The sequence below is a fragment of the Balaenoptera musculus genome, chromosome 1 (assembly GCF_009873245.2).
Source record: "Balaenoptera musculus isolate JJ_BM4_2016_0621 chromosome 1, mBalMus1.pri.v3, whole genome shotgun sequence".
NCBI lineage: Eukaryota > Metazoa > Chordata > Mammalia > Artiodactyla > Balaenopteridae > Balaenoptera > Balaenoptera musculus.
The window spans coordinates 150,280,849-150,425,027 of record NC_045785.1 but is presented as its reverse complement, the minus strand read 5'-3'; the positions used below and the strand labels follow the sequence as shown (position 1 = coordinate 150,425,027).

At 46.0% G+C, this 144,179-nt stretch overlaps 2 protein-coding genes and 1 long non-coding RNA gene across 5 annotated transcripts; 1 reads left to right on the top strand and 2 right to left on the bottom strand.

The window, feature by feature from the left end:
- Positions 1-41,621: 41,621 nt before the first annotated feature.
- On the bottom strand, positions 41,622-90,265 carry LOC118904457. 3 transcript variants are annotated; one of them, XR_005022000.1, is made up of 5 exons: positions 90,234-90,265; positions 85,550-85,631; positions 84,464-84,576; positions 49,621-49,789; positions 41,622-41,678 (listed from the first exon to the last, which is right to left on the bottom strand). It is a non-coding gene; the product is annotated as an uncharacterized LOC118904457 (long non-coding RNA). The 3 variants fall into 3 exon arrangements; XR_005021998.1 differs by having other exon boundaries at positions 84,464-85,631; XR_005021997.1 differs by lacking the exon at positions 90,234-90,265 and having other exon boundaries at positions 84,464-86,058.
- FMOD (fibromodulin) lies at positions 73,678-84,147 on the top strand. The gene is made up of 3 exons (XM_036870607.1): positions 73,678-74,039; positions 76,763-77,750; positions 82,250-84,147. Exons 2-3 carry the CDS (start codon positions 76,772-76,774, stop codon positions 82,399-82,401), a joined length of 1,131 nt encoding a protein of 376 aa, XP_036726502.1. The 5' UTR covers positions 73,678-74,039; positions 76,763-76,771; the 3' UTR covers positions 82,402-84,147.
- Positions 90,266-103,895: 13,630 nt separating the features above from the next.
- On the bottom strand, positions 103,896-108,016 carry BTG2 (BTG anti-proliferation factor 2). The gene is made up of 2 exons (XM_036871892.1): positions 107,737-108,016; positions 103,896-106,375 (listed from the first exon to the last, which is right to left on the bottom strand). The coding sequence occupies exons 1-2, from the start codon at positions 107,888-107,890 to the stop codon at positions 106,041-106,043; spliced, it is 489 nt and encodes a 162-aa protein (XP_036727787.1). The 5' UTR covers positions 107,891-108,016; the 3' UTR covers positions 103,896-106,040.
- Between the last annotated feature and the right edge of the window lie 36,163 nt (positions 108,017-144,179).

Genomic DNA, 144,179 nt, shown 5'->3' with positions numbered 1-144,179 from the left:
TAACTCACCTGCATAGCTGTTAAGAGGCAAGCTGGGATTTAAACCCAGGTCTATCTGACTCCAGAGCCCACAGCCTTAACTCCTAGACTCTGCCGTTTCCTAGAGAGAATGCAGAGTGATGCATAACATATATATATGGGAAATAGCTGGGAAATAGCTAGACTAGTGCATTAAAAGAGGGGAGGTGGAAAACCTATTTTTAAATTATAGATAGCATCTTTTGGGAAAGGTTGAAAATTTCATTGTTGAAAATGTTGATGCTGTTCCTACATTTGGCAAATATAGACATGGAGGTCCTGGCTGTAAAGAGCTTGTAGAAAAGGGAAGTTGGAGTAAATGAGTTGGAAGGTTTGGAATGCACCAACACTTCCTCTATGTAAAGGCAGGAGCTTGTTCCCTTCTCCCTTGTCCCAGTCCAGCTCCAATTCTAGGCTCTCTAACTCCCAGACCTTCTGTTGAACAATACTCCCCACCCTGTCGAACCCCAGCAAACTCTAGGCCTAACCCACTGGCTTCCAGGGAAATGGCAGGCTGGGGCAGAGCCTGGGATGACAGCTCCAAGGGAAGCAGTCAGTGCTGCCCTGTCTCCAGAAGCCAATGGGAAGAGTGATATACAGAGTAGGAGAGGCAAGCTGTTACTCGGGTGGAAAGCTGGACTCTCTGTCCAGTTAATCAGTGGGCACTTGTCCAAAGATTTGATTCTGGGACCCCCCCTGCAGAGTCTGAAGGGACTGGGGGAGAGGGTGTCCATAGACATTTTGTTAAAAATTGAGCCAGGTAACCAGCTGCCTAGGAGATAGCCCTGCCTTAAAACAGGGGCTGGCCGCTAGGCTCCTAAAGCGTGTTTTGAGAGACCTGAGAGGAGGCAAGTTTTCTTGTTACAAGCCTTGAAAGTTCCAGAACATCACTTCTGCCACATTCTATTGGTCAAGCAAGCCACTAAGGCCAACCCAGGTCTCAAAAGGAGGAGTAGTCAAGGTTTGTGGCCTTCTTTAATCTACCATGCATTCTCATTTGCCAGAAGAGTGAGGCTCACAGTGTGGCACCTGACTGCTTCTAGGGCATAGACACTGTATTAGTTTCCCAGTGCTGCTGTAACAAATTACCATAAGCATAGTGGCTTAAAACAACCAATTTATTCCCTTATATTTCTGGAGGCCAGAAGGCTGAAATGTGTCTTATAGGTGAAAATCAAGGTTTCAACAGAATGGTGTTTCTTCTGGGGGCTCTAGGAGAGAATTTTTTCCTTGCCTTTTGCAGCTTCTAGAGGCTGCCTGCATTCCTTGGCTGTGGCCCCATCCTCCACAGCGGGAACACACACTCAACCTCTGTTGTCATCACACCTTCTCCCTGACTTTGACCATCTTGCCTCCCTCTCATAAGCACCTTTGTGATTAAATTGGGCCCACCCAGATAATGAAAGATGATCTCTCCATCTCAAGATCATTAACTTAATCCCATCTGCAAGGTCCCGTTTTCCATGTAAGGTAACATATTCACAGGCTCTGAGAATTAGGATGTGGACATTGGGGGGCCATTATTCTGTCTACAACAGATACTGAGCCTGACCTAGAACACAGGCTCCCAGCTCATGAGGTGCTTCCTGTGATAGTAGGAGAGGGCTATGTCAGTTACTTATTGCCTCAAAAATGCAGCATAACTGACCAACCCCCAAACTGAGGCCTTCAAACTAGAAGTGTTCATTTAGCTCACAAGCCTGAGGGGTGCTGAGTGGTTCTCATCTTCCCTGGTCCTGCTCACATATTTGTAGGTCAGCCCTCCTCGGCTGGGACAGCTGAGACAAATCGGTTCCTTTCTGCATGTCTCGTATCCTCTGTGGGCTAGCTCAGACTTATTTTCACGGCAAGGGCAGAAGTGCAAGAGCACCAGGAGAAACATGCAAGTGCCTTATAAAGCTTCTGCTGGACTCACGTCTGCTGACAACCTGTTGGTCAAGGCCAGCCATATGGTTGGGGCCAGGGTCAAGGTAGGGAGGGCACCAAAGATTTCACGGCAAAGGATGTGGATACAGAGAGCAGTGAAGAATTTGGACTCTGAATTAATTTCCCTTCCCCGTGACATGGTTGTTTCAGTTCCAAGTGCCAGTGAATACAAAGTCCACCCATGAACACTTGTGTTGGGCTCACAAGGGCCAGAGACGTGGTCGCACTCTATTCTCCCAATGCGGCTACATCTGTATATTTATCCCATCCCACGAGCTCTCCTTACCAGGTGACTGGAACCCAGTGAGAGGCAGGTTTTATGTTCCCTCCCCCCTTGAATCAGCAGGGTCTTGAGATTGCCCTGAACAACAGAGCACAGCAGAAGTGATGCCACGTGACTTCTAAAGATTAGGTCACAAAAAGCTTCAGCTTCTGCCTGGTTCACTCTGTCTCAAGATGTTTGCCTTTGGAACCCATAGCCATGGGTAGTAGCCATGTTGTAAGGAAGCCCAGGCCACATGAAGAGGTCCCCTTGAAGAGGAACCAAGGCCTTCCCCCAACAGCCAGCACCAACTGGCCAGCCACGTGAATAGGCAACCTTGGAAGTGGATCCTCCAGACCCAGTCACACCTTTAGGAACTGCAGCCTTGGCTGACATTTTGACCACAACCTCATGAGAGCTGAGTCAGAGCTACCCAGCCAAGCCACTCTCAGATTCCTGATCCGTAGAAACAATGAAAGGTAATAAATGATTGTTGTTGTTTTAAGTCACTAATATTTGAGATGATTTGTTATGCAGCATTAGCTAACCACTACAGACCTGTTCATGAGGCTTAGGACAGAATGAGAATAAATATGGTCTGAGACCTTAAGGAACCTACAGTCTCCAGGTGACCAAGCAGACACTAATGGAATCAACAATGTATATTGTTGTATATATAATGTCTTAGTCCATTTGGACTGCTATAACAGAGCACTGTAGACTGGGTGGCTCATAAATAAGAATTTATTTCTCATCTTTGTGGAGACTGGGAAGTCCAACATCAAGTTACCAGCAGATCTGGTATCTGATAAAAGCTCACTTCCTGACTCACACACAGCTGTCTTCTCACTGTGTCCTCACATGGCAGAAGGGGCAAGGGAGCCCTCTGGGGTCTCTTTTATAGAGACACTAATCTATTCATGAAGGCTCTACCCTTGTGACTTAATCACCTCCCAAATGCCCCGCCTCTAAATACCATCACATTGGCAATTAGGATTTCAACATATGACTTGGGGCGGGGAGCACAAACTTTCAGTCTATAGCAATATACAAAGTATTTAATACAGTCAGGATATATTAGGGTTGCCAAGAGAAAATGTGGGTCAGAGATATGGTGACCATATTTTTCCAGCTCAGAACTGAGACAATTGACTAATGGTAACCCATTGTAGCTTAGAATTGGAACAGAATATTTAGATCAGGGCTGACCAGAATACTCAGGTTGGTATGGTCCCTTTGTCCAGCAATTGTCCTGCCCAGTTGGGGCTTGGTGTGATCTGTAAGGGCTATCTGTAGTGACAGCTACTGTGATGGGGAAAAAGTGATGACTGCATGAATATTTCCAGCCTTCACCCTTTCCCCTGCCCAGGAGAGAGGGCTTTACCCAGTCATCTTCTTCCCCTCCCCTCTCTCCAGGGGTGGTCTGTGTGTTTGGGGCTTTTATGTTACAGAATCAGGAGGAAAGTGGAGATAAGACGAAGAGCTGGAAAAGGAGTCTGGAGGTAGGAATTTTGGAAAGGAGAGCTACAGGATCAGATTTGGTATATAGAGAAATAAATGGGAGAGGGGAAACAGGATTTTGAGAAGTATTGTTTTGAGAATACTACAAATAACTTGAGTTATTTTGAAAAATTTTTTGGTTGCCAGACTGAGTTTATTGATGGCAACCGCTTTGAGCATGGACCACGTGGGTGACAGCTCTCTGGGGGCTGCGCTGTGATTTCACAGCAGAGCAGGAATGGGGTGTGGTGAGTGTTTCTATGTGTAGGAGACGGTTGGGTCAGTGACTGTGAGGGGAAGAGGCTCGAAGCCAAAGAAATGTTCATCTGTTCCAGGCTTAGAAATCTGTGTGACTTATGGCCTGGAGAATTTAGGCTGCCCCAGGCCCAACCGCGTCCAGATATGTGAAAGGAGCTCAAAGACTCTCGGGGCTTTTAGAGACCTGTCTGTTTGTGGTGTCACTGACTACTCTGGCTGTAGCCCCTGGAGCAACTCTGGGAGAAGAGGAGGGGCTTGGCCAGAGCTTGACTGTCTATCTCTCAAAACAGAGGGAGCTGGGCTGGGGGGAGAAGCAGGAGCTTTGCTGGCCCCCAGTTAGGAACTCAGAAGTAAAGATAGGGAAAAATTGTCCTGAGAATAAGGGTGTGTGTGTAAAGAGCTGCCTCAATTTCCTGGAATTTCTCAAAGGATTGTGAGTTCCCCAAGGGGAAGGGTTGGTTCTTAGTCGTGTTTGTTCCTCAGACTTAACACCATGCCCGACAGGTTGTAACTGCTCCATAAATAACGTTAGAGGGAGGAAGGGAAGGAAGGAAGGTTGGTTGATTCTGTGACCTCCCTTCAAAATTAATTGGCTACCTAATTAAGACATGACATTGTTCTCACTGAAATCTAATTTCTCCTGGAGGCAGAGTTGTTGTAGAAGACGCCGATGTCAGTCCTAATTTTCCAGAGTTCCGGAGTTCCTTTCGTCTGCTCTGATCCAGCCACACCTCCTCTCACAGCGAAGACAGAGTGACGGGGAAGCCACCTGCAGTCTGATAGATCTGCATTCAATCCCCGCTCCACCACTTCAGCCATGGAGCCACAAGCAAGTTACTGAAGTTCCTTACAAAAGTTTCAGTCTGTTGTAAAAGAGGTCAGGACCTGGCTGAAATGAGGGTTAAATGATATGTGTCTACAAGGCCCTGACACAACCCCTAGCACATGGGTCTCAGGACACTCAGCTTTTCCTTTCTCTGGTGGATAAACTCAGTCCTGTTCACTGACTGATCTGACCGTTCCTTGTACTTTATCTCTTCAAGCTGCCCTCTTGCACTTTCTTCCTTGTCTCTGACCTTGCTTCCTCCTGACGTCTTCCAGTCTTGGTCACTGCTCCCTGACCCTGTTTCCCTGCAGCATTTCTCTCGCTAGCCCTGCTTGGTCTCTTTGGTAGGACTGTGGCGGTGTCCCTCCAGGAGGCTCATGCCCTGGGAGGTGAGGGGCCAGCACAGAGTCATAGAGATAGGACTGTCCACTCCATGGCTCTGGAAGGTTAATGTCCTTCTCTTTCCAGCAGCTGCACACAGCCTGTTATTAGGGGGAAAATGAAATTAAAATTAAAAACCGGATGCTCCTACATTCCACAGCATTCGAGGGCTCTGTCTCAGCCCCAGGAGAAGCCCATCCCCCTCCAGCCTTCTGCCTCACCTCAGTCGCCATCCCCTCTGACTCTGCCCTCCATCCTCTGCCCAGATGGAGGTGGCAAGCTGCAGGCTGGCCTTGGTTTCTTGTCGGCATGATCACTCTCATCTTCCCCACCCCTGAAGGTGGGAGGCTTACACAGGGTGCCCCAGCCCTGCTGTGGGCATTTGGACTGACCTCTAAGGAGCTTGTTTTTAATTTAAGATTGCATTGGGATAGGCCCACCAGCGGGTGGTGGGTCTGTGCCTGATTCGAAGGAAGACAATACTGGAGTGGGGTCAGCCTATCCTGACAATGAGTTTGCCACACTGTCAGGAAAAACCCCAGAGAGTCCAGGTGAGTGGTCAGAGGTCAGAGTGGAGAAAGCTCAGGGGCCATGCCCAAGGCTCACCCCCATGTAAGGTCTTCTGAGGCCTCTGCATCAGTGATACACAAACCCTCAGGAGGGAATGAGATCGGGGCCTGCTTTCTGTCCAGCATGGGGCACCAGTGCACCGTGAGGAGGGCCCGGGAGGAGCTGCCAGCGTGGCTCTGTGCAGGGTGAGGAGCCAGTGGCTTGGGGAGGAGCTGCAAGCCCTTGCCACATTCCAGAGCGCAGAGGACCAAGAGCCCCCAGCTTGGCCCAAGGCATCTGGGCTGGCATCCAGCCCAGGCGTTTCCTCCTTTCTCTGTTCTCTTTCTGCATCCTGGGGCTAAAGGTTCAGCTGGAGCTTCCATCTCTTTTCTCTGCAGAGGAGCTGTGCTGGAATTGGGGAGGATAGGGGAAGGGTGGGTGTCAGCCAGGGGAACTTTCCACTTTGCTTAAAGCTGTTGGAAAGCCAGATATCTCTAAAATGCGGGCTGAGCATCTCAAGTGCCCAAAACTGTGCCAACCACCTCCAGAATACAGAGATGAGGAGGCCTGGTCTCTGCCCCGAGTTGCTGTCTGTCTAGGAGGAAGGGGACTTCTCATGGAAGGGTCCTGGACAGCCTCATTGGCGGGGCACCTAGAGGAGATCAAAAGAGGAGATATCACCGAGGTTTCCAAAACGTTGTGCTCCACAGACTACACAAGGATGGGAACCATATCTGCTTGTTCATGGCCAGTGCCTAGCACAGTGCCTGGCCCACTGGGAGACCTTAATGCACATTTGTTGAATGAATGAATAAATGAAATGAGGTAGTCCAAGAAGGCTTCCTGGAGGAAAGGGGATCTGAACAGGGCCTTGGAGGATGGGCAAGATTTAACCAGGCCAAGCTTAAAGGGAGTTTATCCTAGGCACCTGGGAGCCTTGTAAAGGAAGGCAGGAAAGGGAAATGGCCACAGAAGGGCTGTTCTGGACAAGAGCAGGAGGGACAGCTCCCCTGTTACTCTCAGGATAAAGTGCAGACCCCCAGCATCACTTCTGAGCCCCTTTGCAGCTGGCTTTGCCTTCCGCTTCAGTACTATCTCTACCCTCCAGCCAATGCAAGTATTTACTTGCAATCCTTGGAACGAGACTCTTGCTTTCTCTCCTCCAGGCCTGTAAACATTCTCATCCCCCCTGGCAGGAAAGCCCTCCACCTCTACCTCTGAATCAGTTGTCTCGTCCTCCCAAGGTCTTCCCTTCCACAGTCAGGTTGTTCAGCCTTTGCCGACCGGGGTTCTTGGCCTCCTTAATCAATAGAAATTGATCAGAGGCCAGACAAGAAATTCAGGCAAGGCTTTATTGGGGCCCCTCCTGCAGCAGGGGTAACGGAGAACAAACAACAGATTCCCCTGATTGCTCGCTGACTCGCTCACTGGGGTGGGGGCGGGGCAAGCTGTTTCTAATATGCGGTGAGGGTAGGGGTGTGTCCAGGGGTCAGACCTGAGGGGTGGCTTAAGTGGTTTGCCCTCCCCTTAGGTGGTGTTGTGTGCAGGGGTCACGCGCAATACCCTGCTTTTTCTCCCAACCCCCTGATTTTGCTCCCGAATCTTTGGAAGTGGCAGTTGGGCTTTTTGGTCTCTTTATATCTCGTTGTCCAGAATTTGCCCCAGTTGTGCATGCACACATTTATTTTTAGTCCCTTATAGTTTCTTTGTGTTCTGTTGCTCGAGGAGACGTGTGTTCAGGTACAAGCACTGCAGCAAAGGGTCCTGGGTCCCAGCCTGTCTCAAGCCCTCCTAAGTGTGGCCACACCGCTCCATGCTTGCCCCATGCCCACACTTATCACCATCCACTGGTCATGAACAAGTTGTCCCAGGTTCCCCCAGAGACTGCCAACCACAGTCAGAGGCAATTGACTATGATTTCAACAACGTGGGTGCCAATGTCAGAGGTGGCCAGCATCCAAGAGGCCAAAGGTACAGCTGACAAAATAGAGAAGGTGTGGTCCCAAACACCCTTGACCTTGGCTCACATGCATCTCTGAGTGGAGGAGCCTGGGCTGAAATGGGCATGGCTTACCAAGATTTTCCATAAAGCGTTAGCGATTTCTGATCACACTTGGCAAATATCCTTTGTGGATGTGGGTTTCCCATTAACCCGTAAGCTCCTTGGACCTGGAGGTCAAGTCTCATTCTCCTTTGTATCACCAACTAAGCACCATGTCAAGCACATGGTAGGTTTAATACATATTTGTTTATTTATTTGGTTAATTAATTGATCACACCACGTTAGAAAGTGTCATCATAATTTCTAGTCTCTGCCCTCAATCTTGAATGGGCTGCAGGAAGGGGTACCCACCCCTAGTTCACATGCCCAGAATAGAACATAATACCAGAAGTAGGAAAAAGAAGGCTACTGCAGTAAATGGAAGCAGGTTCACAACTAAACATTATGTGCTTAGAGACAGTAAAGGCTTTAGAGAGCACCTAGCCCAAGCTCTCACTTTATAAGACGGGAAACTGAGACTAGGAGATGGAAATTATTTGTCCAAGGTCATAAGACATCTCTTGCACGTCAGATCCAGGTATTTGACCTTGGTCTTTGAGGTTCAGCATTCTTTCCACTATAGCAGGCTCTCTTCCTCGACTCCCACTAAGCCTCCTCCTACTGCCTTTTCCCAAGAAGTACCCTGGTGGAAAGATCATGGGCATTTGTGCCAGACTCGAGTTCAAATCCTGATTCTGCTACTTAATTGCCATTTGACCTTGTATAGCATTCAGATTATTCCCTTGTGAAAGAGAGATCTAGCCCCTGCACGGGGGCCAGTGTCTGCATTCCGTGACAGAACGTCAGCAGACAGCCTACACTGTGGCCTTCAATTAATGTCAGTTCTGCCCTCCTTCCTCCCAGTTCTTGCTTCTCTCTTCTTTCCCTGGCTCTGAGGAAACTGTAAAGTCTACTTAGAAGGGCTTCTGGAGGTCCCTAGGCCCGTTTCCCTGCATGTATTCAGAGCCCATCCCTCCTTCCAGCTTCTAAGGGAGACGTCTCACTGTGCAACCATGCCAGTGGATAAAGGTGGGTGGGCCCCCCCTCTTGAAATCTAAGATCTAACCCAATGCTTCTTGCTGAAGTTTAGCAGTGAAGCTATCTTCTCTATTTCGCCCTCCAGGAGGATGCTCCTTTTTTTACTTTCTTCCTTCCTTTTTCTACTCTGTGTGTTTATTTTTTCTTCACTGTCCTAATTTAGCTTCCCTTTCTCCTTCCCCAAGGCTTCAGGAGCCACCTCCATCCCTTCTCTCCAGCCTCCCCATCCCTGTAATTTGTCTTTAGATGGCGGCTACATAATGTCCCCTGTACACAGCCCCTCCTGGACCCAGACGTCTTCCCAGCCACGCTGGATACTGCCTCTGGCAGAGAGCTTATCTCTGTCCACCACACCACAGCTCCTGAGGCAGTCAGTCTGGGACAGATGGAAACAGAACAACTGAAGTGAGTCTGCAGGCTGGGCCCTGGAGCTGCCTCACCCAGCTGTCGGCTTGGGGAGAAGTAGGAATCGAGGCTGCCTTCCTGGCTCCTCTGACAAAATGCCAGAGAACCCCCCAGAGCCTCCGCCCATTCTGCAAGATGGGTGCTACTATCTCTTCTTGTCCCAGGCCCTCCTCTTGGTCTGCACTGACCCTTTGCTAGAAAAATTTCAGGTCAGGCTGAAGCAATCTGCTGGGAAAACAAACTCTGTGCCCAGCAAGCAGGATGGGCCAAAGGGTTTCAGTTTAATCCAAAAGCTCAGAGCATAGACCAAACTTCTAAGTCAGGAGGGGACTTTTGGTTGTTGTTTTAAGGTCAGCCTGTCTTTTCTTGTGTTGACTGCCTTCTTACTCCTTTCTGCCTCACTCTCTCCTCTCACCCTCCTGGAGTTGGAGAAGGTCAGGAATGGAGGGCGGGCTGGCAGCGCCAGAAGGGAAATAATTTCCCTGCCTCTCAGTGTCCTTGACCTTCAGTCTCACTAGAAGACCTCATTGATATTCCAGTGCTGGCCAACCTGGGGAATGGCATGACCTTGTATTCAGGGAGCACAGCCCAACTTTGTCAAAGCACCTTCATTCCCATTAATCCATTTTAGACTCCTAGCAGCCCTGGATAGGGCATAAGGTGAGAGACAGTCCTCGGAGGTCACAGAGGTCAGCCGTGCCCATGCTTAACTCCCTCCTAGCCCTTGGCATCTTTGACCATCCCCTTAGAGAGCATGTCTTCTGTGACCCAGAGAACTTCCTGAAGCTTCCACACAGTGGCCTCACACTGAGGTCCTTGAGAACATGGACTCTGGCTCAAAATCTGACTCTGCTGTGAGTGACTGTGGAGCCTTGGGCAAGTTACTTAACCTCTCTGTAGCTCAGTTTCCTTATCTGTAACACATTGGTAATATTGTACCTAACCCATAGGGCTGCTATTTAGACTAATTGATTACTATTTAGAAAGTGCTTAGCACAGTGTCTGACACATAGCAAGTGCCATGTTAGTGTTTGTTCAAGAAATTAGTCCCAGGAAGGACAGGAATAAAGATGCAGACGTAGAGAATGGACTTGAGGACACGGGGAAGGGGAAGGGTAAGCTGGGACTAAGTGAGAGAGTCCATTCTTCCCACTAGTCACACCCTATGTTCCAGCTGAACTGGAATATTCGTGGTGCCCCAAACATGCCTGGCACATTCCCACCTTGCGCCTTTGCTCCTGCTGTTTCCTCTGCCTGGAAGTCTTTCCACACTTCATTCTAGCAGGTTCTACTGATTCTTTAGGGTTCTGGCAGGCACTGCTTGCTGTCCAGCCCATATCTGTGCTCCTCTTATGCCTCATTTACAGTACATTGCTTTTGTTTAGAGAAGGGAGATCAATGTGCCCTCCTAAAAATAATGATTTTCCAGGCTTCTTTGTTGCTAGAGGTGATAATGTGACACAGTTCTGGCCAATGAGATATACATTTTTTTAGCAAAAAAGGAGGAGGCAGAGCTGTCATGTATCTGGCATGTGTCTTTTGCTTTTCACTTTCTTGCTCCCTTGAAAGTCTATGATGTGATTGATGCCTGGGGGTGGAGAAGCCAACTTCCAACCCAAGAAGGCTACATATTAAGGATGCTGGCCCGGAAGACAGAGGGGGCCTGGGTTCTTGATGACATCCTTGAGACCTGCACGGGCCTCCCTCCACACTTTCTGTTACAAGAGAAAAACAAACACCTGTTTGTTAAACCTCAGTAATCAGGTTTCTGTCACATGTAGCCAAAGGCTGTCCTAATTGATGAGAAGCCTCATCCCAACAGCTGCTCTCTCCATTTTTAACCATTCTGACTGGTAGGCTCTTCCTTGCCTCTGAGCTCCCCTGGTTTTTGTACCTCTCCCAGGGAAGTTATCTTACTCTCCCTAACATTCTCACTGTGTATTTGTCTCAACAACTTCAATGTGCATGTTTTGAGGGGAAAGGAATACTTCCTCTCCCCGGGAACCCCAACAGTAGCACTGGCCTTAGGAGATCCTTGGTAAAGTTTGTTGAACAGACTTGATTGGTGCTGGCCTCTCTCCTCCAGGATCTACTAGGATTACAGCATCACTGAGGATTATTTTATGATGATCTCATCACAGGCTCTCCACTAACTGCCCATGCCTCCTGAGTGTGCCACTCATCCTCTATCCAGGCCTGGACTCCTCTAGAGCAGTGAGGTGTCAGGGTCAGAGAGGGTGGGGAGGAACAATCCTTATCAGTCCCTTCTAAGGAACAGGAATAGAGTGGATATATCCTTGCCTCCTGAGTGTCTGCTCCTTCAAGACAAGACATGTCTTATTCATATTTGTTTCTACCACCTAAAGGATACCTGACACAAAAAAGATGCTCAATAAATATTTATGAGAGGAAGGAAGGCAGGGAGGGAGGGAGGCCTTAAATAAAGTTGTCAGGCAAATGAGTTACGAACCAGCATGCAAGCCCTGCCCTTCCCCAGCCCAACCCAACCTTCCTTTGTGGCACTGATCTTCAAATGTTGCCCTGGCTCTCCCTTCACCCTTCAGGCTCTACTCAGATATCACCTTCTCTCCCACCTCTCTCTGGCTTTCCCACGTCCAAGCAGAATTGACCATTAAGTGCTTCAGCAGCAAATTGGATTCTCCATCACAGCATTTACTCAACTGGATTGAGAGTCTCTGCCCCTCTCTCTTCAGCAGCAGATGGAGCTACTTGAGGGAAAGGATCAGGGCTCAATCCTCAGACTGGCTGAGAGGGTCTCCAGGTCTCTCAGGTCAGAAGGTTGCACAGCAGGGTAATTGAGATGAAGGTTTGGGTGAGACAGCTCCCTCCTGGCATGAGGAGGAAGGTGGGATAAGGTAGAAAAGGATCACCTTTGAGGAGGGCTTGCAGACACGCAGGGCAAATGAGGTACTCTCAGGCCAGCAGGAGTGTGCCATTAGGATAGGCTTGTTTTTCATAAAGGAAATAAGATATCTTCTGGAACTGGAAATCAGAACTGAGCCTACGAGCAGAATGGAAAATGTACCTCCACTGGCTGCTAAGGGGCACAGGGCTCCGGCATCATGGGAGAGGGAATTGGACCTCAGCGATCTCCTAGGCGAACCCCTAGATTATGACGAGTCCTCAAAGATAATCATGTGGACCTGAGAAACATTTACAACTTTCCAAAGAACTAATGGAGATTTTATCCTATGATAAGACTAAACAGGTTAAATTTTAAAGTTGTTTTTCTTTGCTTTTGGCTGGAATTATATCAACAGAGTATTCTCATGGGAATATGAATAGTTTGATAAATGCAGTTAGGTAGACCGAAAGTCTTTCAAAAAATACAGGGTTCTTCTTCTTTTTGGTAAAGTTGAGAAGCACTGATCTAGCTCAAATCCTTCATTTTATAGGCTGAGGCCCGGAGAGGTCACACAGATAGTTAGTGGCAGGCTGAGGGCTAGGACCAGGGTAACTAATCCCAGCCAACTGCTCTTCCTGCTACACAGCGTGTCTCTCTTGTCTTCCCTACTCCCTTCCAAAGAGAGGCTCCTCTAGGTCTGCTAACCCAGCTCCTTCTGCTCTCCTGTTGTACTTATACAGGAGTCCTGATACCCACATGTTCTATGGCATGGCCCACTGGGCCCCAGCATCTACTGCCATTAGTATTGTGTCCACAGCTGTCAGGGGAGTGCATCCACGAATAAAAGGAGGCATCCCAGAGGCCCCAGGGGTATACATAAACCAGGTTTATGTTTAGTTATCAGTAATAGTAACCCTGACAGATAATGGCTCAACTAAGAAAGTTGTTTTCTTCCTTCCTTCCTTCCTTCCTTCCTCCCTCCCTCCCTTCCTTCTTTCCTTCCTTCCTCAATGAAACAAAAAGTGTGGAGATAGATAGTACAGGGCAAGTGCAGTTGCTCAAGGAGATCATTAAGGTACCAGGCTCTATCTTCCTGTTCCATCATCCTTAGTGTGTGAACTTTCTCCTCATGGTTGCAGGATAACTGCTGGATATCCAGGCATCAAAGCCAATGCCCAGGGCTTCCCTGGTGGTGCAGTGGTTGAGAGTCTGCCTGCCAATGCAGGGGACACGGGTTCGAGCCCTGGTCTGGGAAGATCCCACATGCCACGGAGTAACCGGGCCCGTGAGCCACAATTGCTGAGCCTGCGCGTCTGGAGCCTGTGCTCCGCAACAGGAGAGGCCGCGATGGTGAGAGGCCCGCGCACCGCGATGAAGAGTGGTCCCCACTTGCCGCAACTGGAGAAAGCCCTCGCACAGAAACGAAGACTCAACACAGTCATAAATAAATAAATAAAAGAACGTGAATTTCTAAAAAAAAAAAAGCCAATGCCCAGCCAAGAAAAAGAGAGGAAATAAAAAAGTGGGAAGGAAAAAGCCCACTGCTAGAGATGCTTTGCCATTTTATTCAGGAAGGGAAAGCCCCCTCTAGGATTTCAGCTACTCCCATTGACTAGAACTCATCCCATGGACACTCCTAGCTGCAAGGGACACCAGGAATTTTAGCTTTGCTCTTTCCAGCCTCTATAACAGAGAAAGGTAATATAGAAAGGGATTGAAATGGGGTAGAGCAAGCTGACATAGATATATACAATCTTCCTTGCATCCTTTCCCGTTCTCTCTTCCAGCCTTCCTGTTACAATGGAAGGCAGCTTGTGAGGCCAGTCTTTCCATTGGTGCTATGGATCCCACGCTCTACCACCTTCACACCTCTATTTTCTGTATCTTCCATCTTTTCTGCTTTCCTGGATCTTATTCATTTTTTATACATGCTCAAATCATTCCCATGTGACAAAAGTCAAACAACTCCAGGAGTGGTGATTTAGGGGGCTTGATAGAAAAATGTTGGGATGTTGACTTGTGTTGGTCAGTTCCTGCTGACCTTCAGTGAGTTGTTGCAAGAGAGAGACAATCATCACTCATGCTTGTCTACACGACAACAAGAAGGAAATAATTTACAGCTTCATTGAAAGGCCCTTTCTGCCCATAGCTAAAGGTCTAGGAGCTCTGAGAGTCAGAGATTCATGTCCCTTGAAGACTGCAAATCTAAATTCCTTTCCCTTCTTGAGTGAGGACAGGACACTTAATCTTTTAGGCTTTGACTTTTCATGTTTAAACTGGGGACAATAATATACCTGCTTCAAAGGATAGTCATGAGGATATAACGAATTAATATACACAGAAATGGTTTGTTATCTTATAAAAGATAAAGAAAAGTGGGAGCTGGAGGGAAGAGAAAAAAAACAACTTTCAGATCTGAGTATCAGTATTAGATGCTCTTGGACTAAAATTTAGCCCCATCCTATGTATTTCCTGCTGTGTGAGCCAAATTTGTTTTTTTCTCTCCTTAACCTTGTTTGAGTTGTATTTCTTTCTGTGTAACCCAAAGCATCCTCTTTAATAAATCCCTTTATTCCCATGGCTTCCAATGATTCTCAAATCCATATCTATAGCCCAGACCTTACTCTTGTGCTCCAGAGTGATATATCCACCTCCATACATGATATTAATACTTGGATATATGCAAACTCCTCAAAATGTCTAAAAGTAGACACTTCATCTTCCCCACATCTGTGTTTTTTCCTCATATTTTCTGATGACATTATAATCCATTGGCTGCCCAAACTGATAACCTGGAAATCAACCTTTTCCTCTTCCCCTCCTTTATTCTCCTCATCCCATCACCAAGTTCTGTAACTTCCACCTTTTAAATATCTCTATCTCCAATGTATCTTATCTGGGGCCCTCTTCTCTTGCCTCTGTGACCTTGCTGTTCTCTTGCTGTTTATTTCCTACTCAACAGTCATTTCTCTTTTCACCTGGCTATGAGAACCCCAATTTTGCTCCAGGCAGCAATGTGTCTAGCTTCAGGTACTGAATTATAATGTACAATCCAGATTTTCAATTTTGCAGTCTTGCTTGCAGTTAGAGGGGCATTGTGATCCAATTCTGACAAATGAGATGTAAAGAGACATCTGTGATGAGCTTCTGGGAAAGTTTTGCTTTTCTGAGAAAAGGAACAGATGGTGGCTAGCACTGTTCCTTCCTCCTTTTCTCTGCCTTCAATAAGATTATTGTGTCTTGAGGTAAGACAATCATCTTGCAACCATGAGGGGACAAGCAAGAGAATAAAAAGCCAACACATGGGCAGTGGTGGAGTGGAAGGATAGAACAAGTTTGGGTCTTTAATGATATTATTGAGCTGCCCAACCATCCCTTGGGGATGCCTGATTTCCTGACTTCTTGTTGTTAAACCAAGGTTTAAACTATGTTGGGTATTCTCTTACTTGAAGCTGAAAGCATTTCTAACTAATAAAACCTCCTAATTAGTCTCTCTGTCTTTATTCTCTTTCTCTCCTTTAATGCATTCCAAAGTATTCCATGAATACTTTGAAACTTTGGGTTTATTTATTTATTTATTTATGGCTGTGTTGGGTCTTCGTTTCTGTGCGAGGGCTTTCTCTAGTTGCGGCAAGTGGGGCCACTCTTCATCGCGGTGCGCGGGCCTCTCATTATCACGGCCTCTCTTGTTGCGGAGCACAGGCTCCAGACGCGCAGGCTCAGCAATTGGGGCTCACGGGCCTAGTTGCTCCGCGGCATGTGGGATCTTCCCAGACCAGGGCTCGAACCCGTGTCCCCTGCATTGGCAGGCAGATTCTCTACCACTGTGCCACCAGGGAAGCCCTGAATACTTTGAATTCACCAGTATTCAAAGTAATCTTTTACAAACATAATTCTGATCTTTACATTTCCTAGCCTAAATGCGTTTGATGGTGTCCCATCAAAAACATTTAGTGTAACTTGTGTGACTAATGTTACAAGTTTGGAATAAAAATAAGGACTTGCCTCTGTTTACTATTCACACTAACCACTTGAGCCTCAATCTGTACTCCTTTTGGGCCTAAGGACCACAGTGGTCGCTTAGTCCAAGAAAGTCAATCTGCATTCAAATGTCAAAAGAAGGTGGGGAACTTGAGAATATGCCAGGCCACCATCAGGTCCTTTCTTTTGGCCACCTTTGAGTGTTATATGGTGTCTTATTTGTAGGCTGGTCACGTTTGGCTGATGCATCCCTATCTGATGCTGCATGACACCCTTGTTGATCCATGGCCCTGTACCAGCCATGATGGTGAGTCTTTAAGGAAGGAGAATCCCATGCCTTCATGTGACATGGCTACAGTATACCAAGGTTGCAGCTCTGTTGGCTTACACTTGTATTCTTCCTAGACCACATCTCCCATACCAAGTGACTGGGTGCAGAGGAGCTCCCAGCCCAAAGCTCTTTAATCTCATAGAGTTGAACTCAACTCATAGAGTTAAACTCCAGGCTCTGTCTTCTTAGTGTTCCCCCTAATTCTGCACACAACCATATCAGGAGGAAGTGTGTGTGTTGGGGGAATCCCTTAATATGTCTGGACCCTTCCTACTTCCTTAGCCTCATTTCATGGCACTCTCCTCCCTGTCTCTTAGCATCAATGATGCCAAACGTCTTGCTGTTTCTCATAAGCATGAAACTCTTTCTCACTTTTAGATTCGAACATATTCCTTCCTCTGCCTGAATATGTTTCCACTCTTTTTCACCTAGCTAATGCTTATTCTTCCTTTAGGTCTCAGCCTAAGTGTCACCTCCTTAGAGAGGTTCATCTCACTCAGTTTCCCCTTCCAGAACACTCGCATGTGTGTTAAAGTTTCCATTAAAAGTAAAGTCTGTCTGTCTTGTTTATTGCTTATCACAGTCCTAAAAATTAGTGAGTGAAGGAATGAATGGATGAATGAATGAATGATGGTTTGGTCCCCAGTGACACCCCCTCTTTTTTAAGTGATGAACTTTTACTCATCCTGCACACCTTCTCCATACTTCCACTGCCAAACTGATTAAATTACCCTTCGTCTGTATTCCAGCAGCACACTTTACTTCCATATCACAGGCTTAATCTCATTAAATCATGATTATCCTTGTACTTATCTGCCCCCCACATCTATGATTTGAGCTCCTTATGTTCCATGGCTTCGTTTCATTCATCTTTGCATCCCAAGAAGACTGGTTGGCATAAACAGACTCCCAGTGATGTTGACTTTATAAATTAATAAGTCCACGGTTGGAAGAGCCCATAGAACCCTTGAAGTGGGAAGTGGGAAGGGAGTGGGGGAGGAGGCAGAAGGTTAGACTTAGCTTACTGACCTTAGCATGGCAGAGATGACTTCGTCTTCTGCCTAACCTGTCTGGTGACGTGGACAGAGAGTTCTGTGTTTCTGTGGCTAGGTGTGTATTTGTATATTTAGGTTCAACTAGAAAAATATAAACTATCCTTGAGAGGACCTTCAAGATGGCAGAGGAGTGAGACGTGGAGATCACCTTCCTCCCCACAAATACATCAGAAATACATCTACATGTGGAGCAGCTCCTACAGAACACCTACTGAATGCTGGCAGAAGACTTCAGACTTCCCAAAAGGCAAGAAACTCCCCACGTACTTGGGTAGGGCAAGAGAAAAAAGAAAAAACAGAGACAAAAGCATAGGGATGGGACCTGCCCCTCTGGGAGGGAGCTGTGAAGGAGGAAAAGTTTCCACACACTAGGAAGCTCCTTCACTGGTGGAGACGGTGGGGGGGGGCGTGGAAGGGGGGAAGCTTTGGAGCCACGGAGGAGAGCGCAGCAACAGGGTGCAGAGGGCAAAGTGGAGAGATCCCCACACAGAGGATCGGTGCTGAACAGCACTCACCAGCCTGAGAGGCTTGTCTGCTCACCTGCCGGGGTGGGTGGGGGCTGGGAGCTGAGGCTGGGGCTTCGGAGGTCGAGGTCGGATCCCAGGGAGAGGACTGGGGTTGGCTGCATAAACACAGCCTGAAGGGGGCTAGTGCACCACAGCTAGCCGGGATGGAGTCTGGGAAAAAGTCTGGAACTGCCGAAGAGGCAAGAGACAATTGTTTTGGGGTGCGTGAGGAGAGGGGATTCAGAGCACCACCTAAACAAGCTCCAGAGATGGGCGTGAGCCATGGCTATCAGCGGAGACACCAGAGACGGGCATGGGATGCTAAGGCTGCTGCTGCAACCACCAAGAATCCTGTGTGCGAGCACAGGTCACTCCCCACACCTCCCCTCTCGGGAGCCGCCCGCCACTGCCAGGGTCCCGTGATCCAGGGACAACTTCCCTGGGAGAACACACGGCGCACCTCAGGCTGTTGCAACATCATGCCGGCCTCTGCTGCTGCAGGCTCGCCCTGCAATCCATACCCCTCCCTCCCCCCAGCCTGAGTGAGCCAGAGCTCCTTAATCAGCTGCTACTTTAACCCTATCCTGTCTGAGCAAAGAACAGATGCCCTCAGGCGACCTACACTCAGAGGCGAGGCCAAACCCAAAGATGAACCCCAGGAGCTGTGTGAACAAAGAAGAAAAAGGGAAATTTCTCCCAGCAGTCTCAGGAGCAGCGGATTAGATCTCCACAATCAACTTGATGTACCTGGCATCTGTGGAATACCTGAATAGACAACGAATGTTCCCAAAATTGAGGCGTTGGACTTTGGGAGCAACTGTAGACTTGGGGTTTGCTTTCTGCATCTAATTTGTTTCTGGTTTTATGTTTATCTTAGTTTACTATTTAGAGTTTATTATCATTGGTAGATTTGTTTATTGATTTGGTTGCTCTCTTCCTTTTTTTTTATATGTAGATATATATATGTTTTTCCTTTTTCTCTTTTTGTGAGTGTGTATGTGTATGCTTCTTTGTGTGATTTTGTCTGTATAGCTTTGTTTTACCATTTGTCCTAGGGTTCTGTCTGTCCATTTTTTTTTTTTAGTATCATTTTTAGCGCTTGTTATCATTGGTGGATTTGTTTTTTGTTTGGTTGCTCTCTTCTTTCTTTCTTTCTTCCTTTCTTTTTTTTTTTTTACTTATTACTTTTCTTGTTTTTAATAAATTTTTTATTTTAATAACTTTCTTTTCTTTTCTTTTCTTCATTCTTTCTTATTTTCTCCCTTTTCTTCTGAGCTGTGTGGCTGACAGGGTCTTGGTGCTCTGGCCAGGTGTCAGGGCTGTGCCTCTGAGGTGGGAGAGCCGAGTTCAGGACATTGATCCACTAGAGACCTCCTGGCTCCATGTAATATCAAATGGCGAAAGCTCTCCCAGAGATCTCAATATCAACGCTAAGACCCAGTTCCACTCACAACCAGCAAACTACAGTGCTGGACACCCTATGCCAAACAACTAGCAAGACAGGAACACAACCCCACCCATTAGCAGAGAGGCTGCCTAAAATCATAATAAGGTCACAGACACCCCAAAACACACCGCCGGATGTGGTCTTGCTCACCAGAAAGACAAGATCCAGCTCATCCACCAGAACACAGGCACCAGTCCCCTCCACCAGGAAGCCTACACAACCCACTGAACCAACCCTAGCCACTGGGGGCATACATCAAAAACAATGGGAACTACGAACCTGAAGCCTGCAAAAAGGAGACCCCAAACACAGTAAGTTAAGCAAAATGAGAAGACAGAGAAACACAGAGCAGATGAAGGAGCAACGTAAAAGCCCACCAGACCAAACAAATGAAGAGGAAATAGGCAGTCTACCTGAAAAACAACTCAGAGTAATGATAGTAAAGATGACCCAAAATCTTGGAAACAGAATGGAGAAAATACAAGAAACGTTTAACAAAGACCTAGAAGAACTAAAATGCAAACAAACAATGATGAACAACACAATAAATGAAATTAAAAATTCTCTAGAAGGAATCAATCACAGAATAACTGAGGCAGAAGAACTGATAAGTGACCTGGAAGATAAAATAGTGGAAATAACTACTGCAGACCAGAATAAAGAAAAAAGAATGAAAAGAATTGAGGACAGTCTCAGAGACCTCTGGGACAACATTAAACGCACCAACATTCGTATTATAGGGGTCCCGGAAGAAGAAGAGAGAAAAAAAAAAAAGGGACTGAGAAAATATTTGAAGAGATTATAGTTGAAAACTTCCCTAATATGGGAAAGGAAATAGTCCAATCAAGTCCAGGAAGTGCAGAGAGTCCCAAGGAGAAACATGCCAAGACACATATTAATCAAACTATCAAAAATTAAATACAAAGAAAAAATATTCAAATCAGCAAGGGAAAAGCAACAAATAACATACAAGGGAATCCCCATAAGGTTAACAGCTGATCTTTCAGCAGAAACTCTGCAAGCCAAAAGTGATGAAAGGGAAAAACCTCCAACCAATATTACTCTACCCAGCAAGGATCTCATTCAGGTTTGATGGAGAAATTAAAAGCTTTACAGACAAGCAAAAGCTAAGAGAATTCAGCACCACCAAACCAGCTTTACAACAAATGCTAAAGGAACTTCTCTAGGCAGGAAACACAAGGGAAGGAAAAGACATACAATAACAAACCCAAAACAATTAAGAAAATGGTCATAGGAACATACATATCGATAACTACCTTAAATGTAAATGGATTAAATGCTCCCACCAAAAGACATAGACTGGCTGAATGGATACAAAAACAAGACACGTATATATGCTGTCTACAAGAGACCCACTTCAGACCTAGGGACACATACAGACTGAAAGTAAGGGGATGGAAAAAGATATTCCATGCAAATGGAAATCAAAAGAAAGCTGGAGTTGCAATTCTCATATCAGACAAAATAGACTTTAAAATAAAGACTATTACAAGAGACAAAGAAGGACACTACATAATGATCAAGGGATCAATCCAGGAAGAAGATATAACAATTGCAAATATTTATGCACCGAACATAGGAGCACCTCAATACATAAGGCAAATGCTAACAGCCATAAAAGGGGAAATCAACAGTAACACAATCATAGTAGGGGACTTTAACACCCCACTTTCACCAATGGACAGATCATCCAAAATGAAAATAAATAAGGAAACACAAGCTTTAAATGACACATTAAACAAGATGGACTTAATTGATATTTATAGGACATTCCATCCCAAAACAACAGAATACACTTTCTTCTCAAGCGCTCATGGAACATTCTCCAGGATAGATCATATCTTGGGTCACAAACCAAGCCTTGGTAAATTTAAGAAAATTGAAATCATATCAAGTATCTTTTCTGACGACAATGCTATGAGACTACATATCAGTTAGAGGAAAAAAATCTGTAAAAAATACAAACACATGGAGACTAAACAATACACTACTAAATAACCAAGAGATCACTGAAGAAATCAAAGAGGAAATCAGAAAATACCTAGAAACAAATGACAATGAAAACACGACGACCCAAAACCTATGGGATGCAGCAAAAGCAGTTCTAAGAGGGAAGTTTATAACAGTACAATCCTACCTCAAGAAACAAGAAAAATCTCAAATAAACAACCTAACCTTACACCTAAAGCAATTAGAGAAAGAAGAACAAAAAAACCCCCAAAGTTAGCAGAAGGAAAGAAATCATAAAGATGAGGTCAGAAATAAATGAAAAAGAAATGAAGGAAACAATAGCAAAGATCAATAAAACTAAAAGCTGTTTCTTTGAGAAGATAAACAAAATTGATAAATCATTAACCAGACTCATCAAGAAAAAAATGGAGAAGACTCAAATCAACAGAATTAGAAATGACAAAGAAGAAGTAACAACTAACACTGCAGAAATACAAAGGATCATGAGAGATTATTACAAGCAACTCCATGCCAATAAAATGGACAACCTGGAAGAAATGGACAAATTCTTAGAAAAGCACAACCTTCCGAGACTGAACCAGGAAGGAATAGAAAATATAAACAAACCAATCACAAGCACTGAAATTGAGACTGTGATTTAAAATCTTCCACCAAACAAAAGCCCAGGACCAGGTGGCTTCACAGGTGAATTCTATCATACATTTAGAGAAGAGCTAACACCTATCCTTCTCAAACTCTTCCAAAATATAGCAGAGGGAGGAACACTCCCAAACTCATTCTACGAGGCCACCATCACCCTGATACCAAAGCCGGACAAAGATGTCACAAAGAAAGAAAACTACAGGCCAATATCACTGATGAACATAGATGCAAAAGTTCTCAACAAAATACTAGCAAACAGAATCCAACAGCACATTAAAAGGATCATAAACCATAATCGAGTGGGGTTTATCCCAGGAATGCAAGGATTCTTCAATATATGCAAATCAATCAATGTGATACACCATATTAACAAATTGAAGGAGAAAATCCATATGATCATCTCAATAGATGCAGAAAAAGCTTTTGACAAAATTCAATACCCATTTATGATAAAAAACCTCCAGAAAGTAGGCATAGAGGGAACTTACCTCAACATAATAAAGGCCATATATAACAAACCCACAGCCAACTTCATTCTCAATGGTGAAAAACTGAAAGCATTTCCTCTAAGATCAGGAACAAGACAAGGTTGCCCACTCTCACCACTATTATTCAACATAGTTTTGGAAGTCCTAGCCACGGCAATCAGAGAAGAAAAAGAAATAAGAGGAATCTAAACTGGAAAAGAAGAAGTAAAGCTGTCACTGTTTGCAGATGACATGATACTATACATAGAGAAGCCTAAAGATGCTACCAGAAAACTACTAGAGCTAATCAATGAATTTGGTAAAGTAGCAGGATACAAAATTACTGCACAGAAATCTCTTTCATTCCTATACACTAATAATGAAAAATCTGAAAGAGAAATTAAGGAAATACTGCCATTTACCACTGCAACAAAAACAATAAAATACCTAAGAATAAACCTACCTAAGGAGACAAAAGACCTGTATGCAGAAAACTATAAGACACTGCTGAAAGAAATTAAAGATGATACAAGCAGATAGAGAGATAGACCATGTTTTTGGATTGGAAGAATCAACATTGTGAAAATGACTATATTAGCCAAAGCAATCTACCGATTCAATGCAATCCCTATCAAACTACCAATGGCATTTTTCAGAGAACTAGAACAAAAAATTTCACAATTTGTATGGAAACACAAAAGACCCCGAATAGCCAAAGCAATCTTGAGAAAGAAGAACAGAGTTGAAGGAATCAGGCTCCTGGACTTCAGACTATACTACAAAGCTACAGTAATCAAGACAGTATGATACTGGCAGAAAAACAGAAATATAGATCAATGGAACAGGATAGAAAGCCCAGAGATAAACCCATGCACATATGGTCACCTTATTTTTGATAAAGGAGGCAAGAAAATACAATGGAGAAAAGACAGCCTCTTCAATAAGTGGTGCTGGGAAAACTGGACATCTACATGTAAAAGAATGAAATTAGAACACTCCCTAACACCATACACAGAAATAAACTCAGAATGGATTAAAGACCTCAATGTAAGGCCAGACACTATAAAACTCTTAGAGGAAAACATAGGCAGAACACTCTATGACATAAATCATGACAAGATCCTTTTTGACCCACCTCCTAGAGTAATGGAAATAAAAACAAAAATAAACAAATGAGACATAATGAAGCTTAAAAGCTTCTGCATAGCAAAGGAAAACATAAACAAGACGAAAAGACAACCCTCAAAATGGGAGATAATATTTGCAAATGAAGCAACTGCCAAAGGATTAATCTCCAAAATTTACAAGCAGCTCACACAGCTCACTATCAAAAAAACAAACAACCCAATCCAAAAATGGGCAGAAGATCTAAATAGAAATTTCTCCAAAGAAGATATACAGATTGCCAACAGACACATGAAAGGATGCTCAACATCACTAATCCTTAGAGAAATGCAAATCTAAACTACAATGAGGTATCACCTCACACGAGTCAGAATGGCCATCATCAAAAAATCTACAAACAATAAATGCTGGAGAGGGTGTGGAGAAAAGGGAACCCTCCTGCACTGTTGGTGGGAATGTAGATTGATACAGCCACTATGGAGAACATTATGGAAGTCCCTTAAAAATCTAAAAATAGAACTACCATATGACCCAGCAATCCCACTCCTGGGCATATACCCTGAGAAAACCATAATTCAAAAAGAATCATGGGGGCTTCCCTGGTGGTGCAGTGGTTGAGAATCTGCCTGCCAATGCAGGGGACACGGGTTCGAGCCCTGGTCTGGGAAGATCCCACATGCCGCGGAGCAACTAGGCCCGTGAGCCACAACTACTGAGCCTGCGCGTCTGGAGCCTGTGCTCCGCAACAAGAGAGGCCGCGATAGTGAGAGGCCCGCGCACCGTGATGAAGAGTGGCCCCTGCTTGCCGCAACTAGAGAAAGCCCTCGCACAGAAACGAAGACCCAACACAGCCAAAAAAAAAAAAAAAAGAACTAGTAGCTGTAATTTAAAAAAAAAAAAAAAGAATCATGTACCACAATGTTTATTGCAGCTCTATTTACTATAGCCAGGACATGGAAGGAACCTAAGTGTCCATTGACAGATGAATGGATAAAGAAGATGTGGCACATATATACAATGGAATATTACTCAGCCATAAAAGAAACGAAATTGAGTTATTTGTAGTGAGGTGGATGGACCTAGAGACTGTCATACAGTCTGAAGTAAGTCAGAAAGAGAAAACCAAATACCATACGCTAACACACATATATGGAATCTAAAAAATAAAAAAAAAAAAATGGTTCCTAAGAACCTAGGGGAAGGACAGGAATAAAGACGCAGACGTAGAGAATGGACTTGAGGACATGGGGAGGGGGAAGGGTAAGCTGGGATGAAGTGAGAGAGTGGCAGGGACATATATACACTCCCAAATGTAAAACAGATAGCTAGTGGGAAGCAGCCACATAGCACAGGGAGATCAGCTTGGTGCTTTGTGACCACCTAGAGGGGTGGGATAGGGAGGGTGGGAGGGAGACACAAGAGGGAGGAGATATGGGGATATATGTATATGTATAGCTGATTCACTTTGTTATAAAGCAGAAACTAACACACCATTGTAAAGCAATTGTACTCCAATAAAGATGTTAATATATATATATATATATATATATATATTACCCTGATTGAGGAAGATGGGAGAGGCAGATGGCCTTAATCAGCAAGCCACGGGGGCTATTTTCAGAGTTTCCAGTGAGTTGTTGGCTGTCCTAAGGGGGTTCAGGAGCCAAGGTTGGGGACAGAGGTTGGAGACAGCTGAATTGCTCCATGCAAGAAAATGAGAGGAATTTGGATTTTTCCCCTGAGAAGAAGACAACAGAGAAGAGGGGAAAGAAGATTTGCTGAATAAGGTGGAGAGAGTCTGGATCTGGAGTTGTGAGAATGACCAATAGGTTTTTAAAAATAAGAACAGAAATGTATATTATTTGAGTTTTTTGCATTGTTATAATGTAAATTTCTTCATTTCTTCAAATCTTCCTAAGTTTGCCACATCATGGAAGCCTTGAGAGTGTTTCTGCCATGTTCTCTGTCTGCATGGAGGTGATGTGGAACAGAGATTGTCGTGAGGAATGGCCAGGAGACCCTAGGCTATATGATTCATCAAAAGCAGGCATGCCCTCTGGAAATATGCAGAAAACTTGAGATGGGCGTTAGGCTTTGCAACATCCAAGGGGTGATGATGGTTCAAGGCACGTTGGTCTTGATCTTTAGGGTCAGTGTACTCCCTCTGGTCTTGATGAACATGGCTGCCTGTGTTTCAGAAGCAGTATGCGTGTAAGTAAGATGTATGAGCTTTCATTGTATGTACAGTTGATGGCTGCGTTTGCAACTACACTTGAAGGTGTATGTGTTTATGTACTTCTTTTGGGTTTATGCATGGATATGGTTGCATGTTTTGTCTTTGTTGGAAATGCTGCTAAATGTTCATGTGCTCATACTTTTCTTCCTCATTGAATCTTCACACAAGGAAACTGAGCCCCCTCCCACTCTGTAAGGTGCAGAGGCCTTCCCAGGATCAAACCGGCTCTCCCTGTCTGAGCCCAGCCAAGTAACGTACACTCCCTGCCCCCATCTTCCCTTTTAGGGCCTCATCCCATTTTCCGGACTTCTTCCTCCAGCCCCAAGCACAGCAAAGGCCCTCAACCAAGCAAGAGTAGGAAAACAAAAAAATCAGGTCACCAGATGTGTTCCATTCCATCCTCTCCCTCCCCACCCGTGCTTACGACAGGCCAATAAATTCTGAGTATATATACAGCAAGCACCTGGCATGCCCCCAAACCCAGCTGTGCCCCTGCCTGGTGACAGACCCAATGGAGGTGGAGACTGAGGGTGTACTCCCAAGCCCACCACACAGCCCACCCATGTCTCTAGCACCAGGGTCCAGTTCATTTGCTCTGTCTAGTCAGCCCAAGCAGACCCTAGAATGAGTTTTCCCATCTGAACAACAGGTGATATATTTGTGCCATCTGTACTGTCAAGTCTTCTCCCTGTGCCTGTCTGGGGACAGGAGGAGACTGAGATCTCCTGGGCAACATCCCTGTCTGGATATGGGAGGGCGAGAGGCCGGAAGCTCTGCCTCGGCTTGTGCACAGGCTCCCTCTAGCTGGCCCCCACCTGGAGCCCAGGATGAGTGTCTGAGATTCTCATTGGAGACTGTTTACTTGTCGATTTGAACGGCAGGTTAACAGCCTACAGCAGCTCTCTTTCTGCCAGGGACTTTCAGGAACAATTTCTCCAAAGCCAGCGTGGCCCAGCCTGGGCATGAGCCCTCCCTGTCCCTCCCTCCCTCCCTCCCCACATCAGCCACGTGGACCTGACTCATGCAGGCTCTCTAAATCCCTGCCAAGAGCAGTCAGAGGACTGCCTGGATAAAGTTGGATGGGTTACTGCGGGAGCAGAGAGCAGTCCAGAGTCCCTTTGGAATTCCGTGCGTCTCCATATCTTCCTTCCACTATTGTCCCCCAAGTAGCCTACCACCCAACCAGCTGAGGCAGCGTGTCATCTCACTGTTCCAGAGAGCGTTCACCCCTCGCCACCTGGTTCATTCCTTCCTCCAATACCGTGCAATATGATCAGGGCCCACTGGGGGAGGGCCTCTGGGCTTTTCATGGGAATATTATACTAATAACTCACACCTAAAGCAAGGCACTCATGTATGATATATTACCACGTTTTACCCCCATGATCGCCCAAAGAAGAAGAAATTGAGGATAAAAAGACCAACTGAAGGCAAACACAGAGAGTTTTTTGGGCAGTGAAACTATTTCTGTATGACAGTGAGTGTACTGGTGGATACATGTCATTACACACTTGTCAAAACCCATAGAATGTACAACACCGACAGTGAACCTGAAAGTAAACTATGGACTTTGGGTGATAATGATGTGTCAGTGTAGGTTCATCAGCTCTAACAGATGTCCTGCTCTGGTGTAGGATGTTGATAGTGGGGAAGGCTGTGCCTGGAGGGGGAGGCAGTTGTACATGGGGAACTCTTTGTACTTTCTGCTGAATTTTGCTGTGAACCCAAAATGGCCCTAGAAAAAGAAAATCTGTTATAAATAAATAAAAGATTAAGTGACTTGTTATGATCACAGAAAGTGGTAGACCTGGGATTTGAATGGGGGTCAGCCTGCTCACATAGTCCATGTTCTTTCCCACTGAGATGTCTCTGCCTAGGATAGGATAGGAGAGATTAATGAGCCAGGCGGCATGGATACACACTGGAGCTTCTCTGAGTCTTGTCTCCTTGACCCCAGTTTTCCCTGTTTTAGATGTACTGCCTAAGACTCTGAATGTACTTGGAGACTTAGCAGTTAACTCTCTTTGCCAATTGTCACTCCTCCCCCGAGCCTGTCATCTGGGTGCCCCACCCTCCACAGGCCCTAGACCATAAAAGCCTTGAGCCTTGACTTTTTGACTCTGTGCTCATAGCACAGTGTTTGACATATAGCAGCTGTTACAGCAATGCCACTGAGAGAATGCATGAATGAATGAATGCATGAACAAAGAAGGAGAGGGACAGAAGAAAACAGGAAAGAAGAGAGAAAGAGAAGAAGATAAAAAAAGGGAAAAAGATGAAGGAATGGTGGGTGGAGAATGGGGTAGGAGGAGAAAAGTCTTGGCTCCCTGACTTGACCTCATCCCCTCTGTCTTCCTTAGGGGCTGGAGAGCCTTCTCCATTGCTTCCTCTTGCCTTCCCTCCCAACAGGAGAAGGGCTTTGGCTGAGCCCTGCCCATACCCCAGGTATTCCTCATAAAATCTTTAACCCTTAGAAGAACTGCCCCATCCCTTTTCCACAAAATGAATGTGTTATTTGGGCAAAAGAGAAAAATTGAAGTGGAAAAAATCTGTTATTTAGAAATTCAGCTGACTGCCCTCATTTGGAATGAAAGCTCCTTCAGTCCCTGGCTGTGCTGCAGGCAGGCAGGCAGGCAGAGCCAACACAGTAACACCGGAAGCCGGGATACTGGGAGGAGACCTGGGGACTTTTCAGAGGAGCTGCCAGAGTGGTATGAACTTGGAGTCCAGGAAGACACTGATGGGGCTCATCTCTGGGGGCTGAATCCCAATGTCCTTCCTCATCTCCATCATGACAGTGGTCAGTCAGATGGATCAGGCAGAGAACCATCCTGGGGGCAGGAAAAGGACCAGAAGAGGGAAGCCAGGGACTGCATCTGCCTTATATCCTTAGCACCTCCCTCAGTGTCTGACACATGGAAGGTGCCCAAAACACACCAGCTAGAAAAAAAAGAGTAACCCTTGTTCTGAGGGTTGATGGGAGACCCAGGCCCTACCCTTACCCTCAGGTTGCTCACAGCCTAATGGTGGAGAGAAAACAGCTATAAAGAAAACAGACATGAGATCCAAAATTTGAATACCAAGTCAAATAAAAATCATGTAAACCAGGGGCTTGCTTTCAGAGTAGCACAGTGGACTGGCTGGCTTGGAGGCAGGCGAGCTTAACTGAGAGAGTCTTCTCAGAGTCAGTCTTAAGTGGGCCTTTGAAGGAGTAAATGAAAATTATTGGGCTGAATCCAACAGGATGGGTATGAACGTGGAGCGGGAAAATTTGGACTAAAGCAGAGTGCAAGGAGAGCAGGAGGCTGAGCGGGAAGGCTGCGGCCGGGTCTCCATGGTGGCAGAGAGGGTCTCACTGGCCCTGACAGGTGTCTACAGATGTGGTATATGTAAACAGGGCTGGAGTTTACATGGGTTCACTCATCACCTGGGTAGCTGGGGAAATATAAAAGGATGTGTTACAGGCCCCAATGTAATCTCCCAGATTCTTTGTTTTCAGCCATGGTTGTGCTTATAGGGGTGATGGGTAGAGACCTAGACTTGTAAAAGCCCAGAGACCAAGTCAATTTCCACAAGAAAGGGCACAGAGACCAGTGAAGAAAAACATGGAAACATAGGACAAGAGGTCAGAGGTGTGAGTGAAGATACACCTGTTTTACTTTGTTTGGCAAGAGAGGGAGGTTGGAGCAGTACTGAGAGGAGGTAGATAATAGCATAAAGAGGCTTGTAAAAAAGGTTGGCTAGGTGTGCTGTGTGATCTGCTGCACATGTGCATGGAGGTTTCAGTGAAGACCCATATAGATGTCAAGGTTTCTGGAGCTGGACTAACAGTTCCTTCAAACGTGACCTGGTGAAGTAGACTTTAGAGATAAAGGGAAACAAAAAGGCTCAATTTTATTCATTATGCCTTCCTGGCAGACAATGTTTCTTACCAATTATCCATTCTTTCCTTACTAATAAATCACAATTTGTTGCCCAGACACAACATATTTCCCAGCCTCCCTTGGACCTAGGAGCTCTGACATAGCTCTGACCAATGAGGCATCTGCAGAAGCTGCTGGAGCTTTTGTGAGAAAGGTTGGATTTCCTGATATAGGCCCACCCCTTCCTTTTTTATCATTGTCTTTTTACTTCTTCCTGCCTGGAACATGTGATCAGGAGGCAATCGTGAGGATGAAAGTCATAAGCAAAGGATGATGGAGCAGAGAGGCTGAAGGAGCCTGCCTCAGGCAACCTGATTTCCTGCTACGTAAAATTGAAAAGCAGCCTCACTGACGTGGGTGTGTTACCAGCCACTAAACGCAGTCCTACCTGACCCAGTGGCCCTCACCAAGGCTTAGGAAATGAGGAATAGCCCCCAAATCACAACAGCAGAAACAAGTCATAGTTTTGGGGCATCTCCCTGTGACTGGTGACTGGGAGGGCAGGACCTCATGCAGCATAGGTGGGCACCCCCAGCAGAGTTGTGAGAGGCGGGACCTGAGAGGCTCAGCAGGTGTTCTGTGGTGGGACTGAAGGCAGAAAGAGGAAGATTTGCAAAGCGCAGCTACTCACCTACTCTTGCCTCACGTGGGGACTCCCTCACCCCTCATCCCCAGGTGGTAACCTACTCCTGTTTTCATTTTTCTCTGGGGTTGGAGGAAAGAGAAAGGAAGGCAGCAGTAGCCAGACTTCCTGGTGGCTCTTGGTTGACCTCATTGTGCCCCACTAAAGTGCTAGCTCCCTGCCCATCCCTCCAGACACTGGACAGATGCCCAGTGATTCCAGCCATTTGTCAAATTCAATTTTTTCTAGGAAACTTCAGAGACACATCATACTTGGTCAAGAGACTTGAGTTCTACTCAAGTTATTCAGTATGTTCAGTAACTGGTCATGGACCTTAGCTGGACAAGTCATGTCTACTCTAGACCAGTTTTTCCTTATCTGGAAGAGGAAAGCGTTGCTCTATCTGCAGTTCCCAGAGGCCAGTTTATGAAGACTTCCTGGTCTGTGGAAACATAATAATAATAATGACTGTTATTTACCAGATGTTTCCTTTGTGCCAAATCCTTTTCAAATACTAACTCGTTTAATCCTGATAACAAATCTGGAAAAGTGTGTAATCACTGTCTCTTAATAGATGATAAAACCAAGGCTCAGAGAAGTAAGTAACTCATCTGAGGTTCTTCAGACCATGAGTAGTACAGCCTGTGTTTGAACTCAGGTATTCTTGCCCCAGAGTTCATGTACTCAATCAGCACACTACAGCTTCTGTGTGTTAAGGAAAAACTAAGGCGGATGATGATAAGCATGTGTGCATTTGGATGCATGCAAGTCCACACACGTATTCTAATATATTTGTGTAACATTGGTGTAAGCTTGACACTGACCTTCTGGGAAAGAACTGGGATATAACCTTTATGTTAAGAGTAAGAATAAAAGTCTTTCATATTTTTATGTTAAAGTGCCTTTTTTTGAAATGATGACAGAAAATGAATATTTTATTTGTTCAATAGGCAAAATAAAAATTGACAACCTGTTATTGTTTAACCTTATTTCCCCCCCGAAGTCCTAACAGACCATGAAATTAAAAGTCTGGCAGACCCTGGGCTACAGGGACTTCAAAGTCCTTTCTGGCTTGAACAGTTTGAGAACTTCAACCGTCAGATAAGGTGATTTAGGCCACATGTTCCAGGAGACATCGTCCCTGATACTGAGCCACTCCACCCTGATGCCCTGGTGAGCTTAGCAGAAGGAAGCAGTCAACAGAGGGGCCTGTTGGTACCACACCTGCTTGAAACTCTGCAAATATGTTGATCCATAAAGAAATTTCCCTTTCATGTCCTGTCCTCGCCCCAGCTTAACTCCAGCCCTCTCTGCACTTGTCTACTTTTTGGGATAAGCACCATAGAAAAACGCTTAAATTGCTCATTAACTGGGTAGAGATATTTCATTTGAGATCAGGTCCCAAACATAACCTCCCCCGACCCAGTCTTGAATTCCAGATGTCAAAGACGACCAACCTCTAATCAGAGTACTAAGAGAGAGGAAGCAAAAGGAAAAATTATGGGTTATCTTGAGGATATCTGTTCAAAGAAATTGTTCTCCACTTAACATGGATTCTGCTGATGCCTGGAGCTGATCAGAAACAGAACAAGCAGTACAGTGGGCAGTCCACTGGTGCTTTCTTTAACACAAAGCTGGCAAACTCTTATTTTGAAGCTAATATAGAACAAGTAATTTGGGAAAAAAGGAATTTGTGTATCCCTATGTTGTTATTATTATTATTTTTTTCCTTACTAAAAGTCTCAGAGACACTTATGAAGGAGGGACATTGCTAATGTCCCAACAGCAGCCAGGAACATTCTTAGGAAAGGCAGTGGAAGCCACAGTGCTGCTTCTGCTGTGAGGCCCACATGCCTAAAACCCAGCAAAGAATTAGCCTTTGTGGGCTGGGCTAAGACCAGACAGACTTAGGGTTAGGATTTGAGGAAAGGGGGGTGCTTTTTTCTTTCTGTCACACAAGCATAGAAACAAAAGAGTCACGAAGGCTACCAATCTGGCAGAAATCTAAGGAATTAGAGGAAAATGAACAAAAATAAACAAAAAGACATCAGTTTTCCAGTTTTTCAAACCAGATGTGACCCTGGAATAGGGTGTAATGAGGAAGAAAAACAGCTGTTGAATATAACATGTGGTGACTCAAATGATATCAATCTTTCATCATCAAAAGGGGCTTTGACAAATTCACCATTCACAGTAAGATTTAAAATAGAGAAAGAGGAAGGAGGAGCTGGGTTACAGCACTAATCTGATTTATTTGCTTCAAAAACTCAGGCTTGTGGCCTGAACTGGTAATGGAATCTAGCCATTAAAAATGATTTGCTCTGGTGATGGGATTTTGAGAAATGAAGTTGACAAAGTGGATTCATCTATTTAGAAAAATGTTTGCAGCTATGGTGGTCCATTAAAACACCAAGAAAAAGACAGAACAAAAGAAAAAAATTTTTACCAGAAAGATTCCATATTAAACCCACAATCCTGTAGTTTCAAAGTAGCAGCAAACAACTTGCAAATTAAAATTGGAAATTCGTGTTTCCTGAGCTTTTTGTGGGATGGAGGGCTGGGGAGGGACTGTCTGCTTTTTATGGGTGGGAAGTGATTTCTCACCCTGGCTAGAGGCCCATGGTTTACGTAATCAGTTACTCCCTCAACTGTGTCCTTAGCCTTTCCCACTATGGGCTCTTTCCCTTCAGCCTACAAACAGACCACAGGAAGTGTTGTTGTCTGCTCTACATGCTCAGACAATCCCATCTAGACATAACTTTCCGTTGACCTGGGTCCCCTTCCATCTATGGCCCTGGCACTCATCTTTTATTCCCAGCCACGTTGCTTGAGAGAGAAGTCCACATGCCACCCTGTTAGGATTACTACACAAAATACAGAATGCCCAGTTAAATTTGAATTTCAGATAAACCATGAATAATTGGTTTATTCTACTAATACTAAAAATATTATTCATTGTTTATCTTAAATTCAAATTTCAGATAAATTCAAATTTAACTGGGTATCCTTTATTTTTATTTGCTAAATCTGGCACCCCACTGACCTTGTACCCCCTTCCTCACTTTCCATTTGCTGCTCAGCCCATTGAAATCTGCTTTCTGCCTCCTCCTCTCCACTGATCCTGCTCTCCCCAATTTCCCCAGAGATCTCCTAATGATCAAATCTAAAGGAGGTATTTCCAGGCCTTACAGCAGGCACCTCTCTGGAGCATTCAGCAGTCACTCTTGGCGTTCCCTCTCTCATGGTGAAACTGTCTTCGCGTTTCTTGTTTTCTCCATCTTTTTCTGAAAGCCCTTCTCTGCTTTCTTCATGCACTCCCCTTGCTAAACTTGGTGCTCCCCAGGGTTCTGCCTTTGAGCCTTCATCATTCTCTACACACAGAGCTGTGTCGCTGCTGTATTTCTCTCCCTGCTCAGCCCCACTGGTCTCAGCTGCCCTGAGCAGCTCTTGCCTCCTCGTCCATCATCCTGGCTGTGGGGGACCAGAGTACATCTCACAGAGAAAACTTCCTGCCCTAGGCCTCTGAGGAGAAGGGTTCAGCTGTCAGAGAAGAGAGCGGTTTCCAAAGGGCTTGGAGCACTGGGCCCTCCAGGATTGATCAGCTATGAATTACGGACATCACATCCCAGTCAGTCCTGGTGCTGCAGAGCCAGCAGGGGTGTCCCTGCCTTTCTTCCAGAGTCAACCTCTTCTCTTGGGCATCCCTTTAGCATGCATTCATTTGACTTTAGGTGTCTTCCTGATCTGCTTTTTTACATTTGTTGTTTTTTAATTATTATTATTTCTACATACACACACACCCCCCCCCCCATCTGATTGGGAGCTCCCTGGGCCCTCCTCCACCAGACTGTGCCCAGCTGGAGAGCAGGGACTGACAATGCCTCATGGGTAGTGTTTCATACACAGGTATGACCGTGTGACTATTAGGATTGAGAGCTGTGAAGGGCGAGGAAGAGTTTTTTGAGGGAAGAACTAGGAGACTGTGAAGGAAAGGACGTCCTCAACCCACTGCAGTCTGGTGCCTCCAGCCAACAACAACCTGCACAAACTGCTCTCAATGTTGCTAGTCCTTCCAGCTGCCCAGTCCAATAGACGTTTTCCAGTACTTACCAGTTTGGACTTCTCTAATGCATTGGATCCTGTTGTTCACTCTCCTCTGTTACTGTTTGTTTTTTAAAATAATTTATTATATAGCCAATGGTAGCAATTCTCAGTCATGCTGTCATGGTACATTCTAGTGGGGGTGGGAGGCGGGGCTGAAACAGATAATTACTTAATCAACAACTTGGCAAGTGGTTATAAATGTTTACAGATGAATAAGGCAGGAAAGATGATACAGTCTCTTTGGTAAGGTGATATGTGAGTAGAGACCCAAATGAAGTGATGGAGTAAGCCATGGGGATAGCTGGGGGAAAAGTGCTCTGGAAAGAGGAAATAGTAGGTGCAGGTGAACAAGGAGGGAATGTGCAAGAGGGTCAGGGTGGTAGAATCAGAGTGAGGGTGGAGGAGTAGGAGATGAAGTCAGAGAATTAGCAAGGATGACTAATCATGAATGGCCTTGTGAGCCATAGCAAAGACTTTGAGCCTACTCTATGTGGAATAAGAAGCTCTTGGAGAATTTGGTGGCAGTTTAGACTACTGTGTACTGGTAGAGGTGGTAATAAATTATTGGACTTGAAGGTGCAGCTGACAGAATTTGCTGATGGATTGCATGTGACTGTGACAGGAGCAAAGACTAGCCCCAATTTTTTTACCTGAATAACTGGTAGGGTGGTGATGCCATTTATGGAGAAGGAGAAGACTACAGGGTACATGGATTTGAGGGGGAAGATCAGTTTAGTTTGGGACTTGTTTAATAATATCTATTGAATATCCAGTGGAGATGTATAATAAGTAGGCAGTTGAAGAGAGGAGTTAAATGCAGGATAAGGGGTGGAAATAGGGATGTAAAGTTGGAAATCATCAATATATAAATGGTATTTAAAGCCATGGACTTGGTGGATCATCTAGGTAGTAAGTATGGGTAAAAAAAGTCAGGAAGATGAGGAGGAGCTAGCAAAAGAGACTGAGAAGGAGCTGCCATTGAGGTAGGAAGAGAGTGATGAGAGTGATTTCCCAAAGACCAAGGGGAAAAAAAGGTTTCAAAAGAGGGCATGATAAGTTATGTCCAAATGAGAGACAACAGAAGATAAGAAATGAGGAACGATCATTGTGTCTGCAGCATGAAGGACACTGGTGACCCTGACAAGAACTGTTTCACTGAAATGGTGAAGCCAAAGCCTGACCAGACAGAATGCAAGAGAGAGGAGATGAGAGAGCAAGTTTAGAGAGCTCTTTCAAGAATTTTAGCTGTAAAAAAGAGAGAAATTGGGCAATAGCTGGAGTAGGAGTGTAGGGAGAGGTTTTTGTTTTGTTTTTTAAATGGGAGATATTATTGCATTTTGAGAAGTGTTAAGATTTTCTCAATAATAACATCACATTCATTTACTTATAGTCTGATAAAATCTGAGTGGAAAAGGGGCAGAAATTTCTCACTAACCATAGGCTATCTCCCATGCTGCATACCTTACCTGATCCCCCCCCCATAGAAGGAGCCATCCCCCAGAACATTATCTATTGAGGGGGTCACAGTGGTGGTAATGTTGGATTTATGTACTAATGTATTAGAATTTTGTCACATCTATCTCTGCAAATATGTAAATTTTTTTCTAAGTACTTGGGGTTGTAGACAACCAGGCAAGTAAAGATAGTGAAGATTTCCATTTCTGTCTGTAAAGGAGTAACAGGGACTGGACTTGCCATCCCACCTTAAACAACTTTTTAAAAATTGACAAAATATATGAAATAATGATTTTCAGACTTTGGACAACAGGCAGCATTGTATAATGACTTCTGAGAGAAGGGAAACAAATGAAGTGATCTCTGAATTAAGGATCAAAGTTCAGTTTTGGAAGTCCAAGTTGGCCAGACTTTGAAGGGCAGAGTTGGAGAGGAGAGAGCTACACACAAAGAGAGCTTCAGAGATCTACAGAGGGTTCCCTCAAGTTTTCACCTGAGTACTGATCAGTGCATGCATATGAGGAAATTACCCAAGGCTGGGGGAAGAACCACTTAAAGGAGGAGGCAGAACAATCCCCATTGCTCACACAGCTCAAGAAAGTAGGTTCTTATTCCCACAAGCCAGAGGGGAAGGATCTCCTAAATCATGGGGCATAAAGTAGAGTCCTCATACTGGTATTACCTCAGTAGTGAGGCCAAATTAGACTTAGACTAAAGGCTTAACAAAGCCTGAAAGCAGTTCAAGAAAGAATCAATCTATTTCTATATGACTTAACTGTATCCTAGAACAAACTTCAAAATTATTTAAATACATATATAATTTAAAAAATCCAGCAACCAAGAGTGTAAAATTCACAAAGTCTGGCATCCAAGCAAAACTTACCAGGCATGCAAAGAGACAGGAAAATATAACCTTTAATGAAGAGAAAAGTAAATTTATTGAAACAAACTCAGAAATGACACAGATGATAGAATTAAGTGGACAAGAACATTAAAACATAATGATAAATATACTCTGTGTGTTCAAGAATGTAGAGGAATGAGTGTACATGATAAGGAGAGGTATGGAGGACATAACAAAATACCTAATCAAATTCTGTAGGTTGAAAAACATACTAGATGAGATTATAACGTATTATTAGACTCTATACAAGAAAAGACTTTAAAAACCGAAAGACATAGCAATAGAAACAATTAAAAATGTAACACCAAGAAAAAGTCTGATAAAAAATAAACAGAGCATCAGTGAACTGAGGGACAACATCAAACTGCATAATATACATATAATCAGAGACCCAGAAAAGAGGAACAGAAAACATATTTAAAGAAATAATTACTAAAAATTTTCTGAATTTGATCAAAACTGTAAACTTACAGATCCCAATGAACCCTAAGCAGAAGAAACATGAAAAATACATCAAGACATATCATGATCAAATTGCTTAAAACTAGTGATAAAGTCTTAAAGCAAAGAGAGAAGATCACAAGCAGACCAGCAGTATAAGAAATGTTAAAGGAAGTACAAAAGGAAAATGATACTAGGTGAAAATTTGAATATACATAAAAGAATAAAAGAAATTACTGGAAATGGTAAATACTTGCATAAATATAAATTTTAATAATTAAAAAATATACATTTAAAAGATAATTTACTGTTTAGTGTAATAATAATAATAATTTATTATAGGGTTTATGACATATGTTGAAGTAAAATATATGACAATAGCACAAAAGTTGGGATGGAAGAAATGCAAATATACTTTGTACAGATGTTATATTTTACATGAAGTGGTAAAGATAGACTGTATAAGTTACAGATGAATACTATAAACCCTAAAGCAACAATCGAAAAGAATAATACAAAGGAGTATAGCTAATAAGCTAATAAAGGAGATAAAATAGAATCATTAAAATTATCAACCAAAAAGATGACAGGAAAAAAAAGGATAAAGGAAATCAAGAAGAGACAAATAGAAAACAAATAGCAAGATGATAGATTTAAACCCAACCATGTCAATAATCACATTAAATGCAGTTAGTCTTAACAGTCTAACCAAAAGGCAAATTGTCAGATTGGATTTTTTAAAAAGACAATTATTTTCTAAGATACCCATGTTAAATATATAGGAAAAGACAGATTAAAAGTAAACGGATGAAAATGATGTATCATGTTACTATTTCAAAAGAAAGCTGTAGTGACTATACTAATATCAGACAAAGTAAGTTTCAGAACAAGAAATATCACCAGGAAAAAGAGAGTCATTTCATAGTGATAAAGGGGTCGATTCCTTAAGAGGAAGCAATAGTCCTAAAATATTTATGTACCTAATATTAGAGCTTCAAAATACATGAAAGAAAACCTAATAGAAACACAAGGAGAAATTGACAAATCCACAATTACAACAGGAGTTTTCAACATTCCCATGTCAATAATTGATAGAACAAGTAGACAAAAAATAGCAAGGATAAAGTAGAGTTGAACAACCCTACAACCAGTTGGACCTAACTGATATTTTGAGAACATTCTGTGATACAGCAGCAGAATACACATTGCTTTCCAGTGCCCATGGAACATTTACTAAGATAGATAACTTGGGCCATAAAGCAAGTCATGAAAAATTTCAAATAATTCAAATCATACAAAATATGTTATCTGGCCAAAAAGGGAATATATTAGATATTAAGAATAGAAAGATACCTGAAAATTTCCCAAGTATTTGTAAACTAAGCAACACTTCTGAAAACATCTCATGTTTCAAACAAATATTCACAAGGGACATTAGAAAATATTTTGATCTGAATGAAAATGAAAATAAGACATATAAAAATATGTGGGGTGTAGCTAAAGCAAGATTTAGAGGAAAATTTATAGCACTAGACACTAATGTGAGAAAGGTATACAGATTTACAATCAATAACCTTAACTTCTACCTGAAGGAATTAGGAAAAAAAGAAAAATTAGACCCAAAGCAGAAGAAAGGAAATAAAGAGCAGAAAATAAATTGAAAACCAAAATATAACAAAGAACAATCAATGGAACCAAAAGCTGAATCCTGGAGAAGACCAATAAAATGGATAAATCTCTAGCCAGATTGATCAGAAAAATAACAGAGAAAACATATATTACCAATATCGAGAGTGAGGAAGGGGTAAGCACTATAGATCCTACAGACATTAAAGCATTAATAAGGGAATATTATGAATGACTTTATGGCAGTCAATTTGGTGCCATAATGACTTTATAAGACAGCTTGGTCCTAGTCAATGCAATAAGGAAAGAAAAAGAAGAGGCATACATATCGGAAAGAAGGAAGTGAAAATGTCTGTACTTTCAAGTGACATGATGTTCTATATAGAAAATCCTAGAGAATCTACCCAAAAAAAAAAAAAAAGCCTACAGAACTTTTTAGTGAGTTCAGCAAGGTTGCATGATACAAGGTTGAAATCAAGTGTATTTCTATATATTAGCAACAAAAAAACAGAAATTGAAATTTTAAAATACCATTTATAATGGCATAAAAATACAATCCAGGGATAAATTTGCCAAAAAAATGTACAAGATATTTAAACTCAAAAGTACAAAACATTGCTGAGAGAACTCACAGAGGACATAAACAAATGGAAAGATACACCAATTCATGAATATTTGGGGTTCTGGGACCCAGTTCCACTGCAGGGGAGGAGGTGCTTTCCATAACAACAACAAACAATTCTCAGACCCCAGTTGTCTACAATTCAACTCAATTCTGACACTATCCATCTGTAGATATCATCAGACTCCACAGATTAAGGACTTAGTCCCACAAGACTCCCCACCCCCACCCACTTCAGACGCAAGTTGCAGGCTGAGGTTATCACCTGTGCTTCTGACCAACCCACTGTAGATTGGAAGTTCCAATGACCCCCTCCAATTCAATGTGTCAGTCACAAGTCCACATTGTCGTTACTTGTAATCCTGAATGATTGGCTCTACATCAGAGGTTCCCAACACCCCTTCCTTGGGTTCGATTAATTTGCTAGAGCAGCTCACAGAGTCTGTTTGCTACAGGGATATTAATTTACTGGATTGTGTCAATGACTTTATGGGTATACACCTATGTTGAAACTCAACAAAGTGTACATGTTAAAAATGTGCAGTTTTCGTACATGTAACTTAATAAAGTTGTAAAAAGCTAAGAAACAAAAGACTTGACAAGCTGATTATAAGATTAATATGGAAAAGCAAAGAGTCAAGTTCAACCATGACAAAAGGAGGAGAGTCTTGCCCTAATAGATATGAGGACTTGTTTCTAAAAACTACTATAATTAAGACAGTGTAGTATTCATACAGGGAGAGACAAACAGTCCAGTGGAACAGATGAAAGAAACCAGAAACAGACCCACACATGTGGAAACCTGGTAAACAACAGAGATGGCATCCTAAATCAACAGGGAAAAGATAGACTTCTAAATAAATGATGCAGAGACAATTAGGCACCCATAAGGAAAAAAAATAAAATTAGATATTTACCTCATAATATTCACAAAAATAAATTTCAAATGAGTAGATACTTAGATGTTTCAAGAGCAAAACTTTAGAACTCTAAAAAGAAAATACAGATATATCTTTATGCCTTTTGTGTAGGGAAGACATTTTTTTTAAATTAATTAATTAATTAATTTATTTTTGGCTGTGTTGGGTCTTCGTTTCTGTGCAAGGGCTTTCTCTAGTTGCGGCGAGCGGGGGCCACTCTTCATCACGGTGCGCGGGCCCCTCACTATCGCGGCCTCTCTTGTTGCAGAGCACAGGCTCCAGACGTGCAGGCTCAGTAGTTGTGGCTCACGGGCCTAGTTGCTCCGCAGCATGTGGGATCTTCCCAGACCAGGGCTCGAACCTGTGTCCCCTGCATTGGCAGGCAGATTCTCAACCACTGTGCCACCAGGGAAGCCCATAGGGAAGACATTTTTAAACAACATGCAAAGAATGTAAATCATAAAAAAGTAATCAATTTGATTGCCTGAAAATTATAATCTTCTGCGCAACAAAAATACCGTCTATTAAATGAAGAAAACAAGCCACACAATAGGAGAAATTATAACTGAGCAAAGAATTTGCATCCATTTTATACTTTGAAAAATTCCTCAAACAGTAAGAAAATTATAAACTCAATAGACGGATGATGTGAACAGATAATTCACCAAAGAGAAAAGCCCAAATTCTGTATATTTATGAAAATTGTCTCAACTTCACTAATAATCAGGGACATGTAAATTAGAAAATTAATAAGAATATTTACACCCATCAGACTAGAAAAATTTTAAAAGTCTGACAATACTAGACACTGGCAAGGAAGTGAAAAAAAGTGAACTCAGTCACCCCTAGTTGGAATGTAAACTAGTAAAACCATTTTGGAAAAATACTTAGGCATAGTTGAAGATGCACATAGCTTATTCCACTGCTAAGCACATATTCTAAAGAAACTTGCACAATTGCATAAAAAGACAAAAATGTTTATTTCAATAATGCTTTTATTTTTGTTTATTTATTTATTTATTTATTTTTGGCTGCGTTGGGTCTTTGTTGCTGTGCGCAGGCTTTCTCTAGTTGCGGCGAGCGAGGGCTACTCCGTTGCGGTGTGCAGGCTTGTCATTGCGGTGGCTTCTCTTGTTGGGGAACATGGGCTCTAGGCATGTGGGCTTCAGTAGTTGCAGCATGCGGGCTCAGTAGTTGTGGCTCACGGGCTCTAGAGAGCAGACTCAATAGCTGTAGCGCATGGCTTAGTTGCTCCCCGGCATGTGGAATCTTCCCAGACCAGGACTCGAACCCGTGTCCCCTGCATTGGCAGGTGGATTCTTAACCACTGCGCCACCAGGGAAATTCCAGCAATGCTTTTAATAGTGGAAAATTGTGAACAACCTAAATCGTCCACCCACAGTATTTGGATAAATAAATTGTGGTATATTCATAAAACATATTATATAGCAATTTCAAGGAATGAACTAAAGCTATGCATTGCAATAAGGATAAATCTTAAAATCATGAAGTAGATAGAAAAAAAAAAGAAATTTGCAAAGTAATGCATTCAGTATAATATTCATAAAATTTAAAAGCATGCAAAGTTATACTATATGTATAATGAAAGTACAAATATATGCATAGGAATAACTTACACCAAATGACTGTAGTGTTTTCTCTGGGAAACACAAGAAAAGGAATGAAAACAGGGACAGTTCACTGTGGAGCTTAACTGTATCTGAAGAGTTTTGCTTGTGGTGTGTGGTGAACTTATTTGCCTGAGTCCTGGTTCCGCCACTTATGAGATGAGTGACCTTGGACAAGTCACTAAACCTCTCTGTGCCTCAATTTCCTTATTTATGACCTAGAGATTATAATTATACAACCTCCTATAGAGGCTGTGAGAATTACCTGAGTTCAGTATACAGTGTTTAGAACAATGCCCAGCACCCAGTAAGCACCATGAGCATTAGCTATTATTATATCTCAAAAAAAAAATCTCAGTAACTATGTAAAGACTTTTAAAAGCAGTCTTACTCCTTCCCCTTCCTGATCAATTCAGTCCTGAAGCTGTTAGGTAAGGCAGAGCAAGGTAGGCATCCATGGAGAGGAGCGATCTGGCATGTGGTGTCAGAGCCAGAGCAGAGTAGCAAGGCATCCACACAAGTAGGGGGAATGCTGATGTGGGGGGTCAGCTCCCAAGCAAAGTGAGAAGGGTATCCATGTGGGGATAGCCCAGAAAAGGTGTTGGAGTCCAAGGGGAGGGGTGTGAGGAAGACATTCATGATGTGAACAGTGAAAAGGTAGCATCCATCCTGGGCTGTCAGCCCAAACAGGTGAGTAGAGGTTCCAAGTAAAAGGGCAGCTTGCCATGGGAGTCAGAGCCTGGGCATGATGACCTGACCTCCACACACAAGTGTGGCCCAGAGAAGGTTATCAGAGCCTGAGCAAGATGAAGAGAGCATCAGTAAGGGGCAGGGTTGGGAACGGGAATGGGAAGGTGGTTACTTACAGGGGGCATTGATTAAATGACAAAGTATTTTAATTATAGTAGGAGCCAGGTTTCTCTCTGTCAGAAAAAGAAGTTGCAAGTGTGGAAAGGGAGAAAGAGTAGAAACACCCCTGTGGTATTAGATTGGGATTGGAGGCATTGGTAAACACACATGTATATCCTAGCTCTGCCCCCTGAGAGGGCCTGGGAAGAGTAACACCCCAGGAGCAATGAGCATCCCTGGCACCCAGAGCTCAGCTTCTGAGTATCACTCCGCGCTGAAAGACACTAGGGCTCTGTGAAGATATGGTTGCTTTCAAGGCTGGGGCAGAGAACATGCAAAAGGAGCCTAGAACACCTTGTGCCAAAGGTAAGGAAGTGCTCAAAGTATGATGGGGATGTGGCAAAAGGACACAGAGGCCAGCTTGAAGGAGCTTGTACCAGTCAACTCAGAGAAAATTTCAACATCAAAATTCATGTTAGCAACAGAATGTAACCCATTGAGTAAAAGACAAGCCCATCAGTTAGCAGACGATGGCCTGTGGACCAAATCCAACCCTCTGTCTGTTTCTGTATGGCCCACAGGCTCAGAATGATTTTTGCAGAGGAACATTTGCAATCAATTTGATAGTTGGGAACACTGACCTTGAACCCCAGTTAAGTCTAATCTTCCCCCCACCCCCAAAAGAATTCTATTCTCATTAGGAGATCTGCACTACAAAAAAAATTGTACTCAATAATTATATTTTTAATTTCATCCGTGAAAATGTTCTGGAAAAATTTTTTTCCTCTCATTATGAAAGTACCTACATAATATCCTCAACTTGGCTTCCTGGCCTGCAAATCCGAAAATATTTACTAGATAGTAATATCTCTGGCCCTTTACACAAAGAGTTTGTTGACTCCTGGTCTAAATTAATTAAATGTTTGATGAAGAATGGGATATCTAAGTAGGTTCAAAGCACTGCCTATAAAATACTTTTTAGTTACAGAGGAAAAAAGAAAAATGTCATAGTGGAGAAGCCCAGCAGACACCAACGTAAGTAATGAAAGCCTCTTCAGTAACGGGATAAACTGATATCAAGCCTCACCTATTAGGGTGCAATGAAAAAAACACAGGTCACTCCTGTGATATTCCTGCTAAAGATGCATAACCTGAAAATAATCAGGAGGAAGCAATGAGGGACATCTACAAAATAATTAGCCTGTAATCTTCGAAAGAGTCAAAGTCATGAAAGTCAGGGAAAAACTGAGGAATTGGTTCAGATGGAAGAGACTAAAGAGAAGCAGCAACTAAATGCAACATGTGATTCCAAAAGGGATACTTTTGGTATAAAGGCGATTCTTGGGACAAATAGCAAAACATTAACGATATCTAGGGATTAAAAGGTGGTACTACACCAATGTCAATTTTCTGATTTCCATGGTTGTGTTGTAGTTATACAATATGTAGGAGAATATCCCTTTTTTGTAGGAAACACACATTAAATTTTTCAGGGGTGCTGAGGCATCAGTTGGCAACTTACTCTCAGCAGTTCAGGGAAAAGAGGTTTTTATACCATACTTGCAACTTTTCTCTAAATTTGAGATTATTTTAAGAAAAAAAAAAGTAAAGGCTTTGACAAAGTTAGAGAGTTCTATATTATTCTCACTACCCCAGACTCCCTCAGAGCTAGGGATGCACAGTTCTAGCCAATGAGACATAAGCAGAAGAGTATAGGGAATTCATGGAGAAACTTGTGTTTCCTTCCCACAGACTCAACCCCTCCCTCCTTCCTCCTGCCTGGAACATGGATGTGGTGCCCCAGTGGAGAGCATCCTGGGTTTTATAGCACTGTGGTGACAAGTGTGAAGAAGAAAGCTGATACCTTAAAGATGCCACAAAAGAGTACTCAAAAGATGCTGGGCTGCCCCAAAGCAGGACAAATGTCAATTACATTTGTCCTGAGCGATGGGGAGTCATTTCAGGAGCCTCTGAGGGTGCCTGCAGAGTAGCTCCGAAGGACAGGAGGAAGGTGGCCCATCATCCCCTTGCATTGTGTGGCCTCTTCCAGTTGCTATCATTCCTGCACCCACCCCTCTTGCAGGCTATGATAGAAACAAATCATAAAACTAAACATAAATTTAAAAAACAGAGGAAGAGATGAAAATTAAAATAAAAAATTTAAAGCCAGGAACAGAAGTTGGAAAAGGATAAAACAGAAAAAAATAAATAAATAAATAAACCAAACCTTAAGAATTATTATTTTTAAAATTAGGTATTTAAGAATGTTTTAAATAAAAGTTAAATATTTTACAAGGAAACAAAGTAAAATTATGTACAAAAAGTAAACATATGTATGAAAAGTAAAGGCAAATAAAAGCTAAGACCTTCAAAGGAACAAAAACACAACAGGGAAAAGATAATAAAAGGATAAATGTCCGTAGTAAACCATCAAGAACAAAAAAGCTAGATATAGACAGGCAGGGAAAATACTTTCCCATCAAGAAGAAGACTAGAAAAGACAAAAACTGCTAAAGACCATTGAGTAGAGTCAGGGGTTAATGCCACCAAAGAGAGGAGGAAAAAGAAGAAAATATAAAAAGTAGAAAAGGGTCTGAGGAACAAGCAGCATCTTTCTGGCCTGCAAGGAGAAACTAACGCTTGTCCCAAGAAAGAACTTAGTATCTACTCTAACTCAGGAAATGAAATGCATTTTAGGAAAGCCTTCTGGGAGGACAGCCTGGGGGAAGACATGCTCCTCTTGTTTCACCATCCTCCAGAAGGTTCCTGCCCCTGCCCTTGAGTGTCACTTGGAGATAGTGGTTTCCTATCAAGTAATCAGGAAATGCTAGGCAAAGAGGTTCCAACCAGCCTGTTGGAGCCCTGAAAAGTTGCTGCGTTGTTGTTGGTTTCAGGTTTTAGCTCCTGTGTTTGATGCCTCCCTGGTTGTCCCCTGGCCTGGCTTTGGAGGGCAGGACTGAATGAGATGAAATCAGGGGTTGCTGGGGGAGCAGTCCTACAGAGAAGTATTTGATGAGAAGCAAATCTAGTTTTGGAAAGTTCCCTGGATGGGCTTTTGAAGGCAAGGAAAAGAGGCCCATCCAAGTTGCCTCAATAAATGTATGGAGGAACCCAGGAAGAGATTAATGGCCAGATCTCAGGAGAAACAAAAATTGGAGGGTGTCCATGCCCCTTTGCTCTGGTGGTCCACCATGAAAATGGCTGCTACAGACTGAATGTTTGTATCCCCACAAATGCATATGTTGAAACCCTGACTCTCAATGCGATGGTGTTAGGAGGTGGGGCCTGAGATAAGAAGGTCATGAGAGTGGAACCCTCATGAACGAGATTAGTGTCTTTTTAAAAGAGACCCCAGAGAACTCCCTCACCTCTTCTGCCTTGTGAAGACACAGTGAGAAGGTTGTTATCTCTGAACCAGGAAGTGGGCTCTCACTATACACCGAATCTGCCAGCACCCTGATCTCCGACTTCCCAGCCTCCACAACTGAGAAATAAAATCTGTTGCTACAAGCCACCCCAGGCTGCAGTGTTCTGTTGTTATAGCAGCCCGAGCAGACAAAGTCAGAGACTTTACAGTTACTCTCACTACTCAGTTTGTGTTGTCTTTTCTTTCTCAACCGGCGAGCTTTATATAATGCGACATCATGTGGATTTAGTTACAGACAGATATGGATATTGTGTAACGAGATGCTAAAATACAATTCTTTCTCCCTCTGTCTTGACTGAGAGCCCAAAGGCTTTGCACAAAGCCATGGGTGCAAAGTGACTCCACATTCCAGAGTGAGGTGCTAAACCATCTATACAGGATTTGCAAAGGAGATATCTTAAAACCCATTTTGCAATTCTAAGCACATCAACAACCTTAAGGGTATTAAAGGGTTGTGACTGAAGTTGAAGGGGAGGTGATTTGATTTTTTTGGAGAAAGTTATAGAAGTGTTTTGGAGGTGGGGAGGAGAAGCTTGCCCTTCACATCAAACAAGGTGATTAGGTCTTAAGGGAGCACTTGAAGAATATAATAGACATAATAGACTGGTGCTGGGCCCGTGCCTGTAAAGGTAATAAAGAGATTGTGACTGGCTAGTGCCTTGGCATAGTGGAGTAGAGAAGGCTGTGTTGGGAAGCAGCTGTGCTCTCATGATAGTAGGACCAAAATGCTGATAGGAGCCTGGAATAAGGATGGTGATCTGTGACTTTATATAGAGACCCTGCCCATGATGACTTCCCAGAAGAACTTTGGAGCCCCAACAAGAGTATGTGTGGTGTAGACCAAAAGATACCCATGAGCTAAGGGAGGAATGGTAAATGGGCAGCCAGAGGAAAGGCATGGTTTGTATCAAGGAAGCTGCCATCAAAGGACCACAACAGGGGCATCACCAAGAAACATATGTTAGACCCAAGTGAAGAAAGTCAGCTTTAAACATCCACTAAGGCCAGAAGATATCAGCACTATACTAAACAGTACCAGTCAAGTAAGAATTGCCTGCTCCTTGCATCTCCTCTCTCTCCTTGAGCAACGGCCTTGGAGAACGAGGCAGCCTAGTGAGAGAGGGGAAAATGAGGAGATGCGCAAGGTGGGGACATAGAATATAAGCTGATCACCATCCCTTCTGCCCTCTGCAACTTCTGGCCTGAAGCAGAGGAAGAAGAAGTACTGAGAGAAAGAGAGAGAGAGTTTTATAAGAAATTTAGAGTTTTGATCAAGTAGAGAGGAAATAATTGATGTTTCAGGAGAGAGAGGGGAGAACTGCAGGACAAAGGTCTTTAGTAGACAGGGGGAGATGGGATCAGCCCAACGTTTGGAGAGGGACCTGCCTCAATAGGAGCAGGGGCTATACATCCACTGCAGTCGGGAATTGGGGAGTGAATTTACTAGGGAAGTATAGCTGGATCTCCAGGCAGTACTGAACCTCATTAAAGCATGTTGGAGAAAGACAAAGACATACACAAGGGGTGATTACACTGAAGGACCATAGAATCCCCCCTGGGTTAGGAGGGACATGAAGACAGGAGGGGAATGAGGGTCATTAAATTTCAGGGCCAATGTAGCTAAGATGCTGATGAGTGTGAAGAATTGTGAGACTGTGCCGGCAGGCGGCCACCAGAGACAACCCTAAAATGGAAGACCCAAACCAATTACCATTGTTCACTCCCACCTCTCCACACTTTAAACACTTCTGAGGCAGCTGTCTGCTGTCTGACCTTCTGCCCCTGGCACATTTTGTACATCCTTCAGCAAAAAATCTACCTCAGTTCTTGGCCCTATGACCCTACTAATAAGATTATTCTCCTCAAGTTTCAATCCTTATACTCTTTTTTCCTTATACTGCCACTTCTGGACCTGAGTACTTTGGATAAAGCTCAGCAATTTTTCAGAAGATCAGAGGCTGGGGCAGATGTGTAGCCTCCCTTGACCCCAGCTGAGTAAAATGTTGTCTCTCTTATGCATGAAGTTTCCCCACAAGAGAGTTTTGGGAGACAAGTAGCATCCCAGCTCCTATAGGTGGGGTCCAGGAAGTAACAAGGAAAAGCACATAGCCACAGACACCTCCAGGATCCTCCAGCTAAAATGGCAAAGGTCTGAGACCCAGATAATGCTGGGGAACTCCAGCCAGAGAGCTATCCTTAGAGCACATGGATCTTAAGGGAATAAAACTAGAAGTTATCAAGCTATCTCAACTACGTAAGTGGAAGCACATACAATTAGGAGCTGCCTGGGTAAGGTGGAACCCCCTGACCCATGTGTCAAACACTCATAGTGGGTAGAACAACAACAAAAAACCCACATGGTGTTTTTCAACCTCTGTTCTCTCCCAAGCAGTTGTCTGTTCTGTCTTCTGAAGACCAAACCTCCTTAAGGAAATGGAACCCACTCTAAACCTCTCCCCCGGTGATGTGGCCTTTGCTTCTAGTGGGAGTGGTTTTAACACCAATGCATTTATTCCCTGACTCTAAGTAATAGAGTGATCCCAGCGGTGGTGCCCTAAAGGCAGCCCACACTGGCCTGCAAGAACTAACTGTTCAATTTTCCAGAACTTTGTGAGCAGGTTGTTAAAGGCATTCTACATCATTTGAAATTAAATTATAAAAACTGACAATTACATCATATTAAAAACAAAGGTGGGAATTCCCTGGCGGTCCAGTGGTTAGGACTTGGCTCTTTCATTGCCAGGGCCCAAGTTCGATCTCTGGTCAGGGAACTTAGATTCCCCAAGCTGTGTGGCTCGGCCAAAAAAACCAAGAAACCAAAAAACGAAAACAAAAGAAAACAAAAACAAAGGTAATAAATACTCAACACTCATCACTCACTAATTATCTTACTGCGTTTTATAATTACTTACGTTCTGGAGGTTACGTACATCTATTGTATCAGATGGTAGAAATATTACGAAATGGAGTGCCAGTGCACATCTCTTCCCAACTCCATGTTCAGGGACTTCACTTTTGGTAGTTCCAAATAGGCCATGGAAATCAGCAGGCACTACGAATCAGCCCCCCGCCCCGCCCCAAGAATTGGTTGTTAAACATTTACCAGCACACCACTGGACTCCACGGACCTGAGGGAAGTCAGTATAGAACAACCCCAGCGTCAGCCCACCTCTGGAACCCAACGTTTTCTCTGCCTTTTTCGTACACTCTCCTCTGCTCAGGGAGAGGGCAAAACTGTATTTACTTACTTGAAGGGCATCTGGGTCAGATGGTCTCCCTCAGACAGCAGTGCTGAGGAGCTGGCTGAAGAAATATTTTCCCAATTCTGCCTGGTTTCCATTTGAACAGGAAAAAAACTGGTTCTAAGGAATGCAGCCGGTAGGTAAGTAAATAGGGCAGCTGTGATGTGAGTTCCAGCTGAAATAAAGAAAACTTATGAGTCTGGTTTATATAAAAAGAAAGCTTATAGATTCAGATTTTCCTCCCTTCCTGCCTCCAGTCTCTCTCCTACAACAGGGCACAGTCTGTGCTTGCATTGCCCTTCCCTTCCCCCAGGGATGTAATTGGCACCTGGTTGCTCCTTGGCTCTAGTACAGGATAAACTTGCTGTTTTCTGGACACTTGTTTTCAGTGGTGGAGTTATTCATTTCTCTTTTCATAGTGGACATTACTTAGACTCCATTGGACTCTCTCAAGGGCCCATGTTCAAGGATCCACTACTCTGAGTTGGAATAATCCTCCAGCCCCAGTTCCGTTCAAAACTCAGTCATTTCCCTTGAGAGCCAAGGACAGAAGGAGGAGATGGGGAACCCAGCAGGTTTAGGAATTCAGCTAGATTTCTGATCCTCCCTGAAAAGATGCAATTCTCTTTCCTATCCCCAAACCTGGTAGTGAATTAGCCACACCAAAGATGCATGTGTATATGCACTCCGTGTCAGTACAGGCAGACCTTGGAGATAGTGCAGGCTGGGTTCCAGACCACTGCAATAAAATGAATATCACAATAAAGTGAGTCACACAAATTTTTTGGTTTCCCAGTGCATATAAAAGTTATGCTTACACTATACTGTAGTCTATTAAGTGTGCAGTAGTATTAGGTCTAAAAAAGTACATACCTCAATTAAAAATTACTTTATTGCTAAAAAAATGCTAAGCATCATCTGAGGCTTTAGTGAGTAGTAGCAGTCACATCAAAGACCACTGATCACACATCATCATAACAAATATAGTAATAATGAAAAAGTTTGAAATATTGAGAGAATTACCAGAATGTGACACAGAGACATGAAGTGAGCAAATGCTGTTGGAAAAATGGTGCTGATAGACTTGCTCAGTGCAGGGTTGCCTCAAACCTTCAATTTGTGAAAAATGTAATATCTGCAAATGCAATGAAGTTAAGCACAATAAAATGAAGTATGCTTGTATATGGCAACAACGCTGCAGAAATGGCTCTATTTACTAGTTTCTATTTGTTCATATGTATGTGTTAGGGTGTAGTGTAGCCATCTATTGTGAACCTGAATGTTTGCAGGTACATGTGTGTGTGTGTGGTGTGTGTGTAGACAGGCATGTGTGAGTGCCATTTTGTAGATACCTGTGTGTTTGAACGCGTATAAAATCACGTTTGTGTGTTCCTCTGTCTGTATTTTTGCATATGCAGATGTGATTCGTGTGAGCAGGAGTGAGACTTTCACAAACCTGGTTGAAATGCTTGGAGAATGTCATCATCTTCTAAAAGGAGAGGAATGAAACATTTTGAAGAAAGGATTAAAACACCCAAACATTTCTTTTTTAAGACTCCCTATGTTTCCTCTATGTGTAATGGAAAAATACCAGATATTTGCATTTTTCTGTCATGATAAGGATGGTTGATTTCATCCAGGGACAGGATTTCATCATTAAGTTTAAGCTAAAAATTCTTTAGAAGGACTGTTGTAAGAGGAAAGATGAGAGACCATGGCCCCTGAAGGGGCAAGTTTGGACATATCAAGCTTCCCTTCCCCTCTCTCCAGCTGCTGCCATCTGCCTCTAAAACATCGTGGCCCTCTTACCACTGTTCAAAGGGAAAGGGCTGGTCTCTAGCTGTGGATCCCTTTAGCACATGGACAAGGGGCCAGGGGCCATGCCCTTCTTCCTTCTGAGGACAAGGAGACACAAAAAAGACATGAGATTGTGTTGTAGCAGAATGAGCAGGGGGAAATGTCTCTACTTCTTTATGGGCCGTGGGATATAATAAGGCCTTTCTGAAGTGTTTGTGAATTCTCTTCCAGGTGATTCTAAGAGGAGACGACTCATAGTTCTCTGAGGTGAATTAGAAGTAGGATCATGGAGGGGCATACAATCAGCAGGATGACCTCTGGAAGTTTTAATAATACAATAACTTATATTTATTGGGTATTGTTATGGTGCCATGAGGGCTTTGTGTGTGTCAACTCATTTAATCTCTGCCACAACCGTTTAAAGATAATTATTACCCTTACTTAACATATGAGGAAAAAGAGACACAAAGAGGTAAAGACACTTGGCTAAGGTCATATAGCTAGTAAATGATGGATTCAGGATTCACACCAGGTGGTCTGGCTCCAGAGTCCACCCAGTCAACCATTAGACTGTCCTAGTCCTGCCAACTCTGCTCTAGGGCTCTGCGTCACTTCAGAGAAGTCAGTGCCTCTTCTTATTGCTGACACCTGGAGGGTTAGGGCTAAAACGGGTGTCCATCAAAGGCCCAACTACCAGGAATACTTTCAGATGCATGTGTTCATTCCATGAAAACCCAAAGCTGGAATAGAACCTCAGGAAGCCACCTGCCCTCACAAGTTTGGGGTTGGAAAGTTTCTGGCAGGAAGAAAATTCACATATTTAGCACTGTGTGTGTAACAGCTGCTGTCCTCCTTGCTTGTTATAATCACCATGTCCTGACACACACTGGTGTAACAAACCCTTTGCCTTGTTTCCCCTAGAGCTGTAAAGTGTTTCTTCAGTGAAAGCTTACCGTACCCACAGACTTCTTCTAAGGAAAACTGCCCTGCCCAATGCCCCTGTAACTTTGTGATTCTGTCTTCTTAGATACAGCTGACTGGGGCAAAGGTGACCCAGTGGCAGCCAATTCACAGACTAGCCGGCCCTGGCTAGAAGATTAACCCTCAGATGGTTGCTTTCAGAAATCCAAGGTTGAAACTATTGGAAGGAGGAGGTAGTTAACAGTGGATGTTGAGGTGGAAAGATATAGAGAACGGAAAGGCCATGAAAGTTGTGTGCAAGATGAGGTTTTGAGGAAGCAAAACTGGGAGTGAACAGAGGCTATAAGGAAAAGAAGGCATATGCACAGGGAGAGAGAAGTGGCCGAGTCCCAACAGCCTTCTGGTTTCAAAGCAGCCACCAGCCTGCCTATGCCCTAAAGCAGCTTGAATGAGCTCCTCGCTATACAAAGACCTCTTAGAATACCAAAGTTTTCAAATTATTTACATTTTTTATATTGTGTTAGAATTAAAACAGAATCAAGGTTATCACATAATAAGTCTTTCGCTGATTTCTGTTCCAAAATGCCATTTTGGGTGGGGGGAAAAATTAGTAAAGGTAGGCAAATTTCACATAACACGAGATTTATCTTATCTGTGCTTGTAGTAACTACATCTCACATACATTAATAGTTGTAACAAATACAGGCTATTGTAGTGCTTTACTTCCCTGCAAAATTGTTTTAGGTATTATAAACATCTGGTGTGTCATTCATGTGAATGTCACCCATTACAATTTGCAGTGTGTGGCAGTGGGAAATGGATGGGAACAACTGCGAGGTATTTTTACACATCTTTTCACAGAGAGTCAAATTGAGACTCAAAAGGTTAAGTTCCATGCAGCTAGCACATGTCAGAGACAGGATACAAATTTAAATCTTGACTTCATAATGCAGCAGTTTGATGGACTAAAAATTCTGAAGATTTCTGTTACAAAACAACTAGATCCTATACAAAATATAATTGTTATTTCAGTGCCAGACTTGTAATAAACAATTCTACAAGGACGAAAAAAGGCCTTATAAACCATGAACTAAAACCAGTACTGTGAATGGTTAAGCATAAGTAAAAGGTGAGGGTTGCCCAGAGGATAAATGCTGATATCAGGGCTGCTTTTAGGAGACTAAGCCTTGGGCCATCAGCAAAGTGGAGGAGCTGAACCCAAGACCCTGAAGTTTAGCCAAGGATCCACTAGGGTATAAAGCTTTCTGTGGTCCGTAGTGGTCCTAGCTTCCGTCAAAAGCAAATGCAAATTCTCACTGAGAAAAGAATCTTCATTTTAGTTCTCTAGGTTTTTCAGAAATAAAAATCAAATATGAGCTCGCCATCAAAGATCAGTAAACACACAAGAAATAAACCACCACAACAAATGTAGCCCCCTGCCTCCCAACAAGAGCTTCAGGTACTGAAATTATCAGATACAGAATATGAAGTCATGATATATGAAATGTTTAAAAAATTTTTGAAGTGGAATGACAGATATGAAATAGACATTACCAGACATGACAGGCATACATATTTGAGGGAGTTCCAGGGCCTAAGCCCTTAGCAGCTCTCCTTCATGAAAGGCCCCGAAGAAGTGAAAGCATCACTGCTGTTCCCTAGTGGCAGCCTCTGGCTGAGAGGGAGCTGGAGCTGAGCAGAGTTGGAAGCAGTCATGGAACTCACCACTGTGAAGGCCCCTCAACCCCTTCTAGACCTTTCATGCTACCTCTGAAGCCACAGCTTGGTAAACACTATACATTTAAATACTATCTTACTGGAGTGAACATAACCTGCAGGCATAGCAATAATCAACTCAGTGTTCTCTCTAGGCCTGGGGAGGGGGTGCTTAGGGGGAGCTGGATTTTGCCTTCCATTTTTCCAAGGTCAGAAATTACTTTGTAGTTCACTTGGCTCAATTTCCCTTTGGATCAGCACTAAAACAGCTTTTAACTAAAAGTTTTCTCCCCATTGAAATGCACCAAAGTCAACTAAGACTCCTGGCCTTAGATCATAATTCCCTTCCTTTTCCTCCCCTGAGAGGCAGCCTTGAAGGGTGATTGATTTGCTTAACATTTGTTGGTGCAGATATGAAAGGCAGCTGCTTCTCCTCAGCTAACATTTGAATCAATGTATGCTGTTTCTTTCTAGGGCCTGGTATTTCTTGAAGGTCTTCTCTGGCCTTCCTCCACAAAGAGGCAAGATCCTCCTCTCAACAGGAAATGGGAGGAAACACAGGAGCAATACGGTGTCAAAATGTTGAAGTTGCAAAGAGGAAAAAGGAGATAGCTGGCCAGGGGACACAAGAAGTCAGTGGAACGACTGCTCGTCCCTCCCAGGATCTGCATCTCAGCTTCCCTGGCTTAGGGCTGGTCTATACCTCCGCTCTGCCCCACCTTAGCATCCCCGGGTCCTCTTCTTCTTCTCCTGGACCCCTGGACAAGAAAAGACTTTCCTTTTGTAACCTAGACCTTGCTGCACCATCCCTCCTTCACATTTAATCAAGATCTCTCAGGCTTGGGTCCCTGGAAGTCCTACCCTCACTCCTAAGTGCTATAACAAATAAACCCTTTGTTCAGATTGTCCGTATCCCTTCCTGATTGCTAACAAGATGCAAACACATTCGAATCTCCTCCCCAGGTATGCTTCTCTAAGGTAATTTTTTACCCAGTTAATCCAGCCCTGAGGGTCAGGTGCAATAGAACAAGAATGCCCAGTCCCTAAACCCGAAAGAGGAAACAATCAGCCTCTGCAAAGTTCACAGTCCTTGGTGTTCATCAGAAACACCCAGAGAGATTGATAAAATTACAAATTCCTGGGCCCCAACACAGAACCACTGAATTAGAATCTCCTGAGATAGAGACCCCCATGACTGCACCAATAGCTCTTCAGGTAATCCAGATGCACACAAAAGTTTGGGGATTACTGGTTTAAGGGTATCAGTTCTACGGAATCTGGAATGAGAGATACTCCAAAGAGACCCTGAGATATCATAACTTAGAATCCTGTAACAATAGTAATAGAGGTGGGAGTAGTAATGATTGCTAGCACTTATAGCTACTCTCCATGTGGCAGGTACTATTTCTAAGTGCTTTACATGTTATTTCCTTCTCACAGTAACCCTCTGAAGTAGGCACTACTATTATCTCCATTTTATAGATTAGGAAACTGACACGTAGAGGGGGTTGTCCTAAGATCACATAGCTAGTAAGTAGGAAAACTTAAATTTGATCTCAGACAGTCTTACTCCAAAGTCTCTGCTCTGAGCCACTATACCATACAGTTGCCCTACCCTAACTGGCCCCCTCTCCTTGTTTAATAGATGGGGGGGTTGAAAGGGGAGAAGGAGTCTAGAGAAGAGCTGGGAGGAAGATGGAAAGACCATTGAGCTCCATCTTCCCCACCTGTCACTAATCCCTGCCACACTAATAAGAGGAGGACAAACAAAGGGGTCAGAGAGGGGGTGCTGAGAAAGAACGGCCTCCCCATTCAGTTTGACCACTCTGGTAATAACTTCCTGCTGGCCCATCCATGCGTCTGAGGAATGGTCAAGACTGCTCCCTTTGTCTGCCATGTCCTTTCTCTGCATCAACACCTGACAAGATCCTCCTGATCCTTCAAGGCTCTCTGGAAAAGAATTAGTAACTCTCCACCCTGACAGGGCTTATGATGACATTTTCTTTTGCAATGATATATGTTCATCTCTTTCTTCAGCCATGTGTTCCTTAAAAGCAGGGACTCCACAGTCCTGTTTATCAATGTAGTCCCTATGCTTGGCACTTAAGGACTCTCAATAAGCGTTGTTGAAAAAAAATGAATGAGGGACCTACTGTGTGCAGGCACCACTAGACCCTGTGGATCATTGAGGACCGTGCATTGTCCCTGATTGCATGGAATATATAACCCTGTTAAGAGGAGCAGATGTGTCCCCAAGCATCACTGGCCTGCTGTGTCACTGTGAGTCAGCCACTGCCCAGTAGAAATTCTTTCCTGGTAGAAAAAATTTATAAAACCTTTGGGGATATTTTCTACAATTCTGTTACCTCCTGTCTGTTTCCACATAGAGACATCTTTAAACAGAAAGACCTGTGTACTTGTGTGCTTGTGGTTTGGAGGGTGGGAGGGAGCCAGAGAAGGGGAGCTGAAAAGGCCACTTTCCGACTGTACTGGGGAAGGGTAGGTGGTGGCACAGTGAGGAGGAGAGGGAAACTGACAGAGGCCCCAGGTTGCTGGTGAAGAAATGAGGGAATTCTCAGGGAGCCAGCCTGGGCAGAGGCAATGCTCTTAGGGGTGATTTTTACGTCTGGGTGCCAGTCCAGGGCTGTTCTGCACAGTCTTGCTATGTTAGGTGGGATGTAAGGGGCTACCTTCCTATTGCTCCCTCTCCTCAGCCAGCTCTACTCAGAGCCCAGAAACCCTGGGGCCAGATTGGCTCCTCCGCAGGCTGCCACACAACATTTGTTTGGGCCTTGCATACTAACTGGCTCCACACTGCGGTTCCAGGACTTAATTGTGAGCCCATCACGACCCCTTCTGTCCTCAGATAGGAATGTGCACAGACTCATAGCAGAAACCGGGGTTGTACAAGTTCCGGAGGCTGGAGGGGGTGGGGGGTGGGAGATCTTGGGTGTTACGCTTTGCCTGAATGGATGCACGGTCATCTTCTGAAGGATGAGAGGAAGCAACAAGGCCAGGAGGCCCAGCCAGGGCCACAGAGGTCAGGAAGGAGGCAGCGGCATCCCATGAATTTCCCCAGTGGAAAACCAGGTGCCAGAACACAGGGTGGAAAGTTAATGCATCTCCCAGATATGGGCTATTTTCTTTTTCTTCTGATCTCAGACGCTTCCAAATGACTTGTCCAGGCCTGGCCAGTCCCTCAGCAGAGCCTGGATGGATGAGGTAAGGGCCGAGAGGTCAGCACTGCCAACAGGACTCAGGAGCCCCAAATTTGTCTTCTTTCCAGAATGAGTCAGTCCAGGCTGCCGGAGCAGGCTACCTCGCCTGGTCCCCACTCCTTCAGGGGCCCCAACACAGTCTGGTGTTCCAGTCCTGGACCTGGGCAAGAGGGATTAAAGGTGCTGGAGCCCTGGATTTGTGCATCAAGCCCTTGCCTGTTCATCCACCTCTGACCTCAGGCCCCAGTTCTGACAACCAGCTTTCTTCCTCGTTCCTGAGGCCCAGTTCCTCACATCCTGAAGATCTTAGCCTCTCCACCAGAATTATAGTAAAGACTCAGCCTGGTAAACCCCTGCCTCTGGGGGCTGCCAGCTACCCAGCCCTCCTGCTCTTGCCCAGGGACAGCAGATCCTCACTAGGCACCCGTGGTAGCCACTGTTAATCAATCACATCACTCTTTCCTACTTTTTCTGCTGAGGTCAGACTTAAACTGCCCCCCCTTGACTCAGAGCTCCAGAGAGTCACTACCAATTCTTCAGACCTGGCATGGGAGTTCCCATTCCCTCCTAATCTCAGAGGGATATTGACATTATTCTACCTATTTTAGGAAGAGGAGAATTTGGTAGAGAAAGAAGATACAAGAATCTTATCTGGTTTTTAATCCAAAGTGGGAAATATCCTCTAATAAGGCTGAGCAAAGTCCCAGAATGTAACCAGGACCACTAGCTTTATTCAATGTCTCCTTCGTTAAAAAAACAAAGTGCGTGATCTCCATTTACCCCAGGGGAAGTCCTAGCTTTCACTCAGCAATAAACTCTCATTTCACACCTCTTTCATGCTGCTTGTTGCCAAATACATATAGAGATGTCTATGTATATGATACTGTCCTTGCCCTAACTGTACTCAAAGTCCACTTCCTCAGTATCCCTTGAGTGTGTCTTTGGGAGTCCTAAGCCCTGACTTACAATGTAGTTCTAAGGCATTGATTTCCTAAACCTTGTGCTTCAGAATCACCTGCAAGTTTGTTAAAAATACAGATGCCTGGGCCCTACCTTATTCTCACTAAGAATCTCCTGGACTGGGGCCTGAGATTCTGGTCCTATACCAGTATTCTTAAAGGGTAGTCACAGACCAGTGGCATCATGAACACCTGAGAACTTCTGATAAATGCAAATTCTCCCTCTGTACCACAGACTCTGGAGATGGGGCCCAGCAATCTGTGTTTTAACAGCCCTTCAGGTGATTCTGGTGCACACAAAATTCTAAGAACCACTGCCCTAGGTGATTCTGAGATAGATTCAAGTTTGAGAGCCATTGATCCGAGGGGCCTTCTAGAATTCTGATTTCAGCCACTGTTCCTTTGGGCACATCCAGTGCAGCCCAAGAGGTAGGGAGAAAACACTGGAACATCTTTAGTCTTCTCTAGGGGACCGGCATATTCCAAGGGAGAGGCTGGAAGGGACAACTTCCAGGCTATTGCTATACCTGGCATTAGTTTCTGCTGGCTGCTAGACCACTAGCCAGCCAAAGGCCCTTCTGAAAGGTTCTATTCAAAGTTGTTAAATGAGCAAACACCATCATTTTTTCCTTTCCTCTGCACCTGGAGCTGTGACCAGAAGTGTTGGCAGCTGCATCTGTGGCCCCAGAAAATGGTCAGAGCAAAAGAAGATCAATCCTCACCTGCTAGGGAGCTGGATCCCTGGGAAGGAGCTGGCCAGTGGGTTAGAAAGAGAGAATGTCTGCCAGAAAATTGGGCCAATTCCTTGGAGTGGGAAAACCAACCCTTGTCTATATCCCTAGCACAGTGCTTACATTTGAAAGGTACCTGAACAGTGAGCTGTGCTGAATGCTTACCAGATGGTCTCTGGGGATCTCTCAGTCTGAGGGGGACACATGGACAGGCCAACCACCCACAGACAATCCAACAGCAACATTATAACCAAGATAGGAACCTATGCCATAGCCCAGTCAGGGGTCAGGGCACTTTGGGGTGGGAGCTGTGGACCTTTATAGTTGCAGACAGAGCAGAGACTTGAATCTGTCCTGTCCTCTACAGCCCACATCACATGACCAATGCAGGACTCTGTGCTGAGCTGGCCACTGAGCAGAGGGAATTACACAGCTGTGCGTCCTCTCTCAGGGGTCTACACTCATAATCATTTCCACAAGGCAGTGTAAGTCCTGGGTTCTGAGTTCAACTACAGTTTATTTTTTAACTTCCTATCCTTTGATTCACTTGGGGACCAGGAATAAACCCTCTGGTGTTTTATAAAATCACATGGCTTTGACTTGTTGAATTTGAGCACCAGAAGGGGTCACCATGCACTTCCTCCCCACTCATATCCCAGAAGATCCTTCTTACTAGCAGTGGGATCGAGTAACTTCCATGCCCTTTCCCAGCCTCAATCTTTTTATCTGCAAAATAAGGATGACATTGTCAACCTCACAATGCCCTTACACCATGTTACAGGCATTTAACAGATTCTAATTTCCTGCTTATTTTCTCATTTAGGCTGAAGAAGCCAGTGCCCAAGTCCACAAAGTGGTAGAAGTGGGGCCTGAGTCCAGTTTCTCTATCTCTCCATCCAGAATTCCATTGCAATGGGTTGAATTGTGTCCCCCAAGAGGATATGTGGAAGTCCTAATCCCTGGTACCTGCGAATATGACCTTATTTGGAAATAGGGTCTTTGCAGATGTAGTCAAGTTAAGATGAAGTCATATTGGACTAGAGTTGGCCCTAAATCCAATGGGCCAACTTGATAAGAGAAAGGAGACTGAGATTTGGATACAGAGACACACAAAGAAAAAGATGGTGTAAAGATGAAAGCAGAGATGGGAGTGACGCAGCTGCAAGCCAAAGAAATCCAAGATCTACGGGGAGCCAGGAGAAGGTAGGATGAGGCAAGGAAAGGCTCTTCCTTGGAGCCTTCAGAGGGAGTGTGGCCCTGCCAATACCTTGATTTCACACTCCTAGGCTCTAGAACTGTGGAAGAATAAATTTCTGTTGTTTTAAGCCACCCAGATTGTGGTAATTTGTTCTGGCAGCCTTAGGAAACTAATACCTCCATCCTCCCCGCAAACCCGAAGCATGGCTGCTGACCTTTCCTTGGCTGGCGCAGTTCTCATCAGCAGCCTCTGCTCTCCTGCTGATCTCCACCCTTATCTGACCCTCCATAAAATAAAATAATATTTTAAGTGTGAATCATGCTTTATAGTTTACTGGGTATCAACAATACACAAGTTTTTCGCTCAACCCTCACAGCCACCCTGAGAGCTTTAAGGTTTGTTGACCCCATTTTATAGATGTGGAAACTGAGGACCAGAGAGATTAAGTTGACTATACTATGATCTCATGACAAATAAGTGGAAGAGCCGAGGATGAACCCAGATATTCTGACTCGTAACCAGGATTGTTCTTCTTTAAGCTTTTTTGTTGTGAAATATAACAATACACATACATAAAGATGCACAAAACAGGGGACTTCCCTGGTGTTCCAGTGGTTAAAAATCTGCCTTCCAATGCAACGGACGTGGGTTCTATCCCACATGCCGTGGGGCAACCAAGCCTGTGTGCTCTAAATCCCGCACGCCACAACTAGAGAGCCCACACGCTGCAACTAGTGAGCCCATGCGCTCTAGAGCCCTCATGCCACAACTGGAGAGAAGCCTGAGTGCCGCAACGAAAGATCCCGCATGCCGCAACTAAGACCTGACTCAGCCAAATAAATAAATAAATTTTTTTTTTAAAAGATGCACAAAACACAAATGTATAGCTCAAGGTCAGCAACACCCACATAACCACTCACTAGGTCAAGGAATAGAACGTTGCCAGCTCCCAGGCACCCTCTGCCAATCACTCCTCCTTCCTTCCGCCCAAGGTAGTCACTGCCAGGCCATTCCTCTCTGTTCCATTCTGACCTTTGCATCATTAAGAATCAGCAGAGTAAGATGTGACAAAGTGAGAGAGTGGCATGGACATATATACACTACCAAACGTAAAATAGATAGCTAGTGGGAAGCAACCGCATAGCACAGGGACATCAGCTCGGGGCTTCGTGACCACCTAGAGGGGTGGGATAGGGAGGGTGGGAGGGAGGGAGATGCAGGAGGGAAGAGATATGGGAACATATGTATATGTATAAATGATTCACTTTGTTATAAAGCAGAAACTAACACACCATTGTAAAGCAATTATACTCCAATAAAGATATTAAAAAAAAAAAAAAAGAAGAAGAAGAATCAACAGAGACCACAGGAAAAGACAGAAACCTGTCAACTTTTTCCCCTAAGGCTCAGGAGTTCCCTGAAGCTAGGATGCTCTAGGGCTGTTCCCCATCCTACTCTTTAGGAGAAAAACAAAACTCCCAACTGGTCTTGACATTTCAGAACCATAAAATCTGGGAGTGGCTGCCACTTTTTGAAGCGGTCAAACCACAGACTTTTAACAAGAAGAGAGGGGTGGGGGAAAGCAGAAGGATAGGCCCAAGGGCAACAATCATGGGCGAGTTAAAGAAACAAAACAAAAATTACAAAGTCCCCCAGGACCCCCTGGCTGCCACTTCTTCCTCCCCATCCCATCCGAGATGCCTCTCCTGTACTTGCAGGGGTCAGCTAGATCCACAGGATTTCAGTCTAATCTCATCCAGAGGCAGGGGTGAACCACATGGATTCTTGGATCTTTCCTGCCTGAGTTTGTGACACCTCTCTTCTCCAGAAGTCTGTGCTCCTGTTCTTGGTCTCATGGGGCAGGGCAGAGTAAGAGAATGGGAGCTGAGCAGGAAGATCCTGCCAGGAATTTGTGCTGTCTTTCCCTTGCCTGACTGCTGGAGAGTCACCTAACTCCTCTGGGCTGCAGACCCAGCCCTCTGAGGTGAGGGTACTGGTCAAGTCCCTCTGAGGTGCTGGTGAGTTAACATTGATGCAGACATGAAATGCTCAGGCGGGCTCCCAGATGAGAAGAGACAAGCAGATGGATCCTCTGTGCGGGGCGAGCCTCTGGGTCACACACCCGCCCTGGGTTGCCCCAGGCGGAGGTTCATTGTAAATATTTCTGCAGATGGGCCAGAGGCAGGAAAACCAGGGGCTCTGGAGGGACAACAGGAGTTCAGGGGAAGTGACAGCCCAGCCAGCTGTCAGTTACACTCAGCGTCACTCTCCACCTGCTGTCAGGCTGCTGTTGCAGAGCTGAGGCCCAGGGAGAAGGCAGGACAGCGCAGAGTTGGGAGAGCAGAGTGGGAGGTCTCTCCCTGCTCAGTTCTCCTGTCTCTTCTCCTTGGACTAGGGCAGGGCAGGTCCCTGAGCCCAAGGGGAAATTCACACTATTGGGTTTTTTGTTTCCTGGGGAAAAGCCATGGCCTGAGTTCCTGAAATCTGTTGGAAGAAGACTGGCTCTGTGGTCTAAAATTGGAAGCTGTGGATTTAGTTTAGATTCTATTATTTATAGGTAGCTTGAGCAAGTCACTTGAACTCTCTGAGCCTCAGTTTCTGCATCTGATAATAATAATAACATTTTAAAATTTATTGAGCACTTATTATGTGTAGGTAATGAATGACCTAGATGCTTAATATGCATTCTCTCTAATATCTGCCCTGTCTACTTCACAGGGGTGTTGTGAGGATCAAATAAAAAATATATTTCCTCAAAAAGTTAAACATAGAATTATGTTTAACTATATGACCCACTATTCCACTACTAGGTATATTCCTCAAAGAACTGAAAACAGGTACTCAAACAAATACTTGTTCACAAATATTCATAGCAACACTATTCACAATAGCCAAAAGGCTGTAACAACCCAAATGTTTATCAATGGATGAATGGATAAACAAATTGTGGTATATACATACAACAGATTATTATTCCGCCATAAAAAGGAATGGAGTCCTGATACATGCTACACTTTGGATGAAACCTGAAGACATTATGCTAAGTTAAAGAGGTCAAAGAATCACACATTGTATGATTTCATTTGTATGAAAAATTCAGAATAGGCAAATCCATAGAGATAGAAACTAGATTAGTGGTTGCCAGGGACTGAGCGGGAGGGAAGAATGGGGAGTGATTGCTTATTGGGTGAGGGGCATTCCTCAGGGGTGACAAAATCTTTTGAAACCAGAATGGTGGTAGCTGCATAACATTGTGAATGCACTAAATGACACTGCAGTGTACATTTAAATGGCTAATTGTATTTTTATCTCAATAAAATATGTACGTATATATGGAAGTGTGCAATGTGTGAAGCCTTTGGTGTATATGACCACTGGCTTGCTTACTCCTCTGCAATGAGAAGAGATGAGGGCAGCTTGCCTTAACTCTCCTCTAAAGCACACTGCAACCATGCTCCACTACATATGGTTCAATTCAGCCTCCCAGGTCAGTGTTGTTGCCAGACTGTGCGGGCACATGTTATCATGCATACACTGATGTGCCCACAGGCGGTGCTGCTCTGCAGAGAACACAGTTCCCACGTGGAGCACCCATCCCTCTGCAGTGGGCAAATATGTCCTAATTTACCCATCTCAGGTAGTAGGGAATTATCAGCAAATCCAATGAGTTCCTATTCTCATTGAGTCTCTTCACACATAGCAGTGCCCACAGAAGGCTCACAGAAATGCAGGGCAGGCTCCAGAGACAATAGCAAGTGGGAGGCTGCAGGTGCTTGCAGCCAAATGTGAAGGCAGGATTTGCTTTTAGCTAGTGAGTGACACACACACTCCCCTGGCGCCTCCCGCACTGATCTCCAAGCATTTAAAGGGTACTGCTTTCCTCGGGGAGGGTCCCTGGAGAGGCAGGGGCCAGGAAGGACGCAAAGCCTGTAGGGCTGGATGTGTACCATGGGGAAGGAGTGTGGCCAAATTGTTGCTGCTCTGGGCACTCCGGGTTGGTACCCAGGCTTCTTCTGCTGTTAGGGTCATTAGGTCTGGGTTTATTACTTTGCATGAAGATCCCAGTAAGGCTGGGTGGACAGGACAGTGTGTGTGAGGTGAGGAGAGAACAGTCTTGAGTGCTGTAAGCTCACCAGGAAGACTGCTTTCTTACACTGCCAAGCAAGAGGGGCCCCAGTTCTCCTCCATCCGTCGCCTGCTCTAAGCCCCAGAGGATGCAGGGTTCTATCTAGCAGGCGCCTGGTCACCAACCTCTAGAGGAGCTGCCTTGTTGCCCCTGAGGCCACATCCCTAATGACCCCAGATGAATGGGGCCAGGTGACCTCTCCGAATCCCAGGGCTTAAAGTGGAAGTGAGTTCATGCCTCTGGGCTCCTTTGCCCTGGTTGACGAGTTGGAGCCACAGTTACTACATGAGTTGCCAGAGGCCCTGCCAGCAGCACTCAAGGTTCCTTCTGCCTGGTGGCCAAGCCCACTCAACTGCCAGAAGCCAGAGGTCTTAGGTAATGGTTCCTTGCTGTTTCCTTGCATTTCCCCCAGGCCTGGGAGGTACTGGGCTTTAGGAGATGCTGCTGGCAGCCCGGGGCACAGACAACAGTCTGCATGAGGTAGGGAACTGGCACAACCAGGCAAACTGTGCACACCTATTGCCCTCCCCAGTGCTCGTGCACGTGTACACACACAGGCACTCATATGCATAAGAAGCAAGAGGATGAATAATGCAGAAGGGAGGAGGTTTGGCAGGAGGTGGTCCTCTGCAGTTGGAGAGGCATCCAGCCAAAAAAAGAAAAAGAAAAAAGGAACAACAACAAAATCTGACTTTCCTTTACCTATAACCAGCTGGTGCTCTCTTCCCATCCCTCCTGCTATGTTAAATTAGGAGAGGACCTCACACAGCAGAGGAGAGGACGTTAATTAAAGCATCAACTTTGTGCCTGAACCCCAGTCACTTTTTTCACTCACTTAAAATGCCTCCTGTTGATATAGCGACACAGCTCAGAGCTTCCATGGGGCTCCGAGCCCTGGGCTGCAGACATAGGTCTCTAAGAACAACAGTATGACTAGGCAAAAACATCTCTTCAGCTACTAACCTTTCAATTCTTCATTCCCTTCCAAATAACAGCACTTGTTCATGTCAAATCCCACTAATTGGTGACACTAACTCCTCTCCTCCAGCAAACCCACAGTAGCCAACTAAAGACCAAGGCCTTCCTAACTCAGGGCCTCCTCCTCCTCCCTTCCCCAGTGTCTCCCTCCTCTCCTCCATTTCTTGTCCTGTCCGGGCTCTCTTCCCTCCTGTTGAGACAAGATGGTATGTCTGGCAGCTGTCAACTCACTGCACTTTATCAAACCTTGACTGAATACCCACAATGCCCTAGGCATGGGTGCAGAGTCAGAGGAGATGTTCCTTCAGCAGTGACAGTACAAACCAGGGCCAGAGTCAAAGAAAACTAGGCCAGAACACAGAAAAAGAAAGAAAAAAAGAATCAAAGAACACCTGGACTTCTGTCCCCTTCAGGCTTGGATCTCATGGAAACCTGGCTCTGGAAGAAAGAGAGATGTGGAAGGCGGGTGTTCTGCAGTAGGTCAGGTGGCTTCCCACAGTCCTGGACTCCGTGGTGGAGACCCCAGGAGCAGATCTTCTGGAATTGGGGCTTTCTGGGAGAACTTCCTTCCAACTAACTTGCCCAGGTGGGCACAGAAGACTCACTTAGACAGTATGGGTTGTGATACAGGTCCCAGGGAAAATGCTGAGTGCCTCTGCTGCTGCCCTGGGCCGACAATGGGAGGCTGGGAGCCGCAGCAGCAGGAGAAACACAGACAATAAGGAGTTGGCACTGCCAGTGAGAAGCCAGGGACAGTCTCCTTCAGTATATTTCCCTGAGGGGAATCACTGACAATAGGGACTTCTGGTGACCCTTGGGCAGGTGGTGCAGTCAAAAGAATCCTAATTTTGTTTCCTAGTTTACTCCATCCATTCATTCATCTGTTCATTCATTCATACATACTATATATACCATATGCTTGTGTTTAAATCTTAGTTCACCTCTTTGAGCTTCAGTTTATCTCGTGTTAAATGGAGATAATTGTAGCTGTGTTCCAGCGTTTTATGACGTTTAAATGAAATGATGTATGAGGACTTAGCCTTAAAAAATATTAATTCCCTCTGCTTCCTTCTTCTAGTTCTCTGGAAAGAAGGCAGCTCCTTCTAATCCTACACCCCACATCCCACTTATCCCCTCAAACCAGAACATGTTTGCTCCTGGAAGATGTTGTTTTGTTGAAACTTATGAAATGGGGGGCTGGAGGAGGAGGGGGCAATGGATTTGGAGAGAGGGGCAGGTCCAAAGGAAAGTAGCAGGCCAGACAGAAATGCCTCAGGGCAGGTGAAGTTCAAGAACTTTTTGTGAGGCTGGCTGCTGGCAGGGACGTAGAGGAAAGAGCAAATTCTCCCACAAGGATGTGTTTCTTAAAGCAGTTGGGGATCTAAAAAGTGGGAGGAAGGGGGGGAGAGAGTGAAGCTTTCTGTATCTTGACTGAAGATGAAAACAATTTCTATTCTTGTAAATTCCCTTAGAAATACAGCCTCAGGAGGATTGGGAAAGGAATCTATTTCTTCACAAAGCTTTACCAAGCTGCCTGGCTAGGAGCCATTGGGCAGTTTCTCTAGCAAGAAAGTTGTGCAAGAAGCAACAGTGTCCCCTCCTCAGGCTACAGCAACAGACATAGGGAGCTGGGCCTGTCAGTTCCTGCTATGGGTGACCCCACAGCCACCATGATGCACAGGGGCAACCCCCCGCCCAGCTGTCCTCCAGTGGCCGAGGAGCTCGTCAGCCAAGGTGAATGACCTAAAATTATGCTGTTCAGTTGGGGATTCCTGGGATTCATGATGCCCTGGAGAAGCATGGCATATCTGGGGCACCATTTTTACTAAAGGAGATTTTTTTGGGGGGAGGAGGGGTAATTTCTATTGAAATAAACATGAATGCTTTATGAAACAAAATTCAAAATTCAGATGATATTTTTACATTAAATGTGAGATTTCAGTTTGAATGAGCTGCTTTGGATTATGTTCCTTGATTACATTCATTCTCTCCTTTTCTGGGTACTTCATAAAGAAAAGTTTGAAAAGCCCTTCTTTTTGGAGCTAGATGTTAGGATGACCTCTATCTTAGAAGTCATCATGATCATCCCCCTGCCTCCGGATAGCACTCTCAAACCTGGTTTCACACTAAAATCATCAATCAGTCCACAAAAAGATGTCAGGCTCCAACTGCAGAAATTCTATTCCATTTGTCTGGAGTGGGGCCTGGGCCCGGGTGTGTTCCAAAGCCACCCCAGTGGCTCCCATGTGCAGCCGGGGCTGAGAACCACTCCTCCTAAATGGAGGGCTGTATTGTCAGACTCCTAGACCCTTTGGGCCTGCTAACCCCTATTTCTGTTTTTTCTTACAAGTGTCAGGTATTTAGTCTGCTTTCTTTCCAGGTTGTCACCAGCTACAGTCCTACTAAAATTGTCTTCCCTCTGACCTTCCCATAGATTAGGATACAAGGCCCTATTTTTAACCAGTTCCGGGACAAACACGCAAGGTGAGGAAAGGAAATGACATTTTCTAAATGTCTCCCATGTGCCAGGTGCTGTGCTAGATACTTACAATTGTTTTAAAACCACCCAAAGAGCTAGGTGTTAACATCCTCATGCTACAGATAAGGAACCTGAAAGAGAACCAAGGAAATTAAGGGAACCAAGGAAATTAAGGGGCATGCTCTAGATTCTGGGATTCAAAGCCATTCTGTCTGACTCAAAATCCCTGTCCTTTCCAAGACAATGACAATATATTGCCCTTCCTCTTTTTGTTTTTAAGGAATTTTTCTTATTTGTTTTTTATTTAATTGTTAAACTGTTGTTTTATTTCAGGGACCACAGAAGGAACTAGAGTTCTAGATATCTCACACAGTACTAGGGATCATTATTCCTGGTCTTTGCAGACCTAACTGAACTAGATCCAAGTCCAACGACCTTTGAATGGGTTCATGGGACCTGTTCCTAATTCTTGCTTTGAGGACTCAGCCTCATCCATCTCCAGGTAGGAGTTAACCACTCTCCTCAGCCTGAGGGTATTCAGAGTGGTGCTACCAGTTAGGTGGTATTCTCTCCCCAACCCAAACCTGATTCTTACACTCCTGTCTGGGAAGGAGCTGAGGCATCTCCTCTTGTGGGCTGCTCTGTACATGGCTCTTGAATCCTGACCTTTCCATAACCCTCCCCAGATAAGTAAGATATTTCCCTATCTATCCCCCAAAGATATTTGCACATGTCTGTGGAGGGTTCTACACTGACCTTATAGTCACCTTTCTTGCCCTTCCTTAGGGCAGTTCAATAATTCTAGCCCTGAAAGTCCCACCTCTACCCTTGGCTAGCTTCTCTCCGACTGGTTTAAGTTACCAAAGTATGTTTACTACCCTTTAGTAAAATCCAGCTTCTTCACCTTTCATTTATTCATAATGCTTAGAAAAGGGCTAACACATGCCAGGCACTTGGCCAAGCATTGTACTAATGGGAGGCACAACGACATTGCCTCATTCTTCAGGGAGCTGACAATCTACTAAAATAACCAAAGGATGCTACAATTTATTGGAGGTCCACGTGTGGCAGGCTCCCTACTAGGAGCCTATGTCCTTTATGTCATTTAGTCCTCCCAACATCTCATGAGGTTAAGGTTATTGCCCCCATTTTACAAATGAGAACGTTGTCTCACTGATGTTTAAGCAATTAGCCCAAAGTCACAGAGACTACTTTAATAAGTGGTAGAGCTGGAATGTGAACATGTATCTGTGTTCCCAACCCATGCATTTTCCTTTACTCTGGAGATTCTATATAGCATACTGGTTAGGAACTCAGACTCTAGAGGTGGATAGACTTAAGTTTAGAATCCAAGCCCTGCTGCTTTTAATTGCTATACGACCTTGAACAAATGAATTAGCCTTTCTGAACTTCGGTTTCCTCATCTGTAAAAGTTAGATATGAAAATACCTATCTCATAGGGTTGTGGTGAGAATTCAGAAATGGTACGTGATATTTTAGAGCTAATATCCAGACCTGGTCTCACCTACAGCCAGGTAACATCCATGACAGGTCCCAGCATCCTGGGAACTGGTCTATCCTACACCTGTTCTCTCCAACAGCCCCAAGCACAGTCTGAGGGGAACCATTACCTCATTTGCAGAACAAAGAGGGATGTCACATACTGAGTCACTGAATAACCAAACCCTCCAGGTTTCAAATTTCAGGTTTTCTCCTCTGCCTCCTTCCTCATTTAGGTATCGCTCCCTGAACCAACAACCTCCCTTTCCTGATTCAGATACACTCATATTTTCCAGAAGGTGATCTTCTGGAATCCATCATGTATGTCCTCATCATGTTAATAATAGCAAGCATGCAGTAAATATACAGTAAAATAAGAGATGCTATCCATTAAATAAGAAAGGTTGTTCTCTGTCTTATTTTTAAAGAGCTTATTAGAAGGAAATTCTGAAGCCCTCAATGCATTTCCCAGAACTTGGAACTTGAGGTTCCAAGTTACTATTCTCCTACTGCATTTGAAAGAAAACAAGCTTTCCCCCCAGCTCCAACATCTTTGTTTCATCCTCTGTAGAGAGGAGACTATCCATGGTGAGGACTTCTAATGACCACTCAGTGCCAAGGGAATAAGGGGAAACATCTCCCTTGGAAACTCTGAGACACCACTGTTGGGTGCCAGTATAGCCAGGACTTCCCATCAAAACCTCAGACTAGTAAACAGTCCCTCTCTGGCATCAAGAGTTTTCAGGATGGGCAAGCAGCAGCGCCTGGATTGTATCACCATGATCATCTTTCTACTGACCTCTTTATATCCAACTCAATAATTCTGTTTGGGTGGATTTCAGGCTTACCCCTCATCCCTTGGTTGTTTGGGATCAGACGCTGTTTTATAAAAACAGTGGCTTTTGGGTTCTGTGAAGGTTGAAGAGGAAGGGTTTGGCGGCCACAGGTGCATAACTCTCTTTGCTGGTAGGAATTTGAATCAGAAGGCACTTTGTCTCTTCCAGACAGGGTGGGTCCAAACATCAAAGGCAATCAGCTTTGCCTAGTGGTTGTGGCTTAACCTGTACTTTTCTGGGTGGGAAGGAAATAGCAATGACATGAACTCCTGGAAAGTCTAACTGGCCTGAAGGCCTAAGGGTTTTCCTGGCCTGGTTGGTGGTGGCTGTTCTACCAAACATTGGGTTCTGAAGATAGGCAGACTCTGTAGGGAGCCAAAAATATAGTTCACTTTATAATACTTTACCAATTACCTACTAAGCGCCAAGCACTATATGCCCAGCTGGGGATAGAGGCTACAGAAATGAATAACATAGCCTCTTTCTTTAGTTTGCTTGCAGTCTAGTAACTGGGTAGTGCTGGCTTGACACCTCCCAGAAAGCACCAGTGTCCCAAATGAACTTTCTTCACGTGCGGATTCCTTTGGCAATCTGAGAGACATCAGGATCCCCTACTTGGTTTCCTATATTGAAATCAAGCTCTGAGGGCCTAGATCCAGGAACCAGGCAAACAGAGAGGCAGTAGTCAAAATGGAGGTTAGAATCCATTGACAAAGGAATTTTTGAACAGTGAATGATTCCCTGAAACTCTTCCTCCTGACCTGGTCTCAATCATCCCCTCCCTCTTTTCTTCCTCCCAAGCCTACCTTGAAACAGAATAGAGGACTAAAGACCTAGTGCAAATCCACATGGGGATACTGTGTTTTTTGGTAGATCTTAGTTGGAAAGAATCCCAATCAATGTTTGGCCCCCAGACTCTACTGACTTTCATTGTTACTAAGTGAAGTATTATTCGGTATGCTGGAATTTTAAAAAATTAACATCTGTACCTAATGGGTGTATTTGTCCAGGCTATCTAGATCCAGCTAAGGAGTGTCTCTCAGGCCCAGTTGCTGGAACTAGTGTTTTCCATTGAAAAGTGACTGCTTTCTAGACTCAAAAATGATGGGAAAGTTATCTGTGCCTTCTTTATAACCATCTTCACATTAAGGCCACTCTGCCTCCCTCATGAGATCAGAGTTTGCTGCTTATACATCTGCTTTATTTTGAGCAGGTATTCTATCAAAACCTTCTCTGTGTCCCGAACACTTAAGAGCATGCCAGGCACAGAGTAAATGCTCATATGTATTAAATTGAAATGAAATATGTGTGGGGTCAGGAAGAGAAACCCGGTATCCCAGCCCCCTCTCATCTTTACAATCCCCTGTCCCCAAATTCAAGCAGATTGGGCCACTGTAATTAGCTGCACTCCATATTAATTGAGTTCAGCCCTGACAGCAGGGTGGTCATTACCCCCTACACTCCACCAGTCCTCTGGCCTTGTGTTGTGAGAAAGGTCTTTGGAGTCATGCAGGTCAAGGTTCAGATCCTTGTTTTACCACTATCCAATCACTTTATATCTGTGATTCCCTATTTCCAACACAAAATATCTACTGTGCTTATTAATGAGATAACATACGTAAACCATCTAGTTTATAGTAGGTAGTCAGCAAAGGCCCATTCATTATATTTAATCTTTTTAAAAACTCTTTGAAATTCCTGAGGAGACTGGGTCCCTAATAAGGACCTTTCATATTATGTCAACAGCTCAACCCTATTGGAGCAACCAAAAGCGCCATTCTTTAAAATTCAAATTCTAAATTCTTCAAATTCAAATCTGAGGCTTTCTCAATTGGTACTTTTAAAAAATAAGGAGCGATTCAAATTCACACCCTTGTGCATTGTTGGTGGAAATGTAAAATGGTGTATCCACTATGAAAAACAGTATGGCAGTTCCTCAAAAAAGTTAAAAATAGATTACCATATGATCCCACAATTCCACTTCTGAGCATATAACCAGTATAATTAAAAGAAGGATCTCAAAGAGATATTTTTACACCCATGTTCATAGCGGCATTATTCACAATAGCTAAGAAGTGTAAGCAACTCAAATGTCCATTGACAGAAAAATGGATAAACAAAATGTGGTATATGCATACAGTAATTACTCAGTCTTTAAAAGGAAGGAAATTCTGACACACACTACAACATGGATGAACCTTGAGAACATTATTCCAAGTGAAATAAGCCAGTCACAAAATGACAAATACTGTATGATTCCATTTATATGAGTCATGCAGAGTAGTCAAATTCATAGAGGTGGAAAGTAGTTCTTTCTACTCTGGTTGTTGCCAGGGGATGAGGGAGGGTGAAATGGGGCATTTTTGTTTAATGAATATAAAGCTTCAGTTTTGAAAGATGAAAAAGTTCTAGAGACTGGCTGTACAGCAATACTTAACACTTTTGAACTGTGCACTTAAAATTTGTTAAGATAGTAAATTTTATGTTATGAGTTAGTTACCACAATTTAAAAAAATTTAAAGGGGTGTTCCTTGGATGTTAGCATGAGGCAGTTAGTTGAGGAAAGAGCATTCAGGATGCATGGGTTCATCTAAGCTACTGAGATTCTAGGTAATCCAAATTCTTCTAGTCCCTGAACTTCCAGTTCAGACTCATATATCTAACTGCCTGCATGCATCTCCACTGGAATGCCTAACAGGCATCTCTAACTTAGACTCTGTCCCTCCCCATCTTTCTAATGTCAGGAAATGGTGCTACCACCCAACCAGTTGCTCAAACTCAAAATCAAGGACTCATCCTTGACTTCCCCTAACTCCCTATCTGGTCCATTTTCAAGACTCCTTGTCTAAAAATACATTGTTCCCTCTTCCATTGCACTAGCCCAACCTGCCATTATCTCTCAACAAAGGCGGGCTAGAGCTCCTGCTTCCACACTTTCCTGCTTTTTGCCACACAGCAGTCTCTCCCATGTGCTTTTAAAAAAGTAGGTCAGATCTTTTCACTTCCTCTGCTTAAAACAGGTTGCTTTTTAAACATTCAGAATAAAAGTTAAATCCATTCCATAGCCTAAAATTCCCTTCATGGTCTAGCTCCTGCCTGCTTCTCCGACCTCATCTTCCCCTTACTCAGGGTCTCTACATCTGTAAAATGGGCACAACAGCAATCATCTCTGGGCCAGGGGCCTCACACAAATTACCTCACAGAGTCCTTGCTACAACTCAGCAAGGTACTTGTTGCTAACCCTAAGATCATCATGAGACAGGCGAAAGTGCATGAGGCTAGTGAACAGTAAGTGATCAACAAATATGAGAGTCCCTTTCTTCCCTTTTATCCCAGTGGGGAGAGAGAAACCCTACAGCCCAGACAGGTCTACACTGGTCAGGGATGGAACTGGAGCCAGAGCCAGCTGTCCTGTGTCCTCTCCCTTGTCCATTAGCCTAACCACCTGCCCGTAGAGGGCGCCGGAGCCCAGAAGGGTGAGCACTAGCTCTCCGGTGGGACCCGTGGGTTGCTGAAAGAGTTAAGATGCCTCTTCCCAAATCCTGGCCCTCCCCATCCCTGCATCTGCCCTTGTGGGTTTAATGAGAAATCCAGGCGCTTTGTAAGAGACTGTACAAATAACTTCTAGGGCGCCACTAACTCATTCAGCAGAAAGAGACCCTGAGCTGCCAATGCTTTAGGGAAGATGAGTGGAAAGAAGGTGGTTTTTATAGCGTCAGGCAGACAGCAGGATTTTGCGTGGTTGAGTGTGAGCTCCGCCCCTGCAGCAGAGCCGAAAAAGCCAGGATCCGGGCTCCTCAACCCCTCTCTTCACAATATTTGATTAGGAATTTGGGGGCGGGCCCTGGCCTGGCACAGACACACACACTCTCAGTAGACACCCTCACTCCTCTCCCTCTCACACACTCTCCAACCAAGGAGGCCAGACAGAGAGACGTGGTCATTCTCTGAAAGGTTCAACTCGAGGTAAGTCAGTCATTTTACTTCAGGTTTTGTCCCTGGTAGTTCCATAAAGGAACAAGAGCAAAGAGGCTGGGGAGCAGGGAAAGGGCCGGGCAGAAGGAGTCATTCGTCCTTCTCCCATCTGGGCTGTGTCCCAGGATGCTGGAGCGGGGAAAGGGGAGTAGAAGGAAGGGTTTCCAACATGCTACCTTTGTCCTACAGTTTCTTTCTGTTGTTGGGGGACATCCAGTTCTCAGGCATGAAAAAGTGAAGGGCCAGGTATCTAAGGTAGCCAGCTCTGCCCTACTACTACTCAGAAAGCCCACCATCCTAGCCCTGTGTCCCTGCAGTCTCTCTTCAGAAGGGTTGTGGTAACTAAATTCTGTTATGAGAGCGGAGAGGGAGTTTTGTGTAGTGTGTGTGTGTGTGTGTGTGTGTGTGTGTGTGCACGCGTGCACACGCACACTTGTGTGTTGCTGGGGTGAAAGGGAAAGAATACACAGAAATGTTGAGACTTGACCAGGTCCAAGGAGCTGTGAAATGGGGATCCAATTCAGGTTAGGGAATAGCTCTGGTTTGACCTCCTGGACTCTGACAGAAGGGAGAAATGGTTCTCTAGAATGGAGAAATGAAAGAACAGCAGTAACTCCTGAGTAAGCTCCCCCCAACTCAGAGAGTGCCAGTCCTAGAAACTCTCCACCTCACAAAACTCTGAGCACAGGAGGGTCTCTATCATTGGGGGTGGGGGGGTGAGGATTTAAGAGTATAAACCCTAGATCAACATTGCTAAGAGATGGGGGTAGGGTAAAGAGAGGAATAAGGTGCCACCAAACCCTTTTAGCAGTCATGACTCCAAAGGAGAGTCAAGTGGGCAGGAAGCACAGCCCTGGAAGGCTGGGTCTTGAAGAGGAAGATGGCTCTTGTCTGCCACGGTGCTTAGTCTGGAAGGAGAAATGAAGACAGAGGCTCACTGTGCCAGCCTCCAGACAGCCACCGTGATCCTGCAGCAGCCCAGAGCTGAGCATGGAAAAATGTGCTGCTGGCAATGGGCCATTCCATCCGTCTTCCCCTGGCCAGTGCCAAGACCCAGCCAGCATGCCCAGGCAGTGGGTGGCTGGGTTGGCTCCTCAGAAACACTGTGGGCTCTTTGTCTGAGGCTGCCTGAGGATGAGCCAGGTGCCTCGCCTCTGCAACCCAGAGGCTAATGGAATAAAGTGGGCCTAAGGGAATTGTTTTCTGGGGACAGAGAGGTCTGACAGAGCCGGTGGCCAGAAGGTGACTAGATTGTCACCATTAGGGTCCTTCTCATCGGTTCATTGGATTTGATGTTGGCTTTTAGACTCTTTTCTTTCTCCTGTCCACAGTTGCCAACCCCAGCAAGGGCCAATAGCAACGTGAATGGCATACATGACTATTCCCAGACCAAGAAAGGTTCTAAGGTTTTCTGCCCAAGGGTGACAATCACCCCTCTGGAAGGTACCCATTGCTCACAGGGGTTATGCAGTGCTTTGGCTATAGGTATTCAGAGTAAGACATCCAGCCTGATATGCCACCCCATGACCCCTCATCTTCCACTCCTTCAGCTTCCCTCTCAGGTGACACCAAACCCACACTTCTCTCTAAGCCTACCCTGCTCTCATCTCGCTAGCATAACAAGCTCGAAGGCAATGGGCTGCCAGGAAATGTGGGGGCCTAGATATGGAGCCTGGTAATCCGGAGGTAGCTTGGGATGGGAGAGGAGGATGCCAGAATCCCATTCTAAAGCCATGTTCCCTTGGGCATACTCAAGAGTCTTCAATTCCTGTTCCATTGTTTGATGTTCCTCATTCAGTCTCTTGGCCCCATTTGGCTCTTGCATAATGTCCATGGTGGAGTGTGAGAAGTAGTAACACTTTACTGGACGAGTGCACTAAGACTTGCATGCACTCAGTACCCACTCTAGAAGACAAGTGCCATACCTGGGTGGCAGTGGCCCCAGTCTGGAGGGAATCTATAACTGTTACATGAAGACCCTGTGCCAGCCAAGTTGCATGTGTAGCCACAAACTGCCAACCAGAGAGTTTCCTCACCAGCAGACTGTTACAGGTGCTGGCACTGTTACAGATGCTGGCACCACAAGCCCAAGCCTTGCGGTGGCTGCAGGGGGACCACAACCTTCCCCACAGACTCAAAACAGAAACCCTCTGCCTTCCCAAGTAGTTCAGATCTTCCCCTTTGAGATCTCAAGCCACTTCTGGATGTTTCCCAGAGATATGGAAAGAGCCAGAGGGCTTTTTCCTTGGACTCTTGGGAAACATTATGTCCTGGGGAGTCCAAACTGGATGTGAATTCAGGCCTAAAGAGTACCCACCACCACTACCACTCTCATGGGAATTGCTGTGGCCTTTCTAGCTCCCCCAACAGTACCTTCAGGTTGCTAGAGGTTCCTATGGACCTGCCCTCCAAAAAAAATGCAGCACTTCCATTCAAGCTCCTTCTAATCTCAAAGGCTATGTTTCTGTGACTCTATGACCAGAGGAAAATGCACCTAGCTCCCCCCAGACAGCCAAGTTTCCGCTGGACCAAGTGTGTAGAGGCGGCACTGGGAGGAGGCCCAGAGGAAGTGAGAGCAAGGCTCCTGCTCACAGCTGTTTGCTGCTGAAGTCAGGTCTGCAGAGCTCAAAGACTAAGGCTCACTTGCTCTGCCTCCCTGCCCCCCTAGAGTCTCACTCATGCCTGCTTACTCTGTTCTCTCTCCCTTCTTGCAGAGAGACAACATGCAGTGGGTTTCCCTCCTGCTGCTGGCAGGGCTCTGCTCCCTTTCCTGGGCACAATATGAGGAAGACACCCACTGGTGGTTCCACTACCTCCGCAACCAGCAGTCCACCTACTACGATCCCTATGACCCTTACCCTTATGAGCCCTATGAGCCTTACCCCTACGGGGGAGAGGAAGGTCCAGCCTATGCCTATGGCTCTCCACCCCCACCAGAGCCCCGCGACTGCCCCCAAGAGTGCGACTGCCCCCCCAACTTCCCCACAGCCATGTACTGTGACAACCGCAACCTCAAGTACCTACCCTTCGTCCCCTCCCGCATGAAGTACGTCTACTTCCAGAACAATCAGATCTCTTCCATCCAGGAGGGCGTTTTTGACAACGCCACTGGGCTGCTCTGGATTGCTCTCCATGGCAACCAGATCATCAGTGATAAGGTGGGCAAGAAGGTCTTCTCCAAGCTGAGGCACCTGGAGAGGCTGTACCTGGACCACAACAACCTGACCCGGATGCCTGGCCCACTGCCTCGATCCCTGAGGGAGCTTCATCTCGACCACAACCGGATCTCGAGGGTCCCCAACAACGCGCTGGAGGGGCTGGAGAACCTCACGGCCTTGTACCTCCAACACAACGAGATCCAGGAAGTGGGCAGTTCGATGAGAGGCCTCAGGTCACTGATCTTGCTGGACCTAAGTTACAACCACCTTCGGAAGGTGCCTGATGGACTGCCCTCAGCCCTTGAGCAGCTGTACCTAGAGCACAACAATGTCTACTCGGTCCCCGACAGCTACTTCCGGGGGTCGCCCAAGCTGCTGTATGTGCGGCTGTCCCACAACAGTCTCACCAACAATGGCCTGGCCTCTAACACCTTCAATTCCAGCAGCCTCCTTGAGCTCGACCTCTCCTACAACCAGCTGCAGAAGATCCCCCCAGTGAACACCAACCTGGAGAACCTTTACCTCCAAGGCAATAGGATCAATGGTGAGACTTTGGCAAAGGGGAGTGGGGAGGGCTGTCTGCTGCATTGGAAAGACCCAATTCTGAGTGCTGGGGGCAATACAGAAGAAATAGAAGTAGGGGAACCAAAGAGTACCAATGAAGTAAGCTGAAAACCCTGCCATACCCCTGTACAAAATGGTACATAGTGGCATGCTCTTATACTACACAGCAGAGCTAGGAAAAGTCAGTGGGAGAGTGGGTTGGTATGGAAGAAGACTTCCCAGAAGAGGTAAGTCTCAATTTAGGTCTTGAGAGATAAGCGGGCATGGGCTGGAGGAACACAGGACTAAGCCATTCTGAGAAACGCAATTGCCACAAACAAAGGGCCCAGTCATTTAACAGGCCACCTGGAGGGGGCAGCCAGAAAATTCGTGTGTCTAAGAGGAAGGGGTCATGTGTTAAGCAGTGAGAGAGGAGTTTGGAGAGGTTTGGGAGGGGGCAGTTCATAGACAGGGGGATTTAAGTTGAACTTCTATGGTCCATCTCAGGAGGAAAGTGTGCTGTTAAGAAACCATGGTATCTGTACTTTCTCACTGACCCAGAAGAGGATGAGCTCTCTGTTTCCACCTGATCTACTCATGCCTCGACAGCCTGGTCTTGTGTTTGGATGTTTATTTGCTTTTTAAACATAACAACTGGTGGACAAGAATTTGTAGCCTCTCAGAGCTGAATGCGGCACTTGCTCTGGTTGGTTCTGCCTGGAGCACAAGGAGCCCCTGGTGGCAGGGCAGAGGCCCCCTAGGGTAACATGAGCCTGACCACCACAAAACCCTGGGGTGGTGGACAAGGACAAGGGCTTCTTGTTTTCCAAGCTCTTCCCAGAAAAGGCCTAAAGTGCTGCCTCTCTGTCTCCAAGAACTAAAATCTTCATTTCAGATTGGATTATCTAGTTGATTTTCAGCTCCCTCTCGGGATCTTGTGTTCATAATGTGCTTACATTACCCCAGGGCCTCTGATATCTTAATCCAGCTGGAAGGTACAGAGCCAGATTTTAACCTCTCTTCCTCTGCAGCAAAGTACCCTTCTCCCTGGGGAATGAAGGACTCATTAATGACCATTGGCAAAGGGCTTTGAAGCAGAGCCTGCTGAGAGCAAACAGCACCATCAAAGCATGGATAGGGACTGAGTCCACAACCTCTCCCATCAATACTTTCTCTCCCTGTGCTCAGGGAACAGATCAGTCGTTTGGCAAGATGTGAATGAGCTAGACAGCCCTCTGAGTGAGAGAGGCACCAGTCCCAGAGGTTGACTGTGAGGCGGGCAAGGTGAAGAGGTGCCTGGCTCTCTAGTTGGAAGTGCAAGACACCATCATGTATAGGGCAAACTGTTTTGTATTTAAAGTCTCTCTTTCTTTGGGGGGTGGGGGTGTGGGGGTGTGGGTCTTCCTATTCCCAAGGCAGGGTTCTCTGGTCTCTTAAGATGTTGCATGCTGCAAAGGGTTTGACATTTGCTTGTAGCTGTCCATCATCCCACCCAGAAGTCACCACTACCTATCTGTCACTCATTCTAAATACAGGAGGATCGTCACAACAGAAACGTCATATTGTATACTGTGTTTTATCAGAGTTTGACCTTGAAAATGTGACAACAAAGAGCGGCTGTCATGGGAGAGAAGCCATTAGCTATTGCCTAACTGTACAATCAGTGAAACTTGGGGTGGGAAAGTCTCCACTGCAGCATCTTGTCACCCTGCCTTCTTGCAGAACCACATCTGCCGCTCAAATACAAGGTGGTTCACCCCTTCCAAAAGCTCTGCCAAAGATAAAATCACTTTAGTCGAGTGTCTCAAGGTCTTGCAAGAAAGTTCTCCCTTAAGTCAAACCTAGAAATGTCCAGTGTCTACCCCAAATCCCTTCTTGTGCAATTTAAGCCAAAGCCCCTTTGTCTGGTTATCTCCCTCTTAGTCTTCTTTTGGCAAAATAACACCAACTCCTTATTTTTCTTAATTAGTGGATTAATACATGTAGAGTGCTTGGTCCGCCTGGCATATAATTGAAAAAGCGATACACAGTAACTATATTATAAGCTTTTCTTCTCATTGCCACTTTGAAATTGCCAGGTACAGTTTTGTTCTGTTTTATTTTTTTCATCGCAAAGATGGGGAAACTGACACACAGAGAAGGAAAGGCAATCTCTTTAGGTCACCCAGATCTTGTAGCATAGCCTCTACCATCAACATCAAAGGACTGAAAGCCAGGCTTCTCTAGCTGAGAATGGAAGGAGTATCTCTCCGACTCAGACCACCAGCAGGAAAGACAGTTCTCCAAGCTCAGCCCCTCGCCTGGGCAAATGTGAAGGAGGTCTCCCTGCACAGCTGGTCAGGGACCCAGAGCAGGGGTGGGTGGTGAAGGTGGGATATTGAAGCAACCCTCTGAGAGGCGAGCTAAAAGGACAGGAGCTGAAGGGTGTGCAGGGGAATTAGGCCCGGCCCTCTCCCTTCCCCTTCCTTCTTCCATTAGCATCTCCCTCAGTTTTTCCAGCCTGGCAATAGCAGGAAACACAGCTCAGAATGTTATTCAGTAGCTCTGAGATCCAGAGAGCAGGGCGGGTATACCAGGAGGAATTTGGAAAGACTTTTGTCAGAATTTAATCTGGGATGGAAAGTGTCCTCCAGAGTCTCCAAGCAGAAGCCCCTGTCCTATTCATGAGCTTAGGGAAGATAAACAGGGGGGCTCACGGTGCTCAGCCTGTGGATAGAATCTATACATGCTGTGTGCTGAGCAGCCCCTAAGTGCTCAACAGTTGGGATCCAGGACTTTAGCAGGCAGTCTGAAGGCCCCAGGATGGTGTAGAGAATCTATGGTGGAACCTCTAAGTGCAGTCCCCCGACAGGGTTGGAGGTGATATTTAAGCTGGGCCACTTTACTTCTCCCCAGCCCAAGCCACTCCACCTGTTCCATCCAGACACCATAGGCCTGGCCCCTGGCCTTGGCTCTGCCCCCAACCTGTCCACCTGGAGGCCACTTGATCTATTCCCTGGGACCAGAAAGGAAACATCCAAAAGCATTCCAGGTCTCCACCCCCCTCCTCTGAGTGCTCTCCAAAGAAGGGTATTTCCTGTTCTTCTCATTATTCTTTGGGGCTGGGTTTTCTACCTTACATTTGCAGTACAAGTTAACTGGCTGCAGCCTCACCCCACCTCCTCTCCGTCAGTCTTGACAGAGACTGAAAACAATTGCTAGTGCTAATTTAAAAGACAATTTCTTCATCTATCTAAGCTCTCCATACTGTCTTCCTTGCAACCTTCATGTTCATACCCATAATCTCTCCATCCACAATGCCCTCGAAGGTAACCTCTAGGAAGAGAGTCAGGAAAGCCTTCCTCCCATTCCTCCTGCCCAGCTCCAGGCTGACACACAGCTCCTGACCACTGTGGCAAGCAGAGGAATGCCTCTGGTTGAAGCAAAAGCAAGCCCAGCTCTGGGTCTGCCTAAGTGTTACAGCCTACAGAGACCCGACAAGGTAACCTCACCCAAAGCCCCTTTGACATGAGCCACCTTCCTGACGCTCTCACACACCATGTTGAAGGCAGCCTCTAGGGGCTTCAGCAGCTTCTCAGTGGTGACTCTGGCTGTCCTTGCTGGAGTTTTAGCTGAGTTCTTGGTTTTTATCCTTCAAGTTCCTGACCCAGTAGGCTAGAGACAGAGGTGGTTGATTTGTCCAAGAGGACAACCAGAGGGAGAACAAGGTGAATGGTAGCAGAAGGATTTGTATTTAAATCAAACAGAACTACTGTATCAATTAGGACTGCATGGTTTGGAGGGAAAATCTTCATAAAAGGGTACTTCTTTTGAGATCACAAAAAAGGAGGGTAAACCATATCATATTAAATGCGGGATGCAAGGGATTATTTATTTGACTTTTGAGCTCCATAGCAGCCCTGTTCATCTATCAGTCTCCATCTCCTTAAACCTCAGGGCCTTGCTCACTCCTTTGGCTTTACTCAGAATGTACACGGACAACGCCCTCAAAGCTCTGAACTCAGAGACACTTGTCTCTCAGTCTAGATTTTCTCTCTTTTATTTCCTGCCACTTTCTCTATCTGCAAAGTGTTAGGAAATATTCCAGATTTAAGTCCCTGCATTTCCCCAGTCTTCCTTCTCAAGGCAATTCGGAAACACTCTCCTCTCCAAAAGCAATCAAAGCTGCTAGGGTTCGTCTTTGACTGCCTTCTGCTGCCACCTGCTGCCCATAGATGGGAAAAGATCAAGGCCTGGCTGGAAGGACATTCCAGGACATTCCAGGGTCTACAGAGAGGGATGGGTATGAGGTGGAGCTACACAGGCAGAGACCCCACTCTGTCTCCGGTTCTGCCCACTAATTGGTGTAAGTATGACTCTGATCCTGGAAAGTGCCTGCTCCACCCAGCCGAGTTCCACCTCTCACGTTAGAAGCTTCACAGAGGCTGTCTGGCCTCACTGCGGACCCAGGTCCCTGATCTGGGCTTCTCCGACCCACCCCCGCCCCTCTTGTTCCCACAGAGTTCTCCATCAGCAGCTTCTGCACTGTGGTGGACGTCATGAACTTCTCCAAGCTGCAGGTGCTGCGCCTGGACGGGAACGAGATCAAGCGCAGTGCCATGCCGCCCGACGCGCCCCTCTGCCTGCGCCTTGCCAGCCTCATCGAGATCTGAGCGGCCCACGCACTGGGCGCAGGGCCAGAGCCCCCATGCCCCTCTGCATTTGGCTTGATGGTTGGTTTGGCTTTTGCTGGAAGGTCTGGGACAGACCATGTGACAGAAGTCCATGGGCTCCCTCTACAGTCTTCTTCCCTGTAGGCAAGTTTAGGTGGAATCAGGGGACAGGCAGCCTTCTTCTGAGGGACATGAAACTCTCCTTTCCAGGACAGAAGTGGTGGCAGAGGGAGTAATCCCTGAAGTCCCAACCCCAGAAATCTCATTACCCATTCTTCACAACGATCTGGTGCCGTGAACCTTAAAATTTTCTTGAGCAATAGTACATAACCTTACTTTTTAAACAATCACTGACTCTGTCTGTGAGCAGCGCTTGACAGCTCTCCCATGTGCTGGGCTAGTTGTGCAGTTACTCTGGGCTCCCACTCGCTGCTTCTCAGTATATACCTCTTGGCCAACTCCCTCCTCCTAAGTCCGCCTCATCCACTCAACATTGCCCCACAGACACCTCTTCTCTCCTTGGGCAGAGGCAGGAGACCCCAAGGCATATGCTCATCTGCCCAGTGCCTGTGCAGAGAACTCACACTCGTGTCTGAGGTTGGAAGGACACCAAGAGTCACCTCTACACCAGAGGTCACCAGTATGATGACCATGTCCTTGGCTTGATGTGGGAGGAGAAAACCAACCTCAGGCTTAGCTAAATGTATGGGGCTATATTTCAGCAGCTAAGCAATTCTTTGAAGGTGGATCAGACTTCAAAAGAGGAAAGGCTGTGGACTCAGCTGGAGACTAGTTTGGGCTTGACCAAAAAAAAAAAGAGGAAAGGCCAGATTCTGCTTATCATCAGCATCCATAATGGAGGGAAACACACCTCGAACTGGCTGAATTGAGGAAGCAGCTGCAGTAGTTTCATTCTTAGCCAGCACTCTCTGCATTCCCAGCAGCTCCCTACTTGGGTCTTTATCTTCAAAGGCAGAGTCCATGCGGTTCTCAAAGCATGAGAGAGGTAATTTGTCCTCTCCTCTTATGCAAGCAGAAAGGTCTATATCCTGATGGGAGAGACAGACTCCAACCAGCCCTGGACTTGCCAAAGGAGGAGGCTGTGGTATTAATTGTTTTGGTATCTGTACTAATTGTTTTGTCCTAAGGCCACAGTTAATAGTACCAGCTCTGGCTGGAGATGCTCATTGGGTCAGTGAAGCCCAGGCCAGGCAGCCAAATCTTGCCTGTACTGAGCACAAAACCCTCTGCTTCCACATCTCTGAGCTACACTCTCATTACTGAAGATGGCTGTTGCTTTATAGCTTGGGTGGAGAGCAAGTAATTCTTCCCATTTCTGAAAGTAGTGTTGTCCGGGGACCTAACCCTTCTGCTCTTTGGGGTACCACTGGGAGGGAGCCATCCAGCCATGGCCAGGGACTGCTTGAGGACAGCTAGCCCTAATCTGCTCCTTGCCCAGATGCCATTGTGTCCCTGATACAGTGTATGCTTGGAAGCAGTTTCCCTGAAAAGGGTAGGGGGGGATACTTGGACTGCTTCTTGGCTCCAGACCCTGAAATCCACAAAAGCCAAACCAGCTCATTTCAACAAAGGAGCTCTGAGGTGAGGGGCAAGGCTGTCCCTTGCCCCAGGGCTCTTCAGAAAGTATCTGCATGTGAACACCATCATGCGTCTATAAAGGATCCTTATCACAGGAAAAGCATGAGTGGTGGCTAACCCAACCAATAAAGTTATTTTACAATTGCATCTGCAAGAATGGAGTCAATTAAGGCAGACACAGAAGGGTTACTTTAAGGGGGGGGTCACATAAGCCTCAGACTGGAGGAGCCCACTTTCTCATCTATTCTGCTTGGGTAGATATAGCTAAGAGGTTTTTAAAAAGTCACCTGTATAAAATCTCTAGTTAGCAAACTCTGTGCTCTGGAAGTGCTTCTTTAAGTCTAACTTCAATCTCACTAGCTCCATATTTCCTTCCATTTGGTCCCCAAGAGATAAAGAAAAAAAAATTTTTCTTTTCAATCATTCTATCATTTTTCTCCTTCAACCATCCTCCCTTGTTTACCCAGTAATTATGGCGCTGGTGGGTCCAGAGTATTGTTGTCTTAACCGCGCCTGCCCTCTAGTGGCAACTATGTAGAACTGAGGGCAGTCAAGTACTGCAAAGCCAAGTTGGGCCTGGAAAAGGAAAATAAGCATTCAGTAGCCCATCTGCTCTTTCATTCAACTTCTCAATGCACATTTCTTGAAAGCCTTTAAGAGCTAGGCTTGTGCTTTTAGGACAATTCACTATTTTCTAATAGAGAAATAACCACAACTGATATTTACTGAGCTGAATATATTATTTACTGAAGATATTCACTAATATATTCTGTGAAATTCTCTTTCTAAATCCAGTGTTTCTCAAGAGGGTAGCAGGAGTGGATTATCCATCAGGCTCTGATGGATAAAAGTTGTCTCTTTTCCTTTAAGCTACCATTTGATCAGTACTTACGTGTTAGGTGTTTTATTTATGTGGCTTCATTAGCATTCCTAAACATTCTATGCCAGAGGTACTATTATTTTCACTATTTTATATAGATGGAGAGACTGAGGCACAAAGAGGCTGAGATCACCCAGGAAGAAAGCATCAAGGCCAGGATCTGACCACAGGTCATCTCTCTCCCCAGCCTGTCAGTTTTGCTGTACTGTTTCTACTGTGCTAGCCCGAAGATCTCTGTGTTAGTGGTGTATGCAGAACTACTAGGAGTGTGGAGGATGCTTGGTGGTAGATGGGGTGTCACCAGTGGGGGGAGGCCATACGACTTTATTTTTTGTGGACCTAAATCCATTCTGCTAGCATTCACAGTCCCATTATGAATTTTCCAATTAAAATTCACTCTTTATCAATAAATATTTACCACAAGCCCTTGGTCAGGCACTGGGGATACTGCAGACAATAAAAGCAAGCCTTCCTTGCCATTGGGGGATTTATAATCTGGTGCAGTGACAAGCAGTGAACTAAAGAGTCACCCCAAGGACCACATAGTTACAAACTGAGAAAGGGCTGTGAAAGAGATGAGGATGGGTCTACATGAGGATTATCAAGGAGCCTGACCTAGTCTGGAGGATCAGGGGCAGATAATCAGATATGGAGGGAGAGTGTACTTACCTAGATGAAGAGATGGGAGGAAAGTCCAGCAAAGATAACAGCATGTATAGACCTCCTAATGCAGGAGGAAGCTTCCTGGACACTGAAAGACAGCAAAAATGGCTGGGGGCACAGCGGCAAGGAGCAACGAGGCTGGAGCTGTAGGCAGGGGTAAAACCATCTACTGCCTTTATTCTCTTATTTCAGACACAAGTACCAAAAAACTTTACCAACATTCCAAAGCCCTGGCTCAATCTCACAGTTCTGCCTTCCAGCAACTAGTAGGCAGATCTCACTTTGCGCCATCAGAGTCTTTTCTGAAACTTTTAAAGGTGGCAATCCATGCCCACTTTCTCCCATTCGGCTCTGATCAGTACCGAGCCCCAATGGAAACTTAACCAATAATCAAAGCATCAGAAGGTATGGTGTAACCAGGGAGTCTTGACATTTGTGGACCCCTTTGGCAGCCTGCCAAAGCCTATGGACCTCTTCTCAAAATGTTTTTAAAGGTACAAAATAAAATCCATTGGATTCCAAAGGAAACCAATTACAATGAAGTACAGTTATCAAAATGTATAAATATTTTAGATCATATATATATATATATATAAATGTGTATTAATGTCATAAAAAACGAGATCCAGCAACAAGTCTAAATAACTACAGTCATTTCAAAGTGCTAATGAGCATGAATGTACGTATTTTCAATAACTGTAATGTGATATGAAAATATCTGTAATTTCAGTTGGTGACAAAGCTTCAGGTTGCTAATACTGCAGTGACTTGTTACCTTCATAATTGAAGGGAATGCTAAATTTCAGTTAGCAGTGTGAAAAAGGAAGATTCAGCGTTTTCTCATCCAAGTTCTGGGACCCTCTCTAAATTAAGCCATGAAAAGACAGGCAGAAAGGCAGATCATAGGGGAAAGGCAAGAAGAGAAAGCAAATCATGGTCTTGTCTCTCTATAAGCACAGCTCAATCATTCAACAAATTTTTTCTGTATGCAAAACCCTGAGCCAGATAATGTCAATAGTTGGTGCATTTAGTGTATGAAAGAATGAATGTAAAGGTCTCCAGGTACTTGCTGTGGAATTTGGTGGAGACAAAAATAACTAACTTGCATTACATCCATAGGGGAAGTAGAGAGTTGTTTGTGTCTTTAAACTTTACAGAGTAGCACTTTCTGTATTACTCTGCTTCTTTCAGTGAACATTGTGTGTTCAAGATTTATCCATATTGATTCTTGTAGTTCCAGTTCATTCATTCTAACCATCGTATGAAAACACCTAAATTTATTTCTCTATTCTCCTTTTGAGGGACGTTTAGATTATTTTCAATACTGTAATGTTAGAAACAAATAATGCAGTGAACATCCTTTTATCTGTCTCTTTGAGATTGCATTTGAGAGTCTCTCTAGAGTTTACATCAGGATTTCTTTACAGTGTGCTACTGGCATTTGGCTCTGGATAATTTTTTGTTGGGCAAGGGGTGGGGGGACAGAGTGGACTGCCTGTAGGATGTTTAGCAGCATCCCTGGCCTCTATCCACTAGATGCCATTAGCATCTGTCCCCTCCCCAGTCCAAATCAAAAATATCTCCAAAGTTGCCAAATGTTCCCTTGGGGGTCAAAACCACCACCAGTTAAAAACTACTGGTATATATGCCCAGGAGGGAACTGCTAAGTCGTGAAATATGAACAATTTACCTCTACTAGATTCTGTCAAACTGCTCTCCAAAGGGGTTGTACGAATGTGCACTCTCACCAGTTGTACATGAGCCTCCATTTCCCCACATCCCCATGATGCCAAATACTGCTTCAGATTTCAGTAATTTGGACAGTCTGATGGATGAGACTTGGTATTGATATTTATTTTAATTTGCATGCCCATCTTTTTTTTCAAAGATGATAGCAATTACACTGATCTACTCCTTCTTAGAAGCTATACTGAGTCTTTGTTGACAGTCTCCAAAAAGGAAAGGAGCTAAATCTGCTGGGCCAGCACAGAGAATCTGGAGCTGGAATCTGCCTGCTGAGCATGCAGCAACAGAACTGGTCCTCCACCCCATCCCAGACTAGCTCCCTCCACCAAGAAGGCTGGGGGGAGCCCCAAAAGGGACACAGCCCTCTGTGCTGTGGGGAAATGTGAGCAACTTGCATCTTTTCTAGTCTACCTGGCCGTGGGAGCAAATACAGAGATTAGAAGGGGTAGGGAGGTGGTCTCTCTTGCCGGGGACAGGGGGCTGGGAATAATAGTACCCTCAGTGTCCCACCCAAAGCCCACCCCAGAGGAGCTGCTGTAGCTACAATGGCTGTGATGGCATTTGTAAGCAGTGGCAGTGGGCAGGTGCAGATGAGAAAGCATCAGGAACAGGTAACTACATGAACAGTAAGTGAAGGGCAGCATCAAAGGCGAGCATCTCCCCAAACTCAGGTCACAAGACATCAGGCCATGACTCATGAGCATTGGCAAAGACAGCAGTGAGGATGGTTTGTAAGACCCCACACCCCACCAAGGACAGAAAGAGAGAGGTAAGAGGTAAGCAGTTGTGCTAGCTGCAGTAAGGCACGTCCACCTATTGGCTCCATTGTCACACCACCAGATCATCCTTTACTTGTAAGATAGAAGAGGATATGTGGGGGACCCACAGTCAATATGACACATCATTTCATGTGTTAGTTGAGCAAACTGGTTAGACTGTAAATTCTTTAAAGGTAGAGATCGTGTCATATGATCCCTCCATATACCTCACAACAGTTAGCACAAAGCTGGTTTCATAAGTTTTTAATAACAACTGTTGGATCATATTTCTGGGAGCCAAATGGAAATAGTAGCATAAAATGGATTTAATAGCCTGTTGCACACACCCACACCCACACAAACACACCCCTTTTAATTTCCAAAAAATATGAAGTGCTTTCAACAGTATGACCCCATTTATTTTCCCAAAATATCTATAAAGTAATGAGACAGGTCTGATACACCCACTTTACAGATAGGGTAATTGAGACCTAACACTTTTTATTGACTTGCCCCTAATGGCATATACTCAACACTGAAACCCAGGTCTACTGGCTTCCCATTGAACTACACCCCAGTGCTGTGTGCCCCTTGCATCCTCCCTGTCCCCAGCATCTGGCACCACTGAGGTGCCCCAGACACATCATTGTTTTTGTTCTTAATAATGCAAAACATCAACAAAGGCCACGTCTGACATCAACAGGGTATGGCAGGTGATAGAACATGGCAGGATGACCACTAGGGGTGTGTGAGCACTGATTTGCCAGCCTCCGTGTTCACTGAAGAAAATCTATGGACCAGTGTGTAGCATGTGGGGGAGAGGCAAAGACTGCAGAAAAGATGAGTCTCTGAGCAACAAGAAAGGACTTCAGTGGAGAGTTTTGGGAAAAACTTAACAATCACACCTTGGTGTTAATGTAAGTATATGGAGAGGTCAGGTAGGGCACCCCACGAGTCTGTGAAAAAAAAGGAGAATGTTAAATCCTACTAAAATGGGATTATTGTAAATCCTCAGATGCTGCTGTTCTAAAATTTTTGAGAGGGAGTAATTTGAAGAAAAGTCCTTGACTCTGAGCTTCCACTGCAGGGGCACAGGTTCGATTCCTGGTTGGGGAATCCCGCATGCTGAATGCGGCCAAAAAAAAAAAATCTTAAGAAAAGTCCTTGAGGAAAAAAGAATCCTATCTTGCCAACAGATCTCTCCCTTCGTAAAATCTATGAGCTAAAACAGGACCCATGTGAAGGCTGGGGGCTGTGAGGCTGTGCTAAGCTTTATTCTGAGTCCTAAATTGCTTTACTGATAGTAATTTTAAATGTCCCTAGAATCTAGTTGTTATCCCTAGCACCTAAACCAAGAATGGGGGGCTGAGATTAACTGTGGGGAAGTAATACTCATTCCTTCTTTATTAATATCTAAAATAATATCATTTATTAGGCATTATGTGTCAGGCATTTTGTCATAGTAATGCTAGGAGGTAGGTGCTATTATCATTAGCATTTTTCATTGGTAAAAACTGAGGTTCAGAGAGGTGAAGTATCTGCTCAAGGTCACACAGCCAGTAGCAGTGGCAGAGCTGGAATTGTACCCTGTCACCGTCTCTAGAGTCCTAATCTTGATGTTACTGTGCTAGGTTCTTTGAATATGTATGTATGTATGTTTGTGTGCATTGAGGTGGGGGAACAAAGTTATTCAAAATGCTTTCTCTTACAAAGCTTACAATGTATGTCCTCAGAAATGTATACTCAACTAAGTCTAGGAGGTTGTTGCCAATAGGTACAGTGTAATAAAGCGGATGGTTAATTTGGTTTTAGAGAATGGGTGACTGGTAACACGGCCCTAGGAGGGCGTGAGCACACACAGATATACAAGAAGAAAACGAAGAGGGCCCGAGTAACAGACTTGGGAAAATAAACGCCCAAATACAGAGGGACTTCGGAGAGAGGACCGAGGAGGTTTCAGAAACCCGGAACCTCCAAAATTGCTCAAGAAAGGCTGCACCAGCCCTGCAGTCGGTCAGGCTGTGAGGAAGGCCTGAGAAATGGGGGAAAGACCTAAGCTTTAGGAACCCGAGACGCTCTAGCAGCAGGTGGCGGGAGGGAGGGGTTCCCGGCACAGAGGCAGCCACTCCTCGGCCCCTCCCCCGCCTGCCCTTTCCTGGTGAAAGGCCCGATTCTCCGCTACCTACCCGCGTAGCACCTCCACTCCGAATACGCGTAGTGTCTTGCCTCCCCCCGCCCCCCCCCGCCCTTTTTAACTCCTCTCTGCCAAACCTCGACATCAGGGAGGGCTTTGACTGGTCCGCTGTGCCCCATGGCCAGCCAATCAGCAGCTTGTTACCAAGGTGGGGGCTACCCAGAGCGGGCGGAGGCTGCGGCACCCCCCAGTTGCCAAACTAGGAAAACCAACTAGCTAGCGCGTTTGGTCGCGTTTCAAGGTCCCAGGCAGCTTCTCCGTAGGGACTGAGGGACGTGGATGATTAGCCGGGGGCTCCTCCCTCTGCCCACATCCGGGAGGGAGGGAGCCAAACACCTGCCTGCCCTCACGCCCCCAGCCTCCCCATAGCACCACCCTTGCTGTGCACGTCTGAGTCCGGGCGGCCCGCGCGGGATCAATCTCGGCTGTCCCCGACTGAAAGCCGTCGCCATTGCCCCCCAGGCGTGTTGAGGACGGGAGAACTGCCTCGCTGGAAGGTGCAGATAACAAGCCCACCTCACACGTTTGAGGCCGACCAGACTGAGAAGTGAAGACAGGCTGAGATGCTGTATTGCACTGTGTGCCCCACAGTGACCAAGTGACCAATTCATTCCACATGACCTTGTGGCCTGGGCGGGGCTAGAGTGGGGAAAGCCCCAAAAAGCAGAAGAATCAAATCTCAAGTCCCCTAAGCCCTTTGAATTGGTTATCCCATCAGTAAAATAGGGCTAACAATAATGCCTAAACTGCCACAAAGCAAGGGTCTGGACCACAGGGTTTCAGAGCCCCAGGTCCTGGAACTGTTCGCTCGCCCTGGTGAAGGTGGAAGAGGGATGCAGGTGGGAAAGGGGGGCTACCCGAACAGGACTACTATCTTTGGAACAGCAAAGACCACATTTCCAACCGTAGCTCATTACAAATGGGAGAAAGGATGGAGGCAAATCTACACCCTTACCAAATTCCCCTTTGGCCTTGTACCCAATTCCCAAATTCCCTGTTTCTCTCAGTTTCCACTGTGTAGCCTATATAAATGCCTCCTGATCTGGTAATGGTAATGACGATAATATTTAATAACATTTATTGTGTCCTTACAAAGAGCCAAACACTCTTCTAAGTGCTTCACCTATATTAATCCCCTCAAGAATACTGAGTGGGAGCAATTTTTTATCCTCATTTTAAAGATGAGAAAATTGAGGCACTGAACAATTAAATAACTTACCTGTGGTCGCAGAGCTAGTACATGGCAGAGCTGAATTCAAATTCAATCTGACTAGTATGTTTCTACCTAGGGACCTAGGGCCCCTGTGCTCTTGGGGGCACAGACTGCCTTTTGAAGCATCCTGTGCCCCCAAGAGCAGGACCTCCAATTATTTGCTTTCTCAGTATTTCCACAGACTCAGTGTATGGTCTCACCATATAAAATGAAACTAGATAAAATGGTGAATTTTATGTTGCAGAAGTTTTACCACAAGTAAGAAAGAAAGAAAGAAAAGAAAAAGAAAGAAAGAAAGAAAGAAAGAAAGAAAAGGAAGGAAGGAAGAAAGGAAAGAAAGAGGAAGGGAGGGAGGAAGGGAGGAAGAGAAAATCCTCCTATCCATCTGCCCAGTTCAGGTCACCATTAAACCAATCTGGAGCATCCCTAAGTGCCAGAAGAGAAGGGGTAATCCCCTAAACTTCACAGTTTTTGTTGTGTGTTTCCAAAATGGTTCCCTCTTAGGGCAGATACGAATTTCAAAGTTGGGGAGTGGTGGGCAGGAGTACAGAAAGGAGAGGCTGAGAGCCTGCCCCCAGCTGGTGTAGGCAAAGACTATCCACAGGGCCTGCTTGGGTCTAGAGGGCAATCTCTGTTTCACTTCCCCTCCTCCATTCTCTTACTCCCTGAACCCTGACCTCTAGCTCAGTCCTCCCTACCTCCCCCACCCCCACCCTCACCCATCCTGCACCCAGTTTCCAGGTTCCCAGCAACTTGGGCACACCATCTGCCTCTCCTCCCCCTTCCCCAGGGTCTTAGCTCCTTTTAGTGAGCCCTTTAAATAATTAAATGCCCCAAAGCCTCCCACACACTGATCCCAGCTCCTGGTCTGGGGTGTTATTCAAAGACCAGGAGCTGGGCTGGAGGGCTGCCAACCCGGTCTTCTCTATTCAGCTCCTTTTTTTTTTTCCTGCTCAGCTGCTGGGTGGTTAATGGGCCTTTCCTCCTGCTTTGGCCCCTCTGCCTGCCAGTCTAGCAGGTAGAAACCAAACAAAAAGAAAAAAGCTGTGAGGGACTGATGGGGGTGGGGAGGGAGGAAGACACCAGACCCACCTCCAACTGCGAAAGGGATGGGGACAGAGGGTGGACAGAGAGGGCCAGAGCAGCTTTTCCTGCTCCTCATCCCTGCAGAGGAGCTGGGGCCACTCCCTCTAACCCTGGGGAGCTGTTTGGCCGAAGGGGGAGGGGGAGGGGGATGTGAGCAGGGGAGAGGGCTGGAGGTTGTCAATCACTTGGGTGTTTTGGGGCTTAGGCAGCTTCCTCATGCAAATCACCCTAGTGAATTACTGAAAGTTTGATGCAGGCACAAAGAAGCTGCTTCTCTCGCCCACCACCTCTCTCCACTGCACTACAGCAACCCCACCCCTAGCCAACCAAACAAAAGGCCCGAGCCCAGCGTTGCATGAAGGAGTGAATGGGTGAGACCATCCCTGGTGACGTCCCACCAGACAGATGGCAACAGTTGCCCCACACCAGTTTCAAGCCTCCTTTCATCCTCCTGCCAATCATAAAGGAGAACAGCCTCCATCCCTCCAGAGTCCATCAGCTCCTCAGAGCCCACCCAAAGACAGAATGGGGGTAGGGGGAGGCTGCCTGGGAGCTGGAGGTGAGAGGGGAATGACGTTGGACGTTTGGCTGGAAAAGAAAAGGGTTGTTCAAAGTGCTGGCACTGGGGCCAGCCTGCCCATCTGTTCCCCTCTGGGGAGGCTCTGCCCCCACACTCCTCCTCGGCTTCTGTCCAGCTCTGTGCAGAGCCAGGACCCCTGGGAAGGGAGACCTCAATTTGGGGCAACAATGCTACACTGTGGTAGCTTGGGGCTTTGTGCTTTGAAGGTTTTCGTTCTGTAAAAATCCCTTGACTGGGCATTGTTTTGCCTCTCAAAAAATAGCGTTAAATAGAAAAATCCAAGACCTAACAGGTGGAGAACAGTGAGATCTGGCACTCTGCCATTAAATAATGACGTTTGAGTTGTTCTAGAATAGGATTCTATCAAAATAACCCATGTGTGCTTTCAAACATTAAGAGGCTAGGTGGAAAGAAATGGACCAGGAATCAGGAGACCTGGCTTCCATGCTCAGCTTACATCTGCTTGCTGTATAATTCTGGGCAAGTCATCTAGCCTGTCTGAGCCTCAGTTTCTTCTTCATAAATGGTAAAATCACCCGCCACCTCTACCTCCCAGCATAGTGGAGAGTAAGCTGATGTGCAATCCAGTGCTCTATAAACAGGACAGGCTGTGCAAATAGGAGGTTTTCTTTTCTTTTCTTTTCTTTTTTTTTTTTTGGTGGGATCTTAGTTCTCCAACCAGGGATCAAACATGTGCCCCCAGCAGTGGAAGCATGGAGTCTTAACCACTGGTCCCCCAGGGAAGTCCCCCATGGAGGCTTTACTTTCAGCTTCCCCACAGTCATAACTCCCAGGAGGTGGAGTGTTGAAACATTTTTCAAAGTGCTTCACATCTATTATTTCATGAGGCAATTGAGACCAGAAAGGTCTAGGGCAATGCAAAGATCTATTTTAAAGAGTAGAGGTGAAGGCTCCCCTGGCCCCCTAATCTCCTGAATCTCCGATTTTTGTCTCCTTCTCCCTCCACCCTCCAACATCAGTCCAGTCTGTTTTGGGAGGATTAATGGGAACTCTAGGTTAAGGTGCTAAGAGATCTCGATAAATTCAGAATAAAAGGGAATCATTCCTTATGTCTTAAAACAGTAAAAAGGTATAGCATATGCAAAGTTATGATTCTGAGGCCACAGGTCTGCATTCTTCTGGGCTGAATGCCCCTGGTTGCTCTTTCTGCAGAAGAACTGAGCTGTGGTGCTGGGGGTGAGGGGTGAGGGGTGGGAGTGGGCAGAGTCGCTCAGAGCTTAGGGAACGGAGCTCACCACTCTCCTCCTACATGGCTCCATGCCTTGCTCCTCCACCCACCCACCGGACCTCCTGTTGTTTGAGTTGGCCAAGGTGCCTGTGCTCAGAGCTGTTTGGGCACAAGATAATAAAGGCATTTCTCAAAACATCTCTCTTTCCCGATCCTTGCTTCAGCCAACCTCACCCATCTCTAATCATTTCCATTTGTCTAGCAACTGTCTAAGCACTTATTTATGTAGAATGTATCATTCTATGTAGTTCCATTAATTTGTATTTAATCACATATCAGTGTTTTATATACTGGCATTTATGATTATCCCATCAACATCTTTGGACTGACAACACACTGAGGACAAAAACTCTCGCCTCTGCCCACCCCCCCACACTGTGCTTCTCACAAGGACCCATCTCTGGACATAAGAGAGCCCTTACTCCAGGACACATTGCCTGCCTGCAAACTGAAAACTCAAAACCATAAAAATGTCCTTCAAGCTGCACGTGCAGCTTGATCTGTGCTAGAGCCCAGATATAGACCCTGGACTCCAAGACCTGCATTGACCCACTTCAATCCCTCATATTCAAATAACACTATAATCTTAACAAGTGGTTTTACATCGTGTTCCGCCCTCCTGGGTATCTTTGAAGCTCATCTCAGGACACAGTGTTCCTTTCTTTTCTCTCCCACCTGGGAGGTGCCATGGGAAAAGTCATGGGAAAAGCCTATTGGCGACTATGACCGGGAGATTATTTTCCTTTTGCAAAAACAAGAGAAGCCACTGAGACCTAAGCCTCCACCCTGAGCAGGTCCCAGTAAGAAAGGAAGTGGGTCACAATGAGCACAAGGAGTTCCTGTGTTTTGCACAAGAGCTGGGAAGTCAGCAGCTGAGGATGAAGCAATCCATCTGGCTGGTTGGTCTCTATTGGATCAGGATTTCTCCATCCGGAAAGAGGCAAAGGACAAAGGAGAGAAAGAGAGAGAGAGAGAGCCCTATGGGGTTGGGGGGAGTCCACTGAAATGTATAGACTAGACTACTTGGTTCCCCAGCCCTTCTTGCTCTCAGTTTCATACCCAGGTACTGCATTAAACCCAGAAGCTACAGTGGGTATTGAGAAATACCAGAGGTGATCTCTAGAACCTTCAAATTGAAATATGACACATAAACAAAAAAGAAATTCAAGGAAGACATACACAAATAAAAGATCATATACATGAATAAGCAAGGAAACAGCAACTTCTTCCTATAAAAGTTTAGAGGGCTGTTATAAAATCAATCAAGGCTAGGATAAGTGGCAGGATTTCAGAGGACAGGCAATCTGAGTTTGGACATAAAATATACGTAAGATTGAGATTCCAGACTTCTTACCTTTTTTTGACTATCTGCAATGTGAACTGTGGCTTGGTGTAAAAGTTCCTGGAATCCAGAAGACCAGAGGGCTAAGGGTGACAGGGGGAATTAGAAGAAACCCTGGATCCAGCTTTGCCTTAGTTTTTATTTCTTTTTTTTCCCCCTCTGTTTATTCAGCCAGTCCTGGATTTGACCCGACCCTGTCACTTACTAGCAGTACGCCTGTAGGTAATTTGCTTCACCTTCCCTGAGTCTTAGTCTCTTCATCTATAGTCTAAGGGTAATAATATCAACCCATGGAGTTACTCTGAGAATTTAATGATATTATACACATGGTGAATGCTCACTAGTGCCATTTATTATTGTGTTATTCTGTTAGCCCATTGCAAACACAAAGACAGAAAAGGATTAAGGAGGTAACATTCCCATTCATTCATTTACAATATTGTTGAGAACCTACTGTATGCCAGGTCCTATGCAAGCACTGGAGATACAATGTAGCATCAAGATATGCAGCCCAGCTCCCAGAGCCAACAGCCTCCCAGGGAGACATAAATAAAATAATCATCCAGATGAGTGGATCACTTCAACTAAAATGGAGAAACTTGAACCGCAAATACTACCCTACCTTCCTGGGAAGAGTGGCCAGGGAGAAACCCAAGACAGCGTTTGTCTTTGCACCAACTGTCTGGGGTTGGGTAGGTTCGGTGAAGATGGGGTGTACAGTCGCTTCAGCTCTGAGGTAAGAAAACAGAGGCTTTGTCAAGATGGCCCCTTCCACTCTCAGTCTTTGCCTTGAGAAGCAGTGCACTCCACTTTATGGCAGGTGAATGGTGGAGGGTGACCCAGCACCACCAGCCCTTGTCATGTCGGCGTTAGAGTCCAGGGCAACCAGGCCTTTGTTCTGAGGTCCCTGTGGTGACTCACACTTTAGACCTTGACCCTCTCCCCTGGGGAAAGGGGAATTAAGGTGGGAAGCTTCTAGACATTTCACTTGTGAAATGACCCTCTGTTCTGACCCAACTGAAGCCCCTGCCCTGCTCTGCTGAGAAAGCCTTCTTCCTCTTTGGGCCCAGTACTGTTTATACACTCTCAGAAAGGCAGGTATCAGGAGGCAGCTGCTGTTTGTGGTCAGTTCTCCCCAGATACAGGAGCTCCAGACCTACCCCCACACTGGCTGCCATTGGTTAACAGGAAGCCAAAACAGACTCCCTCTCGCTGCCCTCAGCCACCCAGCCAGCAAACAAAGAGCTACAGGAAACACCTGGAGGAATGGGCAGCTGGCAAGGGGATGCTCTGCCCAGGAGAAGAAAGGGCTTTCAGGATTAGTTAGGCCAGTGAGGAGCTGGGGGAGGGGCTCGGCTGCTTAATTGCACTTCTCTGGTACCCACCAGCGGCCGACTAACAGCTGAGTTGCTCCAATGCACTGTCACTCCCCCACCACCCAACCACACACACACAGAGGAAAGGGATCATCCCCCTCCAGCACCAGCTTTCCTAGAGCCAGGACAAGAATACTCATAAAGGAAAGACTCCTGAGAGGGCTTGTGCCTCTGCCCCTCTCCTTCCTTCCGTGGCCTCCTCACTCTCAGCCAGAAAGTTTAATCCTCTTCAGACCATGTAAATTTAAACCCATGGTATAAGCGTGAAGACAGAATCCTTAAATGATGCATCAGTCTATGTTATGTGAAAGCATTTTTCCAACAGTAAGTCTCCATTTATTTCCAAACTTATTTATCTAGATCTGCATCCATACCTGCCTACTTATTGCTTATTATTTCAAGTTGTTGTGGTTCCAGTTGTGTGGAACAGATTTAACTGAAAAGATCAAGTGAAGTCCTACCATCAGCATCCACCTAAGAACAAATTTGCTGGTGTGTAGACCATGTGCTGGGAACTGTGATATCTGCAGGGGGACTCAGCTCACAGGGCTCCCTCACCCCCTCTTAGGAAACTCCCAAAGTGGGCAATTTCCTTTCTAGGTCCTGAATGGGAAGGAGGATTAGAAGAGGGCAGTGAGAAGAGGGCACTTACCCCACAGTCACCTGTGGGCACATCCTTTCATTCAACTGCCAGTGTACTGTCTCATGCCAAGTTGTGGATGGCACATGGGGGTATAAAAAGAAATAGAACACAATGGTTCCTCCTATGGAGGTGTATACGGTAACAGTTGGAGAGGGGATGCAAGCTTGCAAAGCCACCAGACCTCAACCGAAAGCAAAACATGAAGATGTGCTGACTCTTTGTTATGAAAGTGTAAACAGTAATAAATGACATGTATATATATCATTAAGAGGCTCTGGAGTAAGAAATGTGTTATAAAAGTGCAAGCAGTTTTAAACCATATGTACAAATATTGAAAAGCCCTGAGGTAAGAATGTTTTTAAAGAGGACTAGCAGGATTATTCAGGAAAAGTATCCTGAAGAGGCAACAGGTGAAGGAAAAAACTCTAGAGAGTCACATAGGTTTTTTTGGTTTTTTATTTTTAAAGCTTTATTTATTGGCTGCGTCAGGTCTTACTTGCAGCACAAGGGATCTTTCGTTGTAGCGCGTGGGTTCTTCATTGCGGCACACGGGCTTCTCTCTAGCTGTGGCATGCAGACTCCAGAGCGCAGTAGTTGCAGCGCATGGGCTTAGTTGCCCCGTGGCACATGGGATCTTAGTTCCCTGACCAGGGATCGAACCAGTGTCCCCTGCATTGCAAGATGGATTCTCAACCACTGGACCACCAGGGAAGTCCCAAGAATCACATAAATTTTAAACTTGTTTCCACTACCTCCCCCTCTAGTTACTGGTGCTTTGCTTTCTTCATCTGTGAACTTGAGGTAACAATATTTCACAGTGTGCTGTGGACATTACAAGAAACATTCTGTGTGTAAGGCACCAGGCAGAGTATCTGACAATTGTGGGTGCTCAGCACATGGTAAGTGCTCATATCCTAGAAGAAAGTGTGTCAAAGTCTTTTACAAGCAGTTTTGGGCCGTGATAATTGTCAGAGTAGAGAAACTTGCAAATGTGGACATGGTGGCAAGGAAAGGTGAGCAGGTAAGAATTGACAAGGTGAGGGGTCCTGGTGCAGATAGGCCATTCCACAGAGTATTTGAGGTTGGAAAGACTGGGAGAGCCTTATATTCCCATCTTAGGGATTCAGAATGACAAAGAAAGGCAGCAGGAAGGGAATGGCACGACGAAAATAGTTTGCACTTGCCCCGGGCTGCTGGCCAGGCCAGGTAGTAGAGCAGGTAGAAGGCTGTTGTTTTATTTCAAGTGTGACAGGAGCCCGACTAGGACTCTGTGCTGGCCTAAATGGGACAGAAGAATCAGAGATTTTCCTGTTCCATCTGGAAATGGAAATGGAATGGTGAGAGGTGATTTAGCATAAGTGACTCATTTTACGGATGAGAAAACCAAGACTCAGAAGGCGAAAGTGACCAGTCTAAATTGTCAAAGACATCTATTACTAGTTATTTTCAGACCTGAAGCTAGGGCCCCTATTTCCCAACTCCTAAACCTAGAGTTATTTCCACCACCCCACAGCTGGCTTCACAAGCAGACATTGGGAAGAGAATTTCTGTAGACAGCATCAGTGTTCAGGAGCTGTGGAGTCTATTCTCTCTCCTGCCACCTTGGAATTCCTTCCTGATGGCAGCCCAGGCTTTTCTTCTCCAGGTGATTACCTTCTGGGTAAACCCATTTAGGGAGTTAATTGTTAACTAAGGCTCTCCCATATTATGACTTAAAGTGTGTACACCCCTCTTTAAGTGACATTTACATTTCAATGGCAGGTGCTTAAAGACCTAAGAGCCTGCTAGAGTCAAAGGATTGGTTTTTTTTTTTAAGAAGGTGCAATCACGGGTTGGTATTTTGAGCTGGGACCCATCGTGGCCGACTCTGAATGGACTTGAGTTTTTCCTCCCATCTCTGATCTAAATCTCTTTCATCCACTAGCCTCTACTCTTGGCCACTTTGACATTCATTCATTCAACCAATATTCACTAACACCCACTAAGCACCAAACACTACTCAGATAAGGTCCCTGGCCTACATTCTAGCTGTAAACTCAGGGTTATAAGGACTAGGGCAGAGGAAAGAACTAACATGGGAACACATGTCCCAGACTGGGAAGGGGAAATGTCACAGAAAAGTTGCCTGGAAGAGATGGTCTAAATCTTGAGAGGCAAGAGTTAACCAGATCAAGTGGGTGAGTAGGAGAGGGGCAGAGCATCCCTGAGTAAAGGTCCAGAGGCCACAGTGTCAGGCACAGGTTAATGGACACCAGTTGAGGGAAGGGAGAGCTGCTTCTAGTCCAGTCCTTGGAGGGGGAAGAGGCCCCAGGTGTGCCCTTGGTTCTATTAGGGATGTTCCTTCTTAAAGATCATGGCCATGGTGACAGCCAGCCACTGATGTCCTCAATGCAGAGCCTCACTGTTAGTATGGGGGATGGGGTCAGAAACTTCTACATCCCCACTCCTAGGGGCATTATAGGTCACAAACTGGCAGCCTAGGCTGATATGCACTTAAAAAAAATAGCTTAACACTTTAAAAAAATTAGTTGCCATCATTAGAATTTAGGGAGATGTCAAATAGAAGTCTACATTTCAGGTTTCTCTTGAAAAATTACAATATCTGGTATAGAGCTAAGGAGTGGGGTCTTTTTCTGACAAGGCTTGAGCTGGCTCTCCAAGTTCACTGTGGCCTCTGTCCAGCTATCCTCATCCATTGACTGTCTGGCCTTACCCTCACCCTTGCTACCCACCAAATTTTAAAGGGGCCCTTCCTGCTGGTATATAAAGTAGCCCTTGGTCCAACCTGCCCAGCTATAACCTCCTCTTACCTGATGTGCTCTGGGCAGCCTGTCAGGTTTACTGAACCAGGGTTGAATTAAGGCCGCCCTTGTTTATGGCAATGAGGGTGGGGAGTGGAAGAGCCAGGCTTCAGCTGGGAACAAAATGTCTTGGAGCTGGTGGGAACTCACAGAACCAGGCTTCTCTCAATCCAAGGGAAAGGACTGGCTGCACATCTGGGGTACACTTGTTTGTATAAGATCATTGTTATCCAGGGCCCTGGTAGCCTTTTAGACTAAGTTCAAATGGTTTTTTTTTTTTTTTTTTTTTTTTTTTTTTGGCCAGCTCTGCAAAGAAATGGTGCAGAGAGAAGGCCAGAACTCTCCAGAACTCATCACCCTTCCCCTTCTCAACCTCCCCATTTCTCTCTCTTCCGGGAAGGGAGAGCAGATGGGTGTGATTCCACAGATGGGCAGGATGGAGGTAAGCAAAGTTGTTACTGGAAAATCCCTTTCCCCACCCACTTGGTGTGTGAATGAGCACGTAGCCGGTTTGGTTAATCTCCACAAGCAGAACATGAAGCCAACAGGTCAAAACTGCTCAGTGGTCAATGAAATCAGATGTCTGGAAAGGACACTGTCCCTTTCAGCAAGAATGACAAAGGTCAGACATCAGTTCATTCATTCATTTATCAGGTACTTATAGAGGCTTCTTGGTGTTAACTGTAGCTGCTCTTGGAGGCCCTAGTAGGAACTTTAATTAAATAATGGTTTCCTTCCAGTTATCAGAATGTCAGAGTGTCCTTATCCATCTCAGGGCAAGTTCAGAGCCCATGAAGAGATGAGGTTAATTTCTACTTAAAACTACAATTCTCATTTATTTAGTATTTAAATGTGCAAAGCACTATTCTAAGTAGAATATGGATCTCATTTAATCCTCATACCATTTTGAGATAGGTTCTATTCTTAATCCCATTTTACAAATGGGGAAATGGAGGCCTGGTGAAGTAATCTGCCCCAGGTTTCACAGCCAGTAGGTAGGTGGTAGAGCTGAGATTAGACCTCCAGGCAGACTGACACCAGAGCCTGAGCTCCTGACCTCTTTGCAGCACTGTCTCACTAGACCTGGAAATTGAAACCTTATCAGGCAGGAGTCTGATCCAAACAAGGAAGATTATTACTGACTTCACTTCCCAGCCCAAATGAACTTTTAGTTCAACTAATTGAAAATATGATAATAATTGTGCTAATTTGCCCTCCAGTAATTGCTAGGATAATGGAGATGATTTAGAACCACAAGCTGAAGAAAGGAACAGAGTTCATCTAATCCACCCCCTAATTTCTGAGACAGGAAACTTTAGGGGTTTATACGAACTCACATAGCTAGTTAGGAAGAATAACCTGGACCACAGCCCATAGATTCTACCCCCTGCCCCCACCCAGCCCAGAACTCTTTCTATTGGACCACTCTTTGTTGGGCCGGGTGCCAGCACTGGCCCGTAAGCCAGGAGTCCTCACTATCTTTCCGGACCACAGGCTACTCGAGGAGCAGATGTCAGCCTCACAGAAGTGGGTTTCTTCCCCCTGGGGCTCGTTTGTTGCAGCATCAAGGACTTCCCCACCCAAACGTCCTTATCAGGAGCCAGGATGGGCTCTTAATCTGCAGCTCCCAGGGCCTTGTCTACACTCTTTGGGGTGGTGCTTATCATCCAGAAACAGCTGACCAAGCACAGGTCTCCCAGGCTGGCACTGTTTACCAAGTGGGGAAGCTGGGAGCAGAATGGACCAACCAACGCCCGGTCCCTGAACACATAAAAGCCACCAACTGCAATTCCTCAAGCAATTCCCATCTACAGCCCCTGTTCCCTCACCTGGCTAAGGGGTACTCTCCACTCCTATTGACATTGGTCAGATCTAAAGTAAATAACAAACTGCTTGATCACAGAACCCTCTTATTTAAATTGAGGGACTATTAGTTCTACCTAGAGCCAGGAGCAATCTCAAGATCAATCTGCCATTCTGTGGTTTACCTGGCTTGGAAACAGAGGTGGGTGATGGTGTCCCCTTAGCCTCCAGACAACCCTCCCTGAATTTCAGGCCTTCGACTAAACAATAAAATATCCTTCATGAGAGAAGCCTGTTAGCAAACAAGAAGATAGATGCTGATTTTGTACTGAATAAGAGAAGAGTACACCAGGATGGGCAAAAATTCGACCCTAACCTCATTGATTAAGAACCTAGGTAGGTCCTTAACAAATGAGTACCTAGGACATTTGTGTTAGAAGCTAGACATGAAAATGGGACCATTCTTTTAAACAACTCCTTAACACAAGTGGGTCCCTAACCAATTCTATTTGTGATACAGATAAGCTAGCTTCCCTGACCCCCATCTCCTGGCTCACCAACCCTCCCAGTATATCACACACAGCCTCCCAGGCCTACCTCCCACCTAGGACACCTAGGTCAAACTACATGTTTGTTGATGAGGGTCATGGAGGTATGAAATGAAGTGTGTGTGTGGGGGGGGGGGTGGTGCCACGGCTCATGAGACAACATGTTTAAAATTTAGTTTAAGTATAGTCCACTTACAGCCAAGAAAAATGATAGCTCAGGTCAAAAATGTACTTGTGACCTTAGTGCAAACTGTGGAGCTAGCAAGTGAAGTGGGGGTGGGGAAGCCTGTTTCAAAACCTCATGGGTAGAACCCAAGAGTCAGGGATGAGAAAGGCTGTTTCTATGTCCTTGCATAGATCCTATCTACATAGCCAGAGTTATAAATGGGTAACAAACCTATGCTCTTGGTGTTTGCTGTCAGAAGTAGCTCCTTTTTAGCTAACTGGTAACACTGGCCTTCTGTCACATGTTCAGTTCCAGTGCCTGTATCCTGAGGCCCAGTTGCTCTTGTATAATAAGAATGGTGGTTGCCAAATGGGAGCCCCAAAGATAACAAGAGAGCTTGACCAGGAATTTCAAAAAATTCTGCCCCAACCTGGAAAGGGGTTCAGTGTCCTCTGTTTACCATCCCAGTCTGTGAGCAGGCTGTTAGTCTTAATCATTTTTAATAATTTTAGTACCTAGCACATACAATAAATGCTTGCAGAATGAACTAATGAGTAAGGCAGAGCAAGAACAGGATGCATAAGATGAGCCCTGGCTAGACTGAGGAATGCTCAGACTAGAACACTAGCCCATCTAGCATTTTCACAGGGAAGTTAGAATATGCATTAAAGCAGGGAAGTAAGGAGCTATCTCCCAGGAAAGAGGGGGTGCTTGGAAATGTCCCTACCACCTATGCGATAGGTCTTCTGAATCCAACTGAAGAGAAATACTATGAGACACAAAGGATTTGCTTGAGGGAAATGCAAATTAGTGATGTGGGAATTTTATCTTCTCTATACCACACGACTTCATCTGTTACATTTTTATTAAAGAAACCAAAAAAAAGTGTCCATTTGTCCATAAAGCTGTACATTCTTCCATATAAAAACACTATTATACAATTAGTAACCTTTGTCTTTTCTGTCAGAATAGCTTACAAACGTACTATTTATTTTTTACTTAACGGGAGAGACAGGCCTGCTCAACAGTCCAGCTCTGTGTGTTTTGTTGTTTTTAAAGTGAACGTGATAAAGAAGAGAGAAAAGATTAAGAATGAGACCATGAGGCGGCTTATAAAAAGGCAGGGACCTGTTTGCAGACAAGATGCAACAACAATCTGCAGTGATTCACAGCTTTGTTTCAACCCACAGACCAGAAAATGAGCTCTTGGGTCTACTGGCCTGAAGTTAACTTTAAAGGAATAAGGACTGGAAAAAGGATCTGGGAAGGTAGCTCGGGATCTGGAAAGTTGAAGAGGCAGTACTGGCAGGAATGGGTAGGGGAGTGTTTGGTAACTAGCACCCTTGAGTCAGAATTAGTATTTAAGAAATCCAGGAAAGGGGACTGGCAGTGGGGAGAGAGTTTCCTCACTAAAGGCAACAGCAGGAGGGTAGCCAGATGTTCTAGCTACAGCCTTCTTAAGGTGATTCGGGTTTGGGAAACTCAAGGCCTTCTGAGGATCCCTCACTAATGTCACCGAGAAACTGAAGGAAGGCGATTTCTTCCCTGTGTAATTTTCCATTTTTATCCAACAGTAACAGTAAATATTGCACAAGTCTATAGACAAATTTGGATTGTACTGAGAGAGACAGTAGCCTCTCCCACAGGTGCTCTGAGCACCAGGGAGAAAAAACAATGCCCAAGGTTTGGCTTTTAGTGTCAGCCCTACAAGAATACCAAGTAGTCCTGCAGAACTTGGGGCATTCTCCCATTCAGCCAAGGAATATCTACAAGGCTAAGCATCCAGCCATAGTCCTGAGGACAGAGGGAGAAATGGTTCCTTAAGCCCACCAGGGCACCAGGAGGTTGTGAGAGCCAGATTCTCCTCCAGATCCTCCTGGGACCCAGGAGGCCATATTGCACAGTGACTGAGAACTCTTGTCCTAGAAAATAGGGAGCTCCATGACCCAACCAGAAGGGGAGAGGAGCGGCGGGGAGGCCCAGGGGGGGCAGTTAGAGAGGAGTGTTGTGCTTTTAAAAAGAAGGCAGTATTCAAGGACTTGAAGTTTCCTGTAGCTTTTGAGCCACCTCTCAAAGGGATAATGGCAGCATCATGAGGACTTCCGTCTGGTTACAAAAAGAAGGGTTTTGGCCAAAAAACATCCCAGTGGATACTCTTTGGGTCCCAAAATTCCACTGCAAATCAACCCCAAGGTATTTGCCACACATACTCACACACAGAGCAGCTCATAGCAAGGCAAAGGTTTTGTGCAGAGTGCCTTCTGTCCCAACTCCAATAACCCTCAACCCCTGCCTCACTCCCCTGACTCCCAAAACAAAAAGCTTTATATTCTTGGTGGGAAGCAACATCTACAGCCCCCTGAGAATAGAATTAGAAACAAGTCATGATTTCAAGAAAAGCTGCTCAGGACAGAAGGAATCAGGAGAGGTCTTTTCACTCTCTGCCTAGGATCTCATCAAAAATTGAAAGAGAAGATTAGGCAATATAGTATGATTTAAGTCCAGGCTTGAATGCCCCTGAGTAAGATTAAGAGAGGGGCCAGGGATGCAGGTGTCCTGGGTGAGAGGTTTGAACTCAGCCTCTCTTCTCTCCCCAGGGCAGATCCTGACCTCTCTCATTCACAGTTACTAACCTTGCTTGCTCCCTCTCACATCTTCCTGGGTTGCTAGCCAAGCTTCTCCCACCTCACCTTGGCCAGATCCATGCCCTCCCTGACCATTCCCCTCTCCCATTCCAGACACTGGCTCCCAGACTCAAGCACACAACAATTCTCTCCAAAGGCACCTGGGGAGGCCACTTCCAAGCAGCTCCCTTTAAGGATTTTTTTCTTAAAAAAATCTTTTGGTTTTTTCCCCCCTTTTCTTAAAAAAAATAATATATATATATAAATAGCTCTTCACTTAAAATACAATTCCCCAGGTAGAGGTATGCAGTGGCCTGTTGTCACAGCAGAATGAGTACAGCAGAGTGCCAGGTGGGGCGGCGGGGGATCTAACTGGAGACTGCCATGACGTAGTTCTTTGAGGGGCTGCTCCTGCCCAGCATCATTTGGTTCTTGCAGGTGAGGAGCCCATAGGAGGTGGCCACCGGGGCCTCCTCGTACAGGACGCAGATGGAGCCATCCTCCCCAATGCGGTAGGACACCTCGTAGGGGTCCACCCACAGGGTCAGCTCACTGGGCAGCAACCGGTGCAGCTGAGGCTGGCTGAGTCCGATCTGGCTAGCCACTTTACTGATGATGGGGTCCATTTTGTGGTTGATTCGGATGCAGCGGTAGCCGGAACCCTTGGATGGTTTTTCAGGAAACCAGTGGTGTTTGTAGTGCTCTGTGGAGACAGGACAAGGGGGATATGCACTGGTTAGAGCAGCTGGGCCATGGATGCTACCACAAGGGTGGTAGGGGTGATGGGATAGGAGAGGAAGGGACCTAGGGATTTTAAGTAAGCAACATGGTTTCTCATGAGTTTCAGGACCCTCCTGAAACCCTCCCGACACTGTAGCAGAAAAAAAATTATGGGATCTGGAAAAACCCCTCCTTCCAGGACAAGGGTTTATGTGTATTGGGAGGGCGTCCCAGAGCTCTGGGTCAATCCTTTGTAGCCAGTATATTGCCTTTGGCACATCCCCAGTTTAAGGAGGAGGTGTGTGACTGGGGCTGGCATGTCCAGGCAGGGCCTCTGGGGACCTATGAGCTGAAGTTTCAAGGCCAAGAAGGCTGCCATCATTGTCGGACCCACAGCAAGTCATCATGTCTCCCACCCTGTGCCTCAGTGGTTCCCTCTGCCTTGAAAAGTCAGAGGCTTGTCTCAGCGGGTAAGGGAGGCAAAACCGGGATGTTTGGATGAAACATACGTTGTTCCTCAGAAGGCAGGATCTGTGTGGGCACGTTCAGAGATGGCTATTGCTGCCCAAGACCGCCGGCCAACCCGCTAGAAACAGCTGGGAGATGGGTCTCTCCCCAGCCAGCGGCTGCCTGTATCTTGTCAACCTCCTCCGTCTCACGTCGCACCGCCCCCAACCCCGACACACGCCCGCAGAGCGCAGTTACTACGTACAAGGCTCTCTCTGTACCATAATAGGTGGCAGATGGCTAAGGGTAGGGGGGGCGGAGAAAATACAAAGGGGGCCCGGATTCCAACTTCGACTGAGTCAACAGCAGACGCAGGCTCAGCGCAGCCCCGCGCGGCCGGAAGAACCACGGCTGGGACTCCCAAGTTGTTGAGAAGGTTCAACTGCGCCTGCTTGTTCCATAAGGACCCCCCGGCCGGTCGGGCTTTGTTGCCTGCAGGGTCTCAGAGTCCAGTGAGGGAGATGAGCTCGCACTCAGACCCGCAGGTACCCCCCTTCCGGGGCATAAGCCGGGGACTCGAGATCGCACTCAGGACTAGTGTTTGCGCCCGCGACAGCTTGGAGGGGAGCGCCCAACCAGAACAACCGCGGACCGAGACCCGAGAGCAGGGCCGAGGAGGAGAGACAGGACCCAGAGGAATGGGCGGAAGGTGGGGATGTGGGGGTGGGGGGAGGAGACTGCAGGCCTCCCCGGCAGCTGGAAGGAAACCGAGTCCCGGAGCTGCTCGAGTGGGGAGACCTGCCCTAAGTGGAGAGGAAAGACGCCTCAGGCAGGGTGGGGGGCCGAGCCCCAGTGGCAGGGTTTGACGGGCGCCAGGACCCTCTGCAATGTGCTCACCCATCAGGGCTTCCTGGAGAGCCCCGCTGAAAACCTGAAGTCGCTGCTCGTTCACGCAGCCCCGGGTCCTCAGAAGGCTGGAGAGGAAACCCACAGCTGCGGCGATCTCCGGGAGCATGTCTGTTCTCTTCCCGGTCCAGCTGGCCTGGCTCATGTCGTGTGCAACTCGGGGAGCGGTGGCGGAGGCGGGGGGGTCAGTGAGAGTTCTCTGATGGGACGTGCCGAACCGTAAGCCTCTGCTCGCTCGCCAGTCGCGAGGGCTTTGCCCGGACTTTACCTGCTACGCGCCTTTCATACTGTTGCGAGAGCCGGAGGAGCCGGCGGCGGAGTCCATTGGCCGCAGCCAGCGGATAGGGGCGGAGCCTGGCGTCCGCCCCGCCCCGCGCGCCATAGGTCTCAGTCCCGCCCCCACCCTCCGCTGCCTCTTCTGCGCTGAGGTCATCGCCCGCTGACGTCAGTGCTGGGAACCTTAGCTGGGCTTGCAGGCTGAGGGAGGTGGGAGGAGAAAGGGGTGGGGGGCGCGAAGGCTCTCTGGAAAGGAGAGCGGCGCTTCAAGCTGGGGATTCTCTGACCTCTCTCCTATTCTCCCATTCTTCCAGACAGTTTAAAGAACACCTCCAACAAGAAGCCTTCGTTGACACCACCTCTCCCAGGAGGTCGCCTTTTCTGACTCCCCCACTTTCAACCACACCCTGTCAGAACTCACCCATTTTACAGCTTTGACGCGTCTCCTAACTAGTCGGAATGGGTTCCTCTTGGCTCTCCGGAAATGGAGACTAAGTATTCTATTTACTTCCACAATAACACCAACTTCCCCAACAAGTTATGCTCTTCTACAGCAATGCTTTTTCTCTTGCCTAGAACCATCCGAGTCTTACCTACTGCTGGGTGGGTAGGGGTGGAGGGAGTGTTGCAAAACTTTTCAGTCTTCCTCTTCCACACGGGGAACCAGGCTCAGAACCTGGCAGCATCACAGGCACTCCTAGAGGTCTGTTGAATGGGGATAACTCCTAATCAATATCCCAGGGTCCAGCATACATAGGTGCCTCATACATATATGTTAAATGAATCAAACCCAGTGGCCTCTGTAAATGCTTATTTTCCTTGACCACCTTTTCCTGGAGGCAGTCTCCCCTCTTTTTCCTTGACCCCAGGTTTCTCTGCCTCCTTCCCCGGCTGTGTCTTCCCTGGATCTCTTCCTGTCCCCGTTCCCTCACTATGTCCACTCACTCTTCCTTTTCTCTCCACTTTCTTTCCTTAGAGAGAGTCTATTCATGTTGTCCATTTTGATGTTTACTTTTTTACTACTGACTTTCTTATCTGCATAGTCTGTCCACATCTCTCATCCCGCCCCTCCTACCTGCTCTGTCTCTCCCCTTGGATGTCCAGCCACCACATCAGTGTCAGTCTAAGCCCACTGTCTTCTCCAAGGCCAGCTTCCTTCCTGATCTCCATTTCTATCAGATACCATCGGTTCCCAGTCACTCTACCCAGAAAACTCAGACTCACTTTTGGCTTCACCTTGTACTTTGCTCCTTAGATCCAGTCTCAAGACCTGTTACTTCTTCATATCGAGATGGTTGCAGTAGACTCTGTCAAATCCAATCCCCAAATCACCCTTCCCACTGTTAGCAGACTTACCTTCCTGAAGTTCTGCACTCACTTGCTCTTCTTTTGCTCAGATCATTCTGAGACACCCTCCATTTGTCTACTGCATTAAGTATGGACTCCTTTGCCTAATAGTTAAAACCTTTCATAATTTGGCCCCATCTTTCTTTTTAGGTTTCTGCCACTTTGTGCTCCAAGGTGACTCTCCTCACTGTTCTCTAAGCATCAGAGCAGCTCTGCATCCCAGAGCCCTCAACATTTGCCTATGATCCCTATCCCTGCCCTGTAATATGGTCCCCATTCCATGTATGCCTATATGTGCCTGGCATTGCTGCACCATGGCTCATGCCATTATCTCTTGGATACCTCACTGCCTCCTTTCCATCTTTCCCAATCCCTCACACTCCTGAACGCTTAAGCTTGGTCCTCCACCTTGAAAACCTGTGCTGACCATTCTCTCACTACAGAATTAATATTATCCATACCATTCATTTGGCATTTATAATCTGTTGTTTGATATTCTTAGTGATCTTTTTAGAGGCTGACATCTTGTTTGCAGACTGCTTGAAAACAGGTTACTATGCTCATATGTCCTGCATTTCCAGGACAGTTCAGGTTTCAAATATTCTGCTCCATTGCTTCATATAGCTCATTAAAATGCCCTGGAATTCTAGTATTTTGGCATTGAACACATCTCTTAGATGGCTTCTTCACTGGCTCCTCCCTGAAGCTGGATCAGGCCAGATGAGACCTCTGCTCATTGAGGGGGAAACAATTGTTACTGGAAACAGGGCTAGGACAAGATAACCTAGAGTGCACCAAACAAAAAGATCAGGTGTCAGCAAGACCAGAATTGACAAAGGTCAACCACCAAGGAGGCCAGGGAAACAGGTCAAGGTATAGGCAGGTGTTCAGGGTGGTTTAGCACCAAAATCTGAAAATACTTAACATCTTCCTGGGTATGCTGTTGACAGGGGTCTGGTGTTCTGGGCCTTGCTTTAGTCCATAATTGATGGAAAAAAAGTCTTGTGACAGATCATCACCTGTTTTTTGCCTTAGGAAATAGAACTCTGTCTTTATGTAGGTTCTCGTATCACTCGCCAGGTCACACAGCTAGTTCTTAATACTAGGACTGGCACCAGATCTGCTGACTTCAAATATGCCCTTTTCATTAGACCATGGAGTCCCTGTGCTATTACAATGGCTGCTGGTCCCACCTCATCCCACAGAGCTGTTCTAGATGATGATGCAATGAACTGGAGGGAAACAGTCTTCATTTTGGGACAGTAGCAAGGTCTTATCCCCCACATTCCCCCATTACCTAGGAAGTGTCTTAGTCTCATCACTGGTAGTTCCTGAACTTTGTAGAGGGCAGTGATAATAAGAACCAGAAAGCACTTCACCTACTTTCTCATCCTCTCTTCTTTCTACACACAAGCCTAGGGAGAGGGAGTTTAATGTATCCAACATTCAAAGTTTCCAAGTTACTCTACAGTGTAGTTGTACCCAACTCAGGATTTAGATTCTCAGTTTCTTTTAAGGCCAAATATTGGGTTGCCCAAAAAGTTCATTCGGGTTTTTCTGTACCATCTTATGGAAAAACCAGAACAAACTTTTTGGCCAACCCAATACATTATAATAATCCAAACTACTTTTGGAATTTGCTGAAACTGCCCTTAAACTGCTAAGACCATTGTTCTTAGAAGCTCTAAAGTCCAGATTTCACTTCTTCTTCTGTTGCCTGCCACCTCCGTTTCCTTGGTATAGCCAAGGCATAGTTCAAGCATCAGGATAAGGACAGTGTGTCCCTCCCTCCCTCTTCTCCTCTTCTTCCTGCTCCTCTTCCTCCTCACTCATGTCTTCCCCTCCCCCGAAGGGCCTTGAGTTCAATTTTGAACATTAAATGTCCTAACACTGTGCTGACCTGTGGCTCTACCTACTGCCAAGTGGGCAGGTAGTGGTGGAGGTGGGTGTGGATGCCAGTTTATGCCTCAACTGGATCAGAAACTTCTTCTGTACCATGTGACCCCTACCCACTGGCTCCCTTGGTCCTGGATGCCCATCTCACCCACTTGCACAGCCTACCTGTGTGGCCCCTCTAGAGTGACCCACAACATCCCAAACTGCCCTCTTCAGACCAAATCCCCACCAGAACTGGGTCCCTCTCCTCAGGTCTCAGCCCTGGCCTTGTCTGTGGAGTCATCACACATGCCTTGCTCTCTACTCCCCAGTCAGGAGCAACCAGAACATTGTATGCGACTGTCTTGCTCAGCATCCTGCTGGGCCTGCAGGGTCTTGGCTTGGTTGTCAAGGCTACCTCCCAGTTTCCTGACCACATGTTGAAACCTGAGGTTGAATAAAGATGATCTGCCAGCAGAGTCTGGGCTGCAATATTCTAGGAAGATGACATCAGCTCACTCCTACACTGTGCAGTGCGTAGTTTTACTAGGTCTGTGTGTGAGTGTGCATGTGTATGTGTGTGTGTATGTGTGTATCAGTGTGGGTAGGAGGGCAGTATATATATATTTGAGTGTACATACTTAAATGTGTATGATGTTTGTGGATAGGAGGGAATGTGGATATATGTTTGCAGATGTTAACATGTACTTAGTATATGTTGAAGAACATCCTTTTGTGATGTGTGGGTGTTTTGGTGGAGTGTGTATTTTGGCAGGCATGTCTGAGTGTGGCTGGTATAGATGCTAATTTGATCTTGCCTCTTTTCAGGCCTCATCAGTGACAACCTTGCTCTGCTGCCCAGAGCTGATAAGAAACATCACCCAGGGAGGACAGATGCCTCTTCTTCACTTTCTAATCAGAGTGGAAATACCACTAAATATATTCATAATTCTTTGCAAGCATCATTGGGTAATGTCCAGAACATCTTTTTGAGTTCCCTATCACCTTCTCACAAAGTTGTACCCTTCAAGATCAGCTCTAGGCCAGCCAGTCTGGGGGTTACTCTTTAGAATCAGGAACAGGAATCGAGGACAAAAAAAGATGACATTGTCCCTAGAACCTGTTAACAAAGACTAAGAAAGTGGGGATGTTAGCTATTTTTAAGTTTCTGTCTTTAAATCCCTCCCCCCACCCCAAAGTGAACTGAGAACAGGGACAGAAACAGATAATGTGAAGATGATTAGGGTAAAGTGGAAAACTACCAATCTGGACTGAAGGAAGCCTTGGTAGAATATAAATATGAAAAGGGCTTTCTAATTCCCAGGTCACAACAATTTTCAAGTCCTTAAGGACCATTTCTAAGAATGCGTTGAGGGCTGGAGAAGAGTCAGAAAGCTAAAAAGTAACCCATTTCTCCACTTGCTCTGAAGATAGATGCAAAAAGAAGATTCCATTGTATAAAAAGCACCTAAATTAAGCAATAGAAGAACTTCCTTATAGGAAAGTGAGCAACTAGGATGTGCTAAACAAGATGTCTGCTCCAGTCAGGACTCAGACACTGAGGTACAGGGCATCTTTATAGTGAAGGATGAAAATAGCCACAGAGGGTGGTGGAGTGAAGTCTGCTGGCCCCAAGCAGCATCTAACCTGCAAAGTATCAGAACCTCAGCCGTTGCCCACACAGTTTCCAGGTGATGAATAGAAATAGCCATGGCAGATGCAGGCTCCACCTGCTACCACCAACCTGGGAGGCCATCAGACACCTGGTGACTAAAAAAATCAGGGCCTCTCTAAGCTTTACTGGGCTCACCCATAGGCAAACTTGGGAGCCTGGGTGGGTCACGGTTCTCCACAGCACACAGTCTCTGGATTTCCTCTCAGTGTGCTCAACTCTCTCTCCCAAATACGGTCCGTGTAGCTCAGAAGTCACAAGTTGGAAGCCTGTGAGGCAAAGCTGACTCAGTCACAGATATATAGTGTTTGGTCTCTATAGTGTTTAAGCATTTAAAAAATTAGTTGTCAGCATTTAATGATTAGGAAGTGTCATATCAAAATAAAACCCTAGAATTATAATTTCTCTTTAAAAATCAGAATCTCTGTTTACACTGGTTCCACATTCTTATTTAGCAATGACTGTTACTTAAGACAGGAAGTGTGTCCTTCAGTTCACCCCGGTCCCGGTCCCCACCGACTCTTTATCGCATCCCTGCTGAGACCAAGTGGTGGTTATCATCTACCATGGCTGGATGCTGGGATTTGTTATTATTATTATACTTAATCCTCATTTGTATAACCTGCCTTGATCCTGGAGGTATTTGAATTAGCATCTCCCGATATAGAGCAAATGTCAAAGCATCATCTCTAACCCTAACTTTCCTGCTGAACTCCCAACTACTTTTTCTTTTTCAGTTGAGAACTGGACATTTTTGAAATATTTTTTCTGGTGTTTTTATCTCAACATGTAGGAATCAAGATACTTTTCTCCCTTCTTCTCTACTTCTGATTTCTTTCTCTCTCTCAATAGCATTACCATTCTTTGTCTAGTCACCAAGCTCACAGTCTGGCAGACATCTTTAACTGTACCCCTGCTAATCAGTTGCCAAGGCCTACAGAGTCTACATTTGCAACATCTTTCCTGTTTTTGCCTCTTGCCATGGGCAGTGTCCTCCCTCCCCCAGTCTTTCTGCTCCATCTGGACTATTGCCATAGCCTGCTGGTTATTCTGCCCTCCAGTCTCTCCTCACTTCAATCCACACTGAAGACTGCTTGCTAGAGTAATTCTCTTTGAGCAATATCCTAATCGTGTCACTTTTCAGCTTTACAAAACTTCAATGGCTTCCCATTGCCTACAGCATTAATTAAAAATCTCTTATCCGGCATTCAAATCCCTACACCCTGGGACTTCTTAGGACAGTAACTCAGATCACTGGGGAGTTTGGTAAAAATTCAGATTAAGCAGCCTCTCCCTTGTTATTCTGATTCGTAGTTTGAGATGGGATATGGGCCTATTTGTAATGAGAACCCAGGCCATTCTGATGCAGTGGTCCATGGACCCCACTCAGCACACCTTGTCTCAGAGGCACTCTTAGAGCTCCAAACCCACCTGACACGTCTGCCCAGACACCACGATCTGTGTCTACCCCTCCCCCTGCTGCAGCACCTGGCTCATAACTGTTGGCTGAACTGGTGGGGGTCAGGCACACGCAAAGGGTGGCCTGTACCCCCAGCCAGCATTCTGCAGGCAGCCCCCTGCCACTTCAGAGAGACCTTCACTATGTGAAGCCTAGTTTATCCTTCTTATTTATTTATTTATATATTTTTTTGGCCGCACCACGCAGCATGTGGGATCTTGGTTCCCTGACCAGGTATCAAATCCGTGCCCCGTGCAGTGGAAGTGCAGAGTCTTAACCACTGGACCGCCAGGGAAATCTCCCTCGGAGGCCTAGTTTAGAAGAGCAAACAGCAGTCCCTCTATAGAGAAGGCTTCTTTCATCTTGAGACACATTCAGACGTACTTGCTTTTGTTGACCAACCTGGATTCTAATCCTGAATCTGCCACCTACTATCTATGACAAGGCAAATCTTTAATCTCTCTTATCCTCAATTTTTCTCATCTTTATAATGAGGACAATATGTTCTTCACAGACTTATTGGGTAGATAAGTAGTAATATATAGAAAGAGCTTAGCGCAAAGCTTAAATATTATAGATAAGTATAAGTAAACCACAGCTTGGTATTGCCAACAGTCAGAAGCAGGGTTTTCAGAAATCATCTACACAAAATTTTTAATTTTGCAGATGAAGAAAAGGAGGCCGTGAGATGGGAAAAGATGCCCAAAATCACACAGCTGTTTAGTGGCAGGATTAGGACGAGAACCTCCGTCTCCCACCCCATCTAGTGCCCTTTCCATTTTTCCACATCCCGTCTTGTGACACATGCTTCATTCACTCCCTCATTCATTTATTCACTTACTCAGGGACTATTTATGAGTACCCTTGGTGCCAGGCTCTGGAGGAACAGTGGTGGGTTTTGGAGTGGCAGGTGTTGGAAGCTGAGGGCAGGATACGGTCAGGTGGAGTAGGAGGCTGAAAGCCCAGGAGGCAGAATGAATTCAGCTGCTCACACACATGTTGATGTTTCCTCAGGTGGAGGCAGGAGTTTGGGACAGAGAAAAAGACTGTGAGCCCTGCAGGGGCAAGACCTGGGGTCAGTGAGAAAGAGTGACCAGGAGGGTCACAGACGATGGTACAGCAGGACAAACTGAACTTCAGAGAAGGTGATGTGGAGTGACGGTCAGAAGAGGTAATGCAGAGCACGGAAGATGCTGCCCCACCACGTGAGCCTGAGGGGTGTGGGGTGTGACAGAGGAACAAGCTCCCTTTGAGACGGCCCCGTTTCAGTTAGGGTCAGGAGGCACAGAAAATGCTTGGATGGGATTGAGGCTACAAGGGACTTTGCTGGACACAAGAGGGTTTGAAAGGGAGGTGACGGGAGTTGGATCAGCAGAGAGCACTTACACGGAGGGTGGGGATAAGAGTGTTTGTGCTTTGGACGGCGACCAGTGTGAGGAGAAGGAGTGAGGACTTAGCCCTGACTGGGCCTTGGGAGACAACCGAATCCAGGGTCTCAGGGCAAAGAGCCACGAAGACATGAGACACAGAGTGTTGGACGGGGCAGGAACTGCCACTTTTGCTCTCAGGGGTCAGCCAGGGGACCACAGGTGACCTCTGTGGCTTGGAGGGTTGAGGCCTCCATGTTCCTGGAATTAGGCTCTAAGGGCCTGCTTCATGCTCCCCAAAGTCACCTCTTCATCCCCTTACATCATCCTGCACCACATGGCTCATACAGGTTCACTCTCCTTCTGCTGGGAGGGAGCGCTGGAAAGTGTTATTAATTCATCAAACTTGTGACATATGCTGACAGTATGTCAGTTCCTATCTAGGGGGGAGATCTGCTCCCCAAAGAGAGCCGTTCCCTTGAGGGTTGCTTCTCAGCTGCTGTGCCCTACTGACCCACTAGAGGAATGCTCCGGTTTCCTTCCCTCCTTTACCAGCATGGGCCTGTGGTGAGGGCAGAGCAAAGGAAGGCAGGATGGCTGAGGGTGTATGAGAGAGAGAGTGAATAAGGTGGGAGCTGGGGGAGAGGAGACATGTGGACAGATGGCTAGACCAGTATTTGGCTGGAAAGGTCCCCAGCGATGTGTTTTTGTTTCTGTGACTCCCTAGGTGTATCATAGGAGCAAAAGGATGGAGACTATTTGTTAAAAGTCTATTATCCTGGAGGGCCCCCCAGGAATGTGACCTCCCACACCTTCACCCTCTGGGCCTTCTCCAATAGTACTCGAAGGTGTGACTGAAAGTGCCGGAAACTCCACGGGGGAACACATGGACTTGGGGACAGCAGCAGATCTGAAGCTGAATTTATTGCCTCTTTCCCAAACTTAGAGGACAGACACATTGCAAACACTCCTCATCCTCACTCCCAGGGGCCCAGGATAACCCCCCTTCATCTCCAGACAGAAAACAAGAGAAGAGGCCCTGAGACTGTTGGAGCTGCCCCAGATGTTGTTTTGGCAGAGCCTTAATGGGGCTGGGCCTCCTGGGGCTGGGTGTCTGGGGCAGGCAGGAAGCTGGCATCACAGCTGTGATAGCCAGAAACCCCCCTGGGTAGGGGGCTAATGTGTGGAGAAAGAGACTCAAGAAAAAGGGACATAAGGAAGAATCTAAAGAGGTACTGCAGCTTCCCCCTCTGGCCTCCTGGCTCTGGGCCCCAGGTATTGCTCAACTGCACCATGGCTCAGAGCCAGGGGAGGCCGAGCATTTGATCCCTGTGGTTCAGAGGAGGGAGCCTGGTGGCCAGATTGGGAGTCACCTCCCTGAGCCACACTCTGCTTATCTATAACAAGAGAGTGTGGGCCAGGAGACCCACCCTGTCTCTTCCTTAATCTGTGTGAATCCCTATGTTGTAATATCGGAGCTGAGGAATCAGAAGTTATTCTCAGTGGCATTTAGTATCATCCTCAGTTGAAATTTAATGAGAGCCCATAATGACAATGGGAGTAATCAGGTCAGGACAGTGGCTGGGAAAATAATAATCAACATCCTTTCCATATTTCCTTCTATGCTCAGCTCAGGACTTCCTTCCTTTCCTCTTGGCTCAGGAAACTCCCTTGAGGTCAGGGGTTGAGTCCTACTGAGTCAAAGAGTCAGGGGGCCCCAGTTATTTTCAGCTGCTTTTCTCTAGCATTAGACATGTGTGGATGCAAGGGGGTCCCATGGCGAAAGCTCCTGAGGGGAGTGGAGAGAGGAATATTATGAGATATGTCTAAGAGGGCTTTGAGAAGGTTGAGCCCCCAAATTTGAGCAGAATGAATGATGATCATAGTGGGGATGGGTAAGCTCCTAGAAAGAGAACAATTCCCTGCCCCCCAGGTTTTGAATTTAAAGAAGAATCTATTGTAAGTAAGCATCCCTATTTAAAAACGTATGTAAGTCCAGGAAAACCACCAACCACCCCACTCCAGCCTGGTCTGGCTTAGGAAGAGGGACTCTGCCTAAGAACTTAAACACACAGAAGCTTTGGGCCCATCTCACTGAATTTGTAGAGAGGCACAGAAGTGTGGGTAGGGGTTAGAAAGAGCTGACTTACTCTGCAAAAGAAAACAGGAAGAATCTGAAAGGAAAAGGGCTGAAATCCACCGCTCACATAGCAAGAGCACTTATAGATTGGCAAGATGATTCCTAAACCGATTTGACTTAAGGAAAAGAGGAGCTCAAAGCTAGAGACATCCCCACTCCCAGAGGAATCTGGACTATTTTGAGGAGGGGCATTGGATTTCCCATAGTTCTTAGAATGAAGCTTTGAACCAATCTTAGCAAGCACCTAAGGAGCAGTGGACCTCAGCTGACAGTTTACCAATTGGGAACATGGCCTTAGGTATCACCCTCAAGTGCCTTACCTTTAATGAGAACAACCACCTCCAAAAGGAGGGTACCTGCCTCCTAGCAGGGTACCTTCCCTGGTAGCACAGTGGTTAAGAATCTGCCTGCCAATGCAGGGGACATGGGTTCGAGCCCTGGTCCGGGAAGATCCCATATGCCACAGAGCAGCTAAGCACGTGTGCCACAGCTGCTGAGCCTGCACTCTAGAGCCCGTGAGCCACAACTACTGAGCCCACGTGCCACAACTACTGAAGCCCACGTGTCTAGAGCCTGTGCTCCGCAACAAGAGAAGCCACCACAATGAGAAGCCCGTGCACTGCAACGAAGAGTAGCCCCTGCTCGCTGCAACTAGAGAAAGCCCACGTGCAGCAATGAAGACCCAATGCAGCCAAAATAAATAAATTAATTAATTAAAAAACACACAAAAAACCCCATACATCTAATTTAAAAAAAAAAAGTAGATTAGAAGAAACTGTATTTTCCCTCTATTGCATTAGTAAATACACAGAAGAGCAATGAAATAAATGGATTTACTTCACACTACTGGTTCTTACACCCATGAACATGTATCAGAATTACTTGTGGAGGTTTTAAAAAATATTTAAATCTAGGCCTCACTCAGCAGTTACAATGGGGGTCAGGACCCAGGTATTTTTTACAAGCTCTTTGGATAGCTCTGATGAGTTTCCTGCTGGTTGAGTCTCTGATTTTAGGTTGACTGGGGTACTTTGAGTTTTGGGGGCCACTCTTTGGGGGTACGGGGAGCTTTTTTCTCAGATTTACTAGCAGTAGTGAAGAACTTGGCCTCAGGCTTTTTAGGAGTCTGTCTTGGGTCTTTTTTCCCCAGCGAAGAGGTTCTTTCTTTCTCCAACTCTTCTTTGATTCTTGACTTCTTCCCTGGGCCTTTACCTGGGGTCTTGGGCTCCTCATCTGTTGGGGTCTCCAAAGCTGGGGAGGCCTTTCTCTTCTTCCCATGAGGTGTGTACCAGGACTCTTCTTTGGAGACTTCTTTCCTGTGGCATCTTTTTGTGTCTCTACGCTTCCTGCAGCTGGAGTTTCCTTCACTGGTACCAGCAGTGGGATTTCATCTTCAGACTTGTCTTGTGCTTTAGTGGGGGCAGGTACCCTCTACTAGAAAAAAGTAGAAGATTGCCAGGGCACACTGTGCAATCTACTTCTCAACAACTCAGCACAGTTCTCCCTGGCAGGGAGTGGATTCTGTGGGGATCACTGAGACAGGAAGCAGAGAAAGAGGGGGAGGTGAATACTGCAGAGATTCGCCTTGTCTGACCCTCCCATGCCTCACTGCCATTTATATATGGGTCATAAATCAATCACTTGACCCCAGGATCTGAACACCTTTTGTCCTCCTTGTTTTATAGTGATCAAAGGAAGGAGACTTGGTGCCCGTCCTCAAGCGTGGAGGGTGGAGGCTCTTCAGTCTAGTTTGAGAGAAATTGTTCCTGCCCTCAGGAAACTCCAAGTTGGGGACGAGGAGGAAGCATGCACACAGAGGACACACATGCAAAGCTGCCATCAGACAGAGAAATGTGGGCAGATGAGCACTGAGAAAACACAGTCCAAAATTAATGAAGAGGGTTGGAATGGAGGCACCAGCAGTTAGCTGGTGTCCCGTATGAAATAGCTTTTTGGGGCTGGGAGTTCTAAGCTGGATTTGGAGGTCTTATTAGCAGGGGCAGAAGATAGTCCAGTACTGTATGAGGCATTCACACAACTGCTCACCCGCTGTCTTTTGGCAATTCTGGTTTCCTTCCCTGGTTTAACTGGAAAGGCCATCTCAAGCATACTCACCACTTGCGTATTAGCAGGGGCCCGAAACAGCCCATCGCAGCCTTGGAAGCACAGACGGCAGACATCAGATGACTTTGTGTACACAGCTTAAGCTTTTCCACAGGGCCAAGGGCATTCCCAGAGTGGTTGGGCAAGGCCCCAGAGACACGTTCTGGAAGCTAAGTCAGCATCTGGGCCTCTGCTGCTCCCTTCCTCAGAAAGGGACCTGAACAAGGCTCCTCCAGGGTACAAAGTGACCACCGTAATTTTGCACAGCACTTCACAGCTTACAAAGCGGCTTTACACGAACAAGTTGAACACCCATCTGATCCTCACAACCACTCCATCAGGCAAGAATCTTCTACGCTTCACGGATAAGGTAAATGAGGCTGGAAGAGACTAAAAGGCTTGTTTAAGGTTGCCCAGCAGAGGCAAGGCTGTCCTTTCCACTACTCCACACTGGCCTCTGCATCACAGCCTTCTGGCCTTGGACGTTAGGGATCCAGAGCATTAAGGGACCATTTGAGTGAATCTATTAAAGGCCAATTGTCATCTGCATTTCAATCCAGCTCTGAACATTTCAAGAGAAACACAAAGAGGGAGGATGCCGGGAGAGAATGTCTTGGAAGGCTGCCCACCTGGGCTCTCCAGCTCTCTGGAGGAGATGGGAAAGCCACGTCCTTATCTCCAAACTGGCTCACCTTTGCCCGGGCCTGGGAATCTTTTGGAAGTTGAGAGCCTGGCCAGGAACAGCGGGTAGTTGTCGCCCTGCCTCCCGCCCCCGCAGACTCCTCCGGAGTCTGCGCCCATATAAGGGCAGCGCTTCCGGTCGGCCGGGTAGTGACGCGCCGCGGGCCACGTCAGAGGCCGGCGGGGAGGGGCGGCCCCGCGACAAGAAAACCAGTGACGCCGGCGGGGAGGGAGGAGGAGAGGCAGAGAGGAAAGGAGGAGGGGAGGGCGGGGTTAACCCCTGCCGGGGCTGTCACCTCCGAGCCTCGTCCTTACGCTATGTGTAGAAACGTGGGTGCAACAGGGGGTTAGCGTGCGTGATCACTTTCTATCCCCGTGTGGTAGCAGGTATTTGTATTCTGGGCGATCTTATCTTTGGACGCCCAAGCGTGTTTGCAGTCTATTTTGTCTCAAGGTGTCAAGGATGCGTATTTCACGTTACAGCCACGGTGTGTATTTTTACTTTGGAGACAGACGAGGAACTTTGCTGGGGGACGCTTGAAGACAATCACATCTCTCCATTGTTTTCCTTGTTAAACAAACAAAAAGACTCTTGGCACTTGTGCTTCCAGAGACCCCCAGAAAGTCTCACTAGAGGCACTGCTGTAAGGGGCTCGCTTCCCTTCTACTAAGCTGCCTCTCACCGCTGCCCTAGCCAAGTCAAACAAAAAGGGGTCGGCCCTAGGGGCTGAAGGGGAAGAAGTCTAAAAAAGGAGGGTTTCAAGATGCCTAGCGCCCTGTAGAGGCCAGGAAACAGAAAAGGAAGAGAAATTGCAACAAGAGAAGCTCAGGGCTCACATTTCAACCAGGCTTCTTCATGGAGTCTCCATGGGGGGGGGGTGTAGGGGGGGTGTCTCATTTCTGAGTCCAGCTGTGCTGGGGTAAAGCCTGTTGGAGTGCGCCCCCGCAGGCCCACCTTGTCTCACCCGAAGTTGGGAGGGAAGGATGGGTGAGGGGAGCAATGGGTAGTAAACAAATTCTAAGATGAAGGGAGAGGGGGAACACTGCAGAGGGTGGGAGAGAAATAGGACATGGATGGGAAGAGTCAGAAACCCAGCCAGATGCTCACAGCCTGTGGGGTGTTGGGGCACTTTGCTGCCCTGTCTGGGGGAGGAGTTCAGGCATAGGGGAAAGTCCCCAGGGCCTCCCAAACTGTCCCTTTGCACCCGCAGTGCTCACCCACCCACTCTCCCTACCCTACTTAAGACCCGCTTCCTCTCTCTAGTTCCCCTGGTAGAGAATTGTCTGGGTGAAAACCCTACCTCACACCAAGCTCTGGGCCCAGTCAAAGAGTGGGAATCACAGGCATGGGGAGAGATAGTGACCTACCTTGTCAGGGGATCTGCCCAGGATGTGGCCACTTTGCCTTGTCTACAGACATCTCCCCACCCCTGAGGCCTAGGCCTGTGTGGGGGGGGTGGGGATGCTGGTGGGGAGTAAAAATGGTTTTAAGCCTGAGAATTTAAGAGGATGCAGAACAGAGGCCTTCCTTTTTCAGGGACCAGCGTTCTGGGGCTGGATGATGCCAAAGGTGTTGAGGAATAAAAAAAATGGGGCAGCATTTGTGTCCCACCTTGGCCGTACTGCACAGTGGTTATGAGTGTGGCCCCTGCCACACATTATGAGGTCTCAGGAAAGTCCCCAACCTCTCCGAACCTTAATCTCCTTGTCTGAAAAATAGAAACAAAAGTATTTATCTTATTGGTTCTTCTGAAGGTTAAAAGAGATCATGCTTCTAAAGCATTTTGTACATTAATCCCTTCCACAATATTTATGTATTTGGCACAAGGTAAACAGTAAATAGTAACTGTTATTACTATTAGAAGTAGTGGCAGTAATAGAAGTCCTCTCCAGGACACCACATGGAAAGTTAGCCAGCATCATCAGGTGTTCCAGGGTTGCCTTTGGGGGTCCCCTATCCCTCAGTTTTCTTCTCCCTCTGGTACCTCACCACCTCCACCACTTCCTCCTCCATCCTGATCCCAACCTGGCCTCGAAGAAAGGGCAGCGAGCACAGAAGCACGAGATAGGTGTTTCTGTCCTGGCTACGCCCTTACTGGGGCCTCAAACTTCTTATCACTAAAATGGGGAGAATCCTTTCTGGCTGGCTTCCCTTTTTGTGACAGTTAAGGGAATAAAAAGTTTGTGGAAAGACTGAAAACTGTCTCAGCCTCAGCTCCTGTGCCTACCCCCACCCCCCACCCCGCCCCGCCACCTTTGCTTATAGCTCTGTTGATGGCTTTCCTTTAATCTAGTAATTCTCCTTTTCCCCTCAGGGAGGAAAATATGTCCTTTTTCATTTCATTTCATGACTGCAGTGCCAAGCCCAGGACAGGGCATGCAGTTGGAGCTCAATAAAAGCTAGTTCCCTTTTGTCTATCTTAGTGATGGGACCAGAAGGAGGTGGCCCCAGTAGAATTTGGGGAAGCAGTCTCTGTCCTCTGGGAGGTTGAGAAAGAGAGGAGGGCAGAAGGAGTGAAGGAGGGGAACCAAGTCCTGGCACTGCTCAGACTCAAGGATTCCTGCTGTTCCCATCACAGAAAGCCCGAGATCACCCCCATCTCCTCAGGGTGACATTGTGCTAACTGGTTTTACTCTAGGTTCCCAGGGCTGGGAGAAACCTCTGCAAGCCTCTAGCCCCTGCTGCTCCATTCCTCCCAGGAGGAGAGCAAGTGTTCTGGCTAACAGGGAAGTCCTTTGGTAACTAGTTCCACTTCCTCACAGCTAGAGCTCTAAACCGCCCTCCATCCCCCTGCCCCCAACACCCACACACAACCCATTTCCTCTCCTGTTGATTTGTGGAAACAAAGAACCCCTGTCCTCTCTTTGGTTTAAAAATAAGAGACTTGTTTATCTTACCCTTACCTCTGGCCACAAAAGACCTGGGCTCAGTCAGGCTTCCCTCGGGCTAGAGCCCCACTCCTGGGCACAGGACAGCAGCCCCTAGGCCAGCCGTAGCCCCACCCCTCTCTCTGGGGCGTTGAGCCACACCCACCCTGGGTGGGCAGCCTGGTCCCAGCGCTGCCCCTGAGTACCCCTGGCTGCTCCTGCTGCTGTCCAGGCAGCAGCCCTCATCAGTGTGGCCCCCCTGCACACTCACTTTTTACCACTATGACTCTGCATCTGCAGTGGGCCTTGCCCAAGATTGGGAGGAAACTGCCTCTGTAGAAGTCAGGGTTTCCCGCTCCGTGAGATTTTGCATGACTTCCCCAGGCAAACTGCCACGTAAGGGAAAGAACTTGAGTCAGAAGCCACTTGAGTTCACGGCCACTCAGAAACTTCTCTGAGCCTCAGTTTCCTCATCCACGGCCACTCAGAAACTTCTCTGAGCCTCAGTTTCCTCATCTGAGAAGTGAGGGTGGGGGAGCCTGCTTACAGAGTGGTCCTCAGGATGAGGTGAGATGTGGTTGTGAAGGTGCGTTGTAAACAGTGCGACTGTGCGTGCCGTTACTTCTACCTACCACCGCCCAGAGCCCAGGTCACCACCAGCAGCCATCTCCACAAGGCAGATGCCTTCCTCAGACATCACATCAAGCCTCCCCTCCCTGGGCAGCTGAGTGCATCCCACTGTGTCCTCAGGGCTTACTTACCCAAATTGTACCACAGAGAGCAGCGCCTGTTGCTTGCGGGTGTGGGAAATACCCTCAAGTTTTTTTCCATGCTTTCTGTGCTTGTCTTATCTGCTTCTGCCCCCTTCTCAGCATCTTGAGAACTTAAGCTCGTTCCCTCTTGATCCACAGCCGGTACCTCTTTGTTCCCCCACAGCACAGAGTAACAAGTGTACTGAATGGAAGCGTGGATTTGGGAGAGGGCACACAGCCAGATGGCTTCTTAGGGTAAAACTTTATTTTTAACACATAAGTCTTCATAGACAACTCACTCTCTGGCTGTAGAGGGGTTTTGTGTATTTTCCTCATATGAATCAAGCTAATTTGGGATTCACTGGGCATTCAAAAAGGCAGCTGCCTGCAGGAGGAGCCCAGAAAACCGAGCAGAGCCAAGCCCTGAGGAGAGGGAACAGGGGAGTCCCTTTATTTTTGAGGATAAAGGTCTCATGGTTCCAGCTCTGCAGACCGTCCCTCCCAGCCCTTCTCACCTCTCACAGGTGTGGCAGAGGAGCTTCCTGTCTGAAAGCTGGCTGGCACTGCCATCAGGGAGCTACCCCTAGTTGCTGAGGCAGATGAGCCTCTGAGGTGTGAACCCCTGGCCAAATAAATTCCCTGCTGCCCCAGGGAGCAGAAGGTTCTGGAAGGCAACAGGATAGAGTTATTCCTGGCTTATCAAGCAGACCTAGAACTGGGATGGAGAGGGGTTTTGAATCTCCCTCCAAAGGTCCAGAGAAATTTCCCTGGGGTCAATCATTGTAACAAGGGTTCCTCCTCACCCAACAAGCTCTCCAGAGTGGTGTTCTCTAATAGAGTCAGAACTGCGTAACGAGGGGTCGGGGTTCAGGCTGCTGTGTCAAACTGCTTGGCTTCAAACCTTAGCTTGAGCAAGTAACCTAATATTCTCTGTGCCTCAACTTCCTCATCTGTAAAGTGGGAATTACAAGAGTTTCTATCATATAGGATTGTTTGTGACTAATGAGGTAACGGGTACATAACACTTGGGGCTCAATGAATACTGTTATTATGAGAAAGGACCTTACTTAAGAAGCCTTCTAATCTATTTCTCTGCTATTATGAAATGAAGTTCTCCGAACAACAATTATATGCCAGACATTGAGCTGGGTACTGGAAAGTCAGTGGTACCTGAGAGAGCTGTTTTCAAGGTGCTTCCAGACTGGTGGGGTAAGACAGACAAGCAAACTGTAATGAGACCAGGGTTTCTGGGTCAGGGAAAATATCCCACCAGGCCAGAGAGGGTGTCCCTGGGGAGACTTCTTCCCTGGGAAGAAACTCACCTACCTCCAGGAGGAAGGGGAAGGAGGATTAACCTTTAATAATGACCTCTTTTGGCCAAACTCTGTGCTGGATATCTTATATATGCTATTTCATTTCACCCTTATAACAATCTTTAGAGTAAGTATTAAGCCCATTTTATAGACGAACAGGCTAAAATTCAGGGTGCTTAAGACACACTAGGGGGTCAAACTGAGACTTAAATTCAAGTCTGCCTGACTCTAGAGCCCATGTTCTTTCTGTCCAACTGACAGAATGCGAAGGGAAGGAGTAGTTGCAACTCTGAAAACTGCTCAGTTTGAGCCCTGCTGGCCTTTGCTAAGTCTTCCCGTTCCCTCCCTCTGGCCAACAGGAGAACTGCCACTTTGAGAGACAAGCTCTTTCTTCAGTGGGTTGGTTTCCATTCATTTTTAATGGCCCACTGCTGTGGTCTCCCTGTTTCCCTGCAGACTAGCCAGGGAGTTTCACTGCAACCGAGTACCATGCTCTGACCTGTCAATGTTTAATGGCAGCAAGAATCTTATCTCAGTTACCCAAGTTGTTTAGATTACCCTGGCACAGGGACCTGGGTATCGGAGGAGGCAGCAGATGGCAGATTCTTCAGTCACCCCTCTGCTATGCAGAGGGAAGAGAGATTATTGGAGTGAAAGGTATGAGAGGGCAGGAGACATGGAGAGTGGCACGGGAAACACACTATAGTGGGGACAGAACACCCAAGTGCATGTTTGTATAGCTCTGACCTCATTGTCCTCGACTCTGCCTCTTCTCAGCCATCTCCAGCCGCGAGTATGCGGGGTCTTTCCACTGCCCTTTCACAGAGCCTCCCTGGGAGACCCAAAACATGGGGGAGGGGGGGTGAGTGGATGAATTTCTGTAGGGTTTAAACACAGATTTCTTTTGAGCCCATTCTGGTGTCCCCTGGACATCTGAATCTCTGTTTATTTTCAGGGGGGAAGCAGCAATATTTGTCATTGTTATGAACTGTTGGAAAACAGGGACATAGGCATGTTGCAAAGGTCACACTAACCATATTTCAGCAGAACACTGACATTAACCTATGAGCCCTGAGTCCTGGCTCTAGAGTACCCTGAGAGGGAGGGACAGGTTCCAGTCTCTCCCCCAGTGCCTGTGGAATGCCTGGAGCAGATAGTCAAGGTCTATTTGGAGAGTAGAAAGTCATGGTTCAAACACAGCACCAGAGACCACTCAGGTGTTTACAGACCTTGTCTAATAACCCAGCCTCCAAGCTGCGAGGGAGGGGAATGGACTTGCTGCCTTCTCCAGTTTCCCCTGCTCTCTGACTTTCTCACACCCTGTCACCATTCCTTGCCTTCCCATCTTCTTTCTACCCAGCAGCATCGTGCCCCTGTATCCGATATGTCACTCACGGCTGGGAGCCCGGAGAGCATATTCTCAGGACAGAGGGAGGTGCTTGGGAGTGGGCCCGGGGGCTCACCATTAGTGGCAGAGGATCAAGAGAGGTTCCTGGTCCTGGGGTTGGCAGGGCAGGAGGGGAAGGGGGGGCAGAGAGGTTCCACGGAGTTGGATTGCATGGCCCTGCCCTATAGGGGCTCCCTGTTTGGTGGGAGTTAAAGAGGGCAGGATGCTTTCTTTCTTTTTTTAAAAATTTTTATTCATTTATTTATTTATTTTTGGCTGTGTTGGGTCTTCGTTGCTGCGTGCAGGCTTTCTCTAGTTGCGGTGAGCGGGGGCTACTCTTCGTTGCGGTGCACAGGCTTCTCATTGCAGTGGCTTCTCTTGTCGCGGAGCACGGGCTCTAGGCGCGTGGGCTTCAGTAGTTGGGGCACACAGCCTCAGTAGTTGCGGCGCACGGGCTTAGTTGCTCCACGGCATGTAGGATCTTCCTGGACCAGGGCTTGAACCCGTGTCCCCTGCATTGGCAGGCGGATTCTTAACCACTGCGCCACCAGGGAAGCCCAGGATGCTTTCTTAGGAAGACTTCTGTGCGAGGCAAGTAGAAACAAGGATGGGGAAGGGTGATTTCATACTTATTTCACTCCTAATTCAAATGAGAAGAAAGACAGTTGAATGGATCAAAAATGGCCAGCATATCAGACAAATGTTCACAAAGCCTGGACCCTTGATTCCTAGGTTGGGTTTTTGAAGGTTGAACTTCTAGAGGCTGGGAAATTCTGAATGACATTCCTGAGACTTGGTGGTATCAAGATTGAAAGCATGACAGAGGTGGAACGGAGTCTCTCTGCTCTGAAAAACTCATGCTACCTCATGTGTACCTGGGGTTTCCACACTGATGAAGTCTCTCTTCCTGATCTCTTCATTGACCTCTCAGCACACATGCTTGGCCTCCCCACCAACACTTCATGGCCTTTATCCCCAAGATAGCCCTGATCCTGCAATGCACGTGACATGTATAATAATGGTCCCTATCTTGAAATGTTATGAGAATTAAATGAGATAATCCCTGTGGAATGCTTAGAATAGCACTTAGCACACAGCAAACAGTGCATAAATGTGAGCTATTATTACTGGAGGTAGTAGTAAGAGGAAATAGGTGGGCAATTTAGTTCCAGCATCAAGGCATGTTTCTGTAGAGTCCCCCGTCCGTAGTTAATCCCCGTATGATAGAGCTTCACAGTAAAGAAAACTCCACTGTTCAGTCCCCTCTGGGCCCTAGCATATGCCAAGCCTTGAATGTAACTGCATTCCATGTACTTTTCTTTCATACAGCCACAGACTCACGACTCATTGGGCACTTACTATGCTCTAGATACTGGCAGATCAAGGTAAATAAGACAGAGTCTGTACTGTCAGCAAACTCAAAGTCTACTTAGGGAGGCAAGAAGGATGTCTGTGAAGGGTTCACTGACAATGCAGCACCCCACCTGGCCATTGAGTGCTCAGATGATGGGACTGGCCCCTGGTGCTCCTTAGAGCTCAGAGAAGGAGGAGAAGGGAGGGCCTGCTAGGTGGAAATGGGCCTATAGTATGGGTAGGAATTATAAAGGCAAAAGGGAGGAGGTCTTGGGAGGGAGGAAAATGTGCTGCTTGTCTTAGGCCCCATCACAGTGTATCCCCACTCTGTGCAAAGTGGTCCAACATTTAGGTCAGCAGGTGAAAGGTGCATAGGCAGCTCAGGTGGAATTCTCAGGGCTGGCTCTGCCTGTGGCCTCTGGGAGTCTCCTGAGGGCAGGGGTAATCTTACTGTAAGAGGGTTACTATCTCTGCCCTCCCCTCCCTCACTAACGAGCTCTTACCATGGAGGGCTTTAGATAAGGATTTACTAATTCAGCAACTATTTATGAAGCACTTACTATGTGCCAGGTGTTTTTCTATGCATTGGGGATACAATAATGAATAAAACAGACAAAAAGTCCATTCCTGGTGTGGGCAAGGGGGTGGTGGAGGTCAGATAATAAACAGGATAAATAAGAGGACTATGTACATTCTATGTTGGATTGCACTGTGTTAAGTGCTAAGGAGGAAAATAAAGCAGGGGAAGGGGTGAAATTTGAGAGCAGGTGGCTGGGTTGTGAGAAGGCCACAGTCCCACCCCAAGGAGGTCACTCTCTGATGGGTGGCTCTCATTTGAGTATAAAGAAGAATTTCCTGGTAGACCTGCAGCTTGCAGATGCCCAGGCCCAACCTCAGAGAGTCTGATAGCAAGTCTGGGGCCAGGCCCAGAAAGGTGATGCCATGGACCCACTCTGAGGAGTGTTGCTTTCTTGGGAAACCAAGTCCAAGAAGGATGGCACTGATTTTTTTCCTGAGGAAGTTCCTGTGGGAACCCCAAGAAAACTGGACAAAAGGCAGCTTCAGCAGTGTCACCCAGCCCTCAATCAATGGGGCATCTTCTCATGCCACTCCTTCTTCCTGAGGCCTAGACGCCATCCCTGTCTCTCCAGAGAAAAGGAGGAGCTTGGAGTTCCCAGCCAAACCCTCTACTGGGCAGGGCACAGCTGGGTTGGGCTGAAAAAGGGGGAAATCCAGTCTGAGGACAGAAGCATGTTTTGGGGTTCTGCTTCCTGTGTCAGTCCTAACTGCCCAGGGCCAGTGAGCATGGCCCAAGCTCAGCCCAGATGCTGTTGTCCCAGTATTTTACAGCAATCTAAATTCTCATCTTTGCAGTCTCAGGGCACCTAGCTCTTGCAACAGAAGGGAAATAGTCTAGCAAAACTTCTTGGGATGATCTATTTATTCAACAAAGTACTTACTGAGCACATACTTTGTGCCAGACATAGTTCTAGATGCTGGTGGTACAGCAGTGAGCAAAACAGACAAAATCTCTGCCCTCTTAGAGCTTATATTCTACTGGGGGCAACAGATGGTGAATAGATAATAAAAAATATATTTCTATTAATGATAAAGGCTGATAAAGAGGGAAGCGGGATAGAAAGTGTCAACAGCGAGCATAATGTTGAAAATTTAGATGGACTGGCCAGTGGAGGTCTCCTGGAGCAGGTGACTTTTGAGTGAAGACTTTAAGTAAGCCAGGGAGGCATGAGGCTTTCTGGAGAAATAGAATTTCAGGCCAAGAAAATGGCAAGTACAAAGGCACTGGGGCAGGGTGGTATGTGGCAGATCTGAGTTATAGCACGTTGGCCAGTGTGGCTGAAGCTGGGAAAGCAAGGGGGAAAGTGAGGAGATCAAATCAGAGGTAGCAGCAACCTTGTTGGCCACAATGGGAACTTGGGCTTTCACTCTCAGTGAGGTAGGGAAGCCAAAGGGGAATTGTGGCAGAGGAGTGACCTGATTTGACTTATATTTTTAAGGGATCGCCTCTGGCAGTTGTGTTGAAAATAGATAATTGGGACAAGGATGGAGGCAGGGAGGCCAGGGAAGAGGCCACCAAAATATGTCTGTGGGAAATGATGGTAGTTTGAATTGGGCTGTTAGCAGTCGAAAGATAAGAAGTGGCTGGATGTTTTAAAGGAAGAGCCCGCAGGATTTGCTGATAGACAAAACGTGGGTTGTGAGAAAAAAAGTATGTGCCTATGCCAGGTACTATAGGAAATCCCTTGTATGCAATATCATTAAAATTTCACAGTAATCATATAAATGAGGCTCTATTGTTATATTCTACCTTACAGATTAGGAAACTGATAGAGAGTCTAAGCAACTTGAAAAATCCTGTGGCTAGCAAGTGGTGGAGCTGGTATTTAAATCCAACCTTCCACCAAAAGCAGACCCTGAGCTCTTAGCAGCTACATTGTAAACATCTCATCCATTCATTCAACAGCTCTCCATTGCACATCTACTCTGCAGCAGGCACTGGCCTAGATGCTGGGGAGGCAGAAATGAGTAAGAGACAGTTCTTGACCTTGGAAAGCATATGGTTTGGAGGAAGAGACAGATATGAATAGAAATACAACAGTGAGATAAGAGGACAGAGTCTTAAGCCCTCAGAGGAATGGGTAACTGTGCCCACTGGGTACAGGTGAGAAAAGACACTCCAGAGGAGGTGATGTGTGGACTGGATCTGGATACCAAGTAAGACTCTGCCAGAAGAATAGGGGATGGAAAAGCACTCCTGGCTGGGGGAACAGCGTGTGCCAAGGAGAGAAGTATAATGGGGTCTGGGACACTCAGAGGATTGGACGTAGAGTGCTTTGCTTTCGGAGGAGTTCAGGGAGGCCTGGGAGGCAGGAGAGGAGCTGGAGTAGTTAGCTGGGCAGTCAGGCGTGTAGGAAAAAGCTTACCCTGAGGACAAGGGGAAATCCCTGCAGTCTTCCAAAGGGGAGAGAAGGGCTCAGATCTGTTTTCCAAAGATCCCTCTTCATGTCGCAGGTGGATGCCAGGAAGAAAAGGACATATTTTTCCCTGTTTCAGGATGACACGCCCTGGGAAATCTGGTAAGAATGCGAGAATGGGCACACGTTTCCAGGAAACAAACAGTACTTTCCCATGCGTGTGTGTCTCTGTGTGTGTATCTATAAATATACCCAGCACTTGACTGGAATCTCACACAGGGTCATGACAGCATCCTGCCACACTCCCTGAGCTGCCTCTGCTGCTTGCTTTCCTCCTCCTGGCAAGGCTTATAAAGCACCAAATTTCACTACCCAGCAGGCAGGGCCAGGATCTGACCTCTGTCTTATCACTATTCCCCTAGGACACTAAAGTGAGTGTCCAAACTGCAGCACAAAGGATGTGAGTTTGGCCAAAGGAGGAAATATGGAAACTGTCAGATCCAAGCTAAGTGTGGACTGACTCCCTAGGGGTGAGAAGTGGGAGTTTATTTGAAAACCTGACCCACATCCAATGGTTCAAGGACCATTTTGGTAGTGAATGTATAAGACTCTTGTCCCATCCACCTTGTGATCCTTCAAGTCAGATTAGTGGTTAGAGACAGAGACAGAGAAAAACATTATATATATGTATATACATATGTGTGTGTGTGTGTGTGTGTATATATATATATATACACACACACACACACATATATATGTATAGATACACATATATGTATATTTATATATATGAGAAGAGACAAAGACAGACATAAGAAACAGGAAACAGAAACAGAGAGATGGTGCAACCAAATGTTCTCAACCATGACAATCTTCAAGGCCCCAGCTAGGGCAGACCTGTTAAACTGGTACACAGAATTAATGTTGATATGCATTGGAGTCCAGCCCAGTTCCCCTTCCACATCCCCAGCTCAGAAATTTGTATCAGCTTCTCCCCCTTCTTGTCAGCCCTGGAGAAAAACAAAAAAACAGAGGGACAGTGAAACAAGGAAAACTCAGACTCACAGGGATTCTCAGAGTGATGGTCCCTCCCTAAGAGCCTTCAAACCCCTTCTGTTCCAGGCCAAGGGGGGACCCAGGTTTCTGTCAGCTCTTCTCGAGGCTGAGCCCTGTCTCAGTGTCGGGGCCTGGGTGGGGGAGGGCTGGCCACCTACCTGCCCTCTGGAGCACTAGGGCTTGGCATATCTCACTGGGCAGCTAAGCTGAGCCACGTATCAGTCAAGCGGCCTTCCTTGGCCATCCGGCTCATCAGGAGCCAGAAGAGACTGTGCCTGCCTTGGGAGACAGCTGAGTCCCATTCTCCACATGACTTTAGAGTGAGGGATATGGTCCCTTCCCTTTGGGCCCCAATCTCCTGATCTATAAAATGGGAATAAAAACATCTGCCTCCGTGTGATCTCACTTATATGTGGAATCTAAAAAAACAAAAACAAGAACAGAGAACCAAGCTCAAAGACACAGAGAACCGGTTGGTGGTTGTCAGATGCGGGGTGGGGTGGGGGGGGCAAAGTGGGTGAAGGGGGTCAAAAGGTTATAAAATTAATAAGTCATGGGGATTAATGTGCAGCATGGAGACTACAGTTAATAACACTGTATTGCACATTTGAAAGTTGCTAAGAGAGTAGATCTTAAGTGTTCTTATCACAAGAAAAATTTTTTTGTAACTATCTATGTATGGTGATGGATGTGGTAATCATTTCACAGTCTATACAAATACCAAATCATTATGTTGTGTACCTAAAACTAAAACGTTATATGTCAATTATACCTCAATAAAAATTTTAAATTAGAATAAAAATTCTGCTCCCCATTTTACAGATGGTGAATCCAAGACACAGCGAGGTTAGGTAACTGACCCAAGTCACTCTCCTACCCAGGATTTGGACCTAGGAGTGTGGTTCTAACCACACTTTGCTGCCTCTCTGCATTCCCAGCATCAGTGAAGGACTACTGCAGTGTAATGAAAGCTTTTGATCAACGATGTGAGACTTTAATATCTGAATAAGGCCATCACTTTAACACTAAGGTTAAATTCAAATTCCTTCGTTTGTACTGACTTTGGGTTGGAAGACAGTTGCCTCCATGTGGAGGCTGGTATAGGGCAAATCTTTTTTTTCTTTTTTAAAGATTTATTTATTATTTTTAAATTTTATTTTATTTTATTTTTGGCTGCATCAGGTCTTAGTTGCTGCATGTGGACTCTTCGTTGCGGCGCTCAGGCACCTCTCTAGTTGTGGCGCGGACTCCAGGGTGCGTGAGCTCTGTAGTTTGTGCTCTCTAGTTGAGGTGCCGAGCTCAGTAGTTGTGGCACACGGGCTTAGTTGCCCTGTGGCATGTGGGATCTTAGTTCCCCGATCAGGGATCGACCCCGCGTCCCCTGCATTGTACGGCGGATTCTTTATCACTGGACCCCAGGGAAGTCCCAGGGCAAATCTCTGTGTTACCCAAATGTTCAAGTACAGAGTCTATACCACAGTATAGACTGCCCTTCCCCCAAGCAAGAGCACAGCACCTGTGAAAACGAAGAAGGCAGTAAAACTCACAGCGTTAGGAAATTGAGATGGTTGAACAGTCTAGAATCTGGTAGAATTTTAATTAAATGCTCGATATGTCATTATACGTTTAGTACTTTTCAAAAAAACCCCTTTTGACTCTTGTGGTTTAGGGACTATTAATAAAAGTTTCTGAAATGAGAAAAAAAACCAAACAACTCCTCTCACCCCAAACATCTGCTCTGCCTGCCCCACAGGACTGCTCTTGTCAGATGTGTGCAACCCAAGCACAGGGGCCATCATTGTCCAATCTGATCCATCCCCCCGCAGGCTCCAAACCGCAGCAGGATGGGGAGCAGGCGTGAGTGTGCTTTCTTGGAGGGCGTGCCTAAGTGGGTGTCCCTGAGAAGACCTGTTTTGGGACTGCCTGCCTCCCCCAGGGGTTTGTGTACAGAGAGTGTGGAGTGGGGGTAGAGGCAGGGAGGGGGCCATCGGGGAGAAGAAAAGTTCTTCAGAAAGGCCTCCGTCTCCCTGCCCAAGCCTCTTTTCTACCCACCTGACCCCAAATCTCCAGACTCCTGGAGAGCCCTCAGGTCTCCAGGCTAGAAACACTCTGGGGTGGGGTGGTGGTCAGGGAGCAGACCACTCTGCAGGGCGCCCTCCATCCTGTCCCCTTTCCTCAGATCACACTGTGTGCCGAGTGGACGCTCTGAAAGGGGGACGAGCAGGATCTTGGACACTGATGGGGGGAGGACATACGAGGGGAGGGGCCTGAGCAGACCTGGTTCAAATGCCCACAGGGAACCTCCCCTATCATCCTGTTTGTGAAGTTCACCTTTTCCACCCATGGGCTCTAACAGCAATTCACTTGTAAGGTCTTGTCATTAGTACACTCCAGTTACACCATGGTTACCTAGACAAGATCTCTGAACTTGAAGCTTGTAAAACCCGCATCACTATCAAAATGACAAAGCAGTTACCATTTATTAAGATCCCCCACATGCTGGACAAGGTGTCACATACATTTCAAGTTTAATCCCCCTGACAACTCTGTTGGGGGGTGTGCCCCAACTGACAGGCGAGGAAACGGGTCCCACAAGGGGAAGCCCACACACGGTAGCATCAACCAGGGCTTGGTCTTGGAAGCCTGTCTTCTTGGATAATGACCCTGTAAGGGAGGATGTAGGTTGAGGGAAGTGAACTAGTGTCTTCAGATCTCCTCGAAGAATAGAGAATGTTTCCATCAAGCTGCGTGATTGGCATCCTCAGGAGAAGAGTGTCACGAGATAAAGTTGTAAGCCAGTGACTTGCTCAGGCTCCTAACTGGAGAGACACTGTAAAAGAAGGGCTCGGCGAGAGAGCAAGAATTTAAGTGGATCCAGCACTGACTGGGGTGAGGACAATCTGCTCCTAAAGGGAAACTGTTGTGAATATACCTTCTGCAGGGGCAGGGAAGTCGCGAGCCACCCTGAATAACAATTAATAAATAACTTTTATTTTGCATCATCATACACATATCATCTCTGTCTCTTCTCCCAGCAATTCTGGGTTGTTCTATGATTATCTCCATCTAGCAGATGAAGAAGCTGAGGCTTAAGTAACCTGCCAGGGACACACAGTCAGAGACTGGTAGAGCTGAGATTCCAATTCAGGTCGTTCCAGAGCCACCTTTCCTCACGCTTCCCAGAGTGTCCTGCATCTCTCTCACCTGGTCTGATGGGTGAGAAGTCCTTCAGGACGGGCTGGCTCCCTTTGCTCAGGCTCTGCATTCGTGGGCATCACCAGGGGGGAATGGGTGGCTCCAGCAAATTGACAACACCAGCCTTAATGACAAACCCACACTCCCTGTAAATGAACATATTGGTTTTCTGTTTGCCCATCCACCTCCTGTGTGTTTGGCTGGCATGAGCCTCCAGATGTGAACCAACTCTGGTGACCTGAAAAAAACAAAAAACCAAGTTCTAGACCTGTCAAGCTAAGACAGGCCCTGTTGTTTTCAACAAGGTTCTGCCTCTGGGAGTTGGAGTGGTGGTGGGACAGAGGCTACCTAAAGAACTAGTTAAGGCTTGGAATGTGGAATCAGAGCTCCTTGCTGTGTGTCCTGGGGTTAGTTATTTAACTTCTCTGAACTTCATTTTCTGATCTACCTCGCAGAATAAAGGTATGTGAAATAACTCAGTGAACTAAAGTGCTTTGTGGTCTTCCCTGAGTTATCACTGCCAGCTGTGTGTGCCTGCCTGGCCACTTGCCCTGGGACCCTTCAGGGCGGGAATTGCAGTGGGGCCATGCTCTACCTAGATTATTTTTCCGCCTCCTTACTACTCAGTGTGAATGTCACTTCCTTCGGGCTCTGGGAGGGCAGGCTCGACACCTCTCTCTAGGCAGAGACTCCTTCAGGGCTTGTCACTGCGTGGGGATTGTCCAGCACCCATCCTGCTCTGCAAGCTCCTTGTCTATACCCTCGTCAACTTGGAAAGGATGGGCCTCAGTGGCCCTTCAGTAAGTGTTTAAAAGGGGATACCCTGGGCAGTCAGGAAGCTAGATGAGAACTGCTGACTGGGCCATGGGAAGGGACTCAGCAATTTGTCTACCTTGTGGTTAAAGTTCATCTTCACTGCCCTGTATGGCCACAGGCCCCTCTGGAAACAGCCTGATTTATCCTTGGTGGAATATCATTCTGCAAGCTGTTCTCTCCTGTGGTTTCCAGAGGGGAGGACAGTATCTCTCCCTCAGGCCAGGAGCTCCAGGGTAGAGGCTATCCTCCCCCCGCCCCTGCCCCCATCAGACCACCCACCTGGGCAAGTCCGTTTCTGGGGCTCAGCAGGTGACAGAGGCCAGGCTGGCTGACTTGACTTGAGCAATGACTTGCCTCTGGGTAAGACAGTGATCTGACTGAGCTTTTTGTTTTGTGTTTTGTTTTGTTTTGCCCTCTTGTCCAAGAACCTGAGGGTTGTTTTGCAACCCCTTGGCTCCTTTCCTCTGGCCAGAGAAGCAAGGGAGACTTCCTCTGTCCTGGGCCCACGCTGACTTGGAGAGCAGGAAGGAGCAGAGGGTGGGGGGTTGCTGCAGAGGTCAGGGGCTGGGCTGCCTCCAAGGACTGTCTCCAGAGGCTGGCCGAGTGGGTTCATCCTCTTGCAGGGCCTACAGAATAACTCCTTTCTGGGCTGGACAAGGAGGTGAGTGGTTCTGGACTCTTCCGCAGCACCAGTAGAACCCTCTCCAAGCATAGGAAATGTCCGGCCTGGCCACTGCCTGGAGCCTGAGATGAGCTGACCAGAGAAGCCCCCTCCCACAGCTCAGGACAAAGCCCAGAGGCACACAGGGAATCCCCTACACTGCCAGTCACAGGCTTCTCTGCACTCAGCTACTTCCAAACAGACACGCCCAGAAGAAGTCAGATGATGGCTTGAAACAAACTCCATCAGCCATTTCAGACCTCTGGGCACCAGATGCTTTTTCTGGGCTGCAAAGGACATACCTTGCCTGGAGCAACACCTGTCTTTCCCAACCCCCAGCCCCTCCCAGCCAGGGCAGCTCAAGGACCAAAACAGAGGCCAGGCTCCCCCTGCTGATGAGCCTGGGCACCCACACCACGTTTGGTGACATCAAATATCACCTCTGTACTGGATCCTATCTGGGATATAGAAACACATAACAGTTTGTGTCTCTCTCCATCTTCTTTTCTTCCAGGGAACCAGAAGTGATTTACTTCTGTTCATTCTCCCAAATGCAGGATTCACCTCACTATAGTGTGGAAGGAAAGATGAGGCTCAGAGAGTATAAGTGACTCTCCCAGGATCACACAGCAAGTTGGGGCTGGCACTGGAATTGGCCTCCTCCACTGCAGACCAGTGGGGAGGCAGACGTGCCCACTGACTGTCACAAGGACCACCAGACTCCCGCAGGGAGACATCGCTGTGTCTTCTCATCTCCATTGACCAAGGCCTCCTTCTCCTCACCTTACCTCCTTATCTCCTTGGCCAGGCAGTGGCTAACTCTGGACTGCTGACACAGTTGAGCTACCTGTGACCCATATGAACACCAGCCCCTCAGACTCTGTGGTAGGAACAGTCCTCAGATGACGTGGAAAGTGCCCATCCTGTGGAATAAGTGCCTAGTGGGTAGGGGGTCCTGCTGTAGGAATCAGGAGCCCAGGAGAAGGGGCCTGCAACACCCTTCCATTGGGGAGCTCCTACTTACGGGGGAGATAGGCCAGATGAGTCTACCAAGAAGTCACATCCCTGCCCCAAGCAGGGAGCAGCGCTGAATTTACACGATGGAGGCTAGAGGACTCCTGAAGCTGAGGCCAAGCTGGTGTCTCCGGCAGGGAGTGGGTGCCCAGGCCTAGATCGTTACCTCCTTATCAGGAATCCCCTATATCACTCTCCTCCACACTCAACATCTCCAGGATTATACACGGCACTTGTGTGTCCTTCTAGTAGGGGGTCCCTCTTTCTCTCTTCTGGAGAACACATGGATTGAGACAGTGTCCATGTCTTTCTCTTCTTGGGTCTGGGCCACCTTGGCCTCAGTTCTCCTGGGAACCCCTGGACTTCAGGCTGAAATCAGTGCTCATGACTGACTGCAGCTCACAAAGTAGCTTTCCCTTTTCAGGGTCATTGACCAGGGGTGAGGGGCTCTCTCCTCTTCCGTCTGGTCCTGGCTCTCTGCCCTCGAGGCCAGGGCAATATGAGAAGGATTCCCAAGCCAGTCCCAAACTGGTCCCATGTTATTTGTTGAAGCATCTCTCCAGCCTCCCAGCATCTTGCTAGGTTGATTCGGTGGTAACTCCTGAAGTCAATGAGCCACAGTCTCCAAAGTGCCGTCTCTTCACCTAGGAGAGGGCTTCCTTCATCATGCCCCCTCCTTGCTCATTTCCCTGTGTGGCCAAGATCCCTTAGCAACAGGTTCCATCACTAGGTGGTGGGAAGCCCCTACTTACTTACATGATGATTACAGGATAAGGATTTAGAGCCAGATGGACCAGGATCTGAATCCCAGTTCAACCAGTTACCTTGGGCAATCTGCGTAGCCGCTCAACCTCAGTTTCCACATCTGTCAGTCCATATAATAGTTCGTATCACATGGGGTTGTACAGGAATGAAAGGGAATGATGCAGTGACTCCAAGGGACATGAACACTGGGCTGAGAACAAGTGAAGGTAAAGGATCAACATGGTATATCTTGCTGGAGTGTAAATTTTACTAGAAGCATTTAGGGAAATATATTTTGAAGTAAACTATAGTAAAATGTAAAATTTGAACAAATTTTAAAGAAGGAAGAGAAGACTGAAAGAAGTGTTTTTATTTATAGTCACTTGCTCTGGGTTATACTCTAAACTTGGGGGTCAGGGATTATCTGGCCAAGGGTCACTCTCACTGCCTTAGAGAGTCTTTTGATAGAAGAGTATGAAACTGATGTGTGTGAGGAGCTGGTTCCTGCCCAGCAAGCCCCCTTCAGTGGAGCTGTCTTAGCTTTTTCACAGGCTTTTGCACATCTGAGATCTTTCCTTGAATTAAGTCCCGGCTCTCCTGGGCTTCAGCCACCAGTACCAGGACAAGAATCAGAGCTGGGGCTCCAGTGAGGGGCTGGGGCAGGTGTTGTCTTACAAAATTACTAGCAGTATCAGAAAGGTGAGTGGGGAGAATCTCTTTTCACAGATTCCAGGGTGGTAGGCATGGGGGTAAGGCAAGTCCCTACAACTTACTCTAGTACTTGGAGGCCCAGCTCAAAGCCCTGGTAAGCTGCAGGCTGACTCTGAGAGTTTGTTTGGGGATAATGCTCAGACACTGGCTACAGGAGCTCTGGCCACATTTTAGAGGATAAAAGCTACTGCCACACATTCCAGAATACTGGAAATGGGGAGGAGGAAAAAGGGAGGTTGTGCATAGTATGTTCCAGGCTCTGGTGTAGATGATTGGCGTAGGAGGTTTCAGTTAAAACAACAATTTGTGTACAATGAGATAGCATCATCCCTATGCCCAGAGAAGTCATGAGACTTCTGGTAGAAGCTACTAGTGGTTCCCAATAATTTTCTACTATGTTATCAACGTTTTAGCCTAGAAAGAAGACTAAATTTCCCAGCCTACCTGTGTGGTTAGATGTGGTCATGTGACTGAGTTCTGGCCAGTGAGAAGTAAGTGGAGTGTCATGTGGTAGTTTCTAGGACTCTTCCTTAAGACACAGCCGGTGTTTATTCTGTCTCTTCTTCCTTGTTCCTCCCTCTATTTTGCTGTTTGGTAGGCGGGTGCCACCTTGAACCACGAGGATGAGGGCCACCCACTAGGAACAGCAGAATAGTGAGCTGCAAGGAGACTGGGACATCATACCAGCCCCAAACTCCTACCTCTGGGCTTTTATGTAAAAGGAAAATAAACTTCTACCTTGTTAAAGTCATTGTTGTTGTGGATTTTCTGATACCTTCACTTGTACCTCATCCTGATTAGATACCTAACCTAGTAAGTGATGGAGTGGGGGATTTGAACCTGAGTCAATGAGATCTTAAACCCACGCTTTCCCACCACAATGTGATGTTTCTGGGGGCCCTACATGTGCTCCTGCTGTACCTCCATCAGCTCTTAGGTGTGAAGCATTACTCAGAATTGTGATGGGGTGGGAATTGGAGGAGGGGAGCTTGTCTAATGCAACTCTTCATACTCATTCATTCCAAAGACTGCTCAGGGGTCTTTGATGGATACAGGGGCAACTTGGGGGCCAAAGCCCAGGACCCTGAGAGGGTGGTGGAGATGACGCCTCCCCTGAGATCCAGGAAGCCCCAGCTTTCTGCCACAGGACTTGCCACACAGCTGCCCCTTGCGGCAGATGAAGGCTGCACTCAGGTAGCCCTGGGTCCCCCAGTGTGCTCTGACAGACTCTGGTCTACTGGGACACCTCTAATGAAACTTTGCTAAGGAAAGCTGCTGAAACAGGTGAGCAATGCTCCAGGAGCATCCTCTTTCTACAGGGGAATTTTGCAGGACCTTTGTGAGCCCAGCAAAATGTCAGGTAGGCAAGGAAGGACCCCCTTCTGGTAAGCAGGTATATTTTCTCCTACCTGATCTCATAAGGGGTGTTTACCAGCTCCAGGGCTGAGTAGGAGTTTGAGTTAAAAGGGCTGTAAGATCCTACTGGTAAACTCTCAGAACCTGCACATCACAGAGGAGAGTCTGAGCTAGGACTCACAACAGCTGGCTATGTATCTGGGAAGGTGCTATTCACAAACAGACAAGACACATTTAACTGGCTGATTGATCTTGAGGAAGTCTCCTATCATGTCACTCTCCTTGTTTGTGCAATGGGGATGATAATCACTATCTCTCAAGGTTATTGCAACATTTAATGAGATACTGAATATGAAACCATTCCAAAATCTGTAAAGCATCTACAAATGTGAAAGATTATGATTCTGCATTTGTATAGTAGAAATAAAAATACTGTTGACACGTTCTGCCCAACCAGACTCCCTTTCTCATGCATGGCATATAGCAAGTGTTCAATAAATGTTAAATAGATAACATGTACTGAAGTTTGATTTTAGGGAACCTGACCCAAGTGTTCTACTTTATAAAGTTTCTGTGAGTATTAAATGATATAATATAGGTAAAGAAATTAATCCCATGCCTGGCATATAGCAGATGTTCAATGAATATTATAGATGGTTATCCAAGAGACTTCAGCATCAGAAACCTCTTAGTGTGATAGTAAAGGGTAGAAATCTGGTGAGTTTGTCAGTGGATTGAATTTTACCTGCTAAGGGAGTGAGATGAACAGAGAGGGGCAGCTGAGTTTTCTTGGTTCTCTCAGCTTTGGGCAGTGAGGGTTCTTATATAGCTGATGAAAAAGAAATCCAGTCATATATACAGTTACCAACAGAGGATGCCATTTCTTTTTTTTCTTTTTCTTTTTTTTTTTTTTTAGTATTAGTTGTTTTGTTTGTTTGTTTTTTTATACTGCAGGTTCTTATTAGTCATCAATTTTATACACATCAGTGTATACATGTCAATCCCAATCGCCCAATTCAGCACACCACCATCCCCACCCCACCACAGTTTTCCCCCCTTGGTGTCCATATGTCTGTTCTCTACATCTGTGTCTCAACTTCTGCCCTGCAAACTGGCTCATATGTACAATTTTTCTAGGTTCCATATACATGCGTTAATATACGATATTTGTTTTTCTCTTTCTGACTTACTTCACTCTGTATGACAGTCTCTAGATCCATCCACGTCTCAACAAATGACTCAATTTCATTCCTTTTTATAGCTGAGTAATATTCCATTGTATATATGTACCACAACTTCTTTATCCATTCGTCTGTTGATGGGCATTTAGGGTGCTTCCATGACCTGGCTATTGTAAATAGTGCTGCAATGAACATTCGGGTGCATGTGTCTTTTTGAATTATGGTTTTCTCTGGGTATATGCCCAGTAGTGGGATGCTGGGTCATATGGTAATTCTATTTTTAGTTTTTGAAGGAACCTCCATATTGTTCTCCATAGTGGCTGTATCAATTTACTTTCCCACCAACAGTGCAAGAGGGTTCCCTTTTCTCCACACCCTCTCCAGCATTTGTTGTTTGTAGATTTTCTGATGATGCCCATTCTAACTGGTGTGAGGTGATACCTCATTGTAGTTTTGATTTGCATTTCTCTAATAATTAGTGATGTTGAGCAGCTTTTCATCTGCTTCGTGGCCGTCTGTAGGTCTTCTTTGGAGAAATGTCTATTTAGTTCTTCTGCCCATTTTTGGATTGGGTTGTTTGTTTCTTTAATATTGAGCTGAATGAGCTGTTTATATATTTTGGAGATTAATCCTTTGTCCATTGATTCATTTGCAAATATTTTCTCCCATTCTGAGGGTTGTCTTTTCATCTTGTTTATGGTTTCCTTTGCTGTGCAAAAGCTTTGAAGTTTCATTAGGTCCCATTTGTTTATATTTGTTTTTATTTCCATTACTCTAGGAGGTGGATCAGAAAAAATCTTGCTGTGATTTATGTCAAAGAGTGTTCTTCTTATGTATTCCTCTAAGAGTTTTATACTGTCCAGTCTTACATTTAGGTCTCTAATCCATTTTGCGTTTATTTTTGTGTATGGTGTTAGGGAGTATTCTAATTTCATTCTTTTACATGTAGCTGTCCAGTTTTCCCAGCACCACTTATTGAAGAGACTGTCTTTTCTCCATTGTATATCTTTGCCTCCTTTGTCAGAGATTAGTTGACCATAGGTGCGTGGGTTTATCTCTGGGCTTTCTATCTTGTTCCATTGATCTATGTTTCTGTTTTTGTGCCAGTACCATATTGTCTTGATTACTGTAGCTTTGTAGTATAGTCTGAAGTCAGGGAGTCTGATTCCTCTAGCTCCGTTTTTTTTCCCTCAAGACTGCTTTGGCTATTTGGGGTCTTTTGTGTCTCCATACAAATTTTAAGATGATTTGTTCTAGCTCCGTAAAAAATGCCATTGGTAATTTGATAGTGATTGCATTGAATCTGTAGATTGCTTTGGGTAGTATAGTCATTTTCACAATGTTGATTCTTTCAATCCAAGAACATGATATATCTGTTGGTATCATCTTTAATTTCTTTCATCAGTGTCTTATAGTTTTCTGCATACAGGTCTTTTGTCTCCCTAGGTAGGTTTATTCCTAGGTATTTTATTCTTTTTGTTGCAACAGTAAATGGGAGTGTTTCCGTAATTTCTCTTTCAGATTTTTCATCATTAGTGTATAGGAATGCAAGAGATTTCTGTGCATTAATTTTGTATCCTGCAACTTTACCATATTCATTAATTAGCTCTAGCAGTATTCTGGTGGCAGTTTTAGGATTCTCTATGTATAGTATCATGTCATCTGCAAACAGTGACAGTTTTACTTCTTCTTTTCCAATTTGTATTCCTTTTATTTCCTTTTCTTCTCTGATTGCCATGGCTAGGACTTCCAGAACTATGTTGAATAATAGTGGTGAGAGTGGATCCTTGTCTCGTTCCTGATCTTAGAGGAAATGCTTTCAGTTTTTCACCGTTGAGAATGATGTTTGCTGTCGGTTTGTCGTATATGGCCTTTATTATGTTGAGGTAGGTTCCCTCTATGCCCACTTTCTGGAGAGTTTTTATCATAAATCGGTGTTGAATTTTGTCAAAAGCTTTTTCTGCATCTATTGAGATGATCATATGGTTTTTATTCTTCAATTTGTTAATATGGTGTATCACATTGATTGATTTGCGTATATTGAAGAATCCTTGCATCTCTGGGATAAATCCCACTTGATCGTGGTGTATGATCCTTTTAATGTGTTGTTGGATTCTGTTTGCTAGTATTTTGTTGAGGATTTTTGCATCTATATTCATCAGTGATATTGG

Excerpts from the sequence above, each read along its gene's own strand:
- FMOD (XM_036870607.1), top strand. The coding sequence starts at position 76,772 with ATGCAGTGGGTTTCCCTCCTGCTGCTGGCAGGGCTCTGCTCCCTTTCC. Across the intron at positions 77,751-82,249 it reads CCAAGGCAATAGGATCAATG|AGTTCTCCATCAGCAGCTTC; the intron begins GTGAGACTTTGG and ends TTGTTCCCACAG.
- BTG2 (XM_036871892.1), bottom strand. The coding sequence starts at position 107,890 with ATGAGCCAGGCCAGCTGGACCGGGAAGAGAACAGACATGCTCCCGGAG. Across the intron at positions 106,376-107,736 it reads TCTCCAGGAAGCCCTGATGG|AGCACTACAAACACCACTGG; the intron begins GTGAGCACATTG and ends CTGTCTCCACAG.